Raw genomic sequence first — 144,179 nt, 5'->3', positions numbered from 1 at the left:
CAAGGTGCTAAGTGAAAAAGAACTCTGTACTGTCAGCTCTGGGGAAAATGACAGTACTTAGAATTGAGAATGATCATGTTAGAAAGTGGAAATTTTGAGAGAGGGAAATCCATATTTGGTTTTGGACATATTCAGGTTGTAAAATCCAAGTAGCCTTGATATACTCAAATTCAGGGTCCTGGTAGAGTTTGTGAGCCATCATCAAATGGATCACACCAAAAGCTGTAGGGTATTTAAGAAATCAGTGTGGGTGCAGACAAGAGTCAGAAGGGGACTGTCCACTGGGTGACTCAGTGGCATGAAGTCATGAGGACTGTCTATCTGTGTAGGGAAACAACAGAACGTGGCTAAGCCAGGTCCCTCAGCCCTGTCTAGTGACAAACATCTTCCCCTTATCCATACTGCTTTCCAAAGTTCAGTTACCAATGTCCAGCCACAGTTGAAGTTTCCAGAAATTAGTAATTCATAAGTCTTTATTCATTGTTCCAAGGCACATGAGACCATCTTGTGTAGTCCCACTCCATCCCAGCAGAAAGTGACTCATCCCTCAACCCAGGATATCTACCCTGTACCACACACTAGTCACAACCTCTCACTCCATAGACTGCCACAGTTGTACATAAGAGTCATTATGCTGGTACCATAAGTCAGAGTGATTCCTTTAAGCAAAAAATGTAGAGATGCATGGCTTTGAAAAAGAATGAAAAACATTGCTGACACTACTGAGATCTTCAGCAAGAATGAACCTGTTAGCGAATCTATGTGAGGAGGAAGGAAATTTGGGCTCCAGACTACAAAGCTTAGAGTCACAGAATAGTCAGTGAAATGGCAAAGTATCAGTTTTGTGCATTTTGTGTGTTTGTGTAAGGGAAAGACAAAATATTCACCTTTGAAACTATGCATGGTTCCAGACACCCACTGAAGATTCTAGATAAGAGAATGGGAGAGAACGATGGTATTGGATAGTACATGAGCCAGAAACAGACTTCTTTGGGATTAAACCATTAGATTTCAAGGTTTATTTGAGTCATCAATTGGTGTTATATAAAAAGGCATTGTTACGCTGAGTGAATAGGAAGCAAACAAAATCAACAGAAATCTATGAAATTGGCAGGAAACAGCATCCAAGGTGGAGAATGTGGAGCCCTAAATTAAGAAGGCACAGCATGCTTGATAACAAGGGGCTCATGATGTGTAAAAAATAGAGACCACTAATCTCTCAGGCCAGTAGTTCCAGAAAGGAAACTGGCAACTAGAATTAGTTACAGGCAATGTAACTAGCTTTGTTGGGCAAGGTATCAGAAGAAATGGGCACAGAAAAGAGTCACCCACCATAGACTATTGGAGGAGGTTCCCCTTGTTCGTCCCAGCAGCCCTGCTAGCTTAGCCCCGAAATAACCACAGAGAAACTGCATTAATTAAATCACTGCTTGGTCCATTAGCTCTAGTTACTTATTGGTTAGTTCTTACATTTTAATTTAACCCATTTCTATTAATCTGTGTATCACCACATGGCAGTGGCTTACCAAGTAAAATTCCCAGCATCTGTCTCCAGCAGATCCATGGCATCTTTCTGACTCTTCTTTCTTCCTCCCAGAATTCAGTTTCATCTTCCCTGCCTACCTAAGTTCTGCCCTATTAACAGGCCAAGGCAGTTTTTTTATTAACCAATAAAAAGAAGGACCCCCTATACCACTACACATGGGAATGGGAGAGAGAGGTTAAGAAATATTTTAGACCTGGAAACATTGGGAATATTTCCAGAACAGACATTATAACCTGGAGACAGGGCCATTTGACAAAATTCAGTTCTGACTTCAGCTCAAGTCACATGGCTTTATGGTACATCTCACTGGGCTGAGAAAAAGATGAAGGATAAAGAAGAGCTAAAGAAATGCTATAGCTTTAAGAATCCTATTTAAGAGAGTAAACTCAGCTACTGCTCCCAAGACAGATCCCTGCCTGGGACAGAGGAGTCAGGATAGAAGATGGAGTTATAAAGCCTGGGATGGAAGCAGGGCACAGGCATGATTTGTAGGAACAGAATATTACAGAGCCCGGAGCAGTGGCTGGGTTTACTCTCTAAAACAGTTTGGAGGAACCAAGATGAAGGGACTTTCCCCAGTAGGAACAGAATTATCCATTGCTAGCCCAAGTACATAGCCACACACACACACACACACACACACACACACACACACACACACACTACTCCCTTCCGATGCCACAAAGCCAACTCCTGAGGTACCCCAATCTCTCTTATTCGGAGTTTGTTTGTTTACTCGAGTTTTTTCTGGGGCCTTCTTGGAGGCAGCAGCATGAGCTCATGGGGTCTTTTCAGTTCCTGGCTTTACTGATTCTTTCTGTTCCTCACTGCTTTTCACACCTGTCCAGCCTCTCCCATAGCCATAGGTCGTAAGTTTGGAAGTTTCTTTTGTATTTTTAAGGATTCCTGTACCTTCTCATGTCATCCCATACCCAAGTCCTCAAATAGAAAAGAAAATGTATTCGTGCCTTTTATGAGGGATGAGAGGGACAAGGGATCCCAGGTGCTCCCATTTCCCATCCCTCTCCAGGCCCCACACAGCAATAAGAACCCCTCTCCCACAAGCTGTCCTCTTATCTGTAACATGGACAAATATATTTATATGATACGTGTCTAAAAAAGAATCCTATTAAAGAAAAACTTGTGGGTGTGGGGATGGCTACTGACATATTGGAAGCAAAGAGATGAAGGTCTTACTACTTTTAAAAAAAACTTATTGCAAAAACAACTTTATGCCAGGATTTAAAAGTCTTTGGCTGAACTTTAAAGCAAGTCTTAGGCCACCAAACCCTCATAGACAGGAAGCAAGAAGGGAAATTCCAAGTCTTTCACCTCCTACTGTGGCCACAGCAGATAAGAGCCAAGTAAGAAAGCACCAGATGGCAGAATCTGGAGCCACAGGGGACAAGAGACAAGAATATTCCGAAAGTCCCAATCTTAGAAGCTTCATCATCAAGGCTTCACAATGGTCACCTAAACATTTTAGCTATTTCCACAAACCAGGGACTAGGATATAGCTTGTAGGTTTCTGTTCTCTGAAGAGAATGATTTCATAATTACCTAGTCCAGGGTCATGGTCAGCTGATGAGGTGATAGCATAAAAGTTGATAATAATTAGAAAGCCTAAAACACAATTACTAAATCTGCATATTTAAAGACTCAGGGGAAGGGGGAAGTACAAGATCTTTTGCTATGTCTATGTCTACACGGCCATCTTTCGAAATTCTCAGGGGACTGGTTCTTCTTATCCATGGGAATCTGCAGACTCCATTCCTCTAAGTCTGTGACTGAGAATTCTTTTCCTGATAATGTCCATCACATCTAGATTGCTGCATGCTAGCAGACAGCAAGCTCCACTGACCGGAGCAAAGGAGCAGAGCTGCCCGTCACTGGCAGTGCACTGGGTGGAGGGGAAGTGGAAAGAACCAGATTTACTGAGCAGCAACACTCCATCCACAATAGACTTTCCCTGGAGAAACACAGCCAGTTAGATGCTACTCAGCTCAGACTGTCTAAACTTGCTTCCTCACAGGCATCCCTTGAAGTCCAGGAAGCATTCATAGTTAATATTGGGGGTTTGTTTCCAGAAGTCATTTTCCTTCTGGATTCTGAGAAAAGGAGTACCACCTCTTTCATATCAAAGCATTAGTCACTGGATGCCATCCTGTCTGCTCAGCAGAGATCCCAATATCCACTCCAAACCAGCAGAACAAAACTTATCTCAAAGCGTATGCAAGACTGTGCTGTACAATTGTCCCTTCAATTCTAAGTGTGCATGGACAGGATGTGATTTGGTTTTTATGCCTTCTTGAGCATGTTGCTTATACCTTTCTGAAAGTCCCAGATACTTCTGCTGCTTGTGCATAATCCACTTATAAATGATAATACTCTACCACTAGGGCAGGGACATAATTCATAATTGAGTTACATGCTGAGGGATAATTCAGTTATTCTGAGCATGGCTGTATACCATTTTCTGTGTGTGGATAATGTTCACACAGATAACAGAATTCTTGCATTTCTTCATATCATTTTAGACTTTAAAGGTCTAAGAGGTAGGAATGTCTTAATACCCTTGACTAAAGGCTTAGTGTCAAGCACGTATTAAGCCCTTTTTCAAATTCAAATGTGAATATTTTGCTACTAAAAATGTTCAAAAAAATCTTATAAGATCTTATTGCAGTTGACAGTATACATTTGTTTGTTTGTTTGTTTTTGAGGTCCCGACACTATTGAATATCATACCAAATGTTCAGATATTATTTGTAAACTGAATTTTGCCTGAACTATTCTGTAGATCCCTAGCCTTAAAGACAAGTTCGTCATGCTTTTTACAGAAAAGTTAAAATTTGGTGTTCAGTCTGCTCATCTTGACCGTTTATTCTTCTATCGTCTCTATACCTAATAGAATCTCTACACCTAATAGAATCTCTAAACTTCTGGGTACCTTTGGGCTTGGGTCACATTCAGATACAGTAAAGAATTATAAAGAACATGAATTACTTATAGCCAAAGTACTTAATTGCTATCTTGAGATTTTACCTATAGTTCTTTGGGATGTACTAAAGTAACTGATCATATGTCAAAGACACATCTGTTCCCCTCTACAAGGTAACTTCTGAAATACAAAGACAGATATCAGAGACATTCTCTACCAGTACATGGTGTGGGTGGTCCTTTTGTCTATATGTTGCTTTTATTGGTTAATGAATAAAGAAACTGGTTCAGCCTATAGGAAGGTAGAACTTAGTTAGGCAGGGGAAAATAGGCTGAATTCTGGGAGAAGAGGAGTCAGGGAGAAGCCATGTAGCCCTGCCGGAACTTTACCCGGTAAGCCACAGCACATGGAGATACACAGATTACTAGGAATGTGTTAAATTAATATGTAAGAGTTAACCAATATGAATCTAGCCAAGAATAGGCCAAACAGTGTTTTAAATAATATATTTTCTATGTGATTATTTCAGGGCTGAGCTGCCAGGAACCAAAAGTGGATTCCTACAACAAGTACAGCTTGGCCATAGAACATACATCACCCAAAGTGGGAACTGTCTCTTCCGACAGTTCCACTGTTCACCTTGTACTGTGGCAGACAACTGGCTGCAGGAGTGCAGCAATTTGCCTTCTTGTCCTCTGGCTTCTAGATAAGGCCTAACATTGAAGAGTTCTTGCACTGAATTAGAAAAAGGGAGGAGAATGCAAAGAGTATGGATATTCCCTTAACTCCCTACCAGTGGAATCGCCTTGACTTGATGACTCCTTCCATTAAGGAAACGGCTCTGAAGCCTAACAGTATAACTCAGTGCTAGGTTTAGTAGCATCCACGAGATGCTGGATTCATTCTCAGGACCAGGGAAAGAGAAAAGCAAACAGAACAGGGGGCATAGAGAAAGAAGAAAGCTCACGGTTCTCCCCACGATAGCTCATCATAAGACTTTGTCTTTCTAGCTTAGTCATTTATGTATAAGACCATGGTTACCTGTCTTGGGGGTTCATTATAGCTCAGATACTCAATTTTTTACCAGCATCTTTGCAAAGTCCTATCATCACGACTTCTTGAATGACTCTGCTGGAAAAGACGATCACTTCCTACTGTGATGCTGATGGACACATTTTGTGGCATCTGGTTCAGTTACTCTGTCACTGCAAAGTCAGTTGGTGCTCCCAGGTCTTCATGAAGACCCATGGTTCCCTCTACAATCAACCTTGTCAAAATCAAGAAGAAAGTTGGGAAATCTCAATTCCACTCTCCACTGAGCCCTGTGTACAAACCTTCTCCAGATAATAATGCCTTTAAGTCTAAAAAGCAATTGTACATGTAAATTATAGATTAGGTGCGCTTTGGCTTGGCTCCTGCCTGTTTTATCACTACTGTACTGATTCTTTAGAACCTGGAAACATTTCAAATGACTGGTTTGGGTGCCAGTTCTTTCTCCTTGTGTTCCCTCTGTACTTTTCCTGAAGAGTCTCCATTGAGATAGAGACGTAACAATGCTCATAAAGTGTTCGGAATTCCCAGTTCTGGTTCTGGGTGGGAATGGTGGATCCCCAGGATGCTCAGTATGCTAACCAAAGAAAGTCAGAGTAGAAGGGAAAAGATTGCTTACCGCCTTCAAACCAGGCAAAACTTGCCTCATCTTTCACAAAAACATTCCATGACATCATCTTAGGAAAATCATGGGAGGACCTCAAATACATATAATAAAATTTCAAAAGGAGAGAGACTAGTAAATGACAGATTATTGTCTATGGAATATGTTCAAAAGCACTGTTTGACATGCTTGTATTTAAAGTCATTAAAAATGAAGGTGACTGTCATTGGATGCCATTTATGTGTTATAGAAATCTGACTAAGCAAATCATCACATAAAATTCCTATTTAGACTACTTAGAGACATATGCTTCTCTCTCACAGAAAATTGTTACTTGGGGCCTTGCCTCTTTATCCCAGAATCCTAATATTTATATAGATTTTTCACAATGAAAAACCCTTTTCATATACAGTGACAGCTCTGAACCATTTTCAATTTATGGATTCCTTTAAGGATTTAAGTCTTGATGAAAACTGTCTCCACTTACGGACAGGAGTTGAAGCATCAACTTCTGGGTATGGTTTGGAAGGGTCTGCTGAGATGTTCAGCTCCACTGGTGGGCTGATAATGCCATGTTCTACAGATTAATCCTCTTAACACTTCTAAGAGAGGTCCATTATTTTCTCCACTTTCCACACTGATTCAATGACTAACCTGAGTCTCTTGGATACTTTGATGTCAGATACGATGTTAGATCTTATCCCCTCTCCCATGGTGCTGCCCTACTTTTGCTGCTGTGAATAATTACTTGTATTTTCTATGAAGATTTTCATGATTACAGTCAAGATTTATTGGCCCAATATGCCAAGATTTCCAAAATTTTAGGAATAAATTAGTGGCTTACAAATCTTACCTCTTCAAACCATGGACCCATTTTTTTTAAAAAAATATATAGATTTGGTTGTAGTCCAAATCTATTGCCTTCATTAACTCAAAAACATCTTGAGTTTATCCCATGATGTTAAAATTAAAGATGTGTCTGTGCCCTGAATGAATATGCTGTACATTATTTTAACCCCTTCTGCTTTGTTCTGTTTTTGGTTCCTCTGTGATGTTCCTTCCACCAGGCTCCTCACCTGCTGACTCAGATACACAATGGCTCTATTTTACTATTAAACTGACCCACGTGGATAATTATATTCTTATAGGCTAGAAGCAGTAGAATATTGCCAGCTTAATACAATTTAAAATTAGGTAGCTTTAATGCTTCAAAATGCTCGTGTTAGGTCTTGTGAGGAAAAAAAAAACTGAGGACCGCTAACTCATAGAAAGACCTGGCTCTGAGTCAGTCTCCCACTAAAAAGATAAGTAACTTCAGAAAGATGATAATTTCTTCAACTAAAAATAAGAGTTGCATAGTCCATATTTATATGATAAACTTTGGCAGACTTGTCCAGTGACCCAACACCACCTGTGAAGAAGCTCCAGAAACTTCCAAAAGCCCACATGCACTAAGATGCTCTTATTAAAGTCAATGAAGAAATCATCACCAACAAAATCAACATTAAGTTGTTTAATGTTGTTGTTTAAAAACATTTAAAGAGCAGCAAGGGTGTATGTCCATGGTATTGCTGCACACCTGTGGCCATTGCTATTACCTCCCGTGCGCTGGCAATGTTCTGCTGGATAATGTGTGCCCACGTTCTAAAAGAGATGGTTCCATAGCTCCTTTAGTGAATGCGAACCAGAGAATGAGCCACTGTATTACCACAAGGAAACTCCACTATGGTTGTTTACCTCCTGGCAGGGAATGTGGTATTGACTGACCATTCCATCAAAAATGACCTGGTGGGACAGCCTTTAAAAGTTACTCTCAGGAACTGTACAAGCAAAGGGGCTCTGTGGTCAACAAATAGGGTCCATAGGCTTTTTAAATGGTTGTAAAATTGTTCATTCTAGGATTTCTTCAATATACAAAGCTTTAAATATTTTATCACTTTTCTTTCTTTTCTAATGGCTTAATGAGGAAAATCAGGCCCTGATTTTCAATGTCAGCATCAAGACCTTCTGTAACTGGAGGTGGTGGACAGCAAAATGAATGAGGAAAACCTAGTTTAAAAAAAAAAAAAAAACAGAGGCACAACATACTTCAGCAACTGTTCTCCAGGCGGTGGAAATCGGTTGGGGAAACTAACACAGACTAAGTTTACAAAATAATATTCTCAGCGATGGCAGTGATGGTAGCTGTGTTAAAGAAAGAAAACAACTAAACTAAAATGCAGCTCCTCATTTTCTAAAGAAACCCAGAGCTCAACGCATTAGTTCAGTCAGTAAACGCCTGCCTTAGAAGCTTGATAACCTCAGCACAGTTCCAAGCACCCCAGTAGACAGCACAGTGTCTTGAGATCCCAGTACTGGGTAGACAGGTAAAGGAAAATTCTTGGAGCTTACTAGCCAAATCAGTGATTATCAGATCCAGGAGCGACCCTGTGTTGAGAGATAAGGTAGACAGTTCCCAACATGCAGCTCCACATACAAAGCCACATGCACACAAAACCAAATTAGTTAATTACATTATTCAAAAGGGAGAACTTTTATGATGATTTAGTTCTTAAATTACAACCCTGTAACAAAGAATAACTAGAGTCCCTTTAGTGGCCTTCCTAGACACTTTTAGAGCCATTTTCTCTTATAATGCAAGTCAGCACAATTACATATGAGCAATAGCTTCGGGTATAAATCTGAGGTCTCAAACATGTACCCCCAAAAGTTGTTTGTTTTTACTTGATCTTTCTTTTGATAGATGGTGTTCCTCTTTGGCCTTCCTTCTGTCCAGGGGTCAAACTGAGAACTTGTCAGTATCTCATCAGATGAGCATATTAAAGGCTTTCTCTACTTGTTCATTGTCCCAGGCATTGCCATCTCCATTTCAAAGACATGGCTTAGGGGACACAGCATCAGTGGGGACAGGAAGGTGTCATCTCTCCTCTGAGACACATAACTATGCAGTCACATCTCACCTGCCATGTGCTATTTACTTGGTACCCACACACAATGTGCTGTTTCCTTCCCATTGGATCATACAAGCTGCCTCATACAATCCAGTCTGGATCCTCAAAGTCACTGCTATGAGGACAATGGAGGCCCACCATGTCCCTCTCCCTAATGGGCTGGTAGAGCAGGAAAGATGGAGTAGGTGCATTGGAGAATGCAATGCTGTGATGCAGAGACTTTGGAGAGAACTTTTCAAAAGATCCCAAATCTGTTGTCACTCTTTCTCTCAATGGCTACACTGAACTTTGATTCAGACTGTTCAGGTTCAACACCAATTTGTACCGCTTGAGAGCTTCTACTTTAACCTTAGATACTTCATCTACTAGTCCCTCCTTCACGGGAGTGTTACAAAGGTAAAGATTACAAAGAGAATTAGAATTCGGCTTGCAATTTAATGATCACTTTGTAAATAATATCCACTATCATTATCATTATGTTTTGAATCACAGTCTAATAAATAACTCTAGCTGTCCTGGAATTAATTATATAGACCAGGATGGCTTTGAAGTCACAGAGAGCCTCTCCTCCTATCTAAACCTCCCAACTTCTGGAACTGCAGGCATCCCCAACTCCAGCAGCATCATTTTTGGAGCTTGATGCTCTCCTCATACTTCCTCCACTCACAGCAATGTGTCAGTCTTTATGGCTCTAGTCAAAAGACATCAAGGCTAACAGCGACTTGAGTAAGAACCTAGCTGGGCTAAGTGTGCTACCGGCACTGGGAAGGCTAGAGGATTGTCATAGAGGCCAGCCTGGGCTAAAAAAGAAAATCCCATCTCAACAAAACAAATCCAAAAACAAATGGGAACCAATGTCTGTCAGAAGACAATTTTACAAGTTCCTGCACGTTGATTTATGGGGGTCCTCTTTCCTTCTTTCTCCGTGGGCCACCACGTAAAGAGGGGAAAGAGGCAGAAGGAGCAACAGAAAGCTTTGCCTGAGGCCCATGAGCACAAAGGGAGGGAGGCCTCTGGGAGACAGACTTTGGTGAATCAGCTCAACTTTATTCCAGAGTATAAGGAAAATATAGGATTAGGGAGCCTGGAGACACACCCTAATTTTCAGTAAGTGGTGCACTCCTAACACAAGACTCAGTGAGTATGTAACAGTGAGTCCTACAACAGAGGTCCAGCATAAGTCTTCTTAGCAGGGATCTGTGCCAAGGGTCAAGCTAAAGGGGAATCAGGCCTCTGGTTTGGAGGCAGCTTTAAGATAAGGTCAGTCCTCCAGGCCCAGGGACATTCTCCAGGTATGGGCAGCAGAGAACAGGAAGCTTTACTGGAGGGGGAGAACTCTACGTTGCCAAGCTACTACAATAAAGCTGCTAGGGTCATGGCAGACTGTGACCTCTGACCAGGCAACGATGTAGTCCAACATTGATTTCAATTCTCATGATTTCCCGTGAAATGGTGGGACTCCTCATCACTTTACAGAATAGTCCTCAAATACCTAAAGTAGGCACAGACAGCAGGCACTTGGGGTCAGCCATTAATATCTGACCAATCTCATAACTACCACTCAGTTTAGAGTATTTAAAGGGAGGGATAGAAAAAAATATGTTGTCAGCCCTTGTCTGTTCCCTGCAAGTATTCCCTTCTAATACCAACAAGCCAGGTCTTCCAAAATATTAGCTCTAGAAAGTTCCAAATACTAAACCATTGCACAGTCCCTTTACAATTAACTTGCCTGAGTAAGTTAATTACAGGATTCTTTCTTGTCCTTTTTTTTTATTGTGGGTAAGAGTTCTTGATGCAATATTTTTTGTTAATTGAAGATTTTCTTGAAAACTATGCAAGACACCAGGCAAATAGTGCATTTATGTATGTAATAGAAATGGTTGTAATATATCATTAAGACACTTCAGGGCATGTTTTATTGGTTCATTAATACAGTACATGCCTTAGGTGTTTTCAACCACTCGGGGCCTATATTAATGGACCAATAAAATGTACCCGGGAGTGCCTTAATGCTACCCTAATATGGCTAAGTTTAAATTAATTTTTTCAGGCTTATCTTTTAAAAATCATTTTTTCCTACTTGGGAAGAAATATTCTTTTGCACAGGGAAAAGAGTTCGTGGTGACGGAATAAGAAGCAAGATAATAAAAATCGTTTTTTTTTTCATCAATTTCCTAAAACGGTCCCGGTATTTCTAATCTTTGGCATTTACTCCCTATGTCTTTTCCGCCTCTGTAAAATCAATAATCGTGTGGCTAGGGGCAGGGAAATAAGAACTGTTTCTTTCTAGGAGAAGAAGGCCAAGTACCAGCAGATGTCACATCTGCTATGCACTTCCTTTCCCACCCTCCACCAAGAACAAACTCAGACTGGCCGTGGACAGCTTGCCTCTCCATGTCCGACTTGCTGGCATAAGGAAGGGGTTATGTTCCCACCAAAGGGAACAATTCTCCTCCTCACTAATGGAGTTTCCCTCTATCTTTTTAGGAGCTCTTTGAGTTCCATTTTCAGGTAGTGAGAAACCTTCTTGATAGAATTTTGAGAAAAATAGACGTGTGTGATTAAGCTCTGAAGTGAATTAGCATCTTGCCATCATAGGCTTGCTCTGTGCTATTGATCCACAAGCTTCCAGTTTCAGCTCAGGAGACTGGAGACCATAATTTATCATGTGAATATATGAAAAACAATTAGTGGACTGACAGGCACATGAGGATTATTGGACACATGGTCTTTTTATTATTAGCTTCTGAACAACCAAAATAAATGACAGCAGCTGAATAGCATCGTCTTCTAAAAGTATTTGAATAAGTTGGGTAGTTAGACTGTGGAACAAGACTTCTGCTGGCCACCTCTCTGCTTACTTCTCTTCCTGCTACTGGACAGGAACAAGATCCATAAAAGGTACCAATGAAACAGAGTCCATAACTCCCCACCTTATTACTTTGGAGTTTAATCTTTCTAAGAATGTTGTCTCTTGGATAGCAATTACTGTTAAAATGAGCATCTTCTATTGAGTCCTCCTATGTGAGAACACAAGACTGAGCAAGAGTGGGGGAAACACATCTTCTCTGACTTCAGAGAGTTTGTCTTTTAGTTGAAATAAACAGATATGTGAGCAAGTATAAAAGATGATAGGCTGTCAGTGTCACAAGATTTTTAATTTATCTGTGGATACATGAAAATAGCCTTGTGGGTGTTATTAATGGTAGATGATAGATAGATAGATAGATAGATAGATAGATAGATAGATAGATAGATAGATAGATAGATAGACAAACTTCAGCTGGACTACAGGGTCTACACAGTACTGTCTAGCTAAAATAATAAAGGATTCATTCTGGAGTGGAAGTCTACACTAGGAAACTAAACAGAGAATGGTGTGATTGTTCACTGCGATTTGGTGAACAGTCAGTGGGTCAGATCAGCCTTAGAAGGCACTAGAGGAACATATTTAAGATGGACTAGAGCATCTCACCTTCTGGGTGATAAAACTCATAAGGAGATTTAATGGAGTGTTATGAAATGAAAGAGGTATTCATAATATATGATATTTTACATGAACTGGAATGAGAAGAGGGTGTCAGACAGACCAATCAAGAAGCCATTATTATATAATCCGTGTTTAAGTAAGACATATATAGGAAAATGGGACGATTCAATAAAAAGTGATAAATCTTTAATTATAGCAAAAAAAGAAGAAGAAGGGATTAGGAAAGGATAATAAAAAGCCAAAGAAATGAAAGAATGTAGTCATTATTTTTTCTATTAAATTTGTTTCTTACAGAAAATAATTTTCCAAAATCTTATTGCATGGGCCTTACAGGTTCTTGGGCAAAGTCCAAAGTCTCTACTGAGATGAGACTCAAGGCAATCTCTTAACTGTAACCACCCCCAAAAAATCAAAATTAAAACTCAGATCACGTACTTATAACATACAATAGCACAGGATGTATTTTACCTTTCCATAAGGAAGAAAGTGAGCAGAGTGAAGAAATGCTGGGCCAAAACAAGAACCAACACCAACTCGGCAGATTCCAAATTCCACTTCTCCATGTCTGATGTCCAAGGACTCTTCAGATCTCCAACTCCTCTTAGCTTTGTGACTACAACATGCTTCTGTCTCTTGTACTACCTCCACATCCACTCTTCAGCTAGCCTTAGCGGGTATCCCATGACTCTAGAATCTCTATCATCTTGGGGTTTCCGATAAAATCCAGGCTCCACCTTCACAGCATCAGGACCACCTCTCTGCTGGGTCTCCATGCAGGGGTACACCTGACGGATGTCTGACCTCAATGACTTTCTTTAGCCTCAAGGGGATATTCACCCCCTTTTTTGTATCCTTGACTCTAAAAGCAGAACCACTTAGCTAAAACTACCAAGTTCTGTTGCTTGATGGGGCTGGAACTCAGCACCCTTGTTCAATTACATTTGCATAAGTTTTCTGTGGCTGATGCTTTTCTTTATTGCTTTTAAACTTTTTTTAAAATTCCTTTTCCCAAGTTGGAAGCTTAGCTGGGTGGGGTCTTGTCCTGAAGTCACCACTCTCTTTCTTTGATGTAGCATCAGGTTTTTCTTCAAACTTTTTAACTCCTTCAGCACTAGACCTAGCATCAATACATTTCCTGCTGCGCCTTTCCCCCTCAAGCTGTACATTTTTTACCTCTCCTTGCCCTACTTGCTTCTTTTAACTGTACATCTGCGTACGAGTAGCCACTAGTAACCACGTGACACAGTCAATGCTAGGCTGTCTTGAAAACACCTGTGCTGACACCCTTAATTCAAAACTCTTTCATTTAGCTTTCAGGCAATTTTTTAGGACAAGTGCAGAAAGGAGCCATATTCTTTACCAAAATATCACAAGAATAATCTCTAAGACAATTAATAATCTTCCCTTCTGAAATTTCTTTATCTGGGACCCACAGCTCAAATCGCTCTACTGGGATGGCTCATTAAGCCCTGCTTAAAGTATTCAACTACCTTCCTAGTCCAAAGTCCTCAGATCTTCCATGTTCCTCCAACAAACAGCATGGTCAGGCCTGTCATAGCAATACCCCAGTCCCTGGTACCCACTTCTATCTTGGTCAGTGATCTATCACTACGAAGAGAAACCATGACCAGAGCAACTTTTATATAAAAGAAAGCATTTAATTGGGGCTTGCTTACAGTGTTAGAGGTTTAGTTCATTACCTTCAAGGTAAGGAGCATGGTGGAAAGCATGGGCATTGGAACAGTAGCTGAGAGCTACATCCTGATCTGCAGCTTGAAGGAGAAACACACACAGAGAGACAGAGACAGAGCCAGCTCAAACCTGGCTTGGGCTTGTGAAATAACAAAGCCCACCTCCAATGGCACACTTCCTCCAGCAAGGCCACACTGCCTAATCCTTTTAATCCTTTCAAATAGATCAACTCCCTGATGACTAAGCTTTTAAACAAATGAGCCTAGGGGGCTGCTCTTCCCAAATCTCTCTAGCATTTGTTATGTATATGTAACTGTGTGTGCATTTGGGAGCCAGAAGTCAATCTCTAGTGTCATTCTTCCACCTTGTTTTTTGAGACAGAGTCTCTCACAAAACCTGAGACCTCCTCATTAGGCCAGGGTGGCTAGCCAGTGAGCCCCAGGGTCCTCCTTGACTCTATCTCTCCAGCCCTGGGATTATAAAAGCTTGCCACTGTGTCTAACTTTTTACATTGGTTTTTAGGTAACAGAGTCCTCAGGACTGCATGGCAAGCTCATTACAGGCTAAAATATCTCCCCAGATCCTCATATTTTTGACAGTTTTCATAAAAGGAAATTTATATAAACAGATGATTTTTGAGTATGTAAATAATTATTTGATAACTTAATATATACATATTTATTTATTTCACCAAATATCTGTTGAAACACAAGAACATGACAAGGGAGGTCCCAGCCATGACAAATGGAGGATGTCTCCCAAGTGTCTCTAGAGGAAAGAAATGGAGACTTTGTGTGAGAAAGTTTTGTCCACCAGAAGTCACACAAAGTAAAATATTTAAAAAAAAATTGAGATAGTCAACAGAAACCAAAACTATCAAAACTATTAAGGATATCATGAGCCAAAACTACAGAAAAAAGACTCAGAAGTAGACGCCAATGAGCCAGAAGCAGATCAAGCTGGGATGCTGCCAAGAGTCAGAACTGGGATTAGTGAGAAAGCCCAGGGTGGGGATACACAGTCTGGGTGCTGAGATGTAGAGTAATCATTTGACGGAGCTGTGGCGCATCTGAGGCTTGCTTCACTATGGCTGCACGTACAAGTTGTGCTCATTGGCCTTGGCACTTTGATTCTATCATCCTTTGTAGTGTTAAAGCTTGTCTAGAAGACACTTGTTCAATTCAATACTTCACCTCCAATTAGAAGTTCAGGTATTTTTTCTTTTCAATGTGTGTCTATTTTTTTCACTCCCTGTATGGGTGTAAAGTTTTATTACCCAGTGGCTACACTGTAATGATCATGGAACAATGGTATTCTAGGGGATATGTGTCTCATAACTAAAAGCAACCACATAGAAACAACAGTCGAAAACACAGAAAATGGAAATTACCCCAACAATCTTTTTCTTCTAAGCTAAGAACATGTATCCACCATAGATTTTTTTTTTCATGAAACCCTGGAAATAATTGTTTCAGCATTTATTCGGAAGGCAGTTTGGCATTTTTATATTAAAAGCTTCAAAAGCTCTTATCTCTTGGTAGAGCAATTCTTTTTGTTTTTTGCAAATTTTTCTTAAAACCTCTAGCAGTCATGGATCCATGAAAGCATGCGTCCACAAGCCTACCGTCTCATCATCGTTGAACATTGTTATTAGAAGACAAAATCCCTAGGGTCCAAATTGAGAATGTGGTGAAACAGACTACAAAAAGTCCACTTTGTCAGATTAATTGTCCTCAAAATTGTCATAGGAGATCATCTAAATTGAATAGCTATAAAGTAAATAAGATTAACCTATTATGACCAGTAGAAAATATTGGCCATTATTTGAAGTTCTCCTTCAGAATTCACACTGAGACTTAATAACCAAACTTACATTAGTGGTGTTTGGAGGTGTGTCTTTGAGAGGGTGACCTGACTGGATATGGTTATCAGCTCTAGAATGTCTCTGGTGGGATTATAAACTTAAGACAGAATCACACAGGTGAACACTTGCTATCATGCCTTGTGCTGTGCTCTGCCCTGTTAAGATACAGCACAAACACCCTTACATGATGCTGGTATCTCACTCTTGGACTTCTTGCTCTCTACAGCCCTGAGCTAAATGAGCTTCCATTGTGTTGAAATTGCTATTCTCGACAGACTACGTAAGGGCTTCCCAACCTACTGGATGCGACCATTGGAAAACATATTTCTGATGATCTTAGGAATTGAGACACCACCCAGTAGCAAAATTACAGCTCTGAAGTAGCAAAGAAAATAATTTTATGGCTGGGGGTCACCACAGCATGAGAAACTGTGTTAAAGGGTTGCAGCATTAGGAAGGATGAGAAACGCTGGACTATGGCAGTGAATAGTCCGCTTGAACAATCTCTTAAAACACGGAAAGAGGAAAAGCAAAGAACAGCTCATTACTCAAAATATCACTGTTCATCTCTGTTCTGCAATTCATTACCTTGATGTAAACAGCTCCACAAAACCCTCTTCACTTCCTATTCCAACGTGCTCTTTGCCACTCTCTGTTTTATTAATTACTGTACAGTATTTGAGCCTCCTTTCCTACAATGGGCCAATGGTAACCCAGTCTTGGAACCTGACCATTTCTACTGCCCTCTCCGTCCAAGATGGTCTACTTTCATTCAATATCCATAGCACCCTTGATTCTCTTTCAGAGGAAGAATACCATATACCACCTGTCCATCCAGGAGTAAACAGGATCTCCTGGAGCCTCAGGGAATCCTGGACCTTGTTTGCCTAGCAGCTAATTCTGTTGTAGCTAAAGGCCAGTCTGATCTACAGAGTTCCAGGGCTTTGATTTTATTTCTTATTTTTTAATGTCTAATTGAAGGCTGGTGAGATGGCTTCATAGGTAAAAACTTGCCAGACAAGCCGGATAACTTGATTTGGGTCACCATAACCCTCCGTGGAAAGAAAGAACTGACTCCTGAAACTTGCCCTTTGACCTCCACAGATGCTGTAACATACATACATCTGTACAAGTACACACACACACACACCATAGACACACTGTCAGAATTTTAATTAGAAATCTAATTGAAATGTCCCCAAAACACAGGAATTACATTTTGTAATATGCATGAATAATTTTAGCTACAGCAACATTTTAGTTTCTTTAGCAATATGAATTAATTCATAAATTCCAAATCCGCTCCATGTTTCTGGGTTTATGTTCTGAACCTGAACTTGATTTTCAGTATCTCATTGCCATCCCTCAAAGTTCCTCAAAGAATATGAGCACCCGTGATCACATCTGTGCTTGTAGTAAAAGGAATCTCGCCTTCAGTTAAGGAGTTATTCTCAGCAACTGACACCAAATTAGTAATTAATGCCATGGGTCTTAAACTATGGAGTGGTTCAATGCTATCCACAAACTGATCCTGTCTCCCCGGGTATCCACCCTCTGCAAGCCCTGGTCTATGCAGCAAAGAAATGGTTGCCACCTTTCAACCAAATGGGGAAAGGTTGCCATCGCAGTACAAGATCCGCAGTCTTCTTACTACTTTGCAGCTCCTTTTGATGAGCACAGATCTTTATGTCTGTACTTGTCTTTGTGCAGTGGGATTATTTTCCCCTGTAAATTGCCTCCCAGTTTTTAAGCACATAAAACGTATTTCAACACTCAACAGCAGGAGGAGTATAATCAAGGGCTACAGAATACTCCAGTCAAGGTTCGCTTTTGAAGTGATAACCATCATTGCTACACAAACTGCCTGCATGGTAGCTTAATCCTGGATCATAAAAAACCGTTTGCAACACTAAACAGGAAAGCCAACCTGCCAAGTTTACTTTAAAACATGAAGCTAATTTCCTACCAAAACCTCCTTGCCAAAATAATTCCAACCAGTGCTGAAGATTATTAAGTTGAATGGCCTCCTAGAACTGGAAATTATGTACTGGGTTCTTAATTAAGCATCAAGCTATGATCTCCACTCAAAGAGGAGAAAAATAGGGTTTGATCAAAACTTGTGTTATACGTGTGCCAGCCTGATAATATATTTTAATTTTGTTATTGTTAACCTGGTAGAAAAAATGTTTCCCAAGCATAATTTTAATAAAATATGACCACATTACTGCAAGCAACTCCTCTTGATGCTCCTACATGCTAGCCACACTCAGTGTTCCTGGGATAACCACTTGAGTTCACATAGATTTATCTCACCCCATAAAAGCACAATTCATTAAACAGACTAGTCTATTTAAACTAAGGCAATTTTATCACAGTCAATTCAATTATTTAACAGTGCTTTTTTAGCTCACTACTTAAAGCTCTTTTTTGACAAGCATCCCTTTAAATGAATGAGCTGTAATTTAAAGAATAAAAAAAAAGATCAGGTCTCCTTACAATATGCTCAACCAGCCTATAGAGAAGTGTTTTGCTGACACAAAACTCAGTTTAAATTGGAATCTAAAGTATATTTCAAGTAATGGAGAACACCAAGGTTATTTTCCAGTGCAATGAATTAAAATAAATGAAATAGAAAAGAAAGAAACTTTCATGTGCTGATTGTATGATCATTGGCCAAATATACATGAACCAGAGTGGTTATCTGAATGATTTGTTCCAAGACAAACATAACCAAAAATAATCAGAATAAATGTTTTATTCTACAAAATGATAATCTGGTTGTCAACTGTGTGAGAGAATGGTATGGAAAGCTTACTCGTTTCCTAGCCTAGTCCTAACCACAGTAAATCAGGATGGAGTGGTGGGCTCTTTTTGAAGATTTTTCCCATCAGATAAATTATTTGAAATTATGAGATCTTAAAAATTACCTAAGATATTTTTAAAAACAAGAGGCATGAATGACTATAAGGAAATAGTGTTTTCTACACACAACAACAGGGCAATCATGCATATGAATCCGTAATGGTTGTGACAGCAAACACAAACCCTATGTAAACTCAACCTAAACAAAATCACAGCATGCAGAAGGGAGATGTGCCCATCCTAGCCAAAGACTATTGACAACAGATATTCAATAGATAACAGATATTCACTTACCTATGAATGTGTGGGTGGCATAAATTGAAGTTGAATTTTAAAAAAAGACACAAAATAAGTTGAGTGGAAAGGGGGCAGGGTGGGTAGAAGAGGGGCTGAGGGAGAAGACTGAATATAATCAAAACACTGTACAAAATTCTCAAATAACTAATTTTAAAAATGGGAAAAATTATGTTAAGATTCTAAATTGAACTGCACAGTAAATGAGTCCAGTTGGGAGAGTTTCTATTTTTAAAGAAAAAAAAAAAACTAAAGAGAAGCTAAATGAGTTTAGGTCATAGTGCATCCCCATGGCAATGGTCTTGGCTTTTCATTGGAAAATTCTAGAAAAACATGGCAGACATGTGTTGTACAGTAGCATCATTGGTCATAAAGTTCATAGTGATCAGTAGGTTGGTTGCCATGGTGATGTGGGAAGTGAAGCTAATGACTTCAGCATTGTTTCTACATGGAAGTACTCCAGCATTATGACTAAAGCATCTTGGGTAATGGGAATGCTGATTGCTACTTAGCCTTTCACATTTCAGCTTTCATTTCTTCTTTCTTTTCATGATTAAGAAAAAGCAATGGATAGTTCTCATTTTTCTATTCAATCACTCACCATATTTCAATAAACAACCCATTGGAACAAATGACTCCTCAACCATATATTACAAAATTAATAATTTTTATCAAAAACAATTAAATAATTGTTAAGAAATTAAACTTCTCATTATGTTAGAATCACCTAGAAATTCAATATTGAATATTGAATAAAGCAAAATTATTCATCTCTTTTATATTAAAAAATGTTAAATTTAATTACTTCATGTGCCCTCTAGACTTGTTTTACACCATATATAACCCAAAAATGAAATGCATAATTTTCAACAATATTTCACAGGATATAGTACTGAATGTAACCAGTCATGGGTCATAAAACCTAAAAGCCAAGTTGGATACAATCCTGAAAACTCCATTTGGATGCAAATTCATCTGGATTAATTACCTAATTTAATACTGGAAGTGTACGCCAAGTTATACCTGGAGGAAAATTGGGGGTTGGGGAAGGTCTGGACAGAAATTTGCAAGAAAAACACTTAAAATTGTAAAGTGTTGTTTTTAAAAAAAAATCTACTTTATACCTACCCTTCATCATCCCCAGTGTCCCGGCTGAGTCTTTCTAAGTCCTAGATGTGCAATTCAACCCCCACATTCCTCACCCTGACAAAATGGCCACAAATAAGAAGACCCAGTATGCAGTAAGATCTTGAGTGTTCGCCAAGTTGAGGTCATGGCTAGACCGGTAGACACAGCAGTATGAAGATTCCCAAAGAAGACCTGGCTTCTGCCCTGACTTCTCATGAAGCACTGGGTTGTATCTCTGTGGTCCTTCTCCAGACTCCATTTCTATGCCATTGTTTCATGCGGTCAGAGGCAAACTTTCCTAATGTTGTTTGCTCCAGCAGCTATCTTGGGTTTAGGGTTGTCTGGTTGCACTTACTGCCCACTTGCTGTGATATCATTGATTAGTTCACATTGAGTCCTGGGAGGGTAGAGAGAGAAAAGTTGAAATTCGCAATAACTGTTTTTAAACAGATAAAAGTTAGGTATTTTTATGCATCCAAAGAAGATGGATGCACATCTCAGGAAGAAGGAGGGTTCTTGCCTGGTGTCCAAAGGCAGTTTCCATCCCCAGCACTGCAGAAAAACAGAGCATGAGACAAGGCTTAACAAGGTCCCCACTTCATGGGATTTCTGGTTTGCTGTGCTGTGTGGGTTTTATTTTTTTGCAATTTTTTCTTGTGTTTTATTTATTGTTTTATGAATTTATAAGGCCAAAATATTTGTAAAAAGATAGGTTTCATAGATTCAATCTACAAAGAAAATTAACACTTATCCGAAGAGAGACACAGACAACTATATTCAAGAAACCGTTCCTTGCAAGCTGAATCTCATCTTTGCCTTTGAGTAGAAGCTGTTTGTCTTTCTTCCTGTTTGTTTTCATTGTAGAACAAAATTATATGAGGATTATGAAATATTTCCAACAATACACTAATTGCACTGGCTCTTTAAAAATGGCCAAAGCTAGCTACTTTGAAGACACCGAACAAAGTGCCACATCCTAGGTACAGTCTAATTCAGAGTCTACTGTATGGAGAAATTCTTCAAAAAGAAGAAATGTATTATTGCTGTCTCCATTTTTGCCAAACTTATTTTATCACCTGTATTAGTTACTGTGTTAAAGGAACCACTCTGTTGCAAAAGGAGTGGTAGGCTGCATCCCGCCACCCAGCTCCCAGCTACCTTTACCTGAAATAATTGCATGGAGACTGCCTGGCCCATTATTTCTAGCCTCTTCTTGGCTAACTCTCACATCTTGACTAACCCATATCTAATAATCTGTATGTCACCACAAGGTCATGGCTTACCGGAAAAGATTCAGCATGTCTGACCTGACAGCTTCATAGCGGGCAGCTCTCTGACTCTGCTTCTTTCTCTCAGCATTCTGTTTTGTCTACTCCACCTATCTAAGCTGCTGTCCTATCAAAGGCCAAGGCAGTCTCTTTATTAACCAATGAAAGTAAAACATAGAAAGATGACCCTCCTACATCATTACTGTTCCTGTTGCCATTACCAAGACTTGACTTACAGGAAGAAACATTTATTCTGGCTTACCATTTGAGAGCCACTGTTTCATGTCAGGGAAAGCCTGTCACAAGAGGGGACAGCACGGTCACAGGATTAGGAGGCCAACAGGTCACACTATACCAGTATCCCAGAAGCAGAGGGAAAAGCAAGAGGGGCAAGGTCATAAACCCTCAAGGCCTTCCCTAGGAACTCACTTCTTCTGGTCAGGTTTCATCTCCTGATATGGGATTTCCCTTTGTATACTGTGAATACGTTTTATTACCATTGGTTTAATAAAGAATCTGCTTTGGGCCCATGACAGGCAGAATGAAGCAAAGTGGGAATTCTAAGCAGAGATAGTGGAAAAAAGAAGGCAGAGTCAGGGAGATGTCATATAGCTGCCAAAGGAGACAGATGCCAGACAAAACCTTACTGGTAGGCCACAGCAACATGGCAATACACAGATGAATAGAAGTAAGTTAATTTAATATATGAGTCACTTAATGAGAAGCCTAAGCTATTGGCCAAGCAGTGTTGTAATTAATATAGTTTCTGTATTATTATTTTGGGTTTGGGTGACCAGGAAACAAACAAGCATCCTTTACCTACAGAATAGCACCCAACCATGAGGCAGCTACTTCCATATAAAACCTGAGAGAGCTTGGAAAGGAATTCTAGACACAAACACATACACACACACACACATACACACATAAAACAGAGTTTAAAACAGCTTCTTGCACAGGTTTTTTTGGGGGGGATGGGCTCTGTTTGCTGCAGGTGTGTGGTTCCTTTAAGAGAAGTCTTCCTGACTCAGCATTGGCAGCAAAGGCTGTGTTGCTTCTTTAAGGGAGGGATTCTTGGTTTATGCTAGTTGTATGAACAGCTCTGGATTTTTCAGGAAGCCAAGCACTTAAATGTGGTCTGTGAGCAGCATGTTACAAATTGTTTAATGGTGACAGAGACCCGCTGTGATCCTGAAGCTCAGAGGCAGTGAACATACCTCTACCATATCGGACTGGGCAGAACCAATAGGCAGTGCCACAGAGTTGGTCCTAGCCACAGCCACATAACATTTTAAAAAAACACTCCTGATTAGAAAATAATTAAAGATACACACACAATAAAGAAAAATTCAGAAGAAAAAGACCTCTAAATGGGTCACATTGTTGGATAAATGTGCATAGGCTTGGAAGAGAGAAGTAAAAGAGTACAGACAGTCATCGATTAAAGGAGTAAAATTAATAAAATAAATTTCAAGCTTGTAGAAAAATAATAGTAAGAAAAATAAGCCATGTAAAGATGGAATATACACATAGAGTATGGATTATGTTTATTATTGTGTTTTCTTTGAAGTTTTTTTTTTTTACTGTAAATGAGCTAAGTACAGACAGCCATTTCATTGTATGGGCTGAAAAGCTAAACCAACATATATATTTTAAAGCTATCTTGACTTCAAAATTTGTTTCTAAGGATATGTTGCTTTGGAAAAGAGGTTTTACTTTTCTTTTCACAGAGGACAGAAAGCTGTGGATTCTTTAAGGGCTAATATGGTTTGATCAAACAAAATCCCCTGAAGCAATGGCCCAGATGGCCCAGCATACATGAGAGCTTCAGGACTGCTGGCTAAGATGGACCACACAGGACACCCCATGAAATATCTGATTAACCACACACCCCAATCAGCAGAAAATAGTCTAGAGAACAGCACCTAAATTCCCTAAATGTTTGTTTATAAATGTTTCTTTACATTTAAAGGGTGATATTCTACAGAGATACATGCTTTGTGGTGATATAGATCTTGGTTTATTAATACAAATTAAGGGTCAATTTTGTTATATGTATATTTCTGCTCTTGATTAAGGTATTATGTTTGTGCAGCTCATTTAAAAATGTAATGTATAATTAAGAAATATAGGTTAATAGTCATTTATAATAGTAAAACTTAGTCATATTAGCTAGGTTTTCTAGATGTATAGAGATATATTTCAGATGAAAAGGTATTCTTCAAACCTTTCAAAGACTAAAAGAATATGGCATTTAAAATGTTTTAGCAACTTCGGACTTTTCATGATAAATGTTTTAACAATTTAGGACCTTTCATGACAATGAGACACGTCTGCTCCTGGCAGCATCAATCTGATCAAGAGGATGATAGGCATAAAAGAAGCTCCTTATGGAGTTTGTTAGTCATTTGAGCAAGAAACTGCTCTTGTCTGGAGTGCTTGATGATATACTATATGAACTGGACATGTAGGACCCACAGAAGAAGGACAGCTGAGCTTACCTAAAGGTAAGACAGTCCTTCAGGGTTCTTGTTTCATGAAACAGTCTGTCCGACATTCTACAGGATACAGAAGAAAGTGACTGACAAACTGCCAATAGAAGTGAAACAGTCTTTCAAATTTCCTACTTCATGAAAAGGTCTTCAGGATACTATGGCCCTGTAGCCTGAAGATAGATGCTCCAATATTACAGAAGAACTTTGGGTGACTATCCAGGGAGCGAGAAGTTTCTGTCAATTCTAAAGTTTGGAAGTTGCTTACAATGCACTTCTTGTTAACTTAGGTAATAATATATCCTTCTGGGGTCTTTGATAGAGTTATAGAATAGAAGTTATATTTATACCTTTTCTTAGTTATGATAAAAGATAAAAATAGACATAGACATAAATATTATAACTTTAATTAAAAATTTATAAATATTTACATATTTATAATTTATAAATTATAAAGTTATAAGTATTATAACTTTAATTCTTGCTTGATATTTGTTTTATTATATAAAATTGTACTATGTTAAATAATAATATTTAATAAATATTAAATAAAAATAAATTTAATAATAATACTATGTTAAATAATAAATACTTTTTATTTAGACAGAAAAGGGGAGGTGATATGGGATTCCCCTCTGTATGCTGTGAATATGTTTTATTACCATTGGTTAATAAAGAAACTTCTTTGGGTCTATGGCAGGCAAAATACAGCAAGGCAGGAATTCCAATCAGAGATAGAGGAGAAAAGAAGCCAGAATCAAGGAGGTAATATGTAGCCGCCAAAGGAGACAGACGCTGAACAGAACCTTCCAGGTAGGCCACAGCCACATGTTGATATACAGAATAATAGAAATGGGTTAATTTAAGATGTAAGAGTTAGTTAACAAGAAGTCTGAGCTAATAGGCCAAGCAGTGTTTCAATCAATATAGTTTCTGTGTGATTATTTCAGGTCTGGGCAGCCAGGAAACAAACAGTCTCTGCCTGCAATCTCCTAAAGGTTCTACAGCATCCCTCGGTAGCGCTATCACCTGGGGATCATGTGTCCAAACACTTGAGTCTACTAGGGGGATGAGAGTTGGTGTTTCACATTCAAACCACAACATCATCAAATTGTTTTATGGATGCTAACTACCAGGGCTTTGCTCTCTGACAAAGTCTTTCTTTGCTTCTACGATTTTGAGTAAAGCACTGTTCAAGCCATGCTGAGTCACACAAATACTTTAATGTGACAAATTCAAAGGGCTGAATATTTGATACAGATGAAAATTGAGATGTGAGTATCCCTTATCATTAGTTCAAAGTATCTTTCTATTCTTTCTGTAAGGTGGTGTTTTGATTTGTCATCAACATTTAGAGTTAGCACACTGAGTTCGTATGATGGGTTTCATTACAGTGTTTTTGTATGTACATATCATAACACCTGGTTCTTATTCACCCTGCTACCCAGTCCTTCTTTACCACAACCCTTTTTAATCCATCTCCTTATTCCTCCTCCCCAAAAAGTCCGCCTTCCAATAAAGCATGAATTTTATATAGGTGAAAAACCAAGGCAAGAGGGGCCTTAATTGACTCACACATGGACACTCAGACATTACTATTTTTTATTAAAAGACTTATAGAGAAACTGCACTGCTATGTATTTGAAATTATTTTCTTTTTCCTTCCTCAAAATGTGCAGCTTTATCAATAAAAGAAATAATTGGTTCTTCTAATCTTTTAGATCTAAATAAATTGTCAAGTGTATCTACCAACTATTTAATACCACAGCATTAATCACCAATAAAAGACCTTAAAACCATTATGTTTTGAGACACATGCCTTTTTAAAAATATATTTCTGGAACATATTTCATATTACATCAATGCACCAATGAATATGATAATTTAAAATTTTAATAGTGCATATGCAAATCCTGATGCATGAGAAGTCTCAGTAGTGTTTATTATTGAATTGTTATAAAATGTCTTTAAGTGCCTCATAGTTATGTAACAAAGGGTTCATGCTTTCCACCATGAAAAACTGACTACTCAGAATGAGCTCAGATTCTTGCAGGAAATGTGAAGTCGTAACTTAAAAAAACAGTTTTGTAAGTACATGTTGGGCCCCAAGAATAAAAGGAAAACACAGATATTAGAATTATCAGTGGGATGAAATTAGCATAAATAGCCTAGGATCCAAAGAAACTTACTGTCTGATATAAGAAAGGACATATTTTATATCATTGCCAAGATATTTGACCTTTTGCTTACTTAATGAGGACCAATGCTATCAAGTCACTTCCTTGGACAATCAGAATATCACCAAGCAGGCAGCAGTCCCTTCTTCTGAGAAAATCAAGTCATTGTGAAGAAGACACACAGCAGAGTCAACACTTGCACATCTGAGTGCCCATCACAATTATGATGTGTGCTACAAAAGGACGTAAGTTGGGTTGAGGCTAAAAGGTAGGAATGGGGATAAGAATAATATCAGATCTACTCCAGGGATCCAGGCATACATCCTTGGAGACTTGACATTAGGGATGGAGGCTAAGGAATGAGGCAGAAGAGGAAGAGGAAGGGTATTCAAGGCAGAATTGTTTTGTCCCTTAAATGAGAGCAGGTTGAATGGAGGACAGCACAGAAGTTTTTCTCTTAAAGGATGGTAAGGTAGGTGAGAACTTGATCATGAAGGACCATTTGGGATGGAACCCAAACCCTCACATGGTAGATAACCCCAAAAGTCCAGTTTTAAAGAAGAGATTTAAAAGCATTGCCCTGACCAAACATTCAGCTAAATGGTCTTGGAACTGTGCACAAAACGATGAAGCTGTCTGAGTTGGAGTAGGAGTCTGAGAAACAAGCTTCCTATGACGCTTTGGGAAAACTTCGAGTTTTCCAAGGTTTTAGGCCCTCTAGCAACTGCCTTGAACATCTCAGTCTTATAAATCAAGCTTATATCCTCCCCGAAGTCAGCATTTTGCACACATGTCTTGCCCACTCATTGGGTCAGCTAGACCAGAAATATATTCAAGAGGAGGGGACATACTCTGCACTTCAATCTTCCACTAACTAGCAGTTTTTCATAAAGTTCTTTTACTATAATATTTTATTTATTCTTTGGTAATTTCATATTTGCATACACATTCCCTGCCTGGCCACCTTCTCATCTGCCTCTGGTGGCTCCAACGCCCCAAAAACATCCTTACTTGAGACTCTGACAGTGAAGCCTCAGAGTCCCAGCACCAACTGGGATGGGGGCATCTAGCTCACCCGGCCTCTGGACAAGAATGAAGTAAAGAAGCTCTTTTCTAAAAAATTAGGCAGGTAGATAGATAGATAGATAGATAGATAGATAGATAGATAGATAGATAGATAGATAGATAGATAGATTGGTAGATAGATTGATAGATGATATGAAGAGAGAGAAAGAGAGAGAGAGAGGCAGACCGTGGCACACACCTTTAATCCCAGCACTTGAGAGGCAGAGGCAGGCTTATCTCTGTGAGTCCGAGGCCAGCCTGGTCTACAAAGTGAGTTCCATGACAGGCAGAGCTACACAGAGACACCTGTCTCAAAAAACCAAAAGAAAGGAAGGAAAGAAAGGAGAGAGAGAGAGAGAGAAAGAGAGAGAGAGAGAGAGAGAAAGAAAGAAAGAAAGAAAGAAAGAAAGAAAGAAAGAAAGAAAGAAAGAAAGAAAGAAAGAGAGAAAAAGAAAGGAAGAAAGAAAGAGAGAAAGGTTTATGAGATCAGTAAAGTACACCTCTGGGTGTGTGTGTGTCCATGCTGGTGATTCCCAAACAAGTAGATCTTTTGATCTAGGTTTACTCCCCTGGTGGCTCAGTTTGGGTAGAGTATTGAAAATGGGTGAAAATGTGGAAGGTAAGGACTGGTTCAAGTCAACAGATCATTAGGAACATGACCTTGGGGCTGTATCTTGATGGTCCCCTTCTGTCAGTGCTTGCTGTACTTCCTGTTTGGCATGTTGTGAACTGCAGTACCCTGCCATGCCTTCCTCAAGAGAATGAACTGTATGAGTGAGCTAAAATAAACAAGCTCGCCCTCTAATAGCTTTCTTGCATATTTTGCAGCATAAAAGTCTGACTAAAACACAGCACTGGTTTTCAACCTTCCTAATTCTGGAACCCCTTAAACAATTCCTCATGTTGTGGTGACCCCCAACCATAAAATTATTTTTGTTGCCACCTCATAACTGTAATTTTGCTACTGTTATGAATCATAATGCAAATCTCTGATATCTCCAATACTAATAGGTGACTCCTGTAAAAGAGTTGTTTGGGCTCCCAAGGGGTCATGATCCACAGGTTGAGAACCACTGTTCAACAAACTCATACATTTACTACTTTCTGCTGACCAAGTCTTCACACCTCAGCAACCTACCAAGCCCCACCCTGAGCTCTAATTCTCAACAGCCTTACCCTCAGTCAAGTATCATGGTTGGGCATGCCTGGTATTTTAAGTGAAATTATGCAAATAAATATATAAACTTCAATGAAGTATATAATACTAAAAGGAATAATTTTATGCGAATTTTCTCCATTTTGTTCAATTTCTAGATTGTAGAGGGAAAAATTTAAATGTTTGAAGAGGATGGGAGTAGATGGGGAAGGTAATTGAGATCGAGTTTGTCCCTCAAAGATACTGTAAAGAAATCTACTGTGCTTATTCCTTTTTTCCAGCTAAACAGGATGTTTGAGGCCACTTTACTCTCTCCGTATTTAAGCTTGCCTTATTGCAATAGCTGATAGCATAGCATGTACCTGCCATTATGACTTAGGTTTCATCTACTTGGCCTTCAAACAGCTTCCTGGCACACAATTCCTGAAGTTCTTAGTATTTCCACATTGATGAGATGCCCTGGCCAAGAGGGGTATTATTCAGTGACAGGATCCTAAACAAGATGGCCAAGGGGTGATGAGATAAAGAGGAGAGAAAGTTGTGGCTTGGAGGTCTTACCTGAGCTACATCTCATGTCAAGCAAGCTTATTAAGAAGTACATCACCTTATATTCTATTTTCTCAGTGAAGAAATGGGACAAAGTCTATCATATAATGGGATGAAATCAGCAGGAAGCTAATCAAACAGTGTTGCAAAAAGGGAAAACAAAGTATCTCAAGAACATTACTGACTGAGCATACAGCAACCTTGAGGCTGATACTCTCAGTCCTTTAGGGGAAAGAACTGAGTTTAAGAATCTGAAGTCTCAGCTCCCCCAAGGCCATTCCCTCTGTACCAAGGCGGTTCTCAGCTCTGCCAAGAATATTTCTGGCTTAAAGGAAGTAACTATGTTCCTTCTCCATATATCAAGGTTTCAGGGAAAGCCTTTATCATCCCAGTTCTCAGTAAGAAGGGTTGTAGGTAGAGCTTTTCTTCTGAACTACTGACCAAGCCCAGATAATCACACAGAGATCAAATAACCACACAGAGACTTAACATTAATTATAAAGGCTCAGCCAATAACTTAGGCTTATTTCTAGCTAGCTCTTACAACTTAAATTAACCCATATTTCTTATCTACACACATGGTGGTACCTTTTTTTTTAGCCTGGCATGTTCCTCTTGTTTCTCTCAGTGTCTTCTCATGACTCCCCTTTCTTCTTCCTTGCATTCTCTTTTTAGTTCTCAAGTACTGCCAAGCTATTAAACCAATAAGAACAACAAAAAGATTGTTCCACAGCAGTGGTTATCTTTCCTATGCTAATAAGATGACTATTGGTTGGTGGTTCTTCAATAACCACAGGACAGAGGTCAGTCACCAAAAAGATCAAGGTAAGATTAAAAAGTGAACTTTCAGTCCCATGTTATAACAGCTGGAGAGTCAATACAGTCACCAAGTCAGTGACTTAGTCAGTTATGCATATGTATCGAAGCGTCCATTAGCAGCCCAAATGGACTGTGTGGCAGAGTTTCCAGATCACAAAAGATACAAGAAGTTCCTGGAAGATGGAACTTCTAATGAGGGCACAGAAACTCTGTAACTCTGTGTTCCATCTCTGTGTCCCCATGTTCTATCTGGCCTTTTGTCTAAACTCTTTCTACACCTTTCATAATAAACTAGTATGTAGAATAGTTATCCAAGTTCTGTAAATTAAACTAGTAAATTAGTGAGCTTGAGACTGTAAAAACATAAACTATTTTCAAGAGGGGACAATAAAAATTCCAGTTTATAGATCCATCGGAAGCATGGGCCACAGTCTTATGGTTTGGAAGTTTTGGAAGACCATTCTCTTAATCTATGGAATCTAATGTAGATTCTTCATAGTGTGAGAATAGATTGAAGCAGGTTCAGTTGGAGAAGTTCTTCATTGGTGTGGTTGGACATCCCCCACATCCCAATTAGTGTCACAATGTGCTGGCTGTGTGGGTGCCCAGAAAAAAATAAATACCTTTTGAAAAATCTATACAATAGTAACTGAAAAGAACAATCACAAAAACAGGGTCTTTTGTATGTAAATAACTTGTTCAAAGGAGTGGCCACATTAGACTTCATCATGATTTGGTTTCAATAAGTTTAAAATAACAGAAACTGAATATTTCAGAAAGAGCATAAACGGTTAGTTTCCCATAATACTTTTAAAACTAATGGGAAAGAAATCATCAGTAACATATTTTAATTAGTGAAATTTAATCTTCATATATTCTTATCAAAATAAAATTCCATGTTTAAGCAAATTCTACAAACATACATATAGACATAAACAGCAAAAAGAAAATTAAGGACCACACTTGGTTGGAAATTTATTCTTTTAATGTTATTTGATTGGTAAAGGGGCAAGCAGATGAAATACAACCCTTGTAACTGCTTTTATTCTTTGATTGGCACACTGGTGATGTAAAGCAAATAAAACAGAAGACTCTAGATTGTGTCTATACCAGGAACAGATCTTTGGTTTTGTGTGTATATGTTGACATTCTTTTCCTATATACAAATATTCAGACTTGGAATGAGGTTTACATATATTTTAGTTTATTTATACAACCATATTTATAAAGTATCTGCATAATTTTGCATCATCAATACATGTGAGATTTATGGTTCTTCCCCATTCATGTCAGTACTGAGCATTGCTAAAAAATTTTTTAATGAGTTTTAGGTTCTTTAGTAGGTGTGTCATGGCATAGTATAGTGGTAACGAGTAAGTGCATCATGGCATAGTATAGTGGTAGTTCTCTAGTTGGTGAGTTATGGTGTATCACAGTGGTAGTTTTGTAATTTGTGAGTATTCTTTCTCTTTCTTTTTACTTTTAGGGTGGGGTTCAGTGTGTAGTCCATGCTGACCTTGAACATATGACCGTCCTGCTTCCTTCTAGCAAAAGCTGGTGACTGGCACATTTTTAGTTAAAAAAAAAAAGTTGATGTCTTTGCATTCATTTAGTTGCAATCTATACCTCCAAGGCTTGAAGAAACAGCAAAACAATTTATATACAATATATAAGTTTAAGTGTGTGTGTATGTGTGTGTGTGTGTAATTGCCCTACTTTGTTTTCTGTTGCTGTGATTTAAAAAAAAAAGTCTGACCAAGAGCAAGTTGGGGAGAAAAGGATTTATTTCATCTTATACTTTACAATCCACCATGAAGAGAAGCTAAGACAGGGACTTAGGGTAGGGACTTGATACAGAAATCCAAAGAAAGGCTACTTACTTATTTGCTTTCCTTGCTTAGCTACCTTTCTTATATAGCTCAGGAACACTGCCCATGGATGGCACAATGCACAGTGGGCTAGAGCCTCCTACATCAATCATTAATCAATAAAATACCCCATAGTCTTGCCTATAGATCAATCTGATGAAGGCAATTTCTTAATTAAAGAGTACCCTTTCCCGGTGTGTCAAAATGACAACTGATGCTGTGAAAGTTTTAAATCACATACTATATACATATGTATGTATGTATCTGTGTATGTATGTACATATATGAGTTATGGAACAATATTAACCTTTATATGTGCTATATGTTAGAACTCTTAATGTTCCCTAGCTCATATATTCTTCCATTTTTCCTCTCTCTGTGGTAGTCTAGACAAACTTAAAGAATATTTATTGACACTATCCTGTAATATTTTTCTCAGCTGTATCAAGTTATCTGCTGATCAATTAAAGAGCATGCCTTGCCTGTGGTAGCATGCCATGACTGTGTCCACATCTGTGAGAATCCATCACCCTTTTAACTCTTTATTATTTCTCTCTATTGAAATTTTATTCTAGCCACTCTTTTGACCTGATCTTCACAGCATCTGTCTCATCTCTGAGTCTAATTCTGTTCATTATTTTGTCTGTTGACACTCAATCTTTCTCCCCTGGTTTTCTTTTTACTTTTAAACCTTTTGTTGAACAGAAAAATATTATGAATGACTATCACTCTACTACTAAGGGGGCTTGAATCAACCCAATCAAGATCTTAGCTGTATTTGAGGTTTTTGACACTACTGTGGTTCTGTTTTTTACACCACGGATACTAGACTCTTCTGTGGTAGCCTGCCACTGCTTGGGTTTAGGGCAGACTTTGGGGTGTGAGAGGTTTCCTTGGTATTTGTTTCCCCTCATTGTTTGCTCATCCTTGCATACAAATACTATATAGTAGTTCTTCCACACTCTGGTAAGCTGCTCGACTGTAGATTTGCTGTTTGGCACTCAGTCCCCTCATTGGAAAGTAAAGAGAATTGTCTGGATGCCAAAGTCTTAAAGACGTGGGTTCTTTCTTTGACAAGGAAACTAAACTGTAATGGTGTTCATTATTAGCCTAAGGAAGGGGCATCCTCTATTCCCCATAGAGTTGCTGTGGGAGCAGAAATAGGTGTAAGATTCTGGACAGAGAAGAATTTTTGACCATGCCCTTTCTCCGCAGAGGAGTGGGTGCTCTGTGCATCCACAGTCTCTCTTCTCACTGCATCTGTCCTGACTGAGGCCCGAGAACAGCTCCTCCCCTGTAGCATATCTGGGTTTTCCTGGTGTCGTGACAGAAACAGTCTTTTTAACCACAAACATTTAAATCTGTTCGCCTTTTGTGTACCTTGTAGACTTTTCACTTTCTTCTTCTACTTCCTGAAATAAACATTTTTTTCATTCTCTCTGTCTGTCTCTCTTCTGCATCTGTCTGTGTGACTGTGTCTCTCTCTCTCTTTCTCTCCCCCTCTCTTTCTCTCTCTCTCTCTCTCACACACACACATTTAACTTTTACATTTTCAAACATTTGGATCAGGCGTACATTTCAGCACTCCAAATGCTTTGCAGAGGACATTTACTTTAGCTTGAATAATTCTTTCTTGTGCTTATTTCTGGAGAACTTCAGCAGTTGCAATATTAATTCACATGTTCTCTTCTCTTATTACACCTTTCCCTTGCCCCCTCCCTATTCGATTCACACATAGGGTTACCAGTTTAAGGGTGCCCTCTCTTGTTAGTTTTAAATAACAAGAATATTTTAAAGGATATTTATGAGGAGGAAAGGGTATCCGTGGCATTTTCCCCACTTCCTTTTCTTCCAAATCTTTAGTTCTCCCCCCTCACTGTCTTATCTTCCTCCCACTGTCACATCTCCTAGGAATGCTATTATTCATATATGGATTTGATTTTCCCCAAGAGCAATGCTTCCCAAGGGTACCATTTCTGTTCCTTTCAGGACCTCTTCCTGTAAACAGTGCAGTGAAATACCAAATTCAGCTCTGTGTTAAAAATCTATGCTTATTCTTGATGCTTTTCTTCTAGAAGCAATGTTTTTGCTTGATGCAAATGTCTCTGTCCATCTACCCTTTTGTGTGGCATCTTTAAGCCTCTTCTGCTTCTCTTCTACTCACTTGGCCTCAGACAGAGACGTCATCCAGAACTTTGTCCATCATACTTTTGGATATTGTGGTGATTTTTCAATCTAATAATTCTAAAAGCACAATGGGCTCTGAGAATTTAATTAAACTCTTGGTTTACTGTACATTGTGGTTGGAGGGTATCTAGAGAAAAACAACAGCAGGCCCCTACCATGCAAACTGTGCATGCACAAAATGCAAGTTGTGCTTAATGGCTCAAGCCTTGTCCCATCATCTCAGAAAGCCGAGACAAGAGGATCGCAAACTCAAATCTCAACCAGGTAACTCGGTGAGCTCATGTTTCAAAATAAAATAGACAAAAACTGGGCTGGGAGAGATAGAGCTGGAGAAATGGCTCAGGTGGTAAGAAGCATGCACTGCCTTTCCAAAGCAACTGTACTCAGTCCCCAGCACCCAGGTCATGTGGTAACTCCAACTCCAGGAGATCTGACACCTTCTAGTTCCTGTGGGCCCCGGAAGTCATGTCCATACACCCGCACATAGACCCATACTCATCCACATAATTAAAAATAATAAAATAAAGACTTTTAAATAGGTTGAGGATATAGCTCAACCGCAGGGCACTTGCCTGGAAAGCATGAAGCTGTGTACAAATTCCCCAGTGCTTCAGTTCGTTAATATTAATTCAGTGTTATGCAGCATTACAACATTAATTACCAGCATTTGTAATGAAAAATAATGATAGGAACGGACCTCAAAATCTTACATTGAGTTGAAAATGAATAAATAAAAAGAGCAAAATACAAGCCTTGACTGGTATAAAATGTTGCAACTAAAATGAATTTATTGTGATATAAATAAGCTGTTGTCTAGAAAAGATAGAAGAGGGAATTTGCTATAAATAAATACAGAGAACTTACTGCAATGGAGAAAATATTCTGACATCTGGGAAGAGCTGTGTGGTTGAATACATTTCTTGAAACACTTTAGCTCTACGTTTATAATATATGTGCCTTCTTACCTTTAGATTTTATCTCAGCTGATTAGATTTTTTTTCTATAAAACTCGGTGTATTGTTCAATAACAGATCAGGTAATATAAGGCAGCTCATAAAATAGGAGATGGGTCAGAAAGATAAAATACATACAGTTTTAAATGTAAATAGATTTAGAAAATAGAAAAGTAGTAGCCAATATAGATTTAGTAAAAAATCCAGAGGACCAAAATAAAGAAATAGAGGAGAGGCCAAGAAATATGAAGAAATTTTCTAGGACCAAAGGAAGGAATCAAATTTTATATGGAAGAATGAAACAGAAATTTGAGCTAGCTAATTTATTTTCTTTAGGTGGAATCTCAAAACACAGTGGAATCTAAAGTCTTACAAACTGGGAGAAGTATGAAGCACTGAATGTGGGTAAGGAAAAGATGGATGGGGAGTGGAGGGTTCATCAGTGATCAGGATGCCAGAGAATCTGAAGAAATGCCAGCATGCGATCTTACACCTAGAACGTTGTTACTAAAAACCTAATAGAAATAGAAAGCAAAATAAATAAAAATAAAAAGGAGAAAATGAGTTTCTTACTGATAATCGATACAAACTTATAAACGATTTAATTTATTAAGAAAGAAGGGAAACACCAAAAATTAGTAAAGCCGGAAGTGGATATTTTAACCCTGCCTCACAGACTTCATCTCCCTGCAGCAGGTTTGTGCTCTTCCAGTCAAGTCAAGCATGGTGATCCTCACTTCAGACTGTTTTCGGAAGAACCTGGGCTGGGAGCCAGAACTGAACCAAAAGGGAAAAAACGGGCTGAACCTGAGTATTTATTTCCCTGTTCCTTGACTGGGCACTTGATATCACCAGCTTTCTAGCGCCCCTGCTGCCATAATCGGGGTTATGGAGCTACCCCACTGCCACGCCCTCCCCACCCGGATGCACTGTGCCCTGAAACCAGAAGCCAAACCCAGCTTTAGTTGAATTTGGTCGGGTCTTTGTCACAGCTATGAGAAAGCGTGACCAAGACACCAGGCTATATGCTTGGTGCACAAGTGCCAGCCGACCATCGCGCTACCAGCCTGGTGCCGGCCATCGCTCTACCATGGGAAAGACAAGGGTCTCAGATGCTAACGCTTGTTTCTCTCTACTTCACCCTATCTACCTCTCTGCAGATACAAGCAGTCTGTCACAGTGCACCACAGGAGAAAAAGCAAACAGTATCGCATGTATTTCTGCTGCCATCAAGTTTACTTATAAAATAAAGCATTTTGTTTTTAGCAAAAAAAGTAAACTCACAGTACTGTCATTCCGTGGTAAATTTTTAATAAAAATCTAACATATATACATATGCACACATATGAAGTGATAAATGGTACCAGACACGGCACTTTTCACTGTAAGAGCTTATAATACATCTTTAATGAGGGCGTCAAAGAAAACAAAAGCAAAACATATGCAAATTGAGATCGGCCAATTTTTTGGATTATTTTTGGCCTACCATTTTGACATATTCTTCAACATGAACATTTGTTCAAAATAAACAAGTTAACACACACACAAGGAAAAGAAAAAAAAAGAGAACAGAAACAACAAAGAGAGTTCTCACTAAGTTGTGCTAATGTTCACTAAGAGTCTATCATTGTAGCCAGATGTGATGCTATTGAGCATGAGCAATGCCAGCCCTGGGGATACCGAGGCAGGGACCAGCCTGGGCTACATATAGTAAGATCAGTCTCAAACAAAACAAAAGGATAATTGTGGTTCACCCAACAGAAATTAAATCCATGAGTGTGGTTTTCAAACAAAATATTTCTCATTTCAAATAGAAACATTTGGATTTGCAGCCAGATTCTCTTAAAAGAGGAAGAAAATGTATTCTGATCCCAAATTCAACATCCTGTCTGTCCCTTTCTTTTAATTTCCCTTCTAAGAATAAAGTTTGTATTGTTAAAAAAAATACATCATCTTCTTTAGATAGTGCTGACACGCACTGAGAATTTTAAGCATGCTTGTTTATACATACTCCTTCCTCGGCCATCAATTTTTTCACATGGTCTTTGAAAAATAGAGGGATTTACATAATGGTACTATAGGCCACTTGTGTGGCATAAATACATATATCGCTAAGTAAACATTTTATACACATAAAATACATACATAACACTAAGTCTTGCTTATACAAGCTAAAGTAAAGATAGTGCCTTCTGGCTTTGCTCAGAAATGTAATTTCTGTAATGAATCATTTTTCCTTTCTATCCTTTCAAGTTGAGATCTAGACAATAAGATGAAATTTTACACACACACACACACACACACACACTACAAAAAAACATAGGAATAAACACCCCATCAGAAACTAAATGAACCCCAAACCAATGAATGCTAAATAGTCAAACACCATAATCAGGGAAGTGATTTTTTATTTCTGCTGGTCCATTTTCAACATTCATCAGAGCAAGAGAAGGAAGCCTCCATTAGTGATTTTTATGGATGATAAGTAGATCTGCTTGAACACTGAGCAGCCTCCCTGGGTACAGTAATGTTGTCATTACTCCCTGTCGCTGTGACTTCTAAAGGCTCACTGAGTCTCTTCTCCTTACTACGCCGGCGAGATTAATATCTAAACAACAATAACAAACCTCTGCCTGCTGTTGACTTAGGATTGAACATTTTAGTCCACGAAGAAGAAAAGGTCAGGGTGCAAAATAGCAGAGCAGATACCTGAAGTTTTTGAAGGAAGATGAAAGCCTACTTCTTAATACAGGAGTTCTTATAAACATCTCTCCTCACAGAAGGAAAACGCTGTGAGGTGTGATATTATTTTGCCTGACTTTTCTTAATTCATTATTCCAAGCATTACCTGCCACAAGCAACAGAGAGAATTACAGTTGAGAACAATACCTCTCCCCAAAAAATCTATCAGAATATTATTTTTTTCTCTTCTCTCCTTTAAGCTTTCAGAATTTGGCTATCATTAGAAGTGAGTTCTACGTTCACAGTAAATTACCTTTCTATATCACCACTCTTTAGGTGATAAATGTGCAGGTTTCAAATTACGGCAGCAGTTGTGTAGTTAATTTTATGCACTAGAAATTCTTTCAATGGGAATGTAATTTCCACCACACGTATATGAGGCAGAAATCTCTTCAAGTAGCCAACACATGCTCACTAAACCATGCAGACATTTCATTCTACGCAAAAGCCATCAGACAAACCTTTTTTTCTAGGAGTAATTAAGAAAACCTTAAAGAAAAATGTTAAACTTCATCAATCCTTTAAAATACTTAGAAACAGAATATATATATATAATATATATTATATATATATATATTCCACGTATAATAAAATAGCTTAGAAGGTCCTAGAAAATGACTGTTCAAGTGTAACTCGGAACCCAAATTGTGAAATTTTTACTCATTGTTGGTTCAGTTATGAAGCTAAATTCTGGTTGTAGCATAAGCTAGGGTCTTATTCTACTCTCTGCACCACTTTTAATAAATTGTCAATATTTCTGATCATGATGTATTTTCCATCATCTCACACTTGGGTATAACCTTATCTGGCCTCTTTATATGACTATGCCTTAAAGAATAAAGCCCAAGATGGTTATTAGTTTATTATGTTAAATTCCCACTGAAAAACAAACAAACAAAAAAGAACAAAAAACAAGCTGCTCTTCAAATCTTACTTCTACTTTTGGACTCCGCTAAAAGACTTGTAAAGCATGTGGGCATCAGCTTTGAGAAGAGGTAATTGTGATATTAAATTTTATTGAGATTTCACAGGTCCTGATTTGTGTACAGCCCTGTGCTCCGAGTTCCCACGAAGCAGTAAAACGTTTAAAATACTGTCTGTGCAAATGCAAAATTTATGAATTCACACATCTCTGGTTGATTTATGTGAAATAATAATGCACTATTTAATGCTTAAACATGGCTAGGAGCGATGCTAGCCTATCACGATGTACAATGGAATAATAGATTTATAAGACGGATAACCTTCCTGCCTACAGAAGCTTGTTTAAGGTGTTGTACAGATATATTAAACTATATGTAATTTTATACTAACTTAATGCTGTAGGCCTCTACTGCAAGCAATAAAAGATTACAGCCTTGGCATTTGCAATAATAAAATGATCTGGCTATTCAGCATAAGGTGTCTGAGGAGTAAAAAGAGATAAGGAACTTGCTCCAAACTTTTGTCCCTTTTCGTGCACGACACACTGCAAAATATTTCTTTTGCCTTTATGTTGCCAACATAAATCCAGGGCCAAGTGTTTGCTCCCACTGCGCAGCAGAGGGAAAGGGCTTTGCAAGCTCTGGGAGGATGGCAATCAGATGGTTGGGGGAGGCCTCCGGGCATCTACTTGGCTCCTGATTTGTTCAGAAAGCTGAGGATGAGTGCAGACAGTAATAGTGGGAGATTCTCTGGGAGCTTACTCTGGTTTTTAGCAATTTAAATATATTTTCACATCTATTTATTTATTATTTACGTGTGTGTGTGTGTGTGTGTGTGTGGTGTGGTGTGGCAGTTGTTGCTGCAATGCTCCTGGTATGTCCAGAACACTTCTTGCAGCAATAGGTTCTCTCCCTCCATCCTGTGATTTCTGGGAATGAAACACAGGTTGTCAAGCTGGGCCGCAAGGACCTTTATCCACCAATCCATCTTGTGGGCCTATAAGTATATTTTAACCTCAGAAGAAAAAACATAAAAACGATTTTTCATTTTTGGATCATTGTATAGCAAGCATTGGAATGCAATTAAGCAAGCTTTGATGTTTAGATGTGTGAAAGATACATAAAAATATTAAATAGCTTAAGGTTATTATTTCTAGCATATGATACATGATTTTCTCTCAATGTTTAATCTTCTTCCACATAATGTGGTTTAATAAAGGACAAAATATCTACCTAAATTATATAATTAAGGCAATAAACACATCTAAATATTTGCATCCTTATGCAATTCTGACTAAATTTAGCACATGCATTCATTTGTCTCTATCCTATAAAGAGGAATTCAGCATGATCTTCTTAATCCAAGTATGATTTGTTGAGAAAATACTTGTAACTAATGCAGAATTTTAGCACAAACTCTTCAAAGGAATTGTAAGATAATTGTAAGATGTACCACAGTTCATAGTGATTAACTGTTTATTAAGGGCAGCGGTTCTCAACCTTCCTGATGCTGCGACCCTTTAATACAGTTCCTCATGTTGTGGTAACCCCCAACCATAAAATAATTTTACTACTGTTGTGAATTGCAATGCAATCTGATAAAATGACCCCTGTGGAGGTCAAGACCCACAAGCTGGGACCCACTAGCCAAGAGCTAAGACAAGATGGACACCAGTGTAACACAATTTTCAGTGTGTACTTCAGAAGCTCCAATTGCAATTCGCTAAAAATGTAGCGACATTTCCAAAATGATCAGGAAAACTTCATTGTACATCTGTGTTCACACTTCCAGCTGGGGATGTAGCTCCCCAGGCAGGCATGACAGGAATGTCAAGTGTATGAATTTCCAATCAGCTATGTTTACCTGGAAATTACCTACTGGCATGTTCACCATCAACTCAACTCCCTTTCTATAAAGCTAAATTTCAACAGCTATTATTAGTGGGGTTTTAGCCACTTCTACTCACCGTTTGCAGCAGGAACACATATAACTAAGGCATGTCTGGGGGCTTACATGTCCTGTTATGTGGGCCAATCACTGTTGGATGATTTTCATCACTGCCCCGAGGCTATGGACCTTCCCTGAACAAGAGACCCTGTAACCAGTTGCAACTTGCCAAAATATGTGGTCATTCTGATTTTGGAAAAGACTTGACTTGCATCCATTGCAACCAATTCCCTGCAAGAACCATCTGCTGACTTTCCCTGAGCCTTACCCTGTGACACGCTACATCGCGAACGGACCACTGCTATAAATAAGACGGAAGGACAAGACTGCTGGGTTTGCCAACCTCTGGTTATCAAACGGACCCAAATGTAGGCTTGTCCTGGAAAAGCGCCGGTCTGAGTACAAAGGGCAACCAGAAACCTAATTAAGTTTGGACTGTAAAAGTGGACTGTCTCTTTTCAAATGCAGACACCACTGCCTCCTCCCCAAATGCCACCAGCATTTTCTGTCATCACACTGGGCTGAATTGCTATGCAGTACTCTGCTTCTTTGTGTATTGTTTGGCTTCTCCCAACTGACATTTAAGCTCTGGCTGAAAGTGTCGGTCAGTGGGAGAGCACTTGCTCAGCATGCGTGAGGCCTTGGGTTCAAATCCTAGCACCTCAGAAAGCAATAAAATAGAAAATAAGAAAGGTGAGCACTGTGCACTCAGGGACTAGTCAGTCCCTTGTGTTAGCTACCGCGCATCCTTGTGCCTGAGACCACACTTTGCACCTGACAGCAATCCATTTGGAAGTGTGTCTCGTGAACAAGTCCTGTATTTCATTCTGCCTGTGCTTTCTAGAACGATGTAATCAGAATGAGTAGTAGCTCAAGTGAAAAAGTTTTGATTTGAGTCAGATGTTTTAATTCCATCTTGTAGATCTTTACCTTTAAATTATACTATGTTCCTCCGAATTCGTTCGGATAATATTAATTTTTGAAACACAGCTGGTGATGGTTATTCTGTGGATTTGGAGCTGCGCAAATGCTGGCTTTTCCATTTTAACGATTTTCATTTGTCTTTAGTTGCGTTGGTTTTGAAGACTGAGTGGTTGTGCTAGCTAGCAGTTTTCTGTTTCCCAAGTCCAGTTCCACCTTCCCCTGTGACCCTAACTCAAAGCATCGCTCCTGAGCCTATTGGTGCAATTCCAAGCTCTGCCAGTAGAGGGAGATGGACAGACATTGGAGGCGAAGCCCCGAGGCCCCCACCATTCTTTGCACACTGTTTTCCTGCCTCTCTTCTGCAATGTCAACCAGGAGGGGATGTGCTAGGTACCAAATTACCCGCCAAGTTTCAGCAGCAGCCCTCCAGGCAGCATCGCAGTAAGCTAAGCTGGTGCCAGAGTCATCATCCCAGGCAGGCTGGTCGGCAGCCCAGTGTCTCCCTAGTGGTGCCTGTGTGCTAGACCATTTTCCAATAGTTTCCTCTGGCACCCCAGCAAGAGGTTTCTTGTTTGTCCGTCATCTATACCTCAGCAATCTTCCCCAGCCAGCCAGCAGCAGCCTCCCATATTCCTGATAATGAGGAAGGAAATCTGCCTTGTCCATCTTCCTTGGGAGCATGCCTGAACCACAGAGTAAACCCGGAATTCCCTGTTTTTACACCCTTAACTATTCTATTAATCGCTTATCAAAGAACCCCAACTTACTAGTTTATAATTCTTGTGTGTTGGTGGTGTGTGTCTTATGCTTGATTATTTGTTTCTTTTTTCTTCAAGTAGCCTGGCTGTCTAGAGTCTGTGGTAGTGTGGAACGCTTAATGTGACCCAAGTCTCACGGTCTCAATCCTCCTGCCTCATCCTGCTGAGGTCAGAGATGATGGGAGTGTGCCAGCACACCCAGCTTTAACATTATACATAGTTTTATTCAATACATCGCTAACTATATTTCCTTTTGTTGGTGTTTATTTTCGCAGTGCTGAGTCCTCCTGCATGCCAGGAACTGTGATCCCAGCCCTATTCATTATATATATATTCTTATTTTGAGTCCAGGTCTCAGATTGGCCATGATCTAACTGGCTTTGGGCAGGCCTTGAAGATGTGATCCTCCTGCCTCAGTAACTCAAGGAACGAGGTGACAGACCAGGCACATCATGGGTTTTGTTTCTAATTCACCTTGTTCAGATCATCTTGTGATTTCTATTTTTTGAATGATTTAGTGATTCTTTTAATAGACAAAAAAGTGTACTTTTACCCTATATTAAGTTAATGTTTGTGTTTGTAGATTATGAAGATTGGAAATTGATAGTTTTTTTAGTCTTTTCATTACTTTAAATGCCAAAACCCTAAAACCTAAAGGCATATTGCTTAAACTTCTAATATCACACACAATTGTTTCTAAAAGAGAGAGGTTTATCTTTTCACGCGCAAACAAGAGAGACCGACTCCTAAAGCTCACTACTTCCTAGTTCCAACTTCCTTTGTACCAAAGGATGAAAGATGACCCTACCCTCTGTAGATTATAGCACATGCCTTCCACGGTATCTGTCCTGTACGAGCCATCAGAACCACCATGTCTAAAGACAGCAGCACAGGCAGGATTAGGCTCCGCCGCATTCTACTTGGAATACAACTCCTATATCTTTTTGGGATGTCACAAGCTTAATGCAAAACATGCAAAAAGCCATTATGATATAATGATATTTTACCCATTTTAAATTCTCATATATTCCCTCCCTTAACACTCAAAAGCCAAGTATACTGAGCCTTCTCAATGCTGGCCATCTTGCTTTTTCACTGGTTGGGAGAGATGGTGCCACATGACAAAACTACCCACACATTTCCCTGAGTTTCCCAGGGACTGTGCTCGACCTCTGTAAGGAAAAGGTATGGCTGGAACTGGAAACAGGAATGCAAGCACCAAAGCAGCCTCCAAAAGAAAAGAGGTGGCTTCAAATTTTGTCTTTCACTGCTTCTTATTCCATATTTTTAAAATATTGACCGTGTTGAGAGAAGTGAGGCAGTCAAAAATGCAGAATAACTACCACATTAAACCACACTGAATATTACACGCAGGATGATGGAAGACGTCAGGAGGAAATATCAGGCACAGGAGCCACCGCTGCCTGATGTGTCGAGGGAAGAGAAGGTTATCTTACCTAGCAAGATTCCTCTCATCTTCCTCATCTTCTGCTCATTCCACTCCTTCCCCTACAAGCTTCTTGCTGCTTCCGTGTCCTGGCCCAAGCCCCTCATTTTACAAGGGAGAAGGATAAGGTCAAGTCAAGGTCAAGTCCGGGATGACATGACGGATTGATGGACTGAATTTTTAATACATTGAGATCTATAGTTCTTGTCATCAAAATCAGTCCAGGGGGACTGTGGTGGAGGCTGCCAGGGTCCTCCAAGAATCCAGCCTCCCCTGTCTTAAAACAGAAGCCCGGTTTTCAGATGAATACATTTATCACTGCTCAGCAGGACGTGGGCATGAGATGATAAGTAAACAGTTATGTGGATTCTGGGAATTATCATTAAAGGTAGAAAGTACGCCCCTTCATAGCACCTGGCTGTTTCTTGCTTAATCAGTTAAAACTAACCATCTGTCATCTTAATAGCCAGCTTGGACCCTGACAGAAGGACAGCGCAGATCTTTGACATCACAGAGGCAACTCACCATCCTTAGACTATTTGCCTCAAGAAAGAGATGACTGAGTTTGAGCCACTAGTAGACACATACAGCCAACTCTCACCTTGGCTCGTACCCGTGATTTTAGGCTTGCGAATTTGTTGTGCTATTGTAAACTAGAAAAACAATTCATCACATCCCTGTTACTTGGGTCCAAAGAGCAGCCAAGACTTTGCTACTCACAATAGGAGTCACTGGCTAGCAGCAATAGCATCCATCAGTTCAGTGGAAACTTCCTACTGAAACAGATCTTCAGCGTTAACAGGATTCTCGGCTGATGCCTACGCATCAGTTAGGTATGAGAAGCGCAGCCTAAGACTTCTTCCCGCTGCACCTGACTGCGAACAGAGACCATTGGTCCTCTTGACCATGAGCAATTTCTCTGCAGAATCTTCCTGTTAGGATGAATAATAAGAGCTGGCCTTTGGCAAAAATATCTAGGTTCTAGTTAATGTGTTTTAGGCACTGGTAGGTAGCACTCCATCAGGGTTATATTTTATATTTAATGGATGTCAAATAAACAATTGCAAATGTAAGTTTTCTGTGTTTCCGAAATCCCAAGGAGCACAAATGTCACCAAGTAGTTTTAACATGAGAAAGTCTCTCCTCTAGCTTTGTTTTTGGCCATGTACAATAATAGTCTCTTGCAGAGATGGACACTCTTTAATCCAGAGGCAAGTTGCTGGATCCCAGGGTGGAACTTTCCCTTCATGCTGTGGTCTTTGTACAGAAGGAAGCAGAAAGCATATTAAAAAGTTTGGTAATTCTTAGAGACGTTGGATAAATTTGTCCTCGGTCACATAGCGCATCAGAGGTAGACGTTAGGCTTCCATGGGCCTTGGATGTCAATGTTCTTTCTCTCCGACAAAACCAATATGAAACAAAACAAAACTGAATTGCACAATCTGACCCTGAAAAGTCTTTCCCCAAAAACATTTATATATAAAGGTTCAAAGTTATGGGATGTCTGTTTTGAGTGGAGAACTAGTGAAGAAATACAGCCCCTCTAGAGGTGTTATTTTGTTGCTATCTTAGTTTCATAATTATTTAAAAAAAATAAGTGTTATTGGAATTAGTAACGCCTAAGGATGCGTGCTAGTAACTCAGTACGTTTAAAGAGCAGCTTCCCCAGAAAACAAGGTCTGGTTTTGTTTGTCTTTTTCTTATTTTGAGTTGATTTATTGCTGTTCTTGTACTGACAATTAAGAGAAATACGGTTAGCTCACTCCCTTGCCCAGTGTTCTTAGAGAAGAGCTGCAGATGTGGCCGAAGACACTGGGAGCTCAGGTCAGACAGCCCACACTTATAATTCGGCATTTACAGTATGTTAAATGCAGCAGTAAATGTTTTTTAATGCATAGCTCTACTTACTTTAACATGTAACAAATTGACCTATTAGAATGTATAACCTAATAACTTTGACACACATACACCCATATCATCACCACAGTCAAGACAGTGAGTATCTGTATTACCCAGCCTCAAAGCTTTCCCATGTTATTGTTTAATCCCTGCCACTTCCACCACCCCACACCACACACCAGACACACACACACACACACACACACACACACACACACACACACACACACATCCTCTAACACTGTCTAGTATTGCTTTCTGTTACTGGTGTGAATTCCCTAGCAACAGCATCGTGCAGCTTTTCCCAGGTTCTGCTGATTATCTGTGTTAGTTAGGAGTGACTGACTGACCTTTGGCTGGTAAACCCTATTCTGCTATAAGGGTACATGCTGTTTATCTTCCTGCGTCCTGATATTTAGCTATTCCCAAGGTTTAGCTCTTAAAGTTTCTGTGAATAAGTCTTTGTATCAACACACACTTTTGCTTCTTTTGATGGAATTTCTGGAAATCGCACAAATGAATATTTATATTTTCAAGAAGCTGCCTAAGTAGTTTCTCGTTTGAAACTCTGAGTCTAAGAGGGTTATGCCGGCTTAAGTTTCACAACTTTCTCTTCAGCCCTATTGTTTATCTATTTATTATTCATTCATTTATCCAATTTAGCAGTGCTGGAAATCAAACCCAGTGCCTCATGCATACGCAAGAGTTCTACCAACTGAGTTCATTTCCAACCCATTATTATCAGTCTTGCCTTTTACTATAAGCTTCCTATAATAGTGCCTATCTCAGTATCACAGAGTTCCTCCTGTGTCTGTTCTAAGCATCTTACATGTTTAGCTGCTTAGTGCTCAGAGTCTGTTTGGGGTGAAGTTTGCATCTCAAACTGAGTGGGTGTCCACATCAGTAATAGTTAGCCCTTTCCAATGACCCAGTCCTGCTGAAATGTTTTGACCTTTTATGCTGAACATGAAGGATATTTATTCTCTCCTCCTGACCCATTTCTTTCCACAGTCAATGCCATGTGGTCTGATAGTTGTAGTGACTTATAAACAATTATTGTAAGTCCTGAAACTTTGCTGAGTTTGTTGTTATTTGGGTGCTAGTCTAAGATTTGTGCTTCTTTGCTCATTTCTGAATCAGTTTGTTAAATTCTGCCAAGTGTCTGTAAGGATTTTGAATGAGATTGAATTAAATCTATAGATCAGTTTAAAGAAAACGCTCTTTAAGGATATTGAGATTCCCCCAAATAAGAACATTGTTTTTATTTCTCTCAGTTTGTTTAGGTTTTAAAACTTTTACCAATAATACTTAGCAGTTTTCAGGATATGTCATTCATACTTTTAAAAAGCTTAACTCCAAATAATTCTTTTTGACGCTCGTTTAAATACCATTATTTGAATTTTCAGTTGCTCACTGCTAGACTATAGAAATAAAACTAAATTTTATTCATTTTTCATTTTGGTTCTGATTTTATTTTGCTTTGTCCTGCTTCATAAAAATGGTGAGAACTGCTGCCACAATATTGACTTTTGTTAATTTATTGTTTCTATATTCATTGGGGCTCCTCAGGATATAATACATTTTTTAATTTCTTTTCTGGTATTTGATAGGTTAGTGGTGTTTACTTTGTGGGCTGCTTTAAGTTTCAATTCCCTGTCTGGAGGTTGTCTCTGAAGTGCTTACTAGTTTTTTGTTTTGTTTTGTTTTGTTTTGTTTGGGGGGGGGCTCATTTGAGAAATTGATCCATTGTGCATATCCCAGGGTGGGTACTGACAACAGACTAAAGAATCAGTTCCACCCAGAACCAATACGGTTACTGGGGTGACTTACAGAAGCATTAGTAGCTCAGGAAGTTGCATCACTAAAATGTCCCCATTCTACCAGCATTGATGGTAACTCATAAAAGCCAGGTCTCTGGCATTCTCTGCCCAGCTTGCAGGCAGTTTCACCAAACTCTCCTTCCTTCCCTGCAATTGTTTTACTACTTTAATAACCCTGGGAAAGAGTCAGGTGCATCTGTAACTTTCTGGCCTTCCTGTACCTTGTAAGTTTATTTCCCCTCCTGAGTCTTGTAAGCCTCCCTCTTTCTTTAAGGACAAAATATTTCAATTTGAGAAAGTACCTACTTAATAATTTCTTTAGATATAAAGTGGACTTTTTTAAAAGGCAATTTATAATTAAGTTTTCTACATCAAAATTGAAACCATGGTATTTTATAACGTTTTTAAGCCACTTACATTTGTTGTGATAATCTACATTCTCAAGTATAAATTTCTGTCCCATCGTTTGTTTCTCTTTGGCCTCATTTGAATTTTGTATTTTCTCCCCTGCCTTCCTTTTTTATCTTTTTATGACTCTACTATATTTCTTTGGTAACTAGCTGACAATACAGCTTTGTTTTGCCTTTTTTAGTCATTTAATTGCACTTTATAGGTCACACCCTAAGGTTGTTGCAGTCTACCCTCTAGTACTGTTATAACATTCTAAGAACAATGAAGAATCTACAGCTGTTGTCTCCCGTTTCTACCCCCTGGTCTTTGTGCTGCCAGATGGTTTTCTTACACACATTGTCAAACAAAAATTACTAGTTTTACTTTAGTCAGTTATCAATATGGTGAACAAAATAAATGCTGGTGTACATTTGGTGTCACACTTAGAATATTCATTGACCTTTATTCCTTCCTATGTTCCAGACTCTTGAGTTGTAACACAGCATAGTTCTGATACTATGAGTTCTGGCTTTTTCATACTTGAAAAAATAATAATCTTTTTGTTTGGGAAAATATTTCCACAATGTAGAAAATTTTAAAATAACCATTTCTTCCAGTATTATTATGGAATAATAATTCCAGTGTGTTGTTCTGATGTAGTCTACCATGTACTGCATGGGGTAAGATATAAGCAATTGCTCTTAACCATTTTTCTGAATGTTTGTTTATAAAGCTTTGATGTTTTTCTCTGTCTACTTGTAACATTTTCTTTTTGATTGGTCGTTTAAGCCATTTTGTTGGTAAGGAATATTATCTTTCTGTTTCTGTATTCAAAGGATAATTGTCTCGGTTAGGGTTTTTGTTTCTGTGAAGGTACACCACGACCATGGCAACTCTTAAAATTATATAATTGGGCGGCTCACTTACAATTTCAGAGGTTCAGTTCATTATCACCATGATGGGGGGCATGGCAGTGTGCATGTGCAGGCAGGTATGATGCTGGAGAGATAGCTAAGAGTCCTACATCTTGCAGAAAGTTGACCAACACACGGGGTGGTATCCTGAGTATAGAAAAACCTTAAAGCCCACCCTCACAGTGACACACTTCCTACAAGAAGGCCATACACTCCCCCCAAAAGCCACACCTCTTAATAGTGCATTCCCTATGAAATTATAGTGTCCGATTAAAATCAAACTCCCAAAGGTTTGTTCATCAATAATTGCATAACTCCAGACTTTCACTTTTCTTTATTCTTGGAAAAGTTTTTCAGAATTTTTTAGTGCAGAGATTGGTTTCTCACAGAAGCATAAACATTTTCCAGTTACCTCACACAATATTCCTCATTCAAAAAGCAAATGGATCTGAATTCAAATCTAATCTCTGCCCCTGACTAACTAGTGTATACCTTCTTTAAACTTTATTTCCCCAGACACAAAGCACCGAGAATCATCGCCTACATAAAACATTCTACAAGGATTAGAATATTTTGTCTCTAGAAATGAAGCCTCTTTTTAGTTATCAGTAAGCCTAATAGAAGGCAATTCATGAAATTTTGCAAAAATAGAAATGTATTCATGCTTTTTTGTATATGTTTTGCACCTATATATATTGCTCTTTGCTTTGACCTTAAATTGATGTTTAAGAAATACCAACTGTTTGGTATGACTGTCACCACTGCTGAAAGACTTACAATTCAGTGTTTCTTTGGGTAAATTTTTCACTTCTCTCCACCTGGTGCCTTAGAAAGCCAGTGCTATTTCTACAGCATGTTACACATGAATAAAATATCAACCAAGGCATGAATACCTAAAATTTCTATTATTGGAGACAGTCAATTTACATTTTAGTTACCAGCTTCTTTTGGGGGCAAAGTTTGCAATATCAAATTTAGGCAGATACGGGGAATGGGGAAATATAATGAATTTTTATTTACTAGTATTAAAAATAATAATTTTACCATCATAACTCTTTGATTTTTTTTCAGACTCATCTGTCAGAATATTTGCTCTCTGTGCTTCAAGCTAATTACATGCTGTACTTTTGAATGCCAGAGTATGTCATATCTTTATACACTAAGTGTTCCTTATTCTTTATTTGTGGAACAGTCTTGAGCTCAGAGACAGAGGAAGAGACCACTTCTGGCAGCTAACAGTAGATTAAGAACCAGGGAGTATTTTGGAAGTCATTTTATGGGGGGGGGGAGCCAGCAAGAGGCCAATAGCAAAGGCTACCAACCACCATGGCTGACATACCTTTATGCTTTTTTAGATAATGGCAGGGACTGAGATGGGAAGCTGCTCAAGATGTAATTTACTGTGAAGAATTCATGTTTGAGAGTTTTGGCGTTTTTCCATGACAACCAATGAGAACTATTTGGAGGTGGTTCCTGACGAGCAGTCCTTTTGCTTTTCTCTAGAATCAACCATGTTGTTTGACTCACACAGTGATTGAGGCCCTTCCAGGTAAATCCCAGCAGTACCAAGCTCTCGGCCAATGCTTTCTTTTGCAAGGCACTTGCCTATTGCGTTGATCAAACCATTTAAAATTTTTCAGCAAGGAAGTCTTGCCTTACAGAATCTTGCTGGTGCAATGGTTAGCTCTAATTGTCAATTGAACACAACCTGGAATCACCTGCAATGAGTTTCCTTGAAGGATTGCCTGCATAAGATTAGCCTGTGGGCAGGTCTTTGGGGATTGTCTTAACTGACTGATGTGAAAAGATTCTTTCCCATGTGGGTGGTACCATTCCCTAAGTGGAATGCCCTGAACTGTGTAAGAACGGAAGAATATAGCTGAACACAAGCTAGTAAGCGATCATTTCTCTCTGATTTTGACTGTAATTATGATTAGCTCTTTGAAGGCTCTGTCTTGACTTCTCCACAATGATGGATTGTAATTTGGAACTGTAACATGAAATGAACCCTTTTTCCCTCCCCTAAGTTGCTTTTCCTCAGAGTATTTTATCATAGCAACACAAATTAAACTAGAATATGTGACGACGAAATTAAACTCTGAAGATCACCCATGGGTAAGTCTTCAAGAGAGAAAAAAATGTGGTAAGCAAAAACTGAGTTTTCCTTATGAAAGTTTCAAAGAAGGAGAAATTTTCACAGATAATGAATTCTAAGATAGTTAGAATTAAAGCCTTGTACTTAATTTTATTTTAATTTAAAGGTTTAATACTTCATAGAAGATTTTGGCTAATGGTATCATTATTTAAAACTAATCTTATGAAACTCCTTGAAATTAAAATGAAAGCCTTAGATTATTACATCCCTGGAAAAGACTTAACAGCATATTGATGATTTACTTTTCTAAAACAAGCATTAAATACAACTAGATAAATTAGATAACTACTATAAAATAATGATGTTTTAGTAATAATGCAATCAGAAAGCACAGGAGACCAGGCAGTGGTGGCGCACGCCTTTAATCCCAGCACTCAGGAGGCAGAAGTAGGCAGATCTCTGTGAGTTTGAGGCCAGCCTAGTCTATAAGAGCTAGTTCCAGGACAGGCTCCAAAGCTACAGAGAAACCCTGTCTTGAATAACCAAAAATAAATAAATAAATAAATAAAAGCACAGAAGATTTTCAAGAAGTTGAGTATTTCCTGTAAAGTTTAAAAATAATCACCAAGGGAGCTGGAGAGATGGCTCCGTGGTTAAGAGCCTGCTCTTCCAAAGGTCCTGAGTTCAATTCCCAGCAACCACATGGTGGCTCACAACCATCTGTAATGTGGTCTGCACCCTCTTCTGGCCTGAAGACATACACACAGACAGAATATTGCATACATAATAAATAAATAAATATTTTTTAAAAACTCTGTCTAAAAAAATAATAATCACCAAGATTGTTTACTTGGATTGCAATATACAAGATATTTTAAAACAAAACAAAAAATATTTATGAAGCAATTAAGAGACTGCCACTTACTAGTCGATCTTTTAAACATTTGTTTATTTATCATTGTTATGTTTGTAATAAAACATGATTGACAGAATACAGTCAATTCTCCCGCACCATACGTTGACGTGTCTAACACACATTTATGTACACACGTGCACTCAGGAGTCCGTGGAGGTCAGAAGAAGACATCAGATCCCCTAAAACTGGAGTTACAGACAGTTGTGACCCACTACTGTGGGTGCTGGGAACTCAAAGTGGGTTCTCTAAAGATGCAGCAAATGCTCTTAACCTCAGACATGGAGGGTCAACCAAGCCCAACTGGAGTTTCAGAGAGCCTCAACCTTGGAAACGTCTGTCTCCGATGATGAGAGGAAGGGGAGGAGATTAGTGGCAAAGAGAAGGGAGGGAAAAGAAAAGTGATGGAAAAAGCACTTGTCCTTCCGAGGTAGGTGGAAGAGAACTAGTCCTGCCATGGTAGGCAGAGAAGCGCTAATCCTTCCGTTGTTGGTGGAGAAGCGTTAGTCTTTCCATGGTAGCGGGGAGAAGCACTAGTCCTGCTGTGGTAGCTGGAGAAGTGCTAGTCCTTCTGTGGTAGGCAGAGACGCTCTTATCCCTTGGTGGCAGGTTGTTCCTCATTGTCTCACAACACTGTTGGTTGACAACGGCAATTACTTCCTTGTTATCTATGTGGCTGCTGAGGAGCCACAAGCGCCTCAAGACCTCACTTATATCATCCAGTTCCTATGCACCAGTGTCAGCTCTTTAGGTTTTCACCACACTCACCAACTTCCCCACCTCCCACCTACACTACTTGCTTTTCTATCAGCAGGAACCAATTGTTCTTGCTTTTACTCTTTCTCTCACAAATTTCGCAATCTGACCAAGCAAGGAATTGTCTTAGAGGAGGTCTATGCACTGAGAATAGTGTCCTAGACATGATGAATCATCCACAAAGGAAGAGTCTAGAAGGCATATCTTTACTCCCTGTGATCTTATCTACAATTTCAATCTCACCAGTGACTCATCTCCAGAAATGCTACTGATGCCTTTAAGTCCTGACCCCCACCCCTTTGACAGTCCCACATCTGAGTCCTGACTGTATTTAATCAACAGTTTAAATGGGTGGAACTAGCAAAAAGCATCCTGCGTGAAGGAACCCAAACCCCAGAAAGATGAACATAGTATGTACTCACTCATAAGTGGATACTAGCTGTAAAGCAAAGGATATTGAGCCTATAGTCTACAACCCTAGAGAAGCTAAGTACAAGCTGAATCCTCAGAGAAGCATATATAGATCTTTCTGGGAAGGGGAAATAGACAAGATCTCCTGACAAAATTGGGAGCATGGGATGCAGGGAGAAGGGAGGGTGGAAGGAGAGGAGGGGGAGGGGAGGGGCAGGAGAACTTCAGGGAACGGGGTAGTTGAGATGGGGGAAGGACAGAAATGAGAGCAAGGAAAGACATATTTTGATTGAGGGATCCATTATGTGGCTAGCAAGAAACCTGGCACTAGAGAAATTTCCAGGAATCCACAGTGATGACCCCAGCTAAAAAAGACCCTAAACAGCAGAGGAGAGGGTGACCAAACTGGCCTTGCCCTGTAGTCAGATTGATGCCTCTTAAATGTCACCATAGACCTTTCATTGAGTAACTGATGGAGACAGGGCCAGAGACCCACAGCAGAGCATCATTGGGCTGAGCTCCCAAAGTCCAGTTGATAAGTGAGAGGAGTGAGAATATGAGCAAAGAGGTCAAGACCATGATGGGGACACCCACTGAAATAGCTTACCAGAGTTAATGGAAGCTCACCCACTCCAGCCTGACAGGGAAAGAACCAGCATAGGACCAAGCTAAATCCTCTGAATGTGGGTGACAGTTATATGGTTGGGGCAGACTGGCAGAGGCACCAGGTTTGTCCCCGCTGCTTGTACTGACCTTTTGGAACCCATTCTCTTTGGATGAATACCTTGCTCAGCCAGGATATAATGGAGCGGGCCTTGGTTCTTTCTTGGAGCAATGTACCTTGTCCTCTCTGGGGAGTAAATGGGGGTGGGGTGGAGAGTATGGGAGGAGAAGAGGAAGTGGGAACTGGGATTAGTATGTAAAATGAGAAAAGCTAGTGTGTTATCTTTTTAAAAAATAAAATAAAATAAAGTGGAAAAATGATGGTTAGACATGGTTAAAAAATAAAAAGATGAAAATATTCAACAACAAACACCATTTCCTAATCCCACACAGTCACTACCTCTTTGAATTCTATCGTTAGTATTGGTCGTCTCCTGTAAGCATCTAGCATAAGTTGTTCATAGCCAATTCACTGTAAATTCTCCAGTCTCAGTAGAGGGAGGACTCATAAGCTAAGCAAATAAGAAAATGAAGTTTGAAAAGAAGTTAGGAAGAAAACTAGAACAAGAAGAAGGAAAGGCGAGAAAGAGGAAACAAGACTGTATTATACTGCTTTTCCTCCAAATGATCTGTCTATTTTGAATTGCAGGTGTGTGTGTGCATGTGTGTGCACATGTATGTGTGTACATGTGATGTATGATCACATGTGTATGAAGGCGTAAACAACCATGCACACATATGCAGAGGCCAAAAGAGGATTCCAGTATCTTCCTCCATCACTGTCCATACTATTAATTTTTTTGAGGCTCATTCTCTCCTTGGACCCAAGGCTTACCTTTCAGCTTGATTGGTTGACCAGCCAGCTCCTGCGATCTGTCTGTCTCCATATCTCAGCACTGGTGTTCCAGGTACAGCCATGCCCAGCCTGAGATCCGCCTGTCTCCACTTCCCAGAACTGCTGTTCTAGGTACAGCAATGCCCAGTCTGAGATCTGACTGCATTTCCCAGAACTGGTTTCCAGGTACAGCCATGTTCCACTTCTACACGGGTGCTGGGGGTTTGAACTCAGTGGTTTCTGATTTTACAGAAAGCTCTGTGGTCCACTGAGCTCTCTCCTTGAACCAACGATAGAATTTTGCAGACCTAGTTCATTTCCTTTACTATACAGATACAGAAATTTCCCCAAAGTTTCACAACTAATGGTAAAATTGGGGCTGCTTTTTTCAATAGCTATTTCTGTTTTATCTGTATCCATCTGTACTCTCAAGCACAAACCTCCTGAGTTGTGTCTACTCAAAAATTTGTGACACATAATTTTTAACAACTTAAGTCTTGCAACATAGGCAAACATGATTTTTAGGAAACTATTCATTATTAAAATTAGCTGAATTTAGAACAGTCTTTAAAAACTAAGAAATATTTAAATATTGATCATCAATTATGTTTTGTGTGTGAGTGTGTGTGTGTGTGTGTGTGTGTGTGTGTGTGTGTAAAGCTCTTTCCAAATAATACACTAGTGAATTGACAGAAACCTAGAGTAGATTGCCCAAAACATACATCTGTTTCATGGGATATTCCAGGTGACATTTGGAATTGCTGTATTATAAAATTCTAAAAATCTATAATACAATAGAAAGTAAGAAGGGCAGAATTTCTTTATATGAAGAAAAGTCCTTTGTATAATGTTTTCGCATTTTGGTTTGGTGTATTTCACTTTTTAACCATAGTTATTCCTAGACCTATGAAGAAGAGAAAGAGCTCCACAGAATGCAGAACCTTAGAGTGAAACATGAGGGGACATAGCGGGGTGGCCTTGCTGTGTGCTTGCTTTGTAATTTAGTAAGGTGAACCCCAAACAGCAGCTTCAGAGCAACACACACACACACACACACACACACACACACACACACACACACACATCTGACAGGCATTCTGCATTCCTCTGCCATCGCTAATGCAAAGCTTAGCTGTCCTCAGGGCAAGTTGAATGAGCTCCCCAGTTACTCATCTGGACGTCAAGACGACGTCTTGACAGCTGGATACTCTTCAGTACACAGAACAGCTCCACAAGTAAAAACCAGTTCAAAGCAGCCATTTACAGAAAGCCAGTTCGCTATCTTGACACGCACATTACTTAAGCACAGGATTAGCGTCCACATTCCAGGACGATGTCACAGCAAAAGGTTTGTGCTCTCCTCTCCAATTCCAGGACTTCTTTGGGTTTGGAATCTGAACTAAATTAATTACATTATAAAAATAGTTGCCATGATTTTGGACTGTTACTATTTGTGCTCGCAATAGTGACAAACGGGACAATTATATCGTATAAAGTTAAATCTGTTCCATCCACAGTAAAAGAAAAGGAGGAGTGTGGTAATTCCTTGAGCCATGTGCATTACAAAAGATGCTATGATGTCTGTGTTCAGCAATTTTAGAAAAAGATATGTCATATTTTCCAACTAAAGTCATATTAAGATACAAAGGTTATGAATTTCCTGGTGGGATGTTCTGCCCTGTTGCACTTTGCGAATAGAAGGCTTTTAAGTACATAGAACCCACCTTATGTCCATTTTTTCCTATTTATTACGTTTTTATGTCATTTGAAATGCAAATCTCTTTTCTAAGCCATTTTCTGGCTTCCTGGATTTACCGAAAAATTACTTTCTTCAAATTAAAGATGACCTCACCATCTAAGATATTCATTTCCCACAAATTTATTAAAGCAGATGCATGATGTTTTGCTTTCTCTTGCCAGTCGGTTGAGAGACTGATGTTAATTCTAGTTGTCCCCTCTGTGCTTGATGCTTTGTGTGTTTCACACCCTGCTTATCTGGGAGCTGAATCTGCTTTAGTTCCTGTTAATTTATGCATGATATATTTGCAAATATATTTTAATTTCATGGGGTAGAAGGTAAGAAGTCATTTTCCTGGAATGAGCATTATATGTTCAGTAGGGTGGGTTTTTTTGATATGCTGTCCAGGAATATAGATTTGAATTACATGCAACTAATTAACAGCATATTCATTGATTGACGTGATTTGAGAGTTCTTGATACTTGCATTCAATTTGAAAATAGCGTACTATTTGTGTGTTTTACTAACCATTAGCTGAGACAAAAAGAAAAAAAAAAACCATTTTTCCAAAGCAACTGCATTTAGTAACAGTATCAAAATGAGTCATTAGATATCTTTGCTGGGGGTTCTTCCTATATTCTGGCTTTTCTGTTTAATCACTATGGAGAATTTTTTAATGGCAATGATAACTGAAAATACTGCCTTAATCTGGGCCACATTGCAATCTTCATTGAAAACAGGCTCTTCTTTCTGCCCTCAAAATACTTGCTCAGAGGCAAAGCTGCACCAGCCCCTTCCCCTTCCTCCAACTTTTACTTTGTGGAAGAAACTGATATTCAGTCTCTCTTGTGTCCTTGGTGTCCTTACTAAAGCCTGAAAACAGGCCAGAGGTTCGTAGGGCCTGAGAAAACGAGAAGTGTTAATCAGCAACTGCCTACCGTTCTACCCGATTGGATGGGAGGAATGAGTCTGGCACTCCACTCTACGGAACAGACGCCTAAGTAGCAACAACACATGTCCCAGAGTACCTGGAGTACTTTGAACGCACTCAGCATGAAGAGGTGGTAGAAGGCCAAGGTGGTACGTATGTGAATTGCATGCTTTGATCATTATGCAGTATATATGTGAATCAAAATATGACACCCAGGAAATATGTGGAGGTAGTATGTCTATAAGAAAATAAAGATAAAAAAAAGCCAAAATGGTCTCCAGTTTCCACTGACCCAGTTAACTCTGTCATATCAGAACACAGCACAGCGTGGGAGTCATCTCCTACAGCAGGGCCCCCAGGAACCCCAAGAGGAGGTGCTTGATCTTCAGTCAGGTTGGAGCCTGAGTCACAGTAGCCCATGAATAAGTGTTTGCTTTTGAGATGAATGTAAACAATTCTAAAGATGATATTTTAGGTAGTAATACTCAGTAATCTTCGATTTCTACATAAGTCTCATTTTATTAATTCTTTGAGAGTTTCATACAATGCATTTTGATAGTGTTCTCTCTTGTTCTCACCTTCTTCAAGAGCCATGCTACTTCCCTAGCCACCAAATTTGGTGTTCTATTTTTGCTTAAGCCCAGTTTGTGTTTTCCGTGTACTCTTGGGTGTGGGACCATTTCCTTAGAGCATGTGCACCTTCTTTTGTTTGTTTTTGTTTGTTTGTTTGTCTGTTGTTTCAAGACAGGGTTTTTCTGTAGCTTCGGAGCCTGTCCTGGAACTAGCTCTTGTAGACCAGGCTGGTCTCGAGTTCACAGGCATCTGTCTGCATCTGCCTCCCGAGTGCTGGGATTAAAAGTACTAAGTACACATTCTTAAAACAATATGGAAACTCCAAGAAGCTACCAGTTGTTCTGCCCAGGTACTTTTGGGTACGGGGCCGTCCCACAGAGTGTGGCCACCCTACCAAGTGCACACCCATAAAGAATACTGTCTCTCCTCCCAGCAGCTAACGGTTCTTAACAGCTTCCCAGCAAGAGGTGGGACTTCACGCCCACCTGCCCCATCTAGGCTGGGATTTTGTCTCGCTTGAGCTTGCACAGATGTTGCACAATTCCATCACAACCACCGTGAGTTCAAGTGTGCGACTATCCTGTTGTGTCCAGAAAACAGCTTTGTTGTAGCCAGCCAACACCTCTGGCTCTTACAATCTTTCTACCCCTTCCACAATGATCCTTGAGCCTTTCAGGCAGACAGCATGATACAGAAAACCCTCCATGCTAAGCACTCTGAGGTTTCTTCTCTCTGTGTGTTGACGAGCTATGGGTCTGTGGGTTAATCACACATACTACAGAAACAAAGCTTCTCTGCTGGGGCCTGAATGCACACTAAATGCACAGTGTCACCCTCACCGTGTGTGTGTGTGTGTGTGTGTGTGTGTGTGTGTGTGTCTATGTGTGTCTGTGTGTCTCTGTGTGTGTCTGTGTGTGTGTTGTACAAGCTGGTCCTGAATTTCTAGGTTCAAGTGATCCTCTTGCTACAGCTTCCCAAGTAATTGTAATTTCAGGCATGTGCCACCATGCCCAGGTTTAATCTTCAAATGCTAGCTAATGGATACCACGTCCAACATTCGATGTGCTGATCTCTTTTAACACATTAGCTCATGGTGGGCATTAGCTTGACAATTTGTTTGAAATGTAAATTCTCGTTATACATCCCATAATATGCATATGAGAAACTCAGAGTTGGGCCTTTGCAATCTTTATTATACAGACTTACTCACTCATTTATGTGTTGGGGGTGGGGGGGCAGTATATGTACGCAAGCCTGGGGGATGAGTACCAAATGTGTGCCATGCCCCCAGAGGCCAGAAAAGGGTGTCAGGTCCCCAGAATTTAAGTGCCAGACAGTAGTGAGCCACCTGACATGGGTGCTGGGAACTGAAGCCAGGTCCTCAGGAAGTGCTCTTATCCACTGAGCCATCTCTTTAGATCTGTAATCAATATTTGGATAGGCCCTCGGGTGATTCTGATGCCTGCTAAAGTTGTGGCAAACATGAACTGTGTTCACTGAAAGTTATTTTATAAAGTGTGTCCATATGAAAGTGCAACTGTGTCTTCTAAAAGAACCAAACAGATCCCCACATCTTCTAGCTCAGGCTGAAGGCCCTTCCAGCAAACCAGAGGAAAGCGGCACTCATCTCTCACTGCTATTGCTTTTGGTTGCACTATGCCAATTAAAATTGTCGAGAACAAGCTTGGAACACCATTATACAATCAATAAGGCTTTTGTTGTTGTTCATTAGTGTTTCTAAAAGGCATTCCAAGTCTATTGTCCACAGAAAATGTCGCTGTTCTCAGACATGATGGCATGACACAATTCCATGCTTGGTGTAGTGTGCAAATTCTAAATTTACTGCCTTGTTCAGTGGCAATGAAGCAATTAACACCACAAGCCCGAAAAGTTGTTGTAAAAGACAAGCCATAAAACTCTTCAGTGGCGTCTTTTTTCCTAATGTTGATTACAGGTCTCTGTTGTTTCATTGTCCTCCCAATGCTGGCAGAGGCATTTGAAGACCTATCAGCTTAATAACATAGGTTTTGGGAAGAAGTATCTTTGAAAGAAGATTGTGTTTTATTGAATAATAATGTTCAGTGTGTAATGTCGTGTGTTCAACTGCCCCAAAATTTTAAGACTAGAATAAAAAAAATCCATTTGTTGTATAAAAACTCTCCTCCAGAGCTAGGCAGTGGTAGCATGTGCTTTTAATCCCAGCACTCAAGAATCTCTGGGTTTGAAGCCAGCCTGGTCTATACAGCAAGTTCCAGGACAGCCAGGGTTACATAAAGAAACCCTGTTTAGAAAAACTGAAAAGAGAAAGAAGAAAACAAAAGAAAGCTTCCTCTGAGATCTACTGAGATTGAAACATTTCATCTTGCAAGGAGCTCCAGAGGCAGAAAGGTAAATATCTTAAACTAGCTTTAGGAAGTCCCTGAAACTGAGCAGATTCACTAGCCTCACCCCTCTGCCAAAGTAAGCAATAAAAGCTGAGAGTCCTCCTCAGATAGGAAGCTGAACTTCCAAAAAGATTCAGAAAAGCCCAGTCTCAAAGAAGATCCACAAAGGACAAAAGCTGCAAAGATCAGGTCAGCCACTTGGAAGTAGCAGAAACCAGCTGAGCTTCCTGGAAGAGGGTTAGACCAATTGAGTCACCTAGAATGGTTACTCTCAAACCAGCTGAGCTGCCTACAGGCTGTTTAGCTTACTCCAGGTTCTCAGCTTTGTAAGCTTTCACCATGCTGCGGTGGGCTTTGGTGATGCCAACTACCTTTGAGTCATTTCTTCTCCTCTAAGTAACCTGCCAGTAGTAATCCCAATAAAACCCATTGGTTCACCAAGTTGTCCTTTGGTGGTATCCACATTTTGGTCTGTGATTGGTTTCTTTATTAGGGTGAATAGGCATATGTGTTGGGTCTCCCCAGGAAATACTTTGTCACGCACACCATTATCTGGTTCATTTCAGCAATTTGAGCAAGGATTAGCTAGGGTAATCTATCTCTAGTAGTACCATGAGATGAGAGGTAAAAAGTCTCAGCCTGAGAAAGTAAAAACACCTCTAACAAGGGCTGCTCCCACAATGGTTACTTAGGAAATCACCAAGACTGGTTCTCAGTTAGGACCTTGGGTTCCTGAGTAGAACCTCTCCACAATACACACTGGGGTCCCTCACTACGTGGCTGCTGTAGGCCAGGAGTCAATGCTCAGGAGGCAAAAAGCAAAAGTTTTCAGATTCTGAAGGCCCTAGTCAGAAAGCCAAAGCAGCTTCATTCTTAATGCATGGTGCATGTCAAGCACACCTAAAAACTCACATGAATTCCAGGAAAGAAAACACATTCTATTTCACCTTGGAAGGAACCTCAAAGAATTAACAGCCATCTGTAATTTAGTATGAACTGTTATTCGCTTGTATATAGATTTAGGGCTAATAATGTTTTTAGCATTCTTTGGCTGTGTGTTCTATATTTAATGTAAGAATCTAATCAGTAAAATGTAGAAAAACTTTTAAAAACTGAATATATTTAAATACACAAATTATAGTTAAAGCCAGGTCTGTAACTGAAGAATCAAGGGCAACTCACAACTCTATTACTAAATGAGCACAGAGCATCTTTGGGTTATGGCAGGGCTAGTCCTCACTCTGTTACCATGGTTCAACAGATCCAGCAAAACTCCAAATAAAAAGGATATCTTATCAACCTAAAGATGCACAAGGCCCTATGCTTAACAGCAGACACTCTCTGTTTTGTTATAATTAAAAGAAAAAAAAAAACCCTCCAACATTCAACTTCACTCAGCCTTTAAAGTAGAAACTCATTAAGGGCATTTTTTTGTGCAAATCTTAACTATTATTTATTGGAAGGAACAAATATAAAGGGCTACAGAAAGAGTCATCACATTCAGAAAGAAGTAAAAACAATGTAGCATGTACTATTAATTTAAGCAAGTATTGAGGTCAAAATAGAGCATTGTTTATTGCTACGGGCTTAGATTCAACCGCAAATTAATTAGAAACCATTTCCTCATGTCAAAGCAAACATAAACACCCTGAACAACAAGGCTGACTTTGTGGTTGCTTTATTGTTGATCTCCAAATCCATCGCTAAAGCTCTGATTCCAGGCAGAGGCCATCAGCATTGAATTTCACACACCCAAAGTCTGAGAGCAACCACATAATTTCAAAGAGTAAATGAATGACAGGCAGCGTTCACGAGTGCTTCATGTGTAGTCTTACAAAGTAACGTGGGAGAGCGACGTCGTGCTTCAGCCATTAAGGCGGTGGGTAGTAATTAATCCGAAGTGCCAAGTTTCGCTGGAAACCCTGAGCCAAGGCTCAGATACGGTCAGCTGCTTCCCCCTTCTGGCCAAAGGTGGAGATAGATTTTGATTTTACTAGTCTGAGTGGGACTGTCTTCTGAGTGGGACAGGCAGCCCTTGAAGTCAGATGTGAAGCAATGAATATTTGCTATACATTTTTCGCAGCCAAATAGAGTTCTATAGTGCAGGAAACACAGGTCAAACATCCAGGAATTGTCTTCTAGGAGACACTCACCGGGAAGAGCGTCCGAAGCCCAGAAGTGACTCCCGTTCTGTTTGCCAGACAGCCTTCAGAACGGGAAGTGGTGGCTCTTCCTCGCTCTGAGGACGCTGCGAGCTAATGTGTTCTGATTGTTAACTGAAATCATTCATAGAGGTCCGAATAGGCATTGGTGGCTCTATGAAATTATACAGTTAAAAACGACACAGATTTCTACTTCAGGTTCTAGAAGGAGCCAAATCCTCCAATGGTCCTGCAAGAAGTGTGAAAGAAAATGATGGACTTAAGTCATTAGGTGTAGAGGCTCAAAACATTTCGCTTAATTGGGTAATTTAAATAATTTAAGTCTCCACATAGGTCTGTCTATACTTGGCCACAGGCCTCAAAATAATACTTCAAAATCATATTCTACAAAACGTCAACAGAAGAGACTTATGAGTCTGTGGGGGTCACAATAGGTACCACCATACCAAGTACTGCCCAGTGTCTCTAGGCCCAGGCGTGGGGGTAGGGTAAAGGTTGCAGCATCCCTATCTCTGGAGTGGGCAATAATCAACCAAGCATCACATGTGACCCAACCAACATCCCAGGTACTGGGAGGTTGGGCAGCATTGTGGCAAGATAGTACAGGGAAGGGGGGTAGAAAAGAGGTGGGCAGAATGGCTCATTGGCTGGGGCATGAGGCAGAGCTGGAGAGGTAAGGGTAGTGAGGAACAGACTGAAGTGAAAGACTGAGTCCATTCCTAGTCCAGGGAGATGCCTGAGACTGGACTATGACCAAGGGCCAGGTCTTGATCTAGGCCTCTGGAGCAGCTGAGGTGGCCTGCATTGATGTCCTTGACTCCTCTTGACTCTAAGGGCCAGGCAAGTGTCTGTGGTCTCAGCCTTCATCTGGGGCCCACGTTGGTGTCCAAAGGCAGGTCATGCTGCCATAGGAGTTATGCCAATGTGAATGGGCTGAACAGTGACCTGAGTCCATGGTAACAACTTGGCCCAGGCTGTTGCCTAGGACCATATTTAGGTCCGTGGTCCTACCACAGCCAGGGGCTGGATTGGTGTCCCTGGTCTATATTGCCCCCGAAGACCACAAAGTTGCCAGGATCTGGGGCACAATCTGTGGCTGTGAGGGCATCTGAGGGCCATACTGCTACCAGGCACATCCTGGTCTGAGTGTCATGCACTGTTACCCTGTCCTGGCCAGGGCTGATCCATGGGACTGCTGAAGCTAAGTCTGTGGTGATATTCATGGCCCATGTTAGCACAGAAGTCATTGGAACCAGGCTGTGTTGAGCATGCCCTGCCCTTCACTGGCTCTGGGGTGGCCGACCCGGCCCTCACTTCATAATGCAGCAGACAAACTGGCCCTATCCCTCAGGAGAGAACTTATTCCCGCAATAGGGAAAGATGACCCTCATAGGCATGCACCTCACCTGGAAAGCACACTAGAGCTGGTCCTGTGGTCAGGGACACATGTGAGCCAACACTGAGTTCTTGAGAGCAGGAGAGCTGACCCTGCCCCCATCAGCTATGTGATGGCATGGTTGAGGGAAAGATGCCCTTCCACCCTGTCACCCATTACCATCTGTGGTGGATGTTAGGGTGAACCCTGGGGCCACAAGAGTGGGACAACTAACCCTGACCCTCATCAGCCACAACACACAAGAGAGCGTGCTCTATAAATCATAAGAACAGCTCACTAGAGCTGACCCTTTTGTTGGGGCCACAGGTGAGCCAGTCCTGAGGGTATAAGACCCAGAGAGCTGCTCCCAGGCCAGACCCTACCCTGCTTGGGCAAAATAATAGAGCTGGCCTTGGAGTTATAACTGAGGGGGACCCAAATTTGAGGACACGAGAGTAGGAGAACTGACCCTGCTCCTTGCTGCATGGCACATTGGGTAAAGTAGCCAAGGCCATGCTGGAGAGCTCATCCAGGTAGTGATGATGAGGGCAAAATGGCAGGCTAACCAACCCAGCTACCATCCAAGCCCAGAAGCAGGGCTATAAGTTGGCCCACCCCAACATCTACCATCTACCTCATCTATGAATTATTGGAGCCGGTGAAGAGAATGAACTAACAGATCGAAAACAGCAGGATTTCCATGGCATAGAACAATATCATACCCAAGAGGAGCCCCAGAGAGAGCCCATTATCAGTGGTGTAGCAGAAACTAGAGACCTCAAGACAGACCAATGACCCCTGGTAATGAGCACGTGCATGTAAAGATGTAAAGATGGACTAAAGGGTAAACTGTGTGACTCAACGGCCACACTACAGCTTCCACAATAAGAGGATTCTTCTTCTTCTTCTTCTTCTTCTTCTTCTTCTTCTTCTTCTTCTTCTTCTTCTTCTTCTTCTTCTTCTTCTCCTCCTCCTCTTCCTCCTCCTCCTCTTCTTCTTCTTCTTCTTCTTCTCCTCCTCCTCTTCCTCCTCCTCCTCTTCTTCTTCTTCTCCTCCTCCTCCTCCTCTTCTTCTTCTTCTCCTCCTCCTCCTCTTCCTCCTCCTCTTTTTCTTCTTCTTCTCCTCCTCCTCCTCTTCTTCTTCTTCTCTTTCTCTTCCTCCTCCTCTTCCTCGCTTTTTCTTCTTCTCCTCCTCCTCCTCTTCCTCTTCCCCCCTCCTCATTCTTCTCGTTTGTTTTGTTATTGTTTTGGTTTTGCTTTGTTTGATGTGGTTCTTGGTTTTGGTTTGGGGAGAGGATGCAAGGGCAGAGGGCAGAAGTGAGGTGAAAGGGAGATGAGTGAGACAGGAATGCATGATGTGACATCCACAGAGAATCAATAAAAGTTTTTTAAAATGTCAAGATAAAAGAGACTTATAAAAAGTAACTTTCCTCAAACATTCTTTGTCTCATTTATACAACCATAAACCTGTGGGCATAACAACCATCTGTATAGGTAAATATCACTCTATTTCACTCAAAGGAATGAAGTTTAACAAAATAAATTTCTACTAAAATTAGATTTCTAAATGTGTGTGTTCTAAAATACTGACATTTGTTAACTGTGGAATATCTGTAAACAAAGAGCAACCAAAATTTTAATCCATCAGTTCCATATTTAATTTTGAAAAGTTAAATAGAAGTTTCCCAAACCGAGAAAGTTAGTGATTGAAAATTAACAAAAACAAAAAGGCACCAGTATCAAATAGATATAAACAAAATCAAATGTATAAAGGTCAATGCAGCAGCTTCTAAATTTGTTGTAAATTCTTCTAGTAACATGAGCCTGCTTGTTTTCTCTGAAGACAAGCTAATTAGACCAAATAAGCTGCCATTAGATGAAAGGGAGAGTCTGAAACCGGGAGAAATCATCATCTGTGTGTCAATCCGCTGAGCGTCAGAGGTGGAGGACCCACCCAGGGTTTTACAAAGCTGGGATCGCACCCCATCCATTGAACCTCAGTGCCGACCACTTTCATTCTGTAAAATCCAGCAACATGTTCACCACCAGAGCTTGCTAAGCAGAGCTTGGGAATGCAGATAATAAAATGTCTAAAGCATCCAAGAAATGAAGTCTGTTCGGACCTGGGGGGATTCCTTACAGAGAGTTCTGTATCCCCACCCTAAGAGGAAAGATGATGTGTAGTCACTCTACTTCCCATGAGCAGAGGGTGCATTCATGGATCATTTGGGGGCGGGGGCAACAGTATAGTGTCTGACTTAAGTATTGGGACCCACGTCTGAGTATCTACCCTGATGGTGGACAGGGAAATAGCTCATCTTACAAAATGGTCTAGCCTCTGGAAAAGAATGTGTGAGGTTTTCTTGGACCTTGAATGCACAAGATGAAATCCATCCAAGAAGGAACAAGGAATCTTGTCCTAGGTCGACCTCTTAGCAGGGAGCGCCTACAGGAGATAAACTCGAGAGTGACGCTGCTATGAACAGAGTCTCACAGCACCCAGCAACGGCGCCACCCAGATGAGCAGCCCTCCCACATGGATCAACAGATGTGTCTACAAACAACCTTACAGAGTTTCTCAACTGAGAGTCCCTTCCCAAATAACTCTAGTTGTGTCAAGTTGACAATAAACTAGCCAGGACAGTCCCCGAGGCTCATAAGAGATGGATCCCATTATCAGCTCTTCATTTCCTTTCATGGCAGGGTAATATTTCCTTATATCATTATATTGCTATACCACACTTGATTTATCCACGACATGGATGCTGGAAACAAACCTTGGTTCTATGTGAGAGCAGTAAACGTCCTCAGCCATTCAGCCTTCTCTTCAGCCCTCAATCCATTCCTGATTTACCTTTCAAGTCCTGACTTCTTCTCTTTGCTCAGGAAAAAAAAAATTATGTGTAACATGATTTTGCGCGTTTAGTTTCGTGTTGTTTTCATGAAACTGAAATACAGAAAGCAAATGTTTGCATTTTACAAACGGAACAGAAAGTCACAAGAGTAACAGTAAAGTAAGTTGCTAATGTGAAGTGAGGCTAAGTCTTCTAAACTTCTAAATCATTCTTTTTTTTTTCTGACTTTCGGGTTCATCCCAGGTTCTCTTGGAGTCACAGCACTGTGACACAGAGTAACCTGTTTAGCCACCTTGAAAAATTATTTCATTGAGAATACGATGAACAAAATGCCAAACTATCAAAATGCAATAAATCCATAAAGAATGACTGAAAAGGTCAGTGATTAATAGCCATGTGGAAAATATGAATTACAACTTAACTGCAAATATAATGGAAACCAATGGATAATGGTGCAAAGAGCGACATCGTGGAAAACAGATTTTAAATTCTTTCAGTTTATGACAGATACAGCCCAGGGAGTCCACGTGGCCCCAGGTCAATGATGAGCAGACTGGGGCACAAGGGACCGACGGTAATTCATACTCTGTACGCTATAACATGTCCCTAACCAGTTTACATTTTATCAGCAGTTAAGAGACAATATGCTCTATCTCCCAAACCTGCAGGTGTCAAGCTTTATGCTTTTCTATTGCCAAAAATGACTGCTGTGGTTATGTTTTTCTCATTTAATAATAGAGTTACACATCTTATAAACCTATCACCTTTTACTAAATAAGTTGGCAACCTGTAGCTCCATAAACTTTATACTCTGAAGTTCACTCTGGACCCCTTTCCAAAGGAATACGGAAGCAGAAACACTAGACTCAACAGACCAGACAAGTCTTGCTGAAGATATGGAAACCCCCCATGGAGGGGCTGAACTTGTTCAAAAAAAGAGAGTATCTTTTAAAGGCGGGTAAGGGATAAAAGAAGCAATAGAGTCATAACAAAAGAACCAGATAGAAGGAAGAAGCAGCAGCCTGAGACGGAGAATGACAAGAATCTCGATGCTGTAATTTAAAGTGTGGTTCCACTGAAGATGGAGAAGACTTGAAGTGGGCCAAGAGGGGAGCAGCGAGGCAGCTGAAGGTGAGACTTAATGACGGAGATATGGCATGATTGCCCTTCTCTTTCACTTCCTGGCTTCCCTGAGGTGGGCAGCTTTGTTTCACACCCATATCCCAGCAGGCTGTGCTGCCTGCCACATCACAGATCCATGAGGCAAGGTGTTTCCCATCCTCTTTCTAGTTGATTTTCTCAGATATATTGTTACAATAACAGAAAGCTCACTAGCACATTCTACTACTGAAAACCATGGTTTCTAACACACGCATGCATGAATCAATTTCTGAATTAACAAGAAGTTCAAAAGCCCCCAAATCCAGGCATGGTGGTATCTGCCTGTCACCCAGCATGAGGGAAGAGGAGACAGGAAGACGGTTCAACAACAGCGTTCTAAATGAAAAGGCAGTTGGTGAACTAACAACTGAATGCAAAATGTGAATCATAAAATACAGTTCAATTTTTTTAAATAAATGTAAGATATGAAGAAAGGAAAAACTGAGATTGTGCTGTGACAAATGCAATGAAAGCACCAGAAAAAGCAGAATCTCAAAAGAGTATTTAAAAATATACCATTGAGGCCTGTGCAATAGCAAAGAAAAAGCATAGTCCTTAAAGTTGCTCCTAAAAATGAGCATAACAAAATACACATTGAAATATGTTGAAATGAATTATTAACAATGGAAAAAAGTTCACAAGATGGCTGGCCAAAATGGTAACTAATGTGTAGAGAAAATATTTCATTAGTAGCAATGCTAGCATCTCATAGAATGAAATTATTTAAATTGAGGTAAAATATCTGAAGCCCAATCATTTTTACTTGCCGAAAATATTACTCAAGTGATAGAGTGATAGACTAGTAATACTTTGAGATAGCAACCCTTTCAGCACAAAACTAGCCAAAAAGTGCACATAAACTCAGAAACAGAGACTGGAAAGATAGCGTTTTAGGTTTTAGAGCAGCTCTGGTTTTTGAATTTGTAACTTTTAGCCTGTGAGGTGTATGCAAGTATTCCAATTTCTAAAATGTTCTTGAAATCTGAAACCCTTTGGTTTGATGCTGGAGCTCCTGCATTAGAAACCAGGAACAGGCACAGTAGTATGGAGTAGGGGAAAGTTCAGTCCCCTGAAGCTCAAAGGGCTAGAATGAGTCCATTTTCCCAGAAGCCACAGAATCCCAGAAGCTCTAGAGTAACTTCTTTCTAAAATATATGCCAGCAGTATTTAATGAAGTATTTTTAATCACTATCAAAGAACACAAAATATATACTGCTCAATACCACACCAAAACTGCCAACCATGTCATCTGGTAAAAGGTAAAATCAAACGCTCTGCCAATTGCTTTAAGATTTTGAGCTGAGATTCTAGAGGATCATTTTACAGTAGTAGTGAGCCTTTGTTCCCCTGTGATGTCCACATACTTTATGGGATGTGTGTGTTAAGTACCACTCAAAAAGATGGATAGTCATTATCTTCTCTTAAAATGCCAATAGGAACTGTGATTTGAAAGTATAGGAAGAAGTGAAATAATTCAATATGAACCTAACATGTTAATGTCAATTCAGCTTATTTCAGTGAGCCTTATATTTTTCATGAATGAAGCTTTTATTGACAGTATCGTTCTTCAAATTTTTCTAATGTTTGTAAAAATTAAATTATATCCAAACAGTGTACTCAAAGTGATTCAATTATTATGCATGTTTGACAGGACCCTATCTTCCAACTTTGTTATCCTTGAGTCTTCTTAGGAGGGTAACCTTCAGCATTGGCCTGACATTTGAATATCTTATCAGAACTGAGTGCTTCTGAGCAGAGTCAAACCTCCCAGCTTAGCATAGTTTCATTCTTGGTTGGACCCTGATTGACACACTGTGACTTGCAGTATTTGCCCCATGAAGTGCCTTGGGGGTTTTAATTCCATTTTCTTTCTGTAGTTTTGATTTTCAGCCATTTGACTAACTGATGTTCTTTGTGTTCATCTTGCTAGAATTTTTCATTTTCTCAAACATGCATATTTAGGTATTTCAACAAATTTGTGCCTTTTTCACCAGAATTACTACCAATATTTTATCTTTGGCATTCTACTTTTGCTTACTATGAAACCCAATGACATATACTTTAGACATTTATACATTGTACCCAGAGTAAAAATTCCAGTTTGTGTGTGTGTGTGTTCTACATGTCTGCAGGTGCCTGTGAAGCCAGAAGAGGGCATCAGATTCCTTGGAGACGAAGTTACAGGTGGTTCTCAATTGCCTGACATGGGTGATGGGAACTGAACTGAGGTCCTCTGGAAGAATAGTAAGAGCTCTTAACTGCTGAGCCATCTCTCCAGGTCCCGGTTGCATATTTTCTGGTTAATTTGTGACAGGTTTTTAGCTTTCCTGTTTCTTCTGCCTCACATATAGATAAACTGGTGGGGAAACCCTGGAGTACTTCATCATGTCACCACAAGAGAACTCAAATGATTATCCCCTCCCCACTCTCTTTTTAGATCAGCAAGACACACCTATTTCTTCTAAATAGCCTTGTTTTGTGAGTAATAAGTCTTTTCATGCCTTCTTGGTAACTTGTCATTGATTTCATTAATTTAAATTAATTTCAGTAATATTGGGTAGAGCATCCATCATTTCAAAAGACTACAATAGCTTTATGAAGATCAGCTAAGTTATTTTTCTTTGTAGGGCAAAATTTAAATATATCCATCATTCTTCATGTGATCTAGCTCTTGTTCTAAACTGTATATGCTGATGAAGACTTAAAGATTGCTTTTTTTAATTCAAATATATATTCTGTACTTGAAGTTCCAATTTCATTCTTTTTCATAGTTTCCATCCATTCCCTATAATGAACTGCTTCCTCTGTGAGCATTTTCATTCATTGTTGACACAGTCTTCTTTACTATCAATATAGAATTCTATAACTACTAAGCTATCCTCCAAGAATAAATGACATAACTGTTACATAAGATGAGAATCTATTACCAGGAGACTCTCATGAATAAGTTAGAAAGAAATGTATCAACGAGTAAAACTAAATCATATATGTTATTTGTAAAATTAAGAAAGTGGTCTTCAAGTCATAATCCTATTACCACTAAGAAGAGGTGAGTATATTTGGAGAATTATGAAACCCAAGAGTGTCGTAGTGGAAATTAGTTCAAAGCAATACTTTATGTTAGCCCAGGTAGTACATTCATGGAGGCTTTCTAAAGTTATTACTTTTCACACTGATCATGAATTTTCATGAGTTCTTTTACATACAAAGTAAATTCCACAGTAAAATGAAGCAAACTGAAGGGGTCAAGAACAGAAAAGGCATTCTGAATGAGAAAGTCATAATGTGTATTGTGAAAAATTTGATGTTTTCCCACAACCATGCTGAGTCATTATCTTTTTATAATAAAGTTACTTTCCTGTCTGGCCTTAATTCAAATCCGCCATGCAACCCAATGTGTGCTTTCTAAGGATCGGTCATACAAGCCCCGTATTCCTCTATGAGATATTAACTCTTTTATAAAAACTGTAACAAAGAAGACTATGAGAATTAGGAAGAACACACAACCTTTGGGACAGTAGAGCAGCCTCAAGAAAATGGCTTAGAAATGCACACACGTGAGATGCATTCTAGACCTCAGAGAAGGACTTGATTAAGGACACTGAGCCAAGAAAGAGATCAAAAGTATAGTGTGCTAATTTAATTTTGTTAACCTAGCACAAGCTAAAGTCCTGTGGGAAGAAGGACCTCAGTTGAGAAAACACCTCCATCAGATTGGCCAATAGGCACGTCTATGGGGCATTTTCTGGATTAATACTTCCTGTGTGAAGGCCCCGCCCTCGGTAGGTGGGGCCATCACTGAGCAGGCAGTCCTGGGAGGTGTAAGGAAGCAGGATGAACAAGTCATGAGCAAACCAGTAAGGGTGCTGCTCAGTGACATCTGCTTCAGCTCCTGCCTCCAGGTTCCTGCTGGAGTTCCTACCAGGAATACTCTCAGTGATGGAGTGCGACCTTTTAATCCTGGTGTTCATCTCAACAAAGGAAAGCAAGCCAAGCTGGGGCTAATTCTTCCTGCCTAACTTCCCCGTGCTCCTAAAGAGCAGGTGAAGTGTGCAGGGCCTCACCTTGCAGTCCCGCGACTGCATTTCAGACCTTCAGCAACTGGCGTAGATGCTTTGTAATTCGCTTCGCTCACGACTAAGATAGGAATAAAATGAAAGCTCTTGCCGTGCAGCCTTGCGACAAATTAGCACAGCCAGCCTCCAGTGTCTGCCACATGGGCATGTCTCTTACAAACTTGCCCAGGCTCTGTTCCTCATCTACGTTCCCTAAACCCTGCAGTGAACAGTCCCAGTCTGTTAGTTATTCCAAGTCATCTAGAGTTGAGGCCATGAGGGTAGCGGTACATGTATGGGTGCCCAGCAAACTTGAGCCATTATCTGTTAGGAACCCAAGTCTGTTGCTCTTGGTATTTCAAGGGTTCCTGAAAACAGGAATCCCTGTATGTATTGTGAGGAAAATGTTGACCATTTCAAGTATTTATAGAAATACTAGCTCTAGCTACTGGCTGAATTGTCAATAAGTGGCTAGTTTCCCAGGTTCCAGTTTCGCAGATTTAAAGACTCATTGCAATATAGCTGAAAGGATTGATTTTTAAAAAAACAAAACAAAACATTATTTGTGATTTTGTTTTTACTTTCTCTCTCTCTCTCTCTCTCTCTCTCTCTCTGTGTGTGTGTGTGTGTGTGTGTGTGTGTGTGTGTGTGTGTAAATGTCAGAAGACAATAATTTGCAGGAATGGGTTCCTCTTTCTTCCATATGAGTTCAGGGGATTGAACTCTGGTCCCCAGACTTGTTCGCAAACACCTTTACCTGCTGAGCCATTTTGCCATTTTGATCACATTTCTGTCTAGCATGACTCTGAACAGCTTGAGAGATGAACATGTGTCTTCAGCTTCATATATTCAGTACCTAGTATAAAACTGCAGAAAATGACTTTTTAAGAAGAAAATACTGTTGCAGTGATGTAAATCAAGGGGAGAGAAAGTCGTATTACTCTAAAGAGGGAAAGAGGCAACACAGGCATTGGGAAATGCCACAGCTTTTCACTGCTGTGTGGGAGAAAAACAAAGCAGTGTTTCAAAGGCCAAATTTAATGGATTCCCAAGGTTGTGCCACTGTGAAATTATGCTACCATAGAAGAGGAATTAGAATCAGACATTTCAAAATGTAAAATACCACGAAAGATAAAGTCGTAAAACATAACATACTTTAAGTGAATCGTCCAATTAGCTGAGCACCAGGGAGAACTTGAGTCAGGACGTAACGTTATATGTACAGAGAAAGTAGCAGCCATTAATGCTCACTGACAACCAAAGAAATGACAGTAATTACACGTGTGTATGCCATCTCAGTGAAACGTTATCAGCAAGCAGCACAGGCTCACTGCTGTGCCCACACAGCTCCCTCTTACCTGCTTCAATATCTTGCTCCACAATTAAAATCATCTAAATCTGGAGAAAGCAAAAGAAATCAAAACCGTGTCTTGTCCATCTACAAAGAATGATATATGTGCCCAAATAACCAATGTTAGAGCAATTGACAGTTCAGGGTCACCTCATTGTGTCACATCTTTAAACACACTAGCTTGAATATTCGTCAAAATGAAGTTTCATGGAAAAATATAGGAGTTAATTGCTGCCATTCACTGCTGAAATATTGAGGAGAATATCATTTCCTTTAAAATTCATATCCTAAACAATTCCAGGGCACATAAAATTAGAATTTTTCATTTAAAATGTCATATAGGTTTTCCAGATAGTTTTTTTTTACCAAAATTTTCAAATCAGTTTGTATTCTTTTTTAAAAAATATATGGTCAAGCTGTTTAAATGTTGGAGTTATAATGTTTTTATTCTCTGACAAAAGTATATTTCTTTTATTTCTTGACTTGGAGCATCAGAAGCTTTTCCCTCTGCGTTTTCATTAGCACTTTGGGGTTGATCAGCTGTCGTAGATCAAAGCTAGGTCCCCTAAGCTATTATATCTCCCTGTCTGGTTAACCTTATCAGACTAGCCCAAGAAAACCAAGCCCACACATTAGAATTCATCCATTCCGTGAGTTATCCTGGCCATAAAGTGCTGCACAAAACTGAGATAGATTATGATGGGGACCAGAAATGGGTTGCATTAACTGCGTGTGATTGAATTGGGTGGGAAGAGCTGAGCGGGTGACAAGCCACAGTGTGCATAGCTGGGGACGGCTGGATGTAGGAACAAGTGCAGACTCGAAAATGCCTGTCACTCAGCTTACCCTGAGCCAGCCCTGAAGAAGCACACTGAAAATACCCAGCTACAAACACATCTAGACTTTTGGAGTTTTTACCATGAGAGCGTTGAATCTGCAGACATATCTTAAGCTCTGTGGTTCTTCGTCCTCCCCACCCTCAGCTCTAGTATTGTGAATCAATTCAGATGTGCTGGAGACATTATTAGGATCCGAGAAAGGTGCTGAAACTAACACTAGCCTAGGTAAGGATAAGAACTCTTGAAAATTTGTAGGGGAATTTTCACTTAGACCAATAGCCCAAAGCGTTCCAAAGCATGGCCTGAGGAAACACACATCTCAGCCTAAAATGAGTGTGCAAGGCGGGTCCCAGCAGAATTTCACTGGCGTTCACAGAAAGACACGTGAATATCCTCATCGTCTCTGCTGGTACTAAGTTCAGGCAGGAGGTGGCTTTGCTGGTGAAACTGTGGTACAAGAAAATTGTTAGCGCTCTGAAGTATTGTAGAGGTAGAGAGCAAAGAAGACGAGCTACTAACAACGACTCGTGTGTGTGTGTGTGTGTGTGTGTGTGAGAGAGAGAGAGAGAGAGAGAGAGAGAGAGAGAGCGAGAGCGTGCGCGCATGCTAAAAGACACACTGATAGAGGCTGCCTCCTTGTTTCTTGTTATAGCAAGAAATCTGTTTCCGCGCTCTGAGAAATCCATCCCGGCGCTTCCTGGTTCTTCCCTGCGTTCCCACAGAAAGTGCAGAACTTTACTTCCAAAATGCATTACCGAGCAAACGTCTTGGGTGCTTTTTGCCACGCATTTATATTGCAAGGTAATCAATAAATTATTATTTCAATATTTATTGGAATCTCGGAATAAGAAAGGAGATGGATTACACAAATTCGTCTTCTGTGATTAATGGACATCCCAGCAGAAGGCAGTGCTGACGGAGGAGGTCAGTATGCAGACTATATTACTGAATATTTCAGCCCAGGCTGTAAATACAGTGTCTGTTTCGCTTAGGGACTGTCACACTGAGTGCAGTATAAAAGGTAATAAATTTCAACAGATTAATTAACTCTTTGGTTACTGGGGTTGTGTATCACCTACCCTGGCACCTAATAAAAATTCCTTAATGCCAGGACATAAAGAAGGGCCTCTTTGGAAATGAGTTATTAACAGTGTTTCGTGAATAGATGGAGAAATTGTAGCCGAGCCATTTAAGTGTCATAAAGAGCAGCAAGGGCTGCTGGAGGCCTCTGAGGGACGCCCGGCAATACCATAACAATCAAATCTGAGATGGAAGAGGGATTGAGCTGTCCACTCAGAATTTTTATATTGTCAAGGAGCGGCGAGGAAATAATGTGATCAAGAAGTGAATTAACCTTGTGTGTGAAAGGAAGGGGATGATCTGGAAACCGCAGTAAAGGAAAAATCACCCCGTGGTGCGACCTTGCTGGAACACCGAGGGGCGCCCCTGATGCCAGCACGCTGTCAGGGAATGGACTCCTCCCTCCATCACGATGACAACCTTGCCTGCTTGCCCCTGCACCTGGATGCACGCCTGGCTGCCATTTGACTTCTTCTTGCTCCGTGTTGGATGCACACGGAGCACTAAATCCTGTAGGCACCATGCTTTCTGTGTCTTCTCAGGCTGCTGCAGAGAGGGTCTTTTGCGGGGACACACATCCAGAGGGAGTGGGCCGGACTCATCTGCTCTGCACCTCCGCGTTGTTCTTTTCAGCAGCTGGGCTGAGCTGCCCGCACCTCGCTGATGGTTGTTGGACTACCATATTTTCATGTGTTTTTATTTCAGAGAGAGTTCTTAGCAAGCAGAAAACAGTAAAGATCAAATCCTGACCATGCGTAGCCCCTGATGCGCAGGTTGTTTTCATTTTCTCCCATGAGGTTAAACCTCAGTACGACACTTGTCATCAAGACTTACACTTAAGAACCCAAACAGAATGTAAAAACCCAAATAAAGTTTAAGCCTATAGTGTTTTTACGAAGGCAGGGTCTTTAGCCTAAGTTATTTAAGAAAATCAAACCCAGCAATTACTAACAAATAGGTGCTTGGTATACAAAGCATCAACCACATACCAGCCTCACTGCTGTAACCAAGTCACACAGATGAAGTCAAATGCCTTAGATGAAGATCCTATTAAGTAGGTACTACCTATTAATTAGGGGAGCTGTAGCACGGAGAGGTTAAGCAAATTCCTCAAGCCACACAGCTGATCTGAAACTCTCCCAAAATATGTCTGTGGGAGTGTGGGTCCTTAGCCGCTTGACAAAGTTTCCAATTAACTATCAAGCAATAGCTAATTAAATTAGTACAGGACTTGGGAGATGCTCGTTGGGTAGAAGGCTAACTGCAGGAACTTGAGGGGCCCAGTAAAGCTGGAATGGATCTCTGTATTTGTTCCCATCTGCTGCAGGAGGAAGCTTCTCTGATGATGGCTGAGCAAGGCGTTGATCTATGAGAATAGCAGAATACTGTTAGGAATCATTTTATCAATACATCTTTCGTCTTCATTCTTTTAGAACATTATTATTTGGTTTTATCCTCGGTCCTATGGGTTATCCATCTAGTCTCGGGTTCTTAGTTACTCAAGCAGTGTCAGGTATGGTTCCATCTCATGGAATGGGACTTAAGTCAAATGAGCTATTGGTTATTCCCACAAGCTTTGTGCCACTGTTGCCCTAGTGTATCTTGCAGAATCAAAGCAAGAGATTATAGCTGGCGTGGTCTTTATGTTTCTCTCTTAATAGAGTACAGAATGCCTTCCTATACTAAAGACCCAAGAATGTAGGTTAAAGGCTCTATGTAGGCACTGGCTTGACATTCACTCTTCTATGAATTGTATAGGTGTTGTATTCAATGATGGAGCCTTGCTGTCAGTTTGTGAAGAACAACATATAGTCTTGGCATTTAAGAATTTCCACAGGATCCATTTGGTCAACTAGATGCAACCAAACTCCAGCACTGGAAGCTTTGTTTGGTGACAAGTCCATTTGGAACTCTGCCTCCCCCATTTATGTGGTGATTTCATTTAGATTCTCTTCATGTATTTATATATTTTAGGAAGTTTCTACTGCATTAAGCTTCCATACCACCCCTCAAATGTCCCCCATTTTAGCTGTCTTTCACTGCATTCCTTCCCATAACCCTCCTCCCCTCTTTCTCTCCCATTAGATCTTCCTATTCCAGCTGCCCCATCCATCCATATCTGTGCTATTTACCTTTCCTAATGAGATCAATTCATTCCCTCTAGCCTCTTATTCTATATCCACCCACAGCCAGACACTTCACAGGAAGTGAGAGACCTTGGAGCACTCAACCTTAAAGATATGTATCCATCAAATCCCTCCCCTCAGAAATCAGGGAACCCCATAAACAAGGAGGCAGAAAGAGTTTAAGAGCAGGGGGGATGGAGGACACCAAGAAAACAAGATCCTCTGAATCAACATGAGCAAATCTCATCTGAACTCACAGAGACTAAAGCATTAATCACAGGTCTGTGCCAAGTCCTCTGTGGATATATTTTGGCTTCCAGGTTAGTGTCTTTATGGGATTCCTGAGTGAGTGAACTAGTGGGTCTTTGATTCTTATAACTACTTGGGTTCTTTTCCTTCTGTTTGTATTGTCCAACTTTGATGTGGTAGTTTTTTATTATATTTTATTTTGGCGTATTTTTAAATTAATGAATGAATGAATGAATGAAAATCTAGTCACTAGGATAAAAGGTTAACAACTGAGCCATCACTTATACCTGCTGAGAGAAGGAAAATCAATTTCCTCCAAAAGAGTGACAGTGGGTACATAAACCACTCTAGGACAGGCCTCTTGTTCAAGAGTAGTTGACCAACATATAATGAGACCCACAGATTTTGATTGTTTGTTTGTTTGTTTGTTTGTTTGGTGTGTGTGTGTGTGTTTATTTGGTTACAGTTTGACTTTATTCTTTTTTCTTCTTTTGGGGTGTGGCTTTATTTTGTTTTCTTGGTTTGGATGCTTGTTGTTGTATTGGGCTTTTGTGGTTTTGGATAAAGAATTTAAAGTTGGATGGGTAAGGATGGGGGCATCTGGAAGGACTTGAGGGAGAGGAAGATTATCATCAAAATATATTTAAATTTCAAATTGTCTTAAAAACAAAACAAACAAAAGCTGGAGGTGAATGTGGTATTGCGAAGAAGATGTGAGGCCAAGGTAGGAGACTTCCTGGAAGCTCCCAGACAAGTGAGCTTATTGTACACCCATGGTGAACCCTGTCTCAGAGGAGGGGAGGGAGAAGGACTGGCACCTGAGACTGCAACAGGAGTGCTGTGACATGCATGCACCTGCACTCACACACATGAACATGTATACGTGAACATACATAGACATTAAAGAACAGACCCATCAACTTTAATAACTCTCAATGACTTCATCTCTACACTAAAACTCACTCAACCTCAAAACTGCATGAAAAGATGCTTGTGCACTTTCCTTGGGGATTTAAATTCTTTCAGCTGTCCCTTGCTCCTCTGCATGATCAGTCAATCTTTTCTGCATGGGAACATTGCCACTAATCCACACAATCTCCATGTGGGAGCACTCTGCACATTCTCTCTGCACTCCCTTAACTTAACCATCCTCTCCAGGATGCTCCCTCTCCCTTCAGTCCAGCTCTCCCCTCAGGTAGACTCTTTTGAGTTGTTCTCACTAGTGGCCACCACTTCTCCCCTCCCTCCATGAGGGACAGCTTGTTTCATGCCAGCACCCAGGGACTGCTGTGTTAAATCCAAAGGTCATTTTTATGTCTTAGTTTGTTAACTTTTGGCAAACAATACACAATTATCCAGCCACGCTTCCTGGACAATCATTCCCTAGCTACCTGCTTCCTCCTATGCTCCTCCTCTCCTGGTTTTCCTTCCCATTCTTTCTCGTCCTCTTCCCAGCCGTCAGTTACTAGAGTTCTCGAGCTCCTGCTGAAGGCTTCCCTCTGTTGCTGTCATCCACTCTCATGGTCAAGTCATCAATTTCATAGATTTGAAAAACATATTGTGCTCATCCTGCATACTAAAACAACAACAAAAACAAGAGGGTTTCATGTATACCCGGCTGGCCTCAAGCTCTTTGTGTAGCTGAAGATCTCCTATGAGTCATGGAATGCAGGCATGCACCAATGCACTGTGTGTACAGGATTGAGCCCTCAGCTCTACACATGAGAGGCAAGTATTCTATAAACTGAGCTACAAACCATCCCATGGTCACAGTTTTGCCTATTGTCAGTCCATTTGTGAATGTCTGCCTGATCCCTATTATATGCCAATTTGGAAGACTTACAAGTCTCTCAGATTGAAAGACACACAAATGGTACTCTTGACTCACACACACACACACACACACACATATACATACATACACATATACACACACATATATATATATACATACATACACACACACACAACAAATGGAACTCTTGACTCTTCCATGACTCCTAGTCTTCTCCTCTCTATATATGCAGATGTGCAAGCACACACACACATGCACACACCAAAACAAAGCAGCAAACCACTTCTGTCCATGGCCTTCCATTCAACTGCTTCATTCAACTCCTCGATTCTGCTCCTCTTTCTCACACTCTCTCCAGTCCATTGGCCTTTGTCCCCAGCCCCTGCTCTGGCCATCTCACCTGCCAGCAACTGCTTAGAGCAAAGACATTTCATGGAGCTACAGTATTCTGACTGAGGAGACTTTCCTTTACCTGTGAAAAGACACACAGGAGAAAATTCTCCTTCTATGCTGAGGAGCATCAAAACTTATGACAGTTGTATGGGCCTGTAGGAAACCTTGGTAAGGATGCTGTGATGTTTCCATTTCCTTCTAAAACCATAAAATACCATGACAAAAGCCACTTCTAATTACCAAGGGTTTATTTAACTCACAACTCCTGGTGACAGCCCCTTGTAGCAGGGATGTCACAGAAGCAGGAGCTTGAGCAATCTGGTCACATCACATCCACATCAGAAACAAATTAGAGCAATGAGAGCATGGCAGTGTTCAGTTCTCTTTCTACTGTTTATTCAGTCTAAGACTCCAAGCCCCGGGAATGGGGCTGCCCACAGTGGGCACATCCTCCCAAATAAATAACGTAACACGTATAGTCCCTCACAGACGTTCCTGGAGGCCAACCTAGTTAAGACAATTCTTCATTGAGACTCCCTTCCCAGGTGACTTAAATTGGGTCGAATTTCACAACTAACCATCACATTCCAAGCACAACAATGGTGTATCACTGGATATATGTTGTAGTGAGTGACGGCATAGGCTTGACCAACTCCAAAGTCGTCCTACCTCTGCATCGTGTGTGTGTGTCCGTGTGTGTGTATATGTGTCCTTCCTTCTTCAGTGTCATCCACTTTGCTTTTTGAGACAAAGTCTTTTACTAACCTAAGTCTTGACATATTAGGTGAGGCTGTCTGGCCTAGGAAATTCACCTGTCTCTGCTTCCAGTACTGGTACTGTAAGTATATACCATGCTAGTATATTATGTGTGTGTGTATGTATATATATATATATATATATATATATATATACAGAGAGAGAGAGAGACGTGTGTGTGTGTGTGTGTGTGTGTGTGTGTGTGTGTGTGTGTGTGTAATGGTTTTTTGGTTTGATAAAACAGGGTTTCTCTCTGTAACAGCTTTGACTGTTTGGCTGTGCTGGGACTCTCTTTATAAACCAGGCTGACTTCAAACTCACAGAGATCTGCCTGCCTTTGCCTTCCCAGTGCTGAGATTAAAGGCACACCACCATTTCCCCACAGCCATGCCTATATTTTTATGAGTTCTGGTGTCAGACTTTGGAGCCTGTGTTTACGTAGAAAGCACTTAACAGACTGGGTCAGTTATTATACGCTATAACAAGAGCCACACTGGCTTTAGATATTTGTAAAATGTTTTTGGTCAAACTTTCTTTGGACCTCCAGCTCCTAAATAATAACATGGAGACTTATTATGAAGCATGAAAGTTTGGCCTTAGCTTTAACTTGTTCCCAACTAGTTCTTAAAATGTAAATTAACCCATTTATATTAATCTATGTTCTGCCACATGGCTCATTACCTCTGCTCAGTACCATGCATCCACTTCCTCTATGTCTGACTGGGGCATCTCTCAGATTCTTCCCCCACCACCCCAGTTTCTCTCTCTCCCCAGAAGTCCTGACAATCCTCACCTGCCTAGCTATTCTGGCCATTCAGCTCCTTATTAAGTCAATCAGAAGATGCCTTAGCAGAGACACAGATTCACATTGTTAAAAAAAGATTATGCAACGTTTCCCCTTTTGTCTAAATAAAAAGGAAAGGGTTTTAACTCTAACACAGTAAAACTTATACAATAAGAACAATTATCAGATAAGAATTACATTTACAGTATCTAGCCCATCTGTTTTTGACACCTTTGAGGAAGTATTCTATTATCTACTCTACCTTGATGAGTTCAAAGTTTAGTGGCTAAATCACTTTTTATCATAACTTGTATTACCAAAATAAAAATATCTTTTTAGAACTTAAAACATTTTCTTAGACAAACAGCTTAAATTATCTGTCTAAAACATCTCTGTTTGACCTTAAAAACATACCTAACATAACTACAAGTTTCATTGTTATAGATGACTAACTACTAATCCGCATTTCATAAATATCCTAATCATTTTGATAGTTTTCAAGGACTAGAGCGTTACATTACATTTTTAAATGAGCTGCATTGGTATAATACCTTAAGTCAGGGTAGAAACAGATAGATAGATAGATAGATAGATAGATAGATAGATAGATAGATAGATAGATAGATAGATAGATAGAGAACGTTATATATATATATAATATATAGCAGTATATACATATATATAGAATAACAAAAATAACCTTAAATTTATATCAATATATAAAATTCCATACCAATGTAAAATATTTGAGACTATGGTTGCTTTTTAGTTTAAAAATGGATTCAATAATTTATCATTTAATCCTATCATTACTTATCCCCCCTTTTTCACTAGATAGGAGAGAAAGAAGGAAAGAAAAAGAGAGAAAAAACCCCTTAGTCTAACCTCCTGTGTTTAGTGTCCTCCCTGACCTTGAATAATAACATGCAACTCACCCCCCTAATCAATGACCAACATCCATAACCCACCAAATGAACAAAAAACCACTCACCCCACCTCTTGGAAATGTGAGCTTCTTGCTCTTAAAATTACTTCTTGTTGTCTGGGAGTGACAGAATTGTTAGGGGTCCCTGACAAAATTGAGATAACGGTCAAGTTCTGGGAGAGCTGTGTCATTTTTTGCCCAGTCTCTGAGTGATAGGAAGGTACATGACTTACCTGAAGCCCTAGATGGAAGAGTCTGTGAGGCTGGAATATCTCATTTAGCAGCTTTGAAGTTGTTCTGGATGCAATTTTTGAGGAAACTGAAGCAGAGGCATTCCGAGAGGCCACTTGGGCTACTTGTCTTGTCTTCATTACTGTCTGGTCCTTTTGTTCTAAAAACATAAACTTTTAATGGTTACACACATGTCTGAATTAACAAAATTATGGAAAGTATGGTATGCATAAATCAGCTAAAGATGATTTTATGCTCTATGTTTTAATAAATAAAAGGTATCTGTTAACTTTATAAGTCCATTTGGACTGCATAACAAAACTGTAAAATAAATCTCCATCCAAACCATATAAAAAGGTAGCATGTAATAAAAAGCCATGAAGACTCCGTAGCAAGCAAACTTTATCACGTCTCCTCCGACCTCAGAACTGTCCCCATGGCGAGGGATCAGCGCACGCACCACCTATTGTAGTTCTTCTTTGCTTCTTCCTTCGTGTCTGCAACCAGGATTTTGAGGAGGTCTTCCCTAGTCAAATTTGATCTTTGGCTATTTTGAAGGAATCCCTAGCTTTCTGTTTCCTTTGGAAACAAAGGCATAACATCTTCCCAAATGCAATACATTTCCTAACTTTCATTCTGAATTTAAGATATCCTTAAAATATCTAGGCTGGTTAGATTAGTAGTTTTTCCACAATCCAATGTTTCCCAGCAGCTGTTGCTCTTTTGTTATTAGTGTTTAAAATTTTTAAAGTTAATAAAGCAGTATATAGGACCCAGACTTCCTGTACTATGGTATTTCCCATCCCTATGTGGCTTATTCTTTTTATACTTTTTTACTTTCTCCTTAAAGACTTTTATTATTTTTAAACTACTCTTTATTCTATGACTGTCTATACTGATTTTCTTTCATTTCTTTAGGATCTAAGCACATTTTCGAGCATACTGTACCTGTTCAGAGGTTTTCTCAGTCTGACTTTTTGCATGCCTGAAAGATTTTTCTGACTGAGTGAACCAAGTCTTAAAGGGCAAGGCTATTTGCTGCATGGCTCCCTGTAATGCATGGCACCTGTGGCTGGCTCTGCTCCCAGGGTTGGTCCAGTAGGCTGCCCCACAGGTTCTGGGTTGCAGTCACACTGGTTGCCTTTCCATGACAGCCAAGCCTCATGCCCACAGGCACTGGCCAGGGGCTGCACGTATCTGCCCAGCTCTGGGAAGTTGTTGAACCAGTGCTGCAGCAGACATTTCCACTTAGTGCCAAGGAGCTGTTCACCTCTGTTCAATACTGTGCATCCCACTTCCTTCATGTTTGGCTGGCAAATCTCTTGCACCAGATTCTTTTTCCCCCAGTTCCTCTCTCTGCCCAGAAGTCTCGCCTATCCTCTCCTGCCTACCTATTGGCCATTCAGCACTTTACTAAACCAAGCAGAAGGTGCCTTAGCAGAGACACAGCTTCACAGTGTACAAAACGATTATTCCACATTCATTCCCACATTCTTGGAGTTAAATGTCTCTGACTAGCACATCACCTCTGAAGGAGACCCCACACACAGCAGGTGCTCCCTCTCACACCCCAAATTAGGCGCAAACCAACCCCAAACACCTGTTTCACAGAGAGATCCTTTATTGAGTGGGAAAGAAAAGCTAAAGTGACTGCTTTCTGACTTGGGAGAGAAAGCAACAGCAAATGACCTTGAAGGTGTAATTTTTCAGAAGAGAAAAAGGGGAAGTCTGTGTTAGAATGGGATAAGATGTGTTGGTAAAGGAGATAGAGGATAAGGGAGAAGGGGAAGGGAAAATGGAAAAGGAAAAGGAAGAAAGGAGAAGGGAAAAGGGAAAGGGGCAGGGATATTTGTCCCAGGGGGACAAAGGACTGCCTTTAGATAGAAAGGAGACAGACATGGCACATAGGAAAATGGCAGTTTATAAAAGTAAAATGGAAAATCCCATGTTAGGATGAGGGGTTTATTTTTAATTGAGCATGTTAATTATGTGAACTAAAGGGAGCTTCTGATTGCTGGATTTCAATAGGTTGATAGCAGCCCCTTGGTAGTCAGCCTTAGGAGGAACAAGTGACCAAATAAGGGTACAGGCCTTGGTAGCTAGCTTTAGGAATGTAATCTAATAGACTTTTAGCAAGGCAGAGGGAATAGGAAAGAAGGGCAAGGCCTACAAGACCCACATGCTTGTGTGGGTTAGTGTCTCTTCAATATCACCTTCATTTATTTGCATAACAAATTACCTCAAGCTCAGGGACTTAGACAAAAATTAGTATCTTTCCTAATTTACAGTTTGGCATCTGCTATTGGCAAAGGCCTCAGTTTCTGACCTTAGCTGCTGACAGGCCTCACACCATGACAGGAGACTGCTCTGAGAAGCCTTCCAAGGGTAAGAGAAGTAAGGCTGAGCTGTTTCCTTTAGGACCTAACCTCACAAGTCACAGAGCCTCACTTCTACCACATTCTATTCACTTAAGGGAATCACTACTTCTCAGCCAGGTTTTACGTGAAAGGTTTGAAGACATTTTAAACCACGCATGCTCTTTCTTGCTGCTTTTTAGTCATTAGGACCTTCTTTTACTTACTAAAGTCACTAACCTGTCTCCAAGTGCCTCCACACACGCACATGTCTGTCTGGAGAAGATTCTCTGGCTGACTGTTCCTGAGGTGTCTTTCCCCCACCACACTGACCTTGTTCACTTCCCTAGAATATTTCATTTGGACCCACTGTGGCTGGTTTACAATCACACCCCCATTCCTCAATGTCTGATAGAGAGTTGGCACACACACAAAGTTTGTGAGTGAATATGGGAATGAGCGGGGAAGAGCACAGGGCATGTATGCATTCACAGAATGTTTTTAAGGAGCTAAGAAGAAAAACCACTCAGAGGAAGATGTGTACGATGATGAGGTAGCTAATAAATCTAATGCGTGAAGTGACATTACAGTTCTCTCTAAAATATTTAAGGGACTACTGTAAGGGAAAAGATTAAGTTTATACTTTATAATTCATGGGACTGAATTAGAATGGATGAGTAAAAATTATGAGAAAATGGGGCTTAGCTGAATAAAAGACAGAGATTTTTAATGACTAGGGTCATCTGAAAAAGAAACCAGCTCACTTCCCAGAGCAATCTTCCTGTCATTTAAAAGGTTTAAAACTAAGTAAGCTATAACTAACCTGCCTGCAATATAAGAAAAAAAATTCCGCTCCAGAGACAGACTGGCTGGATGTCCTTTTACACTCTAAGACCAGTGGTTCTCAACCTGTGAGTTGCAACCCCTTTGGGGACTAAATGACCCTTTCATGGGAATCACATACTTGATACCCTGCAGATCAGATATTTACATCACCATTTAAAACACTTGCAAAATGACAGTTGTGAAAATAGCTTTTTGGATGGTGGTCACCACAACACGAGGGACTGCATTAAAATGCTGCATTAGGAAGGTTGAGAACCACTGCTCTAAGACTCTGTGTGACTTTTCTTGGGGAGACAGAGCACAATACAACACACACACAGAGACATACACAGAGTCTATAGACAAAATAGACAAAAGTACAGATACCACTAAAGTCCAATTTGATGCGTCACTGAGTTGTATTACGGTTACTTTACAGTAATAAAGACGAGGGGTAACTCAGGGAAGCAGAAATGGCTTAAAGACAAGCGCATCACCAAAGCCCACATCAAGCATGGGCAACAGATCACAAAAGCTGTAAACCTGGAGCACAGTACACAGCCTGTGCACAGCTCAACAAATTGGAAAATACCCAACTCAACAGGCTGGAGAGTGTCCTTTCCAGTAGACTCAGCTGATCCGGCCCCTTCCAGGCAGCTCAGCTGGCCTCTGTTTCTTCTGGGCAGGTTGCCTGGTCTCTGCTTCTTTTAAGCTGCTTGGCTCATAGTAGAGTGTCACACAACAGTTTTTATTGTTTATATACTCCCGAGGAAAAATGGTCCTAGTGAGTCTGGTTGGTTTCAGGGACTTCCTGAAGTTATCTTGAGTTGTTTACATTTACTTCCTGTCTTAAAAAAACGCCTGTCCCATAGGATGGAGTGTTTCACCTCCCAGTGAACAACCTATCCTAAAATACCCTGCTATTTCACTTTCTCATTACATTTTCCGTCTTAAAAGTTTCCATCCCAGATGGAAGGTTTGAGCCTAGGAGGAAACTGCTGCAAAGAAGAAGCAGTAGCAAAATGTGTATTTAAAATATCTAATATTTGAGTGAGACATGAGAGAAAACTAAAATCCATAAGAAAATATTTACTACTTATTCCTCATGAGAACTTGGTTAATGCAGAAAGCTTTAGAAACTGGGCTTTTGAGATTATAAAAGCTATATTTATTTTAGGATCTAAATGTTTCCATAGGTTGATCAAGGTACCAAACTTGGAAGCTCAAGAGTCTTTGACTGAATACCTCTATGAAGCACATTTAAAAATCTTTCTGGAAGTAGATTGCCTAACGTTTAGTTTCTACCCAGGCATTGAATCAACCTCTTAAAATAAAATAAGGGGAAATCATTCCTTAAAAATAGTAGCAGTGCTCCTCAGTGAGTGTGTAGACAAGCCAGGGTATGTCTATGCCCTAGAACATTATGCAACTGCAAAAACAATCAGGCAAAGGTCTGGCAGTACTGACTTGTGACACAAGCTTCTCAGGGTGTTGAGGCAGGAGAACTAACTACAAGTTTAGTTCCAGTCTCATGCAGACTCGTTCAAGACCAGCCTGGGCAACTTAAATGAAGCCCCATCTCAAAGCAAAAATAAGAGTGAGGGCTGAGAGATGGTTCAGTGGTAGAGTTTGTAAACCTGTGTGAGACTTTATGCTTAATCGCAGAACAAATCACAAAGTACTGGGAAGTTTAAGTGAGTATTTCTAAGAAAGAAAAAAAATGAGGATACAGACTTCATGATTCTAAAGGCATGATCATCTAGGAAAATGTGAAATGGAATAGAGAGTTAAAAGTTCAGTTACTGCCCAGAGCTCACAGGCAGAGGGCTAGAGGAGAGAACGACAGAGGCCACATAGGGTAAGGGAGTTATTCTGTATAACATGTCCATCTGTTTGTGTTGCTTTCGTTAGTTAATGAATAAAGAGACTGCCTTGACATAGATGATAGGGTAGAACTTGGGTAGGCGGAGAAGACAGAACTGAATGCTGGAAGGAAGAAGAGCAAAATCAGAGACGCCATGGATCTTCTGCCTGAGATGGATGCAGGTTAGAATCTCCGGTAAGCCACAGCCACATGGTGATACACCGATTAATAGAAATGGGTTAAACTAGTATGTAAGAGTTAGCCAACAAGAAGTTAGAGCTAATGGCCAAGCAGTGTTTAAATTAATACAGTGTGGTTATTTCGGGTGTAACCTAACCAGGCAGCCGGGACAAACAAGCTGCCTCTCCTTGTAACATATAACACTCTCCTGTGGACACACATCATTGTACATTCCTCCAGACCCATAATGCACAACACCAAGTGTATCCCCCTAATGTAAACTGTGGGTTTTGAGCCACAGGGTGATGAATTGCTCTGGCTCAACAATCATAACATCGCTGGCAGGCTAGGGGAAGGTGCTAAGAGCAAGGGAGATGGGTGAGCATAGGGCATGCCTAAGCTTGGCTGTCTGCTCAGCTTTTGGTGAGCCACACAGACTTTATGCAGTACACATAATAAAAGAGTGTGATACTTTTGTGTAAGCTGTTTGAGGTAAGTATTTACGTACTTGAATCAAAAAGAGAAAGAAGCAATAATAAAGTATAAGAGACTAGATTCCAAACTCGCAGGATTGCAGAACTTGGAGAAAAATTGCAGACTGTAACTGAAGCACAAAAAATGAAAACTCAAGAGAATAAATACTACTGTAAACTTCTATCCTGCTACTAATGATGAATATAATAATTGTGTAGGACAATACATTAGCCTGCTTTCTGTTATTATAACAAAACACCTATGTATAACCACTCACTTGGCCACAGTCACAGGCTGCTGTGGGCTTGTAAAAGCATTCTTTTTCCATAGGGAATGGAGTATCAAGGGGACTTGTGGCTATCAGGATCCCCAAGGCTTGGCATGGCCTTATAAGATCCCTGAGTGGACAAGAGCTGCCACGGACCAGCTCAGTGGAGCCACTCAGACCGTGAGAGAAGCAGGGTCATGGTACACAGGAAGGTACGAGGTCGGCGACGACAAACAGACACAACACACAATAGAGTGGTTGGAATCTGCTGTGATTTTCTGAATTCATGTTTTCATTAGATAGTATTCAAACAAAGAACAAATCAAAAGGTCATGTATCATTAGCTGGCACAGTATGAAAGCTTCTTTTAGTCACATCAGCGATATTTAAGAAAAGCATATTATCAGGGACAGGTGTTAGACATAAAGCATCCTTAGAAGAGGAAATCTTGTCCTTGGGAACGTAAACCTCAGACAAGTGGTTTCATCTTATGAAAAGAAAGTTTTTGTCCCATTATTGCTATCATAGCCCTTCCTCTTTCTAACCCTTTTCTCATTTCATCTAGTGACCAAATATGCCTAATCAGTTCTCTGCACCTGTTGAAATATGCTTTTTAGTACCTTCTTATACAGCAGACACCATGGAGGTTGGGGTCTAGCAAGCCTATCTATAAAGTTCAAAGTATAATATAACAGTCTTTGTCCATCAACATTAACCCATCTATTCCCTTGCTCATCATATACCCTGTGTATGACAAGGGTTCTGCTGTAGTCTTACATATTTCCATATTGTGCTTCTCTATCCCAGAGCTGTTTCTGAAGAGATAATCTTTGTCTTGTAGATATAAAGAATATCATTATTAAAAGAGTTTGTGCAAAGCCCATATGCCCGCATAGCCGGCTAATCGAGAAACCCTTCTATGCTCAGAGGTGGCTAATACCAGACTGTCTGCCATTGACCTCCAGGAAGCCTAGTCTCATAGGACACATATCTCCCGTGTAGCATAATGACATATGTCATGTCACACAGACGAAACTGGAGTTGGTGTGGCAAAGAGCGTCTTAGAGTCAGCATCCCTGGGGGGATCTCCAATTGGTATCCACAGTTCTGGGTCCCATGTACAATAGCATCCTAGAGAATGCTCACTGGACACTTGACAGTGATCCTCACAAGACAGCTCATTTGACTTTGGAAAGCTCCTGTACACCCAGAAGAACAATTTCATATCTCAATTTAGTTATAGCTCTGCCTTCAGAACCACATAAATCTATTTTGTGTGTGATGTCTAATTAATTACTTGAGGACAATACCTGTGCACTCCTTTGTTTCCACGATTCTTCCTTATCTTTCTCAGGCCCTAGAAGAACATGATATTGCTCTTTATTGCACTCACAGATTAGCTGAACACATTTATCCTTTGGTTCTTTCTCCACCACCAACCGGTTTCAAAGGAACAGCTGATAAATCAGAATGCCACAACTAAAAAGTATAATGACCAATTAGACAAAAACTACACCTAATGTAAATATACATGAAAATATAAATGTAAGAACAACTCTAAACAGTATATAAAAGTATATAAATAGACCAAAATTTTAACTTATTTCATACTACAGAATATAGAGTTTTTATCTTTAATCTCAAAACAATCTAAAAGATGTAACATTAGATAATATTAGATGCAGAAGGTTTTTGTATTATACACTGCTGTCTTGAGATTTTAAAAAGGAAAAACACTGGTGTGTGTGTATTTCTTATGCATGTGCTATTGCTGGAGGAATATTAAGCTCCGAGTGCCATCAGATGCCATAGGACAGAAGAATTAAAAGAATTAAGAGTGTGATTAAATTTTTATGACTTATGCTTTGGTAACTTAATTTTTAATTATGAAACTGTATTTCATAATTATAAGTAGCATGATAAACTAAGAAGATAATAAAATATAAACTCAATTAAATACCTCGCATGTAGATAGAGCAAGGCTGTGGAATTCCCTTTGGCCTATAGAGGAAAGAGACTCATTGGTCAAAGAAAACATTAAATCCAACAGATTCTTAACACAAAATATTCAGGAAATCTGGGACAACATGTAAAGACCAAACCTAAGAATAGTAGGGGTAGAAGAAGGAGAAGAACTCCAGCGGAAAAACACAGAAAATATATTCAACAAAATTATAGAGGAAAACTTTCCCACCCTAAAGAAGGACATCCCTATGAAGGTACAAGAAGCTTACAGAACACCAAATAGACTGGATCAAAAAAAAATCTCCTTGCCATATAATAATCAAAACATAAAACATACAGAATAAAGAAAGAATATTGAGAGCTGCAAAGGAAAAAGGTCAAGAAATATATAAATGTAAACCTATCAGAATTACACCTGACTTCAACAGTGAAAACCATGAAAGCCAGGTGGTCCTGGATAGATGTGCTGCAAACACTAAGAGACCATGGAAGCAAGACCAGACTACTATACCCAGCCAATCTTTCATTCACCATTGATGGAGAAAACAAGATATTCACTGACCAAAACAGATTTAAACAATACATATCCACAAAACCAGTCTTACAGAAAATACTAGAAGGAAAACCTAACTACACTCACAATAACAGACATCTGATAACGCCCTACCAGCATAACCCAAAGAAGGGAAACACACAAACACTGCTACCAAAAAATAACCAGAGTTAACAACCGCTGGTCATTAATATTGCTTAATATCAATGGATTCAATTCACCTATAAAAAGACACAAGCTAAGAGAATGGATACGCAAACAGGATCCAGCATTCTGCTGTTTACAAGAAACAGCTCAACCTCAAAGACAGACACTACTACATCAGAGTAAAGGGTTGGGAAAAGCTTATCCAGTCAAATGAACCTAAGAAACAAGCAGGTGTGGCTATCCTAATATCTAACAAAATTGATTTCAAATTAAAATCAATCAGAAGGGATGGAGGACACTTGATACTCATAGCAGGAACAATTCATCAAGATGAAGTCTCAATCCTGAATATCTATGCCCCTAATACAAGAGCACCCACATATGTAAAAGAAATATTATTAAAACTTAAATCACACATAAAACCCCAACATCTGACTTCTGAGTCTTTATTGATAAATTGAATCACCGAGGTAAAATCAACCGTGGGGGTGCATCCCCAAACCTCAAAGTGTGCAGTTCACAAGGCATTGTAGGAACATGTGTAGGGACTGGAGATCATGCTTCCCCTAACTTTATGAACCAGGGAGCTCAAAGAGTGTGGCGCATGTGAAACAGTTGTGGGCAGGTTTTGTTTCCTCACTTGCTCATTGGGCATGTGCACAGCGGCAGTGGTGTACAGTGGAAGGAGAGGAAATGTCTTTCTTCCTGCTTCCCCAGATGGGGTAAGCACAGGGTGGAAGAAACTGGTTGGGGCCGGAGGTCCTGAAATCTCTAACATGCATGTCCAGGGTGAGTATGTTGAGAGGCAGAAATGCACAGAAGACAAGAGGGTTGGTAAACTCTGATCTCTCCAGTCAGGGCAAGCTCAGAGTGACAGAAGTGTGTATAGGGGGTGGAAACTCCATGGTCTTTTAACCTGTTTGCCTGGGGTAAGAGGAGGGCAAAAAAAAGAAAAAAAAAACAACTGTGCAGAGGAAGAATAGAGAACTCGGACTTGACCAGCTAGGGTGAGGAGAGGTCAGCAGAATCTGCAGCAGGGTTGTCTAACTTGTCCAGATGGGATGCTCACAGGGAAAAACTGTGCTTTAAAAAACTGAGACCTCTAACCTATCCAGTTCAGGTGCTTTGTAGGGCAGCATGATTTGTTTGTTTCCAGAACTTTTAATCTAGCAGAGAAATTGGAAACATAAATTCTGACACTGGGTCATTGAAATTCACAATGAGAAAGACCAATACATTTTTTGAGGTTTGGATCTCAGGTTCCAACTATTCTAGCTATCGGGGAGTACAGACTATTGGTTCTGTAACTATCTCAGACAATGACATCTCCCTCCTGCTGGGTCTTTGGTCCTGGTGAAGGAGTGATGCTGGTCTCATAATGCCATATAAGACCAATGACCTCCAGGTGGCAAAGCCAGTGCATCCCTTGGTCATATGTTCCACTGTGCCATCTTCTTGCCATGAGTGTTTTCTGTAGTCAGTGGCAATCTGTCAGGAAACTGTATTTGTAAGGCTGAAGTGCAGGCAGAGAATGTATCTGGTATCAATTACTTTAAGGCAAACTATTGATCTTTACAGGAAGTCCATTCTTTGAAACTCCAGTCCTGATGAAATTACACCTACTTCGAAGGGTTAAAAACCTCTCTGATGAGCTCTGAAATGCATTCTTCTTTTCGTTGGTCCCTTTGTTATCTACCTCTGCTGCCCACACAGTTCTGTCCCAAACTATTGGCTGAGAAAAAAAAAGTAAGAATATGTCACAAATGCTCTCCAAATCAGATTTCCACAACACTGGCAGATGCCAAACAGGTTTTGCCTCCCACCCTACTTCACATATATGTCTTCCTCAGACACATAGCTCCAGATCCAATTAGCATGTCAAGACTAGAGAAGAACAAGAAGGTAGTCTGCAACCCTTTATGTCAGTCACAGTTCCTGCAGGATTGAATCATAGCTAGAAGCAGGACAGTTTTCACCAGCCTAGAGACAGTCGATGCATGGCACTCCAGTTATTTTCATGAAGGAGTCAACTGATCTTTTTCTACTTTACTGATGGGGCATCTGCCAGCTCAATAACTACATAAAAATTTGCATTCTAGTAAAACCTCACATTTTCCACAGCAGCTGTTCTTGGAGGTATTGCTTGGAGAAGTTTACTAGAGCGCACCAAATGCACATCGTAGCTTTAAGAACAATACATGTCAACATCCCTATATTTTTAAAGTCTTTGTTAGTAACACGACCTCTGAAATTCCTAAGTAAAACTACCAACTGACTTCAGAGCCTCGCCATGAAGGAGAGAACACCTTCTGTACATTTTTCAAGTCTGGCTAGTAATGAAATCTCTCAGATTCCCTGTAGGTGAAATTAGTATCTGATTTCCTACCTTGGATCCTAAGAAGTATATAATTTCAAGAGTTCCCACATACCCCTTCCTATCATCATCAGTCATCAAAGGTCAGAGATTCCGTTGCTAAATGGATGACTATCACTCTTGCCCTGAAGGATTCCACAGACCTCACAGACATCTTGTGAGACGAGACTATGGCCAGAATGCCTTTCGCCACTTGGCCCCCCACTTTGAGTCTTCAACATCAGTGCCAACTCATCTATGTCAAATGGCCCTTCATGACTTGGTAATTTGCTTTCCACAGAATAAGTCCTTGTGCAAATAACTCCAAGTGCCTTGGGAGTTGAACACATACAGACGTATTGGCATTACAGGTGTTCTTCGTCAAGAGTCAAGGGACCTGCTTCTCCCTCAAGGGAAGAGTTTGAGCATGAAGTGATTTTGGAGGAAAGTAGTTCCTTGGTTCTTCTGTTTGTTTTGTGGTTAATCGAAGCAATCACCATGCTGAGCCTGCACATCTGTCTTCCCAGTAAGGACATGCATTTTTCATGAGTCCACAGGCAGTGGTAAGAGGGTTTCTGCTCTAGTTTTGTGGCTGCTGATAACTGCATTCACCTTGCTTCTATCGGTGAACAGTGAGGCTGTCACCTGCAATCCTATCACTAGCATCGTCACTAATGCCACGGTGACATCTGGCAATGCTTCCTTTTCATTCCCAGTGGACATATCTGAGGGCAGTGTGCCATGCAAAAGGAACAGGAAAGGCGAAGCATGAGGCGTGTTGTGCTTGACAGGGGCTAGACGAACTCTGAAATGGTGTCTGGATATGACCCGTCAAGAGCAAGTTGCAAGCCACGGGAAGCGTGTTAGGTTTCAATGAGATGGTAAGTCATTAAAGGGTTTTGAGTGCAACCGCATAGGATCCTAAATGGCTAACTCCCACTGCTGAGCAGAACTGGGCTGTAAAGAAATAGAAAGAAAGTAGAAACCCCACTAGGCTACTGTGATTGCCCAGGCAAAGTGGGTGGTTCTTGACACCTCTTGTATTCTAGGTTTATATTACCAATTATTTACCTTTTCATCTGTGCCGTTAACTCCTCGAGGATGGGCGAGTTCTACTTATAAATTATGCATATAACCTACTCATATGCCCATTCAACACATGCTTGATAAATGTGTTGCTTCAGTAGCTACCAGCAATAGGGATTTACTACTACTATTCGCTATTGAGTGACAGAATGGCATCCCTGAATGGGCTTTGTAACTCTCTTTAGGAAATTTTTTTGAAAGTTTCAACATTTGTGTAACCCTGGCCTAACAAGACTGGCATTTTAAAAATGTCTAACTGGACCTCCCAACTTCCTCCCACCTCCAACACAACCAAGGCACAAATGCTTCTCTCTGCACAATTCTGGTGATATTTTAAAACTTATTCATAACTGGGTTATAACGTTTCTGTTGACACTCTTCACCCCTTTTCCCTATGCACAGCAGGCTCTCAAATACTATCTCGGTTATGGGAATCATAGTAACCCTTGTCACCGAACCCATTTGGGTATTTTCTTTATATCTCAGTAACTATGGGTGTAGCTCTCAGTGAGGGGTAATTGATGATAACTGTCAGACCTCAAAGTAGGGATTTACGTTGCAGGCAGTGAGTGGCCTCTTCTATACAATCCTGCTAACTATACAATTTCTGGCTAATTACAAACCATGGGCACTGAAAAAGCATGAGACGCTGGGTTCCCTAAGCGTTTCTTCTGTTCATCTTGGCCAGAAGAGCAGACTGAAACAGAGAAGGCGTTGAGAAGCAACCTCGTTTCTTTGGATCAAAGGCTGGGGAGAAGGAACAGGCTGTTTCCGGTTCGAACATTCTGAATATGTCCTCCTTGACACGCATCAGCTCACCGTCAACTGGGTCGTGGACAAGCCAGGCAGAATCAAGATCTTGGCCCAGCCTCAGAGAAACGAGCATGCGCGCGGGGTAGGGGCCAAGAGGGCTGGCAAAGGGGCGGGGCCGCGCCCCTACGCATGCGCACAAAGACGCCTAGGCGGAAGTGGTACGCTGGTGTCTGGCAGTGTGAAGACCTTCCGGGAAGGTGGCGGCCTCGGTGGCCGGCCCGGGAGCAGGACCGGAGGCGGAGAAGGAGGTGACAGCGGCGGAGCTGGGAGGGGGGTCTCGCCAGGTGTCGTCAGGCAGGACTGGGGTGGGCGCCCACGCCGCGTCGGCCAAGAAAGTGGACGCCGCCGTCGGGGTGGCCGGGGCGCGGACCTGTTGGGGGTAGTGGGGGCGAGCGCTTCCGGGAAGAGCATCCTCCCGTCCTGGCGTGAGACCGCCGCCCGGACTTCCCTAGCCTGCTGTCTGGGTTTGGGCGGTCTCTCGGATTCCCTAGACTGTTTTTGCTGTTCAGAGCTACTTCCGGGTCTGTGTCTGGTCCTCCGGTACCCCGCGCCTGTTTGTCTTGCCACGAAGGAACTGTTCTTGCAGAGCTATTAAGTTTATGTCGCTGAAAGCCCTAAGTGTTCTTTCCGGCTTTGCAGCTGACTTCTCTTCTTAAAGCGAAAAGAAAGAAAGAACACTGGGAATTTTTGTTGTTATACTAACAAGACTTGTTTGGTTTTTTCTATGTTTTTAAAGAGTACGTCTGCATTTCTTCTACAGTAGAATATCAGAATCCGGATCTTTTAGTTAATGTTTTTCTTATAAGTGAATTGCAATAGTTTGAAACTTGGGGGAAAAAAAACACTGCTAGCATTTGAAAATATTTTAGATAGCATTACTTGTGCTCAGTGTATAGACTAGATCCTAATTTTAGTCCCTGAGGGGGGAGTTTCAGAAATCACCATTCTCTCACACATTTTGTGATGCGGTATATATGAAATCAGTCTTGTTTTCTCCTCTGTGATCTTATTCCTCAAACTGTCATTCATGCAGAGCGCACCCGAGGCATGAAGACAAGCATGTCACTTGAGTGTGACAAGTTCCAGGCTATGTACACGATAGGTTTCCGTCACATGCCACCTTTCTGTAATAGAAAGCGTTTCTATTTATTTCATGTTAGAAAAAGAACTAGATTAAGAGCTAAGCCGAGGCCATTGAGATGGCTCAACACAGAAGTGCACTTGCCACCAAGCCTGGTCCCCAGAACCCACAAAGTGAATGGAGATAACCGATTTCCCCCAAGTTGCCCTCTGACCCCACCTGTGATCTGTGGCATATACGCACAGATTGTTTTTAAAGAAATAATCTCAGATAATTTTTATTTTAGTATGTCCTTATTAGTCAACATCACCTATTTCTGGTGTTTTTTCAATAACTGGAAAGCCTTTCTTTAATTCCATTTTTGCTGTTAATTCTACCTTCATGTGCTAAAGTTAAGTGTTTGTTGGGTTTGAGAAGAGACTTGAGGCAGAAATCCATTTTAATAATTTCTTCCAGTTTTAGTGTCAGAGGTTATTTCGAATTTCTAAAGCAAAGCAAGGTATTAATTGTTTGATTACTTTTAATCCTCTTTTTTTTTTGAGACAGGCTGATGTCAGATTCCTTATGTAATTTAGTCTTTTACCCTGCAACATAAGGAGTTTGTCCCATGTTCTTTTTAGGTTTGTGTGTGTGTGTGCATGAATGGATATATATATATATATATATATACACACACACACACACACACACACACACACATACACATAAGAGAGGTCTGACTCCCTCCTGGAGGCAGAGTTAAAGGCAATTGCAAGCCTCCTAACATGGGTGCTAGGAACCCTCTGCAAGAACAATAAACATTTTTAACCATGGAGCCACCTCTCCAGCCCTAGCTCTGTGGCTCTGATTCTTTAGATAACAATATCAGCTATTAATATAGGAAGCTCAGAGAGGCTGCTTTGCCCTAGACTCCTCAGGTAGCATTATAGTTCAGACCCCTAAGTTACAAACCATGGGACTGCTTTAAATTGGTGCTGTGTGCTTGGCATTTAACTATAAGCATTTTCAGAAGAAGGCAATGTCGGGAAAGAGTTGCCTTCTGGAGACATATTCTGTTGTCAGTACGAGGAGGAAATTGATTTTGTAAGACTCATTCTGTGTGTGGGTTTGTGTGCCTAAGTATAACATCGTCTGCACTCGCCGCCCAGTTCTGTCTGCTGTAGACTTTCAGTTTTGCTGAGCAAGTTTGCCAACACCATGGTCCTTTCAAAAGTGTATCCAAGTGAGATAGATGTGAGCTGGAGTTTGAGGCATGTCTACTAGGCATGCTAATTTATTTTTTTTCTGGTATAGATAAAAAAATGTCCATGACAGATACCAAGATGCAAAGCTGTCACAAAGAAGGGGACCACCAACCCTGAGCCCAAATATGACCTAAAGAAAAAAACTCAAGCAGAAAGGACACCATAGCATTTGGAAGTTTTCTGTTTTCGGGAGTGGCTGAATGGTTAGGCCTTTTATTGAAAGAAATCAGGGAAGAGAAGCTCAGAACCTTTGTTTATTTAAAAGGTGCCCTGTGCGCTGTTGTTGTGCCTGCCATCGAATATAGGCCAGAACATTGTTTCCTCAGTACTGAAACACAGCACAGTTGGAGAAGCACAATTTAAAACATACTTACTATAAAAACTCTATGTCAAGGATGTTCTACAGCATGGCATAAAACAATCTTATGGAGGGAGATAAGATGATTGCAACACAGCAAGGGAAGCCAGAATGAGGAAGAAAAGCATGAGGAAAAAGAAACACAAACAATAAAAGTACTTATGAAAGTGTAGACATAAAGGGCAAGTGTCCTTGGTGTTAACGAGCTCTCTTTTTAATGTGTGCAGCTCAGCTAGTTAGAAGCAGTCGCTGAGAGTGGACTCTAGCTCTTGCCATTTCCAACGCTCGCACGACAGTTTCTTTTATGGTAATTTTTAAGTGAAGTCCCCATCAAAATTGTCCTCTCCTGCCCTTGGAGTCCAGATTTTCTCTTGGTGGAGCGCCAGCCGTGAAGTTGTACAGGAAGACAGTCTTTCCATCCTATGTACTGTCATGATTTCTGCACTTCCCTTACTGCTTACATGGAGTTCATTAGATTTGGGTTTTGTAAGTGCAGAGAAAAACCTGGCAGTCGTCAGTGGTGCCCTCACAATTTTTTCACTGCCAAAACACACACACACACACACACACACAAACAGACCCCACATTTTTCTGCCTTTTTCCAACAACTTTAAATTTGAACCATTTTCTCCACAGGGAAAGAAAGCCTTCTCAGTCATGGTTAGTAGCCCATGCTTTGTAACCATAGTGTTCAAGCCACTAAGACTTCTCCCTTCTAGCCAGCCTGGGCAACAGACAGGTTTTTCTTTCAATTTAAGGAATGCTGTTGCTAAATCTTACACTTGTTTGGCTTTAGTTTCAAAGCTTACCTAGCAAATAGATTGTATGGTTGTCAACCCTTAAGCATCGCTTTTTCTTTATTCTACTACAAGGTTGTCTATAATTTGAAAATATTTTACATTTTATTTCATTAGATTAGATATGTACTAGGTGATAAAAATCATGCTACCATATGTAGTCCTAGTTTTGCCTGCTATGGAGATGAATTTGATGCTATCCGGTGTTTGATAGGGTTGGGGAAGGAGGGTCTTGTACTTGCTTGTTTGGGGTGTGGAAGGTAACACTGATACCCAGAGTGACTTAGCTGTGTCTGTAAATCGTATAGTGTGTACATTGGATTATTTGAGTCTGATACAGCTTCACTGGTTGTGTGATTTACCATAACTGCTTATTCCCTCCCCTAGGCCCAGCCAGAAAAGGAAAGACTGGACCTAGCATTGGAAACCAGCAAAGACAAGGTCGCAGACCTTGAATGTGGCAAAGCAAGAACAATGGACCTCAAGTTCAACAACTCCAGGAAGTATGTCTCGATCACTGTGCCCTCCAAAACCCAGACAATGTCACCACACATCAAGTCAGTTGATGACATTGTGGTGCTGGGCATGAACCTCAGCAAGTTTAACAAGCTCACACAGTTTTTCATATGTGTTGCTGGAGTTTTTATATTTTACCTAATTTATGGATACTTACAGGTAAAAAGTAGTTCTTTGTTTATAATAGTGTTAGTTATTTTAGCACTTAATGTCCATGTTGGTTTTGACTACTTGTTTTACCATGATATTTTTATTTACAGACTACCAGTTTTCTCAGAGCTGGAGATTTTTATAGAACAATAGCCTCTTAAAAGGACTACTAAGAGTAAAAATCAGACTCTCCAAGTTAAATATTTTAAGGTGGAAAGAAAGACTATCTTGCAAAATTAAAGTTATGAAAGTAAACTTGTAAATATTTAATCAAAAGTAGGTGTTTGCAGCTGTATGTTCATATCTTTGAAGACTTATTTATTTTTATGTGTATGAGTATTTTGCTTGCATATATGTAAGTGTACCACATGTGTGCCTGTTGCCCAACGAAGTAAGAGGAAGGCATTGGATCCCCCAGAACTGGAACTAACGGAGTTTGTGAGCTGTTGTGTAGATGTTAGAAAGTGGACGCAAGTGCTTTTCACTCCGAGCCGTGTAGTCACACGTATACCCCTGCTGACTGTTAAAGAGATTGAGTTGAGCATTGGTTGATGTCTAGGAAGATCATTTTGCAATAAAGTTGAAAATAACACAGTTTATTCCTGATTCTTGGATTTCATTGGGAAAAGGTTATTTTTGTTTTCTTGTGTTTTGAATGGGTCTTTATTTGTGACCCAGACCAACCTTATATTCAAAGTCCTGCCTCCTCCCTCCATCTTAGGAGTGTTGACACTCTCCACCACACCTAGCATAGAAGACCATTTTACAAACTAAGTCTGGCCAACAAAAAAAAAAGTTTTCTGTCTTTCCCCCTCTGCTAGAAGGCTCTTCTATTTCATTTAAATACAGCGTTTTAATCCTGCCCTCCTTTTCTGGTGCCTATGATATTCTCATTCTTGTTTTGTTTCTCATTTTATCCATTTTTGCGGTAATCTTACTTTTCTATGAATTTTGTTTTACTGTATCTAACATTGCAATAGCCTGTCCTGTATTTGCTCTGTAGCCTGAGGTGATTTTATACTTTTGGCCACTAGAAAATTCCTAATCTTCAGAGCCATGGTTGAATGGGCGAAGGTTCAGTCCATTGTGAATATGTGTGTTTGAATGGCTCCCAGTGTTATTAATGTGCATTGACTTGGTACATATTTTTAATGATTAGCAACTTAGTTTTTAATTCAACTACATCATATCTGAGAACCTCAGTAATCCAAGAGGGAACATAAACTGTTGGTGTTCATTAGCACCACATTTGAGTGGCCTTACTCATGCATGAAATTCTTATAAAACATTATAGTCCATTTATCTTATAGAAATGCATTATATAGATACATACAATTAAATTTTGACTTTTTAAACTATACTACAAGAATGTCATAAAGAACATTATGTAAAAATACTATAGAGTATGATTTGTAACTTGAGTCCCAGCTAGAAGATGATAAAACAAAATACAACATCACACAGCAGTTAGGAATAGGCATTTGAATTTTTCTTGTTAAGACGAATTTTCATTCAAAATGCCTCTGATACAAATATCTTGGGGGCACAAGTAGCTATTGCAAAGGAAAATAATGCAATGCTTATTTACAATGCTTTGCAAGGCTAAGGGGACTTCCTGACTGAGATAGTGAGGGAATGAAGACATGACAAACGTGGGCACAGAAAGCTGGGTTCGGATGGACTGGGCTCTCAGATGAAGAAGCCACAGCACCCCAGAAGTTTAGCATATTTATTATACACAATTAAACAGGGAGGTGAGGGTATACAATTTGGACAAGGAGGGTAACTTTAAAATATAGCGAACAGGGAGGCAGGGTCTACTAGTCTTGTTAGAAGCAGTCTCTGTAGTGAAGTAGTCTTCAGGCTATGACCATATTGGGGGTGGGGAGAGAGCCAGGGTGAACATTTTCTCCATACACTGTCAACTTTCATACTTGGAGGAAAAGAAGGCTTTACCATGCCCCTGAGTCATCCCCTGAGGAAGGCTTTGGCACACCTATGCTATTGAGGCATTGGAGTCTTTGACATGGCCATGTCCATCAATGCAATACACTTTCACTTAGGACTTTACTGTCTTGGTACGTAGTCTGTAAGTGTTACTAGCTGTGTTTTTTCTGTTTGAATAATTAACAGACTTCTATCCAAAACAAAATATGCAAAGTTTTTAGTTGCACAAACCCTTCAAATTGTAGCTTTGCTGCTTTGGCTTTGTGAATACTTACATGATTTCTAAATCTTTGTAATTGTTTATCAAAGTAGTTAGTAAAAAGTGGCTAGGAGCTATTTTATACATCCCCATTACTCTTACAGGATGGAAAGTTCAGATCATTTAATTAAAAGTAAACTAGGTTACATTTGTAAGTACTCTTGTTGACGTGTTAAAATGGCTGAGTAGTAATTAATGAACATGTTACTTCATAGTATAATATTGTATTTAGGAGCTGGGAATTTAGCCCTTTTGGTAGTGTTTGCCTAGCAGCCGCTAAGACCTAGGTTCATTTCTCAGCATAAACAGGATGACACATGGTGACACATGCTTAGAATCTTAGTGTTGTGGACACAGAAACAGGAAGATCAGAAGTTCAGTGCCACTGTAGGCTGAGTAGAATTAGCCTGGATTACATGAGACACTGTCTCAAAAAAAGAAGGTAGGGAGGGACAGAGGGAGGCAGAAAAGAAAGAAAAGAGAAAGAAACAAATGCACACTGTTTAGAGAAATTAAACATCTCCTATACAAGGAAGATTTTCATCTAGTCTGTGACACATAATTTTGAAAATGCTATAATATGACCCATATTCCTGATGAAAACCAGCTTGTAGATGCCTGGCCTATACTGAAATCAGCTGTTTGTGTGAATTCTTGAATTAGCCACCTACTTTGTTAAGGACAACTTTAGTTTTGGTCTTTTTTATGTCTCTAATGAAGAAGCATAAGAAGACATTGCATTTTAGTTACTTCTCTGTTAATTTTCATGCCTAAGTCATATAAAGTCTAGTGATTTGGTGGAAGTAGGTGGAATTGGATGGAGTATGGCTTGCTTGCTTTTAAAATATACTCAGAACAGTTGACTGAAAGTTAGTGTCTGCCTTGAATTTAACAACGTTCATTGTCTTCTTCCAGGAGTTGATATTTTCAATGGAAGGCTTTAAGCCCTATGGCTGGTACCTTACTTTAGTGCAGTTTGCATTTTACTCCATATTTGGCCTCATAGAACTTCAGCTCATTCAGGACAAAAGGAGAAGGTATGTGCTGCGCTTACCTGCATCGGTTGAATCTGAAAGAAAAAAAAAAAAACAAGGCCAGCATGCCAACTGTGTATGATTCTACATTTCCTGCTAACATCTGATCATGAGTTTTAATCAATATAAAATATTGCTTAAAATAATGCATCTATTCATTTATGCACTGGAACAAAGTAGATCCCCCCTTTTAACTGCAGCGTCACAAAATCAAGCTGAACATGGGTCCGTTCATGATTAGACACACTCCTTCAGAGAGCTCAGATGCAACTTTCATGACATGACCAAGGCATGCCCAGTGAAAGATTTAAAATGCGCTTCCATCACAGTGATAAGCAAAAGTCCAGTGTCAAGCGTCTAATAGTTTTTACAGTGTTAGTGTTTTGTGGGCTCTATCCCCTGACATTGTCACTGAGTGTCTAGTGGTCGAAATCTGGGTTCTTTTTAAATGAGTTAATAGTAAGGGTTTCATTATGGCATTCTAGATATGTGTTCTAGTTCATCTCCTCCCACACTGCGCCCCGTGTCATACCTGCCCCACTCTTGCTGCCCCCTTCCCTTACCTGCTCTCATGTCACAGGGGTTTGACTGCCCTGTTTATCTCCTCCCCTCTCCTCTTCTCCATTGTCCCCTTTCTAAGTGTGAAGCTCCATTCTTCACACCTTGTTTTCTTCAGCTATTCCTAGATTGTTAGATGTCTGGGCTAGCTATTGAGAATAGTAGAGCAGTAGACGTGGATGTACCAGTGCTTGTGTGGCCTGTCATCCTTTCAGTAGATGAGGAGGGCCATAGCTGGGCCATAACTGTTTTCCATAGTGGTGGTGCCAGTTTTTATTCCCACCAGCAGGGTGTAAACATTCCTCTTTCTCCTCCTCCCCTCCAAATTGCCATATGTTTTCTTTATGATAACCTTTCTGACTGGATTGAAGTGGAATCTCAAAGCAAGTTGAATTTGTGTTTACTTGATGGCTAAGGATGCTGCCCATGCTTCCAAATATCTCCTGACCATTCACATTTACTCTTGAGAAGTCTGTATTTGATTTCTTAGCCTATTTCTTACTGCATGATTTGTGTTAATAGTGTTTATTTGGGAGGGATAATATATTCTAAATTTAATCCCCTGACTTGTGTATACTTAGCACAAACTTTTTTTGCCCCATTCTGTATGCCGTGTCCTCTCTCTGGTGTTTTCTTTGCTGAGCAGGTTTTAACTTTATGTGATCAATGTGCCTGTTCCCCACCTTTCTGGAGCACCTTTCATGATGTCACTGCCCATACCTGTAGCTTGAAGTGCTTTCCCCCTAATAGTTTGAGAGCATTACGTCCTATATTAAGGTCTTTGATCTATTTTTAATTCATTTTTTTTGCAAGGTGAGATACGGATCTGGTTCTATATGAATGTCCAGTTTCCCAGCCCCTTTGTTGAAAGGGGCTGTCTTTTCCCGTTGTGTGTTTTCATGCCTGTACGAGTTTCCCTCTCGGTCTTCTAGTCTGTTGGTCTATATCTGTTGGGGTCCACTGTCATACTTTTTATCAATATGGCTCTACAGTGCAATTCACTGTGATACCCTCAGCATTGTACTTTCTATTAGGAGTGCTTTGAGGTCCTTAGTGCTTATGTGTTGAATCTGTAGATCACTTTTTTGCTAATACAGCTGCTGTCACAATGTTAATTCTGCCAATCCAATGTCTTCAGTTTCTTTCTTTATTGTCTGTAAGTATCATTAGAGCAGTCTTTCATGAACTCTTGGTTAAGTTTATTCCTTGGTTAGTTGTGTGGTTTTGTTTTAAATAGTTATAAGTAAGATTTTCTTCATTTCTTCCTTAGCAAACTTGATTTTGGTATATAAGATTAATCAGAAGAATCTTTAGTTAGAGTTCTTTAAATGTCAGATAAATATTGTTCTTTAAATATAGGATCACACTGTATACAAATGTGGATGATTTGACTTTTTTCTTTCCTATTTGTATGCCTTTTATTTCTTTCTCTTTATGCTTTAACAAGTATGCTCTTTTGCTTTTTCAAATTGTATTATGCATGTGAAATAGTGGAGGAAGGAAGAGAAAACTTGAGCGCACAGCCTACGTGCGTAGTCGGAGGACATCTGGATTTTGAGCACTTTGAGTATAGCGTTGACCATAGGTTTGCCATCTAGAGACTTGAATTTCTTGATGTGGATGTCTTCTGTTGCTAGTTTCTTACGAGTTTTAGTCATGAAGGGGTATTGAATTTTGTCTGTGATATTTTCTACATTCTATTGAGTTGATCTTGTGATTTCTGTCTGTCAGCTTATTTATGTGGTGTATTACATTAATTTGTGTATATTGAGCCAGCCCTTTTTCACTGATATGAAGCTACTGTATCTGTTAAATCCATTAACCAGTGTTATAGTTTAAAGTTTCCTTGTAGATTTTTAGTTTGAATGACCTGTCTAAAGGTGAGAATTGACTATAAAATCTCCCTGTTGTACTCAATCTTTAGTGACTTTTTATGTCTGTTAATATCCATATGAAATCATGAGCTACAGTGTTTGGTACCTATTTATTTACAGTAGTTATAACTGCTGTTCAATTGTTCCCTTTATTAGTCTGAGAATCAAAGAATAGAAGTGAACCTACCAAGCAAATGGAAACTGAACACAAGCTATTGTAGTTTTTTGGTAGCTGATAACTTGAACTCCAATTAAGATGTAAGTAGTAAAGAAGGTCAGCATATAGTAATAAAGTGAACAATTGAACAGCAGAATCTCTGCAATTGTGGACTGGGCAGACCTTCACCTCCTATGACTCTTTAGATAGTATCTGTCCCCTGGTGTCACTAGAATTCTGCTTGGAGGGGGCTAGCAGGTGTGCTAGAAGTGTGGCACACTCTGTACAGACCTGTACAGACAAAGCTCCTTCTTCTGTGCTGCGAAACCCGCTTGACTGTTCCTCGCCCTTGTGGAGGGATGCCACTGTAGCTGCCAAGCAGCCTCCTGGGCCTTCAGAGTTCTCAGGTCCTCCAGCAGGCTCTCTGGTGTGCCGTTGTTCCCTTGTTTTAGGCCACCCCAGGTAGCTAAGTTTTATTTTTTTGGGGGGGGGGCTCCACTAATATGCATGCTTTTTAATGTTTTCATGTATCAGTTAAAATATAAATTACAAAGAAATTACCCAAGCTTATGAACAGGCATGTAGGAGGAACCCTGCACACACAGATCTCCTTTGTGCCAGGTATTCATCCAAGGCTAATTGCTTTTCTTGCCTTTGCTGAGGTAGCTAAGTTTTAAACAGTCAGTTCCCAGCCACTGCCCTCATTAGGATTTCTCTCCAGCACTGACCGATCTGCCTGAGACATCAGTCTTCCCAAAACCTACCACTGAAGTGGAGACTCTTTCTGGCCTTGTCCCCAGGGTGGAGCTGCCTGTGTCTTCCTCAGCGCTGACTTTCCTTTGGATGAGGCCTCTGCCCCACCCCTACCCTCATCAGACAACAACCAAGCAGTTTGACTTAGCTCCATTTCTATTGGTGTATCCATTGCCTGGAAATAGAATCCTTTTTATATGGCTGTTTCTTCACCAAGTCACGCTGAGGCTGCTGCCTTACCTGAAAATCCAAGGTTTCTGTTCTTTTAATTGAGGGAATTTGTTCTTTGGCAATTTCTTACATGTATACATACTCTGACCAACCTGCCCAAATCTCTTTCTCAGCCTGTGAGCTTCCCTACTCCCTACAAGTCCATTTTCCACATTCTTGTCTTGGTTTAGAAATCTGTGTTCCTAAATACTGGAGGAACATCTTTCGTTCTGTTAAATCCAGAATGCTTATTTGAAAATCTTTTAAATTAGTAACCATGTAGATTTGAAAAAATGCTTTGGTTTATCTTTAACGGCATATAAAACAAAATACAGTAATACTGTGACCATAAACAGAAGGTAGTTAGGAATGTGAGCATGAAATTTGGAGGTAAATGAAGCATGTTCATGCTTTCATTGCATCTAAGATGCATATATTCATGTATCTGTGGGACAGTTAAAAGATAATAAAGACAATCCTGACATTCCATCTTTTATAGAAATGTTTAATGCCTCAACAATCATAGCTTGTTATTTTTCTACATTATTGTTTTGGAGCAATACATAGGTAACTATTAAGTTTTAAATATTCAGATCCATTTACACAAGATTTTTACTGGAAGACTCTAACAAATTTCTTTATAAATTTAATTTTATTTCCCAAATTCTGTTGCTCGTAAATTTTTGCAGCCATTATAGTTAAGTACTCAAGTGTGCGAATATCATCTTTATTGTTTTTTCGTGCTCTAAAACTCCAAGATAAAATGTGGGTGATGGACTAGAAAGTAAGTAACTATCATTGCCAAGACTAATAGTGAGGGGCTGATGATCCATTATCTCTTGGAAACCGCGGCTTCAGGGTGGACTTGAGGGCACAGCTCCTGAAGTAGAGTTTGAGGAGGAAGTATCTCCCTGTGTGAGCCAGCCGGATGAGGTGTGGTGTGGGCTCGGCGACCTCAGCTTTCTAGCCATGTCACCTGAAAATATTTGAAAGTAAGATAACTTGCTTTTGATTTAAACATAGAAAGATTCTGAAAGATGAGTCTCTAGACTTAAAATCAGTAGTTGTGAACTGAAACCATTTCTGTACGAGGCACAATGTTTAGAGCTTCATCCAGCCGCAGGGCTCCTTGTCTTTAATGTATGTGATTTCTGAATTCCCATGACAGTTGTTACTTCTTTCAGCCTTTGACCTGTACTCAGCTTCGTTGATTTCTCTGCCTGGGTCTGCATAATGATGATGTGTCAGTACAAGCACAGGGCGTAGAGTTTAAAGATCCTGGGTTTAAACAGGCATTGCTTTTCTCAGACTCTGTCAAGACTTGGGGAGTCTCTGAACTCCCGGCTTGCTTGGGAGTGTGCTTCTGGAGTAACGTCATAGCTCTCATGCTCGGAACATGGTGCTATCATCCCTCACCAAATAGATTTTTAGCCATTGTCTGACTTTGGGATACAGGAAATATGATTTTGCAGTGAAGGATTTTTTTTCCCCCGCCATTAGTGAAGAAGTTATTGAAGAATTAAGTAGAAACACCAGGAATCCAGGGGGTAGGCTGATGAGATGCAACTTCCTCATCACCAATGAGGAAACAGGACCTGAAAGAGGCTGACATTTTTATAAGGTCATGTAGGAAGTTCCTCTGGGGGTTGGCCCGCTGCAGCCCTGAGCCTCAGGATGGCTCCTGTCTGCCTGTATCCTGCTTTTGTAACCATTCCTCAGAAGATTAATGAATGGAATTTTTCCTTTCTGGCCACTGTTGTTTACAGTTATCTTTGAGGAAATATGATGACTGGTTTTTATACTAAGCTGGGAAAGTAGTGTTTCCTCCTTTGCAGACAAGGACAGTGGCTGCTCAGACTCCAGGGAAACTGAGGAAATACAGAGGTAGTAATTGAAGGACACCCTATGGGCAGGCCCATTCTTAACAGTGGATTTTAAGTGTTCGCTCCTACATTAGAACTTAAGTAGCAAAAAACCTCAACACTGAAAGGTCAAATAATGCATTTCAATAGAATTTTTTCAACAAATTAGTGTATGTCTACTCATATAAAAGATGTAGAGAGTTGGAGATGTAGCTCAGTTGGTAGAGTCTTTACCTAGCATTCCTAAGGCAATGGGTTCAGTCACCAGTACCACATATACCAGGCTTGGTGGCACATGCTTGTCATCCCAGCACTCAGGTAATAGATCAGAAAGAAGCTCAAGGTGTCCCTCAGTTACATACAGCATTTGAGGCCAGCCTGGGCTAAAGATCCTGTCAAAAGAGAGAGAGAGAGAGAGAGAGAGAGAGAGAGAGAGAGAGAGAGAGAGAGAGAGAGAGAGAGAATTGGAAAAATGCCAATACAAATGCTTAAATGTAGGTAGGTTATATCTAAGTTTACAGCATAATCAAATTACATGACTAATGCTTTTTTGTGTCCATCATACGGTATGTCACATTATTATTTTAAACCATTATTGACTCCTCAGATATATGCCCATACTGATGACTTTCTAAAGATACCAAATTCAGAGTCTCCTTCAGGCAACCCTGGTAGAGCCAGAATTAAAAGCTTAGAGGTTCCAAGGACAGCATCAGAAGCATTACCTGAAGCTGATTATTGTAACATGGAAAATAGAGAACACTATAGTAATAATCATGGCTGGAGTTGTGAAGCCCATGAGCTTTTTCTAGAAAAGTTCTTCTACTGTTTTGGTGGTTACAGTTTTCCTAATTCTGGATGGAAAGTTTGGAAACAAAAGCAATTTAAAAGTTAAATCACAACATTAGTGATTGGGGCCTTTTTACCGTTGTAGAGGCCCACATTTTTTTCATCATCTCTCATTTATGAATTAAATCAGGATAGTTGTTGTCTATACCTAGAGCTACTATAAGAAAATCTTTGATCAGCATTTATACATCAGCTAGAATCCCAAGTGAGTCTCTTACTGTTATACACACAGCTGAGATACTTCATTGATGATTCAGCAAAGTATGTTGTGATTTTTGTCAGTGTACAAGTAAACAGTGGTACAATATGAAAAAAAATGATTTTTAATATATATTCCAGAAACATTAACCAGAAATAGAGAAGTACATTGTAAGCCATCATCTTTAAAGTACTATGAAACTGGGTCACACAATGAAGGTTTTAAAAATTGTCTCTTCCAGAATACCAGGAAAAACCTACATGATAATAGCTTTTCTAACTGTGGGTACTATGGGCTTATCAAACACTTCCTTGGGCTACCTGAATTACCCCACCCAAGTCATCTTCAAGTGCTGCAAACTGATTCCTGTTATGCTAGGAGGAGTTTTTATTCAAGGTACAGTAATGACATGTTTTATACTGTTTGAAGCGCGCAGCTGTGTTGTGGCATCTGGCATTAGGAAAAACAGTAAATGTCCACAACACTGTTTTTGAGTATTTTAGACATTGTGATAGTAAAGCATCTGATAAAAATAGGGTGTCAAAAATATTGCTATTTCTCTAACATACTGTAGTATTTGAATTCATAATTTGGACATGAGAGAAAAGCCATTATTTTATTTTATTATTTTATCTTGGAACTTAATGCATCCCGTAGTGCCATATTCACATAGTGAAGCCCATCTGAGTGGACCCACTTCTTCCCTGACTGAACCGGCTCTGATGGTTTAGAGCAACTGAGTCGAGCTGGATGAAAAGAGGAGGCAGCTGGATCAGCAGGCATTAGAGCAAGTTGTTGCTTAGTCCCTGTCTTGAGGCTCTTCCCATCACTGAAGGGCTCGGGCAGCCTGCTCTCAGTGTGTGCATCAAGATACCTTCCTGGGGTTGACCTTTTACAATGGAAATGTGTCAGCACCTCACTCAGAACACAACAGAATAGTGGTTCATATGGAAATAAAATACCTCAGTCTCTTTTAAAAATTCTTACCAGGCACATGTATTTCCTTAGAATCGTTACCAAAAGTTACAATACATTAGGCAGAGGAAGATGGGTGAATTCTCCCCTGCCTAACGGTCTTCACATAGTGTTCAGCTGAAACAGTGTTTAGCACAGCCAGACCCATTACGCTCTTCCCTCTGTAAACTGACAAGCCACAGGAACATCTGTAGCCTTGTAGTTATTGCACATTAACTAAAGGACAAACTCGTTTCTCCACATAGTTAAAATTGGGGAGTGTGCCTTTTACTTTTGTCACTTTTCACCAGATTGCAGCCACACACTGTGTAAGGAAGCTATGGTCACCAGTAGACGGTGTGTGCATTTGATCCCATGAGATAGGGTTGCCCAGTGACGTCATAGCCATCTCAGTCTGTGTATGTGTCTGATGATGTCAGACAACAAGATCCCCCTCAGGTGCATTTTCAGGGCATATCCTCACCATTAAGTGGTGCATGTGTGTGGTTTTGTTTTATGTTTTGTTTTTTTGTTTTCCTGTCAGATAAAATAAGATCTCGTTTCTGTCTTACAAGATTATGGAGTGCCTGATTTAGTCTTAGCTCACCTGGGATTGCTGTGCTTTGATGTGAGTGTTCTTTATGTTTGGGCATTAGGCATTAACAGCACAGCCCTATTGTGCTTGGTGAGGCGCTGGGATCTGACAGTAGACTAGGTAAGTATCTGTGTAATGAGGCCGGTGTCCTTTTGTCTTACACAGGAAAACGTTACAACCTTGCAGATGTGTCTGCTGCAGTGTGCATGAGCCTTGGCCTGATCTGGTTTACCTTGGCTGACAGCACAATTGCACCAAACTTTAATCTGACAGGTGAGGAGTATGTTTGTATTCCTAAATTGTATAAGCATTTTATTTTGAATAAGAATTCGTACGTTTTCGTGACGATTTTAAATGATGCTGTGAGGTTGGTGAGTCTCCTACCTAAGGAGGCTTTCAGGCTTTCCCAGCTGTAGTAAAGTAGCAGTGCTCTGGAGATGTGGCACTGTTGTGGTGCTGACAGCAGGCTCCCGGTTAAAGCGTCCACTGTCAGAGCCAGGAGACTTGGGATGTGTGTACTGACCTGCACACACACAGGAGGTGTGGGGAAGTCACAGTGGTAATATGTATAGAGCTGTGACTCTGGCTTAGAGTTTCCTCCATTGCGTGCTATGCCTGTTGTCAATTAGATTTTTCGAAAGACAAGTATTAGAGTATGTCCAGGGAGAAGAATAAGCATTAGAATCTTGTTTTTATTTTCATGACCATGCAGATGAATCAGAGGTTCTCAACCTGTGAGTCATGATCCCCTTGGAGGGTCTAATGACCCTTTGACAGAGATCGCATATCAGATATCCTTCATAGCAGATATTTACATTATGATTTACACAGCAAAATTACAGTTATGAAGTAGCAATGAAGATAATTTTATGGTTGGGGTCACCACAATATGAGCTATACATAGCTCATTTAAAAGGGTCACAGCATTAGAAAGGATGAGAACCATTGAGATAAATTATTTTGGGGTACTTGGCATTTACTATATATACACTATTTTCATTAAGTTACTGAAAGAATTTTACCAAGGACACAGTGGCATCCCAACATTCCTCTTGACGAAAATAGCATTTAAATTTTCTAGATAAGAAAAACAAAAGGAAGAAAATACATAAGAGAATACGGAAAGGCAACATTGGAAAACCTCAAGCACAAAGTATAAAATAATCATTTCTATAATGAAAATACTTGTTTCATTAGCTTTACAATTGTCAAGAATCAGACCATCAGTCTTACTGGCCCCAGTTCACCAGCCTGAGCTAGTGTGTTGAAATAGAACCATTGGGCCTCTGGGGGCAGCCCTCTCACAGCCACAGTCCTGAGGGAACTTGCTGCCTCAGCTTCCATGGAAACCTCACTGCTTAACTTCACACAATGCTTATGGTCGCCGTCATTGCCGTTAGGATCAAGAATTATCAGGAAATCTTCATTTTTTTCCATCACAGATTGTCACATCAAGTGAGAACACTGAATACTGGAGAACAGACATCATCGACTGTTCTAGCTATAAAAACAAAGTTTAGAAGGCACAGATTTGCAGTGAATTTAAGTGGTGTAAAAATAAGGCCAAGAATGAGTGAATTGTAGACCCTTTACGCTCTCCCATAAGATGGAGAGAACACTGCCTCATACAGAGCTGGTGGGAGGAGAGATGGTAGAGGGTGTGGGAACAACTTTCCGTGCTGTTTGAAGCTTGCCTGTACAAGACTTTGACCTAACCTGTAGTCAGGTTACCAATGCTCCCATATAATCGACAGCTATGTATTCTTTCAGTTTACACACTCTATCCTCATCCTGTTTAAAATTAACCCTTAAGAAATCAACCATTCTATGTTTTGGAGTCCCAGATATACAATGTTTCCTATTTCTCCTTAGTGACCCATTCATGCCCCTGACTCAGAACAGCTTATGTGTGCTAAGATTGCATGCGGCTAGACCTAAGACGATTCTCTAGAAGTTCAAGGTATTGAAAGCAGCATGCAGGTGTAGAATGAAAGCATCTGGTAGTGGCTGTGTGTGCTGCTCCAGATCAACAGGTCAGAAGAGCAGTTTCCCCATTCCTGAAACTCCTGTAAAAGATTGACAAACCTTCCTCACTCCCTTCCAGTGCCCCATTCGTTGTGCTCTTTAATAAGTAGGAAAGATAGACGGTCTTTGTTTGAATGAAGACATCAGAACTCTCCAGAACAAATCAGGCCCACTCTTGGGTAAAGGGCACCAAGGGTTGGTTGCTTTTGTCTTATGTTATGTGGCATCACCTGAGGAGGAAGGACTGAGAACACAGGCAGCAGAGGGACGAGACAGCCAGTGCCCCTCTCTTCCTGAGTTCTGTGGGCTCATTTGGAAGCAATTAGAACCCAGACATATTTATAAAAGAAGCTGATGAACATTGGTCCCCACTTGGTTTTTAGAGCAGTGGTTCTCAGCATATGGGCCATGACTCCTTTGAGGATCTACCAACCCTATCGCAGGGGTCATATATCAGATATCCTGCTGCATATCGGATATTTGCATACGATTCATAACAGCGCAAAATTACAGTTACAAAGTAGGAATGAAGTAATTTTATGGTTGAGAGGACCACATGGAGGACTGTATTAAAGGGTTAATACAGCATCAAGAAGGTTAGACAGGAAAGCCTGCAAACCCCACAAAAAAAGGATGGCACTGTGACACCTGTTCATCTGTATGTGAAGCTCAGGCAGCCAGGCCTGTCCTTCTGCACACCTGCATGCTGCTTCCCAGGAGAAAGTGCTATCACCTAGACTCGATGCCATTGAACCTGTCACTGCAGCGTGTAACAACTTAATGTTCACATTATCCTCGTGGACATGAAAGGGAGGCTTGCTCGTGTGAAGAGTCCCCAATGCAGTTTGGCTGGCAAGCTAAGAAAGGCATTGCTCTAGGTGCCTCTGAGACAGTGTGGAACTAAAGGGTTGTAAAAGTCCAAGAGGGTTGGGCGTTCCATTGTTTCTCCAGATCCTGAGTCGTAGCTGCACATTCACTGAAAAGTGTGAACTTTATTTGACACGATGCTGAAGTAAGATTCTGGTGGTAGCATTAGTTTATTAGTGTTTGTCTTTTTTATATTAATATCATCACTTATGTGCTTACAAAATAAGTTGTAGATTAGAATATTCAGCATTCCAGCCAGATGGGCTTGACAATCTGCTTTTGATTTGTAGCCCAGTTAAACTTCGGGCCAACCTTGCTTATAATTAAAATGCTTAAAGAGGATCAATCTCTTCTCCCTAAAGGTGTGATGCTTATCTCCCTGGCACTGTGTGCAGATGCTGTCATTGGGAACGTCCAGGAGAAAGCCATGAAACTGCACAGTGCTTCCAACTCGGAGATGGTGAGTACCCCAGGGCTTCCCTCCTGTCTGGAAGGTGCATGCTGATGTATGAGATGGCTACAGTGTCAGAGACTCGATGTGCATTTCAGTCCACTGTATCCTTCCCGGAAACATAATGCTAGCAATACTGTGGAAGGTTGGAAGAGAGCCCAGCACTGCTAATAGCTTGTTGTGTAACTGATCAATATTTTTCTTGTTGATTTCTGTAATCTTTTATCTGTTAAAAGAAACCTCTTTGTGACATTGTTTTCCTTCTGTTTGTATTTCTCTTTGTGTTGCCCTCAGTGTGGAAATTTATAGTTCTTATTGGTTCAACTTCTCTCTTTATTGATGGCTTCTGGCTATGTGTCAAAGGGCCTTTCCAACTCAAGATTTTCACCCATGTTGCCTAGTAGTTTTATTATTTCCATTTTTTATTAAATAAATCCTGCTAAAACCCAATTCTGTTTACTGAACACCCCACCCTTCCCACTTGTGACTTCTTTATCTCACATCCTCACACAGGGTCAGAATTGAATTCTCTAGTATTGATTTCTGCCTTAGCCCACAGAAACTTGAACAGCTTCATGTGTTTCTCATCGTTAGGACTAACCATCTTTGTTCCTTTTCGAAAGAACTATCAGTGATTACTCGTGGGTGCTCATACCCTTACATAAATTAGAAACCCCTCCGGGGATTGTGACTGACATTAGCATTGAATTAGAAGTTAATTTAGGGGCATGGCTTCTGTATACTTGGTTCTTTCAGTCTAAGACTAAGGTATGGCTTTCCTTTTATTCAAGTATCTCTTTAAAATATTTTTGTTTTATTTTTAATTGTATAATATTTGTGTGTGTGTGTGTATGCATGCGTGAGTGTGTGTATATACCATCAGAGGCCAGGATTCCCCTGAAGCTGGAGTTAACAGACAGTTGTGAGCAACTCATTATGATTGCTGAGAACCCAACTTTGCAATCCACCTTCTTAATTCCTGAGCTCTCTCCAATCTCTCTAGGTGTTTCTTTTAAATGTCCACTAGATTTAAAAGTATTCTTCAGATAAAATATCTTCTGCTTTTGTTTTTCTATAAGTGTATGTGTGTGTGTGTGTGTGTGTGTGTGTGTGTGTGTGTGTGTCAGACATTGCAAACACACTTGCTTTGTTACTCACATAGAGCACACTGCATTGAAGACATACAGGAATAAGTTTCCCATTACTGTCTGGGCACAGTATGGGGCATCTTAAGTGACACCTCAGTAGCAGGAACCTGAATCTTGATAGGTGTATGTGTCACTACTCTTCATGGCTGAGGTAAGGATGGCCTCAGAAGTGAGACCGTGCAGGTCACCTGGAAACTCAATGTAGAACATAGAGCAGCAGGCTTTAAACTGAAGCCTCGGTTCGTATTCTAGGTTACTCCATAGCTCTCCTTTGGGTCAAATTACAATCCCAGGCTTCAGTTGAAAACTGGGTGATAAGTATGGGATTAAGATTAGGTTAGCTGTGAGAGTCAGGAGAGTAGCCCACATACAGGGTAGCATAGCTAACCTGTAGCAAGCATTTCAGTTAGAAACTGGAAGTACCCTTGGGGGAGCTAATAAACGAGTAAAAAGTGAGTGGGGAAGCTAAAGAGTGGTGATTTTCCTATCTTTTGCAAACTCCATTGTTCAGGACATTTTTCGTATCTTGTAAGTAGCTCTAAGGATTTCATCATATTTATGCTTATAGAATGATAAAATTAAAATCTGCTTAAATTTAACAATCCAGAAATGAGTAAAATGTGAACATAAATGGAAGGTTCCATATGGCTGTGGATTTTTGTTACATAATTGTGTGTGTGTGTGCACGTGTGTGTATATGTATGCGTATATATATGTGTGTGTATGTATGTATATATATATATTTGGTATTAATTTATATATTATTTGGTATTTGGTATTAATTCATAGCTATTTCTAGAAACTTCAGCCATAGGGCAATGACAATATCGCTTTAAAAATGTTTTGTTTTATAGCATTGATTGAGTAGATTAATTGTTGCGTGTGTTCACACCCTTCAGTTCCTCTCTGGTATGACAGTCGTCTCTGTGCTTTACTTCTGCCTCCCCCAGGTTCTGTATTCGTACTCGATCGGTTTTGTGTACATTTTGTTGGGATTGTCCTGCACTAGTGGACTAGGCCCTGCAGTGGCATTTTGTTCAAAGGTAAACACTAACCACATTTTTAAAAATAAACACTTTCCATTTAATAATTTTCTCTGTACTATTTTTGCCTAGTTCAAAAAAAAAGGCTATTGTTAATAAATGATTTGGTCACTCTTCAAATGCAACATTACAGATCAGAAATGAAAGATCTTAGAAATGATTGATATTTAATTTTTTATCCATTCTCTACCCTGTAAGTTAATTTTTGAGAAGTTTATAATGTACACATCAAGGGTTTTTGCTTTCATCAATATTTTCCCATTAAATAAAAACTAAATATTGTTTGCTTGGCTGCATTGTGGAATGACTTATTACTGCTCAAGAGGCTGATTCAGATCTGTGGCTTGATACCATAGGATACCTCAGGGCTTGCTTTGTGTTTTCCTAACAGGTCATTTTTCTTCTTGCAGAACCCTGTTCGCACCTATGGCTACGCCTTCCTCTTTTCCCTCACTGGATACTTTGGGATCTCCTTCGTTCTGGCCCTGATTAAAATCTTTGGTGCTCTTCTTGCTGTAACAGGTAGGAGACTTGCTTAGATGAGGAAGTAAATGCCACAGTGTTTCTCATGCGCTTACAAACACAAGGGTATGACCGTGTGTCTAAAAGGAATACTGTTCTCCAGCTTGTGCTCTGGTAGCTTGTTTTGTCTTTAGTTCCAAAGGAAATGGTGTTTGGTCTTAATTTCTCATTTCTCAGATTGCATTTGGGTTTGTTTGTTTGTTTGTTTGTTTGTTTTTGTGCAGTGCTGAGGCCAGACCCATGGCCCTCAGCATGCTGGGCACGCAGTCTAGCACTCGGCTGCACCCCAGCCCTGAAGGCTTCATTTTTATGTCAAATATATACATTTTCATGAAAAACGTTAAATACATTAGAAAAATTTGCTGTAAAACTATGATGGAATGAAACCCCTTCAGGGAAAACACTACCTTCATATACTTTTAATTGATTACGGAAATTCCACTCTTCTTGCACTTAAAATATGGCAGGTGCATTTTATAGTTTGCAAGCCTTTCACTGGGATGTTTCTTAGCACCAGCCCCAGATCACGTTCTCGCTTCCGCAGTGATGATGTGTCATCATATATATAGTGTGATGCCTGACACTATAGAGGACTGCAGGTTGTGTTTGATGTGAAATGCACAGTAGTGAGGGGGGCCAGTGACTGTGTACTGCATCGCTCTCCAGAACTGCAAATGTGCATTTACCCCCACGGTATAGGCAGAAATATTTTCTCTGTCAAGTAAGAGACAGAGATAGGCATAGTCGTAGCTAACAGAGTCCTTCCTGTGTGCTAGTCACCGCTCCGGACAGAGGTCTCACCACAGTCCTAACCAGCCGGCACCGTTAGTTTTCTAATCCATGCTCAGATTTAAACGTGAATGTGGAAAAGTTAAGGGCTTGGGTGACAACTTGCTAGAATCAAGACTCCAGGCAAAGCTGTCTGTCTCCACACCTGCAGTCTTCACTGCGCCTCCTTGGTTGGCATGGTGAGAGACTGCATGGTCCTCAGCACCCTCCTACCATCGCATCCTCCTGTGTGCTGGGCAGCAGGATGGAGTCTGAGAGGATGAAAGCCATAGTGTCCTCTAGTGGGGACTTTCTCAAGATGCTGTACTCCAAGTGTAGGGAGACAGGAACATGTGCCCAACCAAGTCGGTCTCCCAAAGGCAGTCGTTGCAGATCAGGCCCCAGCTTGTGCTGAATGTGAAGTGCAGGAGAATGGGTGGAATGAGAGAAGCCGCGTGAGGGTAGAGACCTGAGTGGAGAAGTGTGGCTGCCCTCTGCCTGGGCTGAGTTACAGTGAGGTCAGAGTGGGAAGACAAATGTGCAAAGAGCAGCACTGTTGGATTGCTGACCCTCTCCTGGAGGTCCCCATGACTAAATACTGTGAACCATTACGAGGTGCGTGACGGCACTGGAGGCTGGAGCAGGATGAGCAAGACGTGGCAAGACCTGTCTGAAAAGCAAACAAAAGCCCGACAGTAGTGAACTCTCACTTTGTTAAAGGGTAACCCTTGTTCTACTTAATCATGGGAAAGCCTCTGGTTGTGGCTCCTGCACCCCATGGAGCTGATGAATACTTACACAGGTGTCTGTAGACTTTAAGTGGATCAGTGCCAGTTCTCTACGGAACCATTAGCAACAGAACTTGGTTGGCTGTTGGTTGGTCAGTTGCAATGTCTCTGGCACCTTAGAGGTTCTGCCATATCCAGAGCTATAAATATTTGTGGAATAAATAATTTACAAATATTGCCAAGATAGTAAGGTACATCTAAATCTTTTCTCCCCTACAGTGACAACAGGAAGAAAAGCAATGACCATAGTTCTTTCATTCATATTCTTTGCTAAACCATTCACATTTCAGTAAGTACCTTTTAATTCAACAAGTGTCTCAAAATTTAGATGTCGTCTTTCATGTTTTATCTTAAACAGCATTACTTTCTAACTTCTGAATTGCCTAGCCAGAGCCCAGTTGTTGCAGTGTGACTGTGTGAGAAAGGAATCTAGGATGCAGACTGATTGTCAGTTAGGTATGCCTCCCCATGTGAGTGACTATTAGGAGTGTGTAAGCCAGTGTGAGGAATGAGCGAGTGTGTGCTCCAGTGTGAGTGACTGTTAGGAGTGTGGAAGCCAGTGTGAGTGACTGTTAGGAGTGTGGAAGCCAGTGTGAGTGACTGTTAGGAGTGTGGAAGCCAGTGTGAGTGACTGTTAGGAGTGTGGAAGCCAGTGTGAGTGACTGTTAGGAGTGTGGAAGCCAGTGTGAGGAATGAGTGAGTGTGTGCTCCAGTGTGAGTGACTGTTAAGAATGTGTGCTCCAGTGTCACTGTGTGTTGGTGCATGTTTCTGATGGGGGTGAGTACAGTGGTGTGCATGTGTTAAGTAAAGGATTTTCTTTCTCCCATACAAATATATAATTTATATGTTTAAAATTTTTTTCTTGTGAAGCCTTTGTTTATGGCTGCTTTACACAACAATAAACAATGGAAAAGTATTCTGTAAATTGTATCCTAATGACTTAGTTTGTGGCTCTTTGTGAAAGTGGTCAACAGTCTTTGCTATCTCTGTTTAAAAGCAGTTTGTTAAAACATTATAGGTCAGTAAATGGGATTTCAAAACTAGTTTACAAATACATAATTTTAAATAATATTGTAAATTTCCACCAGTGTACTACAGGTCATTTGTTGTCTATAGATTACTGTTCTTTATGCCTGTGATAGTATATTATAGTAATTAAATTATGATGATCCAGGCCGGGTGGTGGTGGCACACGCCTTTAATCCCAGCAGACACCTTTAATCCCAGCCCCCCGGGGGGGGGGGGGGGGGGGGGAGGGGTGTTAGTTCAAGGCCAGCCAGGTCTACAGAAGGAGTTCAGGGCAGCCAAGATTGTTACACAGAGAAACCTTGTCTCAAAATCCCCCCCTCCAAAAAGATGATTCTCTGCTTCCTACAGAATGTGTCCCTTTTTATCGTCTGTGTTCTACTTCCCTGGGACAACTAGGCAGAGTGCAGGGTTGAATATAATATAGCCTTTGATAAATAGGACTCTGGCATTTAAAGTACAATCTTAAGTCTTTTGGTAAGGTTGTACTTTTGAATGTGCTAATTAAGAGCCCTCAAGTTTAAATTAGTCTCACTTTGTGTAACTTTTATGTATATATTCAGCATAAAATTTTTTTGAGGCTTTATATATGTAGACAGTTTGTTTTGCTCAAATCCATCTCCTACTCCACCCCAGCCCCACTTCTATCCCAACTTCATGTACCCTCTTTGTTAACCATTGAGTCTACTTGGTGCTGCTGTTACGTACATGGGTATAGAGCCATCCATGGGAGCGCAAGCAACCTACCTGGAACTAGATCCCTGAAGAAAACTGACACTCTCTTCCTCGGCATCCTTCAATTTTCAATGTCTTAGCCAGCGGTGGGACTTTTGACTGCTTATATTTTTGTCAACTGGACACAATCTAAAGTCAGCTTACCAGAGGGAATTTAAATTGAGAAAATAGCTCCATCCAGTTAGCCTGTCGTTAAGCCTGTAGGGCATTTTCTTGACTGATAATTGATGTGCGAGGGCTAACACACTGGGCAGTACCATCCCCGGACAGATGGTCCTGGGGTGGATGAGATGGATGAGAAAGCAAACTGTGCCAACCAAGAGGAGCAAGCAGGTAAACAGTGTTCCTTGATGGTCTGCTACAGTCCTGCTTTGAGTGTTGCCTTGATTTCCCTCTGTGGAATGGGACTCAGGATATGTAAGCCAAAGAAAACCATTCTTCCTCAGTTTTTTTGGTCATGGTCTTTATTGTACATAATCGTGGAAAGCAGACCAGGGCAGGCTTTGTGAGCCCCTCTCTGTTCCATTTACATGTGATTCTGTACTATTATTTTAGATCTCTAATAGTAAGTTTTGTGTTTGGTTAGTTTTTTTATTTTCTTTTTTATTTGTTCATTTTGCTTTTGCTTGTTTTGTTATGTTTTGTTTTGAAACAGGGTTTATCTGTGTAGCCCTGACTGTCCTGGAACTCTGTAGAACAGACTGGCCTCAAATTGAGATCTTCCTGCCTCTGCCTCCCAAATGCTGGGAGTAAAGGCATGCACCACTACTGCCCAGCTAAGAGCAAGTTTTTATTTGATTGAAATTATTGTGGACTGACTACCACATGTCATAATTAGCAATGAAGAGTTACCTTGTTAATTTTAATATCTAATTTTTCATTTCTTTTAGGTATGTATGGTCTGGCTTGTTAGTTGTCCTTGGCATATTTCTCAATGTTTACAGCAAAAATATGGATAAAATAAGATTACCATCAGTGTACAATCTGATGAACAAAGCCATGGATATGAAAAAGTCAAGGACGTTGGCACAGACTGTGTAGGCACTGAGGTAGCCTACTTAAAATAGAATCCTAAGGGAGAAATCATTAATCAGTTTCCAAAGGATTGGGATAAAAACCAAAGGATCTGAAGACTGCTGTTGTGTGAGCAGGCAGCGGTTTGTGATGTCAGCCTCTGCAAAACACAAGCTTGACCAGCTCCGAAACAGTCCAGAGCCGCGCCCAGGACATGTTTCAGTAAAATCTGTATGAAGGAAAGCGCTTGCTGGCAGTGTCCTGCGCATTTCACTGGAAATGGACCGTGTTGCAAGACTGATTGGAAATTCTTCCAGCGTGCAGCACAGCGCTGTGTAGCAGCGCACTGTTTCGTCTCCATTCCGTTTTGGTGGTGTTATTTAAATTGCTTCTCTGTTATAAGAGTGAACCGATGATTTAAAGTCTAGAGAAAATAGAATTCATTTATAAATAAAATTATCCTGTGATTTTTTTAATACTGTTTTAATAAAATTTGTTATTGAAGAAAATGGAGTTGGGAAGGCTTAACATGCTCTTTAAAACTTGAGTTTTTACTCACAATGTAAAAATATTTTTGAGAGCATCCTTGTCTGTATGCACAGGGTAAAGTGCTTAAAGGAAGTACACTAGAATTACAGTGTGCCACGATGTGGGCCTTTAGTTTGGATGTTTTAAGTGCAGGGCAGACGTTAACATGTTTTAAAAAATCCTATTCTTTGTATAAGGATAAAATTTTCTTTGAATGGTGGAGATGAAGTGGGTTGCACTTAAGCCTGGGTATATTTGGCAGACCCAGACAACATTTTTTTTTCTTAGACTCTAATATAATTTCATAGTCTGGATAACTTAGGTTCACTGAGGTTTCTTCCTGGCAGTTCTAGATGCTAGGAAGTTCACACTCAAGATGCTAGCAAACCTGCAGGACTGCCTCCCACTTTCTAGATGGCATCTTCTTACTGTGTCCTCAGGTGTTTAGTGCTAATCCCATCATGAGGTCTCTACCCTCATGGCTCAATCTCCTAATGCTGCCAGTAGGGAGTTAGGATTTTTACAGGTGAATATAGGCTACATAGAGATTCAGATATAGCCATATTACTTGCGTAGTTTCAAGTCAGGTTTAGTGCCTTTCAGTATTGATTTTTGTCATTACTATAAGCATCTGCTCACTGTGTATGTGTGTGTGTGTGTGCGTGCGCGCACGTGCGCGCACGTGCCCACGCGTGAACTCACATTTACACATAAGTGCATGTGTGTATAAAAGCTGTTACCCTTCATTTTCAGCATAATCAATATGATTAAAACCCTTAGTGTTTATGCTGTTGGTGACATATTTTTTATGATTATTCTTAAATTCTATCATATCCAAATGGATGCTTAACCTCTCTTTTGCTGTGTGGATTCGGCAGAGCCTCCAATCATGGAAGTGTCTCAGGTAAGGAGTTGTGCTTGAATTTTATTCACCAGTACTGTGGCGGTGGTTTTATAGTTCTTATCCTCAATGGGAATCTGCACTTCATTGTGCCATCTTGAGCTGCTGAGATGGTGTTTGTGCTTCAGGGTCACTAGCTTTCCTGATCCTTGATAAACAGTCATCCTGCCTTATCCGGGCATCCTTCTGCCCTCTTACCTTCCTCGGATAGACTCTTTCCTGATGCCAGCTTAGCATCCCTGCCTGGATTTTAAAAGTCCAGCATTATTTAAAGGTCACCACTTGTCATTTTCTACCATGGCACTGCCTTTCCTTCTTCCCGCATCAGATGAGGATAACCGTCGCCTCATGTATATGAATGAACAGTCTAAAATAACAGAACAAATTTTGTTAAGAAGACAATATTCAATGTATATTTTGAGCCAGGCTTTCTAATACCTTTCATGACATTATTTCATTCCAACCATTGAGTTAAAAGAATTAAAAATACAATTGTATCAGGTGCCAGGGAGGACTATTACGTGTAGTTAGACCCTGGTCAATATTTTTGTGTCACCTAAGTGGGTGGAATTGTTCTTGCTCGCATTTCCACAGCAGCGAAGGCTGATGGAGTACTCGGTAGCTCTAGCTCACACTGCTGCGGTGCCTAGCGCGGGTTTCAGCGCCTGTTTCCATTCTCCAAAGTGTGCTCAGTCCCTTGTGCTCCACTGTGAATGTGTAAGTGCCCACATTGACATGAGGAGCGCTGGGCTGGAGTTTGTCCTCTCCCCAGTTAGCACCTAACTCCTAGTAGTGGTCTAGGGGGTGTGCCTTAGGGAAACGTTTGAACTATAGAGACAACACTCACAAATGGCACTGCCATCCTTGTTAAGAGGCCTCAGAAAGCCTTCCCTTGTTTCGTCACATGAAGGGGCAGTAAACCAACCGTCTGAAGCCAGAACTTCAGCCTTCAGCAGATTTTGAACTTCAGCCTCCAGAATTGGAAGAAAAGTTACTGATAGCCCTATCTGATAAAGACAGAACCATTTATTAAGTAAAGAATATATATGACATACGCCAGGATCATTGGGACATTTACATGTAGATCTACTTGTTTTAACCTAGATGTGGATATAGATTATTTCTTCAGCTGTGTTGCATGCCTTTGTCTTACATGGACAGTAAGTATGTTTCAGAGTAACCAAAGACATACTGAAAAATTGAGACTTTTACTGTTGTGTCCCTTTTGGCTTAATACAGAAAAATAACAGCAGAATGTACCCAAAAGCTGTAAATTATGTTAGTAAGATTTAACCTATGGGTAAGCCAAACAAGTCAGAATTCTCAGTAAGAATTCTTGTGTAATAAGGAATTAGATTAGTCTTTATCCTCAGTGTCAGGGAGCCTCTAAATTCTTAAAATTTCCTAAATAAGTAGGAGTGCCTCACAACCCTCCCAAACCTACCCGTAGCCTTGTATTGTCTGGTATGAATGTATGTCTTTTATAAGGAAATTGAATGGAATTGCAATATTCTCTGGAGTTCTGAGAGTTGATCGGTGATTTGAACATCAGAACCCCTGAACTTGTGAGGGACCTGGAACGCTGAGACTTGCCAGTATCTGTCGAGACTGGTTTCATGGCACTAACCTGCCTTGGGGTAGTGAGGTTCAGATTTGTGCTGCAGACTCTGTGCTTATTAACAACTATAAAATACCCCTTACAGTCCTTTGGGCAGTGTAAACAGAGACTGCTTGTTTGTTTCCTGACTGCTCAGACCTGAATATAGTTTCAGACAGAAACAATATTAATTACAACACTGGCCTGTTAGCTCAAATTTCTTAATGACTAACTCTTACCCTTAAATTAGCCCATTTCTATTATTCTCTGTATCACCCCAAGGGTATGGCTTATGGGGTAAGATTCCAGCATCTGTCTCGTTCTGCAGCTATATGGTGTCTCCTTGACCCTGCTTACTTTCTATATCTCTTTTTGGATTTCCTGCCTGGCTTTGCTCTGCTAAGATATTGTCTGAAACAGCTTTATTCATTAGCCAATGGTAATAAAACATTCACAGCATACAGAGGGGAATCTGACATCATCTCCCCTTTTCTGTCTAGTTAAAAAAGAAGGTTTTATCTTTAACACAGTAAAATTACATATAAGTATCAAGCAGGAATTACCATTACAATATTTCTTTGTAAATCTAAAGTTTCATATCTAATTTATGTTTTATCACAGCTAAGAAAAACTGTATGTCTTCAAATCTTCAAAGACCTCAGAAATATATATTACCTAAGTAAATGGGAAGTGTCTTGGAAGCAACCTCCAAAACTCTAGAATTGACAGAGACATCTCACTGCCTGGACAGTCACCCAAAGTTCTTCTGTAACCTTGGGGCATCCATCTTCAACCTACAGACCCATAGTATCTGGCAGACTTTTCCATGAAGCAGGAAATTTGAAGATCTGTTCTGCCTTGTACTGGCAAAGTTTATCAGTTGCTTTCTTCTGTGTCCTACAGAATGTCTGACAGTTCTTTCATGAAGCAGGAACCCTAAAGGACTGACTCACCTTCTTTAGGCAAGTCCAGCAGTCAATTTTCTGTGAACATGCCCAGTTCATACAGCATAACATTAAGCAGTCCAGGCAAGAGCAGTTTCTTGCCCAAATGCCCAGCCTTGTCACATTGAAGACAAATTCCATAATGAGTTTCTTCAGTGCCCATCAACCCCTTTGAAGTAATTGGTGCTGCTAGAAGCAGACATGTCTCGTTGTTGAAAAAAGTCCAAGTTCTTAAAACATTTTAAATACCATATTCTGTAGCTCTTTGAAATGTTGAAGGTTATCTAACATATATCTAGAAAACCTAACTAACATGACTAAAAGTTTATTATAGAAGACTATCTGTTAATCTGTATTTCATAACTATATGTTTTAAAATGAAGAACACAAACACAATACCTTAAACGGGCAAAAATACATATGTACAGTGTAACAAATTGACCTTAAATTTGTATCAGTAGACCAAGATTCATGCCAGTGCAAAGTATTCATCTCTATATCATCTCCCCCTTATTTTGTTTTTAGAAATTGACTGTGACAATTAATATAACTATCCCTTTTAAAATGAAAATAAACATTTATAAACAGTTATTTTGGGATTTGGGTGTAATTTTGGAGACTACTTCCTGCTGACTTTTGGGCAAAGTATTTTTAGGGTTCATGGAGACCTTTGATGAGGGGGGAGGAATCTTGTTCCATCAAACCACATTAGCCTGGAAGGAATCCACAAGTTCTCATCTTCTGTAGAAACAAAAACAGGACCTCTTTTCCAAAGCAGCATATCCTTAGACCCAAATTTTGAAGTCAAGATACCTTGATGTTGGCTTAACTTAGCAGTCCCCAGGATCAAATGTCTCTCTGCAGTCAAAAAATTCAAAGAAAACACAATAATATACATAATCCAGACTCTCTGTTTATATTCCATCTTTATGTGACTTATTGTTCTTTAGTCCTGTTTTTTCTTTAGTCCTTTAATCTATGACTGACTGTCTTTTTAAAGACTTTGCTTTATTTTTTAAAACTATTTATTTATTTTTTATAACTGTCTGTACTCTTTTTTCTTCTCTATCCCAAGCCTATGCACATTTTTTAAACATACTATACCCCATTCAGAGGTTTATTTCTGCCTGAATCTGTCTTTAGTCATATCTGTAAGCCAGGTTTTTTTTTTTTTTTTTCTGACCAGGAGCACCTTTTTTTTTTAATGCTAAGCAGGTGTGGCTAGGACCAAAGAAAGCCCAGTCCAGCATGGTGGAGGTACGGTGAAGGTACGTTCACCACCAGGTCTGTGAGCCATGCTCGCCACCTCAGCTCTGGGGATGCAGTGGGTTTATATCGCCATTGAGCAGCTAGTAGCACACTGCTCACACACCCCATTTAAGTGCAGGAACTCCCAAAAGAGCCAGAGTTCATGTTGCTAGCACAAACCAGCAAACCTTCCCTTAAAGAAGCCCTGCAGTTTTTGCCACTAAAGCTGAGCCAAGAAACCTCTTAAAGAAGTTGCGCCTCTCCTTGCTGCCAGCAGACAGAGCCTATCTGAAAATATGCTGCCACCAAGAAGTCTTGCTTAACTCTTTTGTTTTGTGTCTAGAATTCCTTCCCAAACTCTCAGGTCTTAAGTGCATGTAGTTGCCACACATTGGTGCACCATTTGCTTAGACCCAAATAATCACACAGAAACTATATTAATTACAGCACTGCTTGGCCTATTAGCTCAAATTTCTTATGAACTAACTCTTACATCTAAAATGAACCCATTTCTATTATTCTGTGTATCATCACAAGGCTGTGGCTTACAGGGTAAGATTCCAGCATCTGTCTCCTTCTGCAGCTGTATGGTGTCTCTTTGACTCCACCTACTTTTTCTCTTTATCTCTTTTCAGATTTCCCACCTGGCTGAAAGAGCTTTATTCATTAACCAATGGCAATAAAACATATTCATAACCTACCGAGCAGAATCCCACATCAGGGCAATGGGCTAATGCTTTTAATTTTATTTTTAGATTAAAGACACTTAGCCTTCCACCAGCCATCTCTCTTTCTGTGTTAACACCATTGTTATATCTCTGGCATAACTGTTTTACTACATGATATCATTTGCTCACCAATTTTTTTTGGGGGGGTGGGGGACAAAGATGAGCCAGGCATTGGTTCTCCTAGATTTTCAAGATGCAGGGTAAAGGGGTGGGGGGAGAACTACTCTGAAGAACCCCAGTCTTGCCTGTCTTGAGAAGAATTGGTACTATCATGGAAACTGGGTCGGTGTCTGTCAGTAGGAACTTGTCTCTTTTGATGGTTTTTGGTTTTCTAGACAGGATTTCTCTGTGTAGCCCTGGCTGTCCTGGAACTCGCTTTGTAGACCAGGCTGGCCTCAAATTCACAGATTCACGTGCCTCTGCCTCCTGAGTGCTGGGATTAAAGATGTGCCACCACCACCTGGCTTAGTCTTAACTTTTAATAATGAATGCATTGCCATCACTATGGGTATATCTCTAAGACTTATATATGTATCTAAATCTGAGGAACTTGGTAGTTTTGTGTTTTGTTTTTACTCATTTGCAATCCTGAGGATTGACCAGGTTTTGTGTGTGTTAGACAAGTGTTCTAACATTGAACTATATTATTACCCTTTTTTTTCTTTGTGTGTTTTTGTTATGTGTGGTATATATGTGTGTACAAATTTGTGTATTTGTGCATGTATGGAGTTTCATAGGTCAATATCAGTTGGTTTTTGTTTATTTGTTTGTTTGTTTTCCGACCACTCTCCATCTTGTATTTTGAGGCAGAGTCTCCCACTTACTGAACCTGAAGCTGGCCAATTGGCCAGCAAGCCCCAGGCATCCTGTCTCCACCTCCTTGGTGCTGGGTTACCGCATTCTTTTATGTGGGTGCTAGGAATGGACGTGGGTCCTTTTATTGCTCCAAAAAGCATTTTACTAATTGAGCTGTCTCCCCAGTTCCTCCTTTGAACTTTGTATTCTGAAACGTTGTTTCACTAAGTTGCTTAGAAATGACTGAGCATACTTTGCCCCAAACAAGTTTTGAATTTATGATTCACTTACTTCAGCTCCACCCCTACCCTCAATAACTGGGACTGCTGACCTGGGGCACAGGCTGTCCCCTGCCTGAGGATCGTCTTACCAAGATTCTTGTTTGTGTACTTGTATCAGTAGGGTTGGGTTTAAGCCTGAGATTCTGCCCCAACAAACTCGTAGGCAGTGTTGATGGGACTAGACCACAGACAACCTGAGATTGCAGGTCCAAGCTTCAGATGGTTTCTGATGTCTGGTTACCTTAAATTATTTGAATAATTCTTACCTGACTTTCCTCCATTTGCTTTCCAGACTTCCCCATGACCCAATTCTATATAAGTTCTTTCGGAATCTCTACTGAAAGTAAAAATAAAAGTTAGCTTCTGGTGGAGGTTAACGGTTCTTTGATCATGATAGATGTCCGAGATTAATTCATTACATCTCCATGAAGATGATTGCTTTCCAGTCTTTATCAGAGTAAGATGTATCCCCTTCCAGACATGGTGTGTTCCTTCACCTTTCATGACAGGCAGTTGAAATGAGCTTTTGTTGCGGTGACATGAAGAAAGTGCTCACTTCAATGGTCCACCGCTCTTGCAGAGTGTGCTGTGTTACAGGGACAAGGGAAGGAGTCTGCTGAACATCAGTTGCAAATAAGTTTTATTAAACTTCTTTTTTTGATATTTATTGAGCTCTACATTTTTCTCTGCTTCCCTCCCTGCCTCTCTCTTCCCCTCTTTAGGCCTCCCCCAAGATCCCCATGCTCCCAATTTACTCAGGAGATCTTGTCTTTTTCTACTTTCTACTTCCCATGTAGATTAGATCTGTGTAAGTCTCTCTTAGTGTCCTCATTGTTGTCTAAGTTCTCTGGGATTGTGGTTTTTAGGCTGGCTTTCTTTGCTTTATGTTTAAAAATGGATCATATTTATTAAGCTTCTTAATCCTACAACACCTCTAGTCTCTAAAACATCATAGGTCATTTTAATTAATTTAACATAAGACTTAAATAAAGAAACAAATGTGGGTAATATCACAATGAATAATAGCCATGAGACTTTGGAGTCCTGACTGACAGAGAGCACAGCCTGGGTTTCTTCTTTCTCCCCTAATACAATCACAAAGTTAAGCAGTATCAAGGCCTTGTGCTTCCTGTCTTGGCAGCACATAAGCATGTAGGAATTTACTTGAGCATTTTGAAATGACCTCCTCGTATCTTCTGGGAAAATTCACTGTCGATCTATCACCTGTGTGAAATTTATTTTTATATGCAGTGAGAGAAATTCATAGAGGCAAGTAACCATCTTTGGCTTCTAATTGTATTTTGGCTGCTCCTACTGGCCTGCAGTATCTGTGCTGAGCAACGCAAGCTCTTACAGTCTCAGGACCGTTTGGGTGTCTGTGCACCTGTCGTGAAGCCTCGGGAGAAATTCAAGTCCATCTTGTTTAGTAGAAGTCACCGATGGATTCGAGAAAAGCATGATGGGAACAGTGCTACACGACAGCCCAGTGAGCATTGATCGGATCCAGCGAGGTCTGCCTGAGGGAGGGAGGGAGGGAGGGAGGGAGGGAGGGAGGGAGGGAGGGAGGGAGGGAGGGCAGTAACAGACACATGCTGAAGTTCTGCCCCTTAGCCTTCCCACCACCCATGAGTTACACACCCATTTCTTAGCAGCCTGCCACTCAGAAATGCACATAGCTGTTGGTTTTTTCGTATATTTCATAGGACTCCAAGGACTTGTCTATTTACAAAGTTTCTAAAGACATTTAACAGTTTTCTCTCCGCCACTGCATCTTGGCAGATCTGTCTTCTGGTCCTGAGCTTTTGCACATTTCCCACCCTGATGCTTCTTGCTTATATAGAGAGAGTTTACTCCTCTGTCAGCTGACTTTGTTCTATCTGTGCTGCCTGCTGTGCACCCATCCTATGCAAGTGCCACTGACACCCCCTCTGTGCACCCCTTCCCCATGCAGGTGCTCCCGACACCCCCACTGTGCACCCGGTTCCCATGCAGGTGCTTCTGCAGAGGTTTCTCCAGGACCTCTCCGTAGTATTGTGTTGGTTTGTCCTAGAATATACAGATGTGTTTGACACTGAAGTTTACTAGCCTTTCTCCCACGCTCCATTTTTTCCTCTCTCCCTCTGTGCTGGTTGATCTTTGTCACCTGGCACAAATTAGGAAACATCAATTAAGGAATTGACTCCGTCGGATTGGCGTGTGGGCATGGGGAGGTGGAGGAGTTTTCTTGATGAGTGATATATGTAGGCATGCCCAGCCCACAGTGGTGCTGCCACCCCTGAACAGGCGGTCCTGGGTTGTATAAGAAAACAGGCTGAGCCAGCGATGGACCACAAACCAGGAGATATCATTCCCCATGGGCTCTGCTTCAGTTCCGGCCCCCAGGTTCCTCCACTGCTCGAATCCCTTCCTTAGCTTCCCTCAGTGATGGGCTGTGACCAGGACATGTAAGCAAGGTGAACACTTCCTACCTCAGGTCGCTCTTAGAATTTTATCACAGCCACAGAAACTGAACTAAAACCCTTCCCACTCTACGACTCTCCCTCCTTGTCTTGTTTCCTTCCTCCTGTCCCCATTTCTCACCCTCCCTCCCTTCCTCTCCTTCTGTCCCTCTTGATGGGTCTCTTCCATTCCTCACTCCCTCTCTCTTAGTTTCTCTGGGTTGTTTCTGAGATTTAGAACTTCTCCTGAATCTTCCTCTCAAGGATTTACACTCGTGATTTTTTGGGTTTCCCATTCTGGTACATATAAATAAAAGAGCTTCTTGGCTGCTGTCTTGGCTCAATTTATTTCAGAGATGTCTCAGTTGCCAGTGTAATTTGGTAGAATTTAAAGGTCAGCAGTATTTGTAATGTTTGTGATTTAAATAAGGATTTCAAAACTGAGAGAAAAATTGAGTGATAGAAATATAAGCCATTCTCTCCTAACAAACAGAAGTTGATGTTCATATTATAGCTAATTAGAGACAGTTGTTTTAGTATTGGTTCCCAATGGGTAGGATTTAGAAAATTTCCTTTTCATAAAGCTCTGATCATTTCAGATGACATAAATCCATACACCTTGTCAGAGTCCCCAAACCTGTTTTCATCTTGTGTAAATCATTGGAACAAATGTCTAGAGAAACAGGAAGCAGAAGAAATCACGTGTATTTTTCAGATGTTAGTACTGGGCCTCAGGCAGGAAAGCACCTAAGACTCACAGAAGGTAAGTGGCGGAAGAGACCTGAGGTTCTCTAAGTAACTACACAGCAATCTTCCTTTGAAACCCCTCCTCTACAGCCTATGTGACTTTATCCAATGTGTACCGCATGAGGTACTCCAGGACCATCACAGGCTGCATTAATGCCTGTCCATTTAGAAGACAGATCGGAAGTACCGGCCCTGTCATTCTTGGCTTTGCAATTTAAGTGTAAAATCTTGCCAGAGTGGCAATCCATTGAAACAAAACAGTCTTGGAAATGAAGCCCTAATTTCCCTTCAAATGGCCATTTCTGGTTCTTTCCTTTCTAATTACCATTGTAATGAAGTGGCCGGTATTATAGGAGGAAGTGATTTCAAAGGCAGCAGTCTCTTATTATGAATCATACTCTTGATTTTCTACCCTAATGGGAATCAGCCTTGGTTATATAAAATGCACGTGCAAACCCCCTCTCCACTGAGACTGAAATGATCCCAGAACTACAGATCCTTCTTTCACTAATTGTGACTCAGAGAATGAGTAGGCTTCCAAGCATCACACTGTAGCAAAGCTGGGGGAAGTCATCCTGATCCTCACCAAGGCATTGTTTTCAATCCCTGGGGTCTGTTGCGCTCGACAACAGATTCTCAGCACCTTAAAACACGGCTGTATTAATATCAGCCTAGGAAACCTGTATTGATATTTTGTTTGTGTTTTAACAAATAAAGCTTGCCTGAAGATCAGAGTGCAGATTTAAGCCCCTAGAGGTCAGGGAGTGGTGGCACGCACCTTGGGAGACAGAGGCAGAGGGATCTCTGTGAGTTCAAGGCCACCCTGTACTATGCCAGATTGACCTGTCTAAAAAAGAAACAGAGCTCACACAAAGGTGACCCCAGCACTTGGGATCCCACGCCTTTAATCCCAGTACTAGAGAGATGGAGACAGGGGTGATATGGCTGGGCAGAGAGAGGAATATAAGGTGGAAGGAGACAAGAGCTCCTTGCAGTCTCAGGATGCAGTCTGGTTGGGGAGACAGTCAGAGGACAGGATCACCCTTCTGTCTGAGCATTGCTAGAGGCCAAAGGTCTCTAGTGACAGCTGCTCTGCTTCTCTGGTCCTTGTCTTTCACTCCCTAACGTCTGACTCCAGGCTTTATTTATTAAGATCCATTAGACTTGGTGCCACAAAGCCTACTTGTCTCAGAAAACCAAGGGCTCTTCTCTGACTCCGCCTTCCTGGGCCACAGCCCTTGGCGCCATTCACTGTAACACAGGCACCTCCCTTTTTTTGTTACCTGTCAAAGTTCAGGATCCCACATTCATCAATTTAAATAGAATTTCTCTTTTCACTTTAATTCAGCTCCACATGGATGGAATTCCAATCCTATGTCCAGAAATCAGCAAAATGTATTTCTCAATATTTGATAAGAAAGTTTAATTATTATTTATTTTTCTCTCCCTACTCATTTTTATTACATCTTTTATTTTTTTGAGGTTGCAATTACAGCATTTTCCTTTCCTTTCCCTCCCTCAAATTCCTCCCAGCTCTCTTTCATTACCTCTTTTTCATTGTTATTATATACATATATTGATATGAATATCAATATATTGTGGTGGATTGAGTGATAATGGATTCCATAGGCACAAAGATTAGAATATTTAGTGGCTAGTTAATGGAACTATTTTGGAAGGATTAGGAGGTATGGCCTTGTTGGAGGAGGTATGTCACTGGGGGTCAGCTTTGAGGTTTCAAAAACCCACACCTGGCCGAGTTTCTGTTTGTCTACGTTTCTATGTGTCTCTCTGCTTCTGTTTGTCTTTCTCTCTCTTTCTTTGTCTGTCTGCCTGTTTCTCTCTCTCTCTCTTTCCCTCTCTCTCTTTGCCTGCAGATCAGAATGTAAAGCTCTCATCTTCTGCTTCAGAGTCATGTCTATCTGTGTCTTTCAACGATAATTATGGACTAATCCTCTATCACTGCAAGCAATTTCCTTTTAAAGTCTTTATAAGAGTTGCCTTGGTCATAGAGCCTCTTCACAGCAAAAGAAAAGTAACTAAGACATTGTAGTCTCTTTTCAGACAGGTTTTGTGAAATACATTTTTTGTATATAGTTCCATAAATTGTGGCAAACATTAGTGTAATGCATGGCCTCATCACAATTAACCTTCTCCACCCATCAGGGTCCCGGGAAAAACCCTGGACCAGCCTGGCCCCTACCAACTGTAAAGGAACAGATCATACATTATCCTGAGTTCTTTAACTTCAGCCCCTTTATTTTGTCAGCTCATGCAAAGGAACCAATACATTATTTTGTTTTTACTGTTTTATCTTTTCAAGAATATTATTGTATAAATGGGGTGAAACAGTATATATAGCCTTTCAATGAATATAATGCATTTGAAATTCATATACCTATGGTGTATACAATAGTGTTCCTTTCCCATGCTCAGTAGCTTTCCATCAGATTGATGTTTCAAAGTTATTATCTCACGTCACATGTTGCTTATCATTAGAGGTGTTTCTAATATTTGAAATTGTGTACTAAGTTATTCTAAGTATCTCTCTGGACAAAGTTTTATGTGAACATGTTTTATTTTTCTGAAATACTTAGGAGTGCATTGTTTTTTACATAGTTTTACTTTATAAAAATCTTCCAAAATGCCATTTCCAGACATAATCTGTGAGTGTTCCAGTAACTTCACATTCTCAACAACACTTGACAATGTAAGATTCCTAAAATGTGCTTTCCTAACAGGTGTGTGAGGCCTCTCAGTGCAGTTTGAAATTTACTCATTCCTAATAGTCGTGTTGTTGAGTAACTTTTTATGAGGTTATTTTCATCTTTGTATCTTCTTAGTGTTTGTTCAAATTTTGTTTAATTCTTTTACTTATTTAATTTGTATGTATGAATGTTTTGTCTGCATACATGTACGTGCACCATGCGCATGCCTGGAGCCCCAGAGGTTGGAAGAGGGCATTAGATCCTCTGGAACTAGAGTTAAGGGTGGTTGTGAGCTAACATGTTGGTGCTAAGAATTGAACCTGGGTCCTCTGCAAGATCAATGAATTCTTTTAACTGCTGAGCCATCTCTCCAGCCTATGTTCAAATCTTTTGCTAAGTTTTCATTGAATAGTTTCCTTCCTTATCAGATGTGCATTTATTTTGCTAATACTTTATTCCTACGTGTGGCATGAGTGCGTGTGTGTGCATGTGTGTGTGTGCATGTGTGTGTGCATGTGTGTGCGTGTACAGTATATTCCAGGCATGCGATCTACCACTACTGAGTACCACTACCACTACTCTTGCTATTATTTCATTTTCTAAGTATCTTCCAAAGATCAGGAGTCCTACATTTTTATGAAGTTTAACTTACTTTCTTTTTCCTTTGGTCACCAAAATTTATTCTATGGATATTAGAATTTTGTTTTAGTTTTAGGCTTTAGGATTAGTTCTATTATATTTGCCATATGACACAAAGTATGGCGCAAACTTCTTTGATGTTCACATACTTTTCCAGCATCATTTGTTGGAAAGATAAGCTTTTCTCTATTAAACTTCCCAATGGACTACCCATGGCTCCACCTCTGAAGGGTTTCTATTCCATTCATGTATCTATGTGTAAGTCAGTGCTGTTGTGCAGCTTTGTTCGTCTTAAAATACTCTGGTAGACCCTGTATAATTGCTCTGCTTCTCATGCGTGTACGATCCACATCTTTCAATTTAGAGCCAACTGTGGCTTTGGAAGCTATTGTAGGTTGTACCTCCTACAAGCTTCCATTTCTCACTGTGCACTGTTGGTATATAGAAATACAATTTTTCCTGTACTGATTAGACTCTTATTTCCAATGATAAAATTTCTACTGGATATTATATGCATTCTAAAATAATGGTCTTCAAAGCTGATCTTCAGCATCCCCTGAAGAATTGTTTACACATTTTCAGACCTCATCGCCCACAGGTTCTTGGCCCACAGCTCTGGGATGGGTCTAGAAATCTGTGTTTATGACGCTTCCCTGGTCCTCAGTGAGGTTTGGGAATCACTGTTAGGCATTTGTGGGTATAAATTATTCAACAGATGTGACAAATATAACCGATTCACTCCCCCCACAGACATGACCAGCCTGTGCTTACTCCGCATTTTAATTAGATTTCTGGTGATGGATTTGCAGTGAAATGCGTGTTCTGAACCAGCTCTTCGTTTTTTAACCAAGCACACATGTTGGAAATTGAGCCAGATCATTTGCTGAGCTTAGGCATTCATTAAAGTTCAATCTATAGCCAGACTTGGCCAGATTAGCACATATTGCTAATTATTTGAGTGAATTATACAGACTTGCTTTGGACACGAAGCAGATGAAGGGATGCTGGCTGAAAAAAAAAAGTCTAAAACTTTAGAATTTGCTAAATTCTAGAATGGTTGACTGAACTAAAATATCCAGATAAAGGAATTGTGGCACCAAAGTCACATTGAAGGAGCTTTGTTTAAGTGACTTTAAGAGGCGGAGTATACATTTCTTGCTGGAACACTCTGATTTTTACAGAAGAGTCCAAGACCAGGATTTTCAAATTTGCTTCCCAGGGGATCAGCAGGAAAACAAACAACAAAAAAGCCTTGGGGTCCGTAGGCAGCCCCTGTATCCGGGTCCCTTCTGTCTATAAGACTGCTTCTTGTTTCCTCCCTTTCCTTTTTGCTCCTTTTTAGTAAGGAATTGCCCTAAATGAGACCCTACTCATCATTCTGGATGGCCCTAGAAGTCACAGGAATGGCCAAGTATCCCAGAAGCTCTCTTGTAAGATTAGGTTGGCTTTACTATCATTAAGTGGACAACGGTGGTAGCTAATCTTCATTGTCGAATTGACTAGATTTCAAATACCCTTGGGTGTATCCATGAGAGTATTTCCAGAATGTTCTGACTGGAGAAAGAAGTCACACCCTGAATGTGAGTGGCGCCATCCAGTGAACTAAGATCTTGTGCTGATTAAAAAGGGAGAAAATGAACTGAGTGGCAGAAGTCATCTCTACTCCCTGAGTGCAGATGGGATGGGACCAGCCAGCCCCCTCACACTCCTCCACCACGTGAAGTGTCCCTTTAAACTCTGAGCTAAAATAAACTCCTTTCATCCAAAGTTCTTTTGGACAGGGATTTGCTCACAGTAATGATAAAAGTAACTAATATCGAGAATTGGTGTGACGCAGGCATGGTGGTGCACACCTTCAATCCCAGCACTGGGGAGGCACGGGCAGGCAGATCTCTATTGGTCAGAGGCCAGCCTGGTTTGCACAGCAAGTTCCAGGACAGTCTGGACTATATAGAAAGGCTCTATCTCAAAATAATAAACAAATAAGTAAATGAGAGGGAGAGAGAGAGAGAGAGAGATGGTATGTAGAATAGCAAAAGAAACAGAAAGTAGAGGATTGTCTCCTGAGGTTATAGAGGAGACTACTAATAGGAACTGGGTTAGAGGTCATTCATGGGATATTTTGGACAAAAGTCTGGCTATATTCTGCTGGTGTTTGGAGAACTTTAATGAGGATGACTTCAATAGTAATGAACTAAGTCGCTTGTTGGAAAAAAAATTCAAAACAGCATAGCACTCAGGCTATGATAGGGCTATTGTGTGCTGCTCTTCTGTAAGAGAGGAAAGGCATAGCATGAATAAGTTAAAGTTACAGACAAGACTGTGAAAGGCAGCAGTAATTGTTAAATAGATTATCCCCCTTAAAGGGAAACCTAGTGTTCTGTGCGGGACAATAGGAAAAGTGCCCTCAGGGCAAGATCCATCCATCAAAGGCTCCAAGCAGTGAAAATGCAAATTCATTTGAAAGAGGGGAGTCACTGTTGAGCAGGCTGCTGAAGGGCTGCCCTACTGGAGAAACTACCCTCTAGGGACTTGTTTTCCCAGGCTTAGCTTCAGAGACTCACAAAGACAGCTGCAACTGTGGCCCACAGGGAAAAGGCTGTCTCTCAAAGAGACAGGAAAACAACCAAAAACCTGCTAGGGAAACACCAAACTCTGTATCTCATGCATAATGTCGAAATGCTTTCAGACTTCAACTCCTCTTATCTTTGTTGACTGTAATACATCTGGTAGGAGCTTTCTTTGGTAGGTGTCCTGCAACTCTGGCATCTCCAAAATTTTGTGGTCTTCAAGGAAATCCGGGTTTCACCTTCACAGCTTCACACAATGGTCCGTCTCTCTGGGCCCCATGCAGGGACACGCATGTCAAACACCTGGTCTAGGCAGTTTTCCTTAATCACAGTGGAAAATTCCATAACCCCCTCCTTGTATCCTTGACTCTAAAGCCAGAACCATGTGGCTAAAGCTGCCAAAACCTGCTGCTCCCTGGGACTAGATTACGTCTTTACCAGCTTTCTCTGTTCAATGGTTTCCTTCACTACCTAAGCCTGGCTGACCTGGAACTTGTTATTTAGACAAGGCTGCCCTTGAACTCAGAGACCCTCCTGCCTCTGCCTCTGGAATGTTGAGATTAAAGGAAAGCATCACCACCCTGACTCTGAGCTTTTCTTTAATCCCTTTTCATAAATTGGAAGTTTTTGGTGGTGTCTTGCCCTGAGGTCAACACTCCCTTTATTCCACTTAACATCAAACATTTCTGATCTATCTATCTCTTTGAAGACAGGATTTCGCTCCATTCCATTTCCTGGTGCCCCCTTTCTCCTCAAATTGTACATTTCATACATTTCATTTTTTTTGTTCCTCATTACATATCTTCATAAGAATGAACACTAGTAACCACATGTCAGAGTCAGTACTAGGCTGTCTTGAAGTTTCCTCTGCCGAGGGAATTAATCCAATGCTCTTCAATTTAGCCTCAGGCAAACTTTTTGGATGTGGCAAAAAGCAGCCACATTCTTTGCCAAAATATCACAAGAACAGTGTCTAGGTCACATACTAACATTTTTCTCCTCTGAAACCTCTTGAACCAGCCCCCCAGAGTTCAAATTCCCCTCAGTACCACTGTCTTCCATGCTTCTACTAGGATAGCTCATTAAGCCCCACTTAAAGAGTTCGGCTGCTTTTCTAATCTAAAGCCCAAATACCCAAATTCCTCCAAGCAAAAGCATGGTCAGGTCTATTACAGCAATACCTCGGTGCCTATTATCAATTTTTGTCTTAGTTAGGGCTTTACTGCTGTAAAGAGACACCATGACCACGGCAACTCTTATAAGGAAAACATTTCATTGGGGCTGACTTTTTTCTTTAGTTTTATTTCGTTTCAGAGGTTTAGCCACTATTGTCATGGTAGGAAACACAGTGGTGTGCAGATAGACATGATGCTGGAGAAGGAGCTGAGAGTTGTACATTTTGATATACAGGCAGCAGAAGGAGACTGGGTGACATACTGGGCTTATCCTGAGCATATGAGACATCAAAGCCTTCATACACAGTAATACACTTCCTCCAACAAGTCCACACCTCCTAATAGAGCTACTCCCTGTGAACCAAATAAGGGACATTCCTATTCAAATCACCACACCATTCCCCATTCCTCCCTTTTGGAATGGGAATGTTTCTTACTCTTTTGCCACTGAATATTGGATGTGACTTGTTTTTTATGTTGTTTGTTTGTTTACCTTATTTATAGAGACTCAAAGTTAAGAACTTACATGGAGTCTCAGAAAAGACTTTAGATTTTTGATTTTTGAATATTATTGGAATTGTTAAAGACTAAGGGTACTTTTAGAGATGGACTAAATGTGCTTTGTATTGTGAGATGAAAATAAGACTTAAATGAACAAAAGTGTAATCTTACAATTTAAAATGGTATATTTGGAGTGTCAGATTGGCAAGAGGTAGCTTTGTGATGGCTAATCTTGTTAACTTGATTGAATTTAGAATCCCATAGAAACACATCCATGGGAGTATCCACTAAGGCTTCCCAGACAGGATTTCCTGAGCAGGGAAGCTCCATCTTGAAAGTTGGTGGCACCATCCCATGGTTTTTAAAATAAAGGAGAAAGCCAACTGAGAACAAGGATTCTTCTCTACTTCCTGACTGTGGATGCGGGGTGACCACCCAACAAATAAATATATTCAAACTGCTCTGGACCGTTAAATTGAACAAAACGTTTTATTGTAAAATCTCTATAGACAAACACATACATTCTTCAGTAATATCTAAAGATAAAGACTCTTAGTATAGACCCCCAAAAAATTACACAGAAGCTGTATTAATTAAATCGCTGCTTGATCCATTAACTCTAGCTTCTTATTTACTAACTCTTACATCTTAATTTAATCCATTTCTATTAATCTATGTATCACCACGTGGCTGTGACTTACTGGGTAAAGTTCCATCTGGCTCTGGCGGGGCTACGTGGCTTCTCTCTGACTCCACTCTTCTTTCTCCCAGCATTCAGTTTAGTTTTCCCCTCCTAGCTCTGTTCCCCCATAGCTTGCTATAGACCCAAAGCAATTCCTTTATTAACCAATGATATTCACAGCATACAGAGGGGAATCCCACATTATTTACCTCTTATATTTGTTTCAAATATACCATCTACCAAAGTGCTCTCAATGGCCTATTTTTCATATTACGAGTGTGTATGTGTGTGTGTGTGTTGTGTAGTTTGTTTGTGTGAAGATGTATGTTTGACTGTGTAGATATGTGTTTATGTATGTGTGTGTGCATACATGTGGAGGCCAGAGATCAATGTTGGATGCCTTCTTTGATTGCTTTCTGCTTTATTTACCAGAGCAGGATCTCTTGCTGACATCAGAACTCACTACTCTGGGAGAATCTCCTGGCTCTGTTTTGCAAGCCAGGGTCGGTAACTTTTGCTTTTTGTTTTGTTTTGTTTTGGTTTTTTTTTTTGGTGTTTGTGTGACTTTATTTTTATATTTAATACAATTTCAACACATTTCAATACTCCTACTTTCCAGTACGAATCCAGTTCTGCCTCACTTATCTTTATTATTTTTATATTTAATACAGAGACTGTAACATTTTATGTGAACACTGCTGCTGATACAAACTCTGTCTTCATAGTTGCAAAGCAAGAATTTCACCCACTGAATATTCTCTCAAACCACTCATACTATTTTCTCCACAGTTTTAAGGACTTCATCAAATACTATGGCATTTTATCTACTTTTCCTAAGTGTTCAAGTATTTTGTTAAACGTTATGAATATATACACTTAATAAATGTTACTAAAATACTTTTAAAAGATTATACTCTTATGTTATATACATATTTTACTGTATACAATTTTAGATAGTGTAATTTCCATTAATCCTTAAGGTTCCCTGAAAATGAGTTATTATTGGCTGTTGGACCTGTTTAAAAGTTTCTAAAATCTCTGCTTCCATGATCTTCACACTCCATTCCTAAGGAATAAAGGTACCCATTACAGCAATGCTAGTTGATTTTGTGTTTAGAGATAAGATCTCGGTATGTAGCCCAGGCCGGTAACCTTACAGCAATCCTGATGCCTCTACCTCTTGAGTGTTGGCATTGTGGGTGTGAACTACAGTATTGTGGGTATAAACCATAGCATTGTGGGTGAGAACCACAGCATTGTGGGTGTGAACCGTGGCACTGTGGGTGTGAACGGCAATACTGGACTATCATGCCGACACTTCTTTGCTTATCCTCAGGATCAACAAGAGCTCTAAATGCCAGCATACTCTATTTCACCAATAAGTCCCGAAGTAATATAAGAAATTGACATCAGCTATACCATCCATCCCAAGCAGGTTTTTAAGAGAAAGCTTTAAGGGAATTTCATAATAAACCACATGGCAAGAGTGTGTGGTTTTGCTCAGAATCCTGGAAAGAGACCATGCATTAGTTCCATTTCTATTGCTGTGATAAAACACTGGCCAAGACAGTTAATAGCACAGCTCACTTAGGCTTACAGTTCCAGAAAGCTAAAGTCCATGGTGGCAGAGTGAAAACTGGTAGCAGGAGCAGGAAGCTGAGAGCTCACATTTTGAACCACAGGCACAAAGCAAAAAGAATGAAATGGGAACCAGGAGGGACTTTAACACCCCTAAACCCAGCCCTGGGGGCATGATTCCTCTAGCAAGGCCACATCTCTAAACTGCTCCAAACAGTGCCACCAGCTGGGGACCAAGGATTCAAACGCCAGAGGCTATGGGGAACATTTCTCATTCAAACCATCCCTGACCACAGTGAAAAAGTTTATGCACAGTCTCTCTCATTTATTTCCACCATTTTCTTGATTTATTTAAATCTATGAAGGAAGACAATATCTTCAAGTTTTTTACAATTGTAACATGGTCTAGGCTAATGCAATTTGTTGAGGTTAGTAAATCAGTTAATTAGATTTTAAAATTAAGAAATACTATACCTATGAAGCTCAGATTTCAGCAAAAAGATGCAAAATGATACAAGGAAACCAAGCACATCCAAAACAGACAAAGCTAATTATATTTTTTAAAAAAGGGGGGTGCATTAGCTGATCTATCTCATCAAGTCTTGCATTTACCTTCTGTGATATTGGCTAACTTGGAGCAGGTGGTTTTCATGGCCCTATGGATGCATCATGGTTTGATCATCTAGGTACTTCACGTCACATAACTGGAGACTCACATCACATTAGTCTCACAACAAGAAGTCCAGAACAAGACCATAAACTCTGATGACCTTGCCGATCAACCCTGATGTCTTGAGAAGCTGGAGAGGCTCAGTTGCTGTTACCTCCCTTTTCTCCTCTTTACCCTTGCTGCCTTTCAATACCTCCTCACAAGCCTGCATGCCCAGCAGTCCTTCTTTCTCCTGGGGAAAGCATTTATGTCCTACCACCATTAAACACAGAGTATCCTGCTAAAGTGGACCAGCATCTCCCTGGCTTGGTCCCAACCTGTGTCTCCATCCTTCACTCTCACTGTCTCCAACACACTAAAGGAAGACACTCATTTTAGAAAATGGTTTTTGTTGTTGTTCTTAAACTAATGGTTTAATGGTTATTTTAGGTGCAGTAAACCATGGGATAGGTGTAAAACTTTGATACACATATATAGCATATGATAGAAACAAATGGGCTAGTTAGCATTTCCAGCTCCTTAAGCTTCTCTTAAATTGACTAATGCGATAATTGTACATTTATAAAGCACCATATAGCATTTCTTTCTTTTTTCCTCACCAGATCATTCCATCTACCTAGAATCTCAGTTTCCACCAAATTTGAGATAATTCCTCTTGTAAGATTCCTGATAGACATAACAACTGCGAGAAACTTTTTGTCCTCCTGTGTCCACCCCCGCCCCCAACTGCACCCTGTGACCCTCCTTGGCCGTCAGGTAGCATACTATGCGCACCTGCTTCAACATGGTTCCCATCACACATTTTCAAATTGTTTCCTTATAGTCAGTTCCACCTTGAACTTCGTAACAGGGACCACGTCATTTCTCTTTGAGACTGTGTCACAGATGAGTGCGCGGAAACAGTAAACGCTTATTGAACTGTAACCCAAATGGCTCCTTTCTCGAAATTCCTTCTCCCTTCCAGAAGCCCTTCACTTCAGCCTGCCCAGTCTTTCACTTTTAACTCAACTCCCCTCAATCCTTTCCCTGAATGATTGCTTCTCCCCTTAGTCTTTCCCTGGACCTGTGGTTTGTATCGCTCAACCCTTATTTGATATAAGTATTATATATTCAAAGCAGAGTAATAGGCCTGCGTTGGGGGAAGCTGCATCTTAATGTTTTCACACAGCCTCATGCCAGGCACACAGAAGCTTCTAGCATTTGCACTTCGATGTTCTTGAGTCGGGGAGAAAGCACTCTGGGAAAAGGAAACAGACCGACTTCTCCAGAAGGTGACCATCTTTGCAAGCCCCTCACGCTTTTTAAGCAAAACACTTCCCTTTGTTTAACAGAAGCACTAATGTCGTTCCCATCCCCATCCTCGTTCTGATTATTATTAGTTGCCAAATAAAACACATCTATCCTGCAGCTAAGAAAGGCAATAAGAGCCGTGACATGTTTTTGAGTGCTTTTATTAGTCAGAGCACCCGTCTTTTACATGCTCGGGTCTTTAATATGCATGAAACAATGTTCTCAGATGCAACAGATGATTAAAGAAATATATTAAAGCATCCATTCTGAATGAAGACACTCGGACACGGTGATTCCCAAGGCTCAGGGCAGCGACGGGGAGTAATGTCAACTGAAGTAGGTCGTTTCTCCTGAGAGAGACGCTGTGAAGATTGCTTTCAGTCTCTTTCTCTCCTTTCTCCTCTCTCTCTCTCTCTCTTTCTCTCTCTCTCTCTCTGCTTTGAAAACCAAGAACTTTCAGCATGGAGAGTCAGGTTTTCCTCCTTTTTTCCTTTGTTTTCTGTTTTAAAGATGGTGGGTAGAATGCAGAGGACCCTTTCTCTTTTCCATGAGGTCCAGTAATGATGCCATCATTGGCTCATTGCTAAAGCCCCAGAAGCTCCCATTTGCTCTTCTGGACACTGACTAGTCATAATCCTTGGGGAAACCATTTGACCTTTCTTTTTTATTGAAAAATAGACGTTGTACATATTTATCATGAATATCATAATATTTTGAAATAAGCATATACTATAAAATATTTAAACATAACTAGTTAATAATGTTTGGTGTAGCATATTTCCCTTCTTCTTTTTCCTTTTCCTCCTTCTCCTATTCCTCCTCATCTTCCTCCTCCTCTTTCTTTTTGAACTAGCATTTGGAAAGCCTGAAATTCACAAGGTAGCCCATGCTGGTCTAGATCACCTGCTTCTGCCTCTCAGATGCTGGGATTAAAGGTGTGTGCTGACATACCTGCATTCTTTTCGTGTGTTTGCTTTATGGCCAGAACACTTTATACCATCTCTCTCAGCTTTTGCAAAAGTATAATGAATAGTGATTAACTGCAATCAAGGTATTTCTTTATAAAAAAATTAAAAACTACATTTACTTATTTGGGGGGAGGGCGTGTGGTGGTCAGTTGAGAAATTGAAGTCTGTTTTCTCCTTCCATCAAGTGTGTGTTCTGAGGACTGAACTCCCATTGTCAGGCTTGGTGACAAGTACCTTGTCCCCAGTGGAGCCGTCACATTGGCTCTCCCCTGGCCTTTCTTTCTTTTTTTTTTCTCAAAGTATATTAAAATACAAAAGTCTCCATTTCCGCCCCTCCTCCCAACCCCCTCCCACTCCTTCCACTCCCTCCCCT

The 144,179-nt window shown here is 40.4% G+C and overlaps 1 protein-coding gene and 1 long non-coding RNA gene across 3 annotated transcripts; one reads left to right on the top strand and one right to left on the bottom strand.

Moving 5' to 3' along the window:
* Positions 1 to 82,166: 82,166 nt before the first annotated feature.
* Positions 82,167 to 95,098, bottom strand: LOC125392611 (uncharacterized). Its single transcript, XR_007229588.3, has 3 exons — positions 95,040 to 95,098; positions 89,427 to 89,595; positions 82,167 to 82,311 (listed from the first exon to the last, which is right to left on the bottom strand). It is a non-coding gene; the product is annotated as an uncharacterized LOC125392611 (long non-coding RNA).
* A 33-nt stretch (positions 95,099 to 95,131) lies between these two features.
* On the top strand, positions 95,132 to 121,331 carry Slc35b3 (solute carrier family 35 member B3). 2 transcript variants are annotated; one of them, XM_048422379.3, is made up of 10 exons: positions 95,132 to 95,281; positions 98,901 to 99,016; positions 102,301 to 102,422; positions 109,123 to 109,277; positions 110,596 to 110,703; positions 113,685 to 113,782; positions 115,872 to 115,964; positions 116,375 to 116,486; positions 118,262 to 118,331; positions 120,695 to 121,331. In XM_048422379.3, exons 2-10 carry the CDS (start codon positions 98,969 to 98,971, stop codon positions 120,843 to 120,845), a joined length of 957 nt encoding a protein of 318 aa, XP_048278336.1. In that variant the 5' UTR covers positions 95,132 to 95,281; positions 98,901 to 98,968; the 3' UTR covers positions 120,846 to 121,331. The 2 variants fall into 2 exon arrangements, with proteins under 2 accessions (XP_048278336.1, XP_048278267.1); XM_048422310.3 differs by having other exon boundaries at positions 98,901 to 99,188.
* Positions 121,332 to 144,179: the final 22,848 nt, after the last annotated feature.

The sequence above is a fragment of the Myodes glareolus genome, chromosome 14 (assembly GCF_982192425.1).
Source record: "Myodes glareolus chromosome 14, mMyoGla1.1, whole genome shotgun sequence".
In the NCBI taxonomy this organism is placed as follows: domain Eukaryota; kingdom Metazoa; phylum Chordata; class Mammalia; order Rodentia; family Cricetidae; genus Myodes; species Myodes glareolus.
Note: the sequence above shows the minus strand (reverse complement) of the source record. Positions and strands in the feature narration are given on the sequence as shown.

What these genes read in the sequence shown, in the direction of transcription:
- Slc35b3 (XM_048422310.3), top strand. Translation starts at nt 98,988, where the DNA reads ATGGACCTCAAGTTCAACAACTCCAGGAAGTATGTCTCGATCACTGTG. An exon ending in ACCAAACTTTAATCTGACAG is followed by an intron (nt 110,704 to 113,684) that starts GTGAGGAGTATG and finishes TTCTCCCTAAAG; the next exon opens with GTGTGATGCTTATCTCCCTG. An exon ending in TGCTCTTCTTGCTGTAACAG is followed by an intron (nt 116,487 to 118,261) that starts GTAGGAGACTTG and finishes TCTCCCCTACAG; the next exon opens with TGACAACAGGAAGAAAAGCA.